Source organism: Hydra viridissima, unplaced genomic scaffold, assembly GCF_058129835.1.
Source record: "Hydra viridissima isolate aposymbiotic clone 2 unplaced genomic scaffold, HvirCarnegie_v1 scaffold_1, whole genome shotgun sequence".
Lineage (NCBI taxonomy): Eukaryota > Metazoa > Cnidaria > Hydrozoa > Anthoathecata > Hydridae > Hydra > Hydra viridissima.
Genome location: NW_028324300.1, coordinates 28,294,881 through 28,422,561, shown reverse-complemented (window position 1 = coordinate 28,422,561; position 127,681 = coordinate 28,294,881). Strand labels below are relative to the sequence as shown.

Here is a 127,681-nt window from a genome sequence, read left to right as displayed (position 1 = left end):
ATACGCCAGGTCCGTCGCGGACACAGTTATTGCTCCTCTTCTAGAGCCACACATAGCGCAGACAATTATTCATCAAAAACAAATCATGGTTAGGGAATGGGAAAGAATTTGCTTCTTACAAAAAGAAATATCTAAACTTCAACACTGGATGATCTCTACATTCCCAAACACCGCGTCAAGGTGGATCCAACCAGAGGCTGGAGTTCTGGTATATACAGTAGGCGATGCCCTACAACTCGAGGAGTGCCATAGAATATACAAATATAAATTGCATCTTGATCGAAAAATTAATGAAACTTGCTATTCTGATTTTCCTATATCAATAACTCATGACAACACCACTCGGTTTTTACGGGTAATCGACTGTCACGCGGTTAAATTCAGTCCGAATATACCATGTAAAAGTAGGCCTTCAATTACATACCTAAAAGATGTAAACAATAAATACCATGTCGTTACCGCAAACGGAACGGTTTCTGCTGTAACATTAAACTCATTAAACACTACCAATGAAACGAAAGAAATCCACTTAAAAAAATTAAGGGATTTAACGAAAAGATGTTAACCAAATCGCCTCATGTGTTAGAACCATATACCATGCTAAACATTTTCACCTATGTTCAAGATGCTATTCAAGAAATCAAAGAACTCCAGGTAGAACAAGGTGATGGAAACGTTCTAGTTGGTATCGGAAGAGCATTAGGCTCTACAATTGAGTCTCTTGCAAAAGGGAGCAGTTCAATAATCAAGACTATCGGTTCTTCACCACACGATGTATTAGATGGAGTAGGAGATTTAGACGAGAAAGTTGTTGGAAGTTTTGGTTCAGCAGCAACTAACATTATTCAAGCGTTTGGTATTGCCGTAAAAAATTCTACAACTGGTCTAAGCAGTTTCTTTCATAACATTTTGGGAGGAATAGGTGGTACAATAAAGTGGACAAAGCCAGTCTTATTAGACTTTGTATTCCCAAACCAAAATCAGTCCCCATTCAGTCTTCACTTAATAACACAGTAAATCAACATACACCCCAAACAGCAATTCAATCAACCCAATATCAATTTTCCCCAAAGAAGAAACTTGATAAGCTCGAGATCAACACGAGGCGAAGATGGCGCTGACGGCGCTCTAAACCAGGCCTTGACATACAGAGTCACTGTGAAAAGACACACGTCTGCTATTCCCTTCTCTTCTTTCTTTGTCATCTTGAACTGGCTTCTCAGCATCCATATTTTCAATGAATAAATAGCCTTGGCCATCCATCTGGCTCGATGCAGTCCTGCCGGAGCTTTGAATGAGCATCCTTGAGATGGAACGCCTCCCAGAAACATTATTGTCAGCTCTAGCAGTTCGCGATAATCATCACGAGGCTGAAACTGTTGCAGTTGGTTTTCAGCAAATGCAATAATTTCATTTGCAACACTGGAAACGGCACTGTGCACGATGTCATTCGAACTAGATGCCTGAAAGTTTGACCGGTCAATGATTTCCCAACTGCTTTGAAACCTTTTAAAAATCATAATGTCTGGACCCTTTGAAGGGCCAAGAGAAAGAGTAACTGTTGCCTCTAAGACTATTTCTAAAATGTGATGACGCAAGCAAACCAGAGCAAATCTTTGTCAAACTTCTGCTCCAGTAGGATGCAAGCACCATTTCTTGGACCACTATTGACGGAAGTAGTGTCGAAGCACACGCACTTGACTTTATCAGCTATGCCCCACCCTACAGTTACATCATAAACAGCTGTTGCTACAGCTTCTCCAGTTCCAGATGGCAGCTTCGGTACACAAAGAAGTTGGTCAACTCCTAGTCCAGACACGAGGATTGGGAGCCGGTCCACAATTTTTTTGCTACTGATATCTTCCAGCAATTTCCCATCCCAGTGTATTGTTAGTGGAACTGTTGGCTTGAATTCTGCTTTCAAGTTCTCTGCCATTCTCTGCCTACATTTCATCCTTTCTCTTCAAATGGACGATCGATTGATATTAAACTCTGCTGGGTCATGACCGAGGTGCTGCAGTGCTGGAGTCAGGACTAGGGCAGCATTTCTATCACTGACCTTTGCCATATCCAGACATACTGCTAACTTGTCATTCAGTATCTTGTGTGTGCCACGTTTACGTTTAGTTCTCTTTGAAGTTGTGGTTGATGATGGCTCACCAAATGCTTCATTATCACCAGACTCCTGTTCGCTTTCGGAATTCTGAAGAATAGCTTTCTCCTCTCTGGCCACTCTGTCCTGTTCTTCTCTCTCTTTTCTTCTCTTGAAGTTTTCTTCTCTACTGTGAACATCTCTTTCTCTTTTTGCCATGGCTTTGTCAACACTTCCCATCTTACCACGTCGTCCCGCCTCACGCTGAGCTAACAGGAACTCCCTGCCCTCCTGCATGCTAATCATCTTCATGGCGTCCGCTTGAGCAATGTCAAAAAGACTCTCTAAACCATCCTTCCATTCTTCTTCCTTCTTCAGTAGACTTTCAGAGCGCTTTGCTTTATTTTCCTTATTTTTCTTCAGTTTGTCATATTCATGGAACAGACATTCAACTTTTTCAACAACGTGTTTCTTCAACCGTGTTGGGATGCGGGCTTTAGCCCACACTTCAAGAACGTCATTAGTTGTTGAAGGTGATGCTTCACGAACGGTCTGTTTGGTGGCCTCTTTGTAATAGAAGAAAAGTGCCATGACTTCCTTCTTTGACGGTAACTTTGTAGAGCTGAGAATTTCAGATATTTGGCCTATCAGCCACAACTCAGTTTCTCGTCTTGTAGTTGGTTTCGAAGTCCTACAGCAAGCATTGGCCATCTCCCTTAAAATAATATATTTTATTTGTTACCATCCAATTTAATTATTCAAATTATATGTAATTTCTAACAAAAACTTATAGAGCTCAGAAAACTAACTGACAAATTTTATGTTAGGGGACGTCCATAAAGTACGTATGCAGTAAAACCAATGCTTTTGGACCCCCCTCCCCCCTTGTACGCACTTGTACGCTCTTAACACCCCCTCCCCCTCTGCGTACGTACGCGTTATTTATTAAAAAGTATGACCTCCCCCCCACCCAAAAAAAAAAGTTTTCAAATCATTAAATACAAAAAAGATCAATTTAGCTATTTATATTTCCATAAATGGTGACTTAAATAAATTGAAAATGTTATGGAAAACAGGCATGAACTCTGCTTCTAATCTTTCATTAGTAATCTCCTTACCGACTTCTTCACTTTCACTTAAATCACTCTCCATATCATTCTTTATTTTTTGTTTTTTATGTGCTTTCTTGTGCCGTTTCATTACTGCCTCGCTCGGCCAATATTTATTGCATTTGTCGCAAATTCCGTTTAAAAGCTTTTTTTCCAATGAAGGACAATACAGATCAAATGGTATAATTTTGTACTTTAAGCCTTCTGTAGGTATATCTTGTAGCAAAAGCCTATGCGTCAGAGGTGCAAAGTTTGAATAGTTTGATATGTTTTCAAAATATCGAGACGGTTCCATCGCTTTGTAACCATTCTCGCAGTACTCGTAGATGGCCGGAAATGGAATGAAACGTTGGGGGATGGTATTCAGTCAATTTGTTTCAAACGATGAACAACATAATTTGTCCTGGCATTTCACAGTTTGTAGACAGTATCGCGATTGCTGGCAGTGTTTCTCTGCCCAAACAGGATCAGGATTCGGCGGTTTATATGCTTTTCCAACTGGTACTGCCCAGCAATTAACAAGGTAACCGTCGATGACGGTTTTCTCCCAAACTTTTGGTAAAACGTCAGCCGCTTTTTGGAAACTTTCTACCTCCAGTTCTTGGTTGATTGTCTTTCCAGAAGAATCAAGGTGATCGCCAAAATAATCATGGGGAAGAACTATTCCAGCCAAATCACGAGAAAGAGATGCCATTTTTCTTTCAATTGGGTTGAAGGCTGAAAGCCCAGCTGCATTCACACCGTGAAACAAGACATCTAAATCCAGCAAGCGGAAGAGCCTAACAGTAGTTGCTAACGTTTTAGGGAAGCGTGGTGCCTCATCTTGAGCTCCATCAGTCTCCATTAACATAATTGGTTTACGTCTAACCATCTTGGTTTCAAAAAGCTCTCTAACATCAAAAGCATGTGTAAAAGCATTCGATGTATCGTGTTTCCCACTTCTTATGCGTATGAAAGTGTCTCCACTGTAGGATACATTTCCATTATTGTTAACTTCGCATATGCCATACACCGATAGGATTAACTTGTGCTGTGGGCCAACGACAAAGTAATGATCCATAAGTTTGACCTTGTATTCCATATGCATCAGCAACGGCGCTTGAAGGCTTGCAGCAGTAAGACCCAACGGTACCCTGGCTTTATCATCATTGGACATGAAAAGCACAGCTTTTGGTCCAAACAAATTGCAAACTTCAAACATGTCATCAATAAAAGATTTGGCAAACATTCTATCATCATTTCTTTTTCGCAGTGAGTTTTCTGGACGTAGAAGCTTCACAGGAACTGTTTTTACATGCTTTTTTCCTTCATGAGTGTTTTCACGTCGTGGTAAAAGACGAAGGTACAAACTACTTCTACTCAAGTTGAAGCCTAATTTCGTCAGCTCTTTCTGAAGATCATTGAAGATCATTTCTGAAGATCAAAGTGGAGACACTGCGAAAACATTCTGTTCTTTAACGCTCATCTGCTGCTGATGAATTTTGCACAATTTTTATGATTGTTGATAAAAGTTCTGGTTGATCAATTTCGAGCCGTGGTCGTCCAGGATGGTTTCGCATAAACTGTTTCAAAGCACTTGATACTTTAGGGTTGTTTTGACAAACTGTTTCGATGCCCTCTTTAAGTTTTTGCCTCCGTTTTCTTTGTCGTGCCGATTCACGAATCAATCTGAAAATAAAATATTACACAAATCTTTGATTCCGTTATAAAACCTTCTATACTTAAGGTTTCCTGGATTCTGCGATCTTTGTAAATCCTCAATTAGAAGTTCTTATTGACAATTTGAAAAACAAAATTTTGAAAGTTACTGCCTGCTTAAAAGTTTGGTTTTTATGGCCAAGACGTCTGTCTATACTTCTTAGCTCTATTCGATATATCTCTTAACATTTACCTGTCCAAGTTTGTTTTTTCTCTTCTTATGCTTTCTTTCACATTGTCTAATTGTTTCCTCGTTACAGTAGACAAACCAGAATCGCGTAAGATTATCAAGGATGAAAGCTGTGATTCAAGATCTGAGATTTTCTTCCGACTTTTAACTTGCGCCGGATTTGCTCTTTCCTTCTCGTTTGATGTTAAATCTAAATTAGGAAATACCCAAAAATAAACTATTATAAATTCTTGACAGTTATAGAGATTGGATGTAGAGAAAATGGTCAAGTTGTCCAATTATGATGAATAAAACTATGCAATTGCAATATAGTCTTACAATGTAGTTTAATTACCAATTCGGTTGAATTCAATATATAGAAAATCACGAGAGAAAAATTTTGTAAATTATTACAAAAAATGGCTCACTAAGTTCAATCCTTTCAGGTTCTGTCGTAGTTGCGTTCGGATTACTTTGTATTTTATTTGACGAAGACGGCACTGGATGGATATCTTTTTTCTTTTTGCTAGGCGGTGATAAAGCATTTCCTCAGAATGACATGATTGATCCTTTAGACTTTTTTGCTTTCACTTTTAATTCGTTTACTTTTTTTTTTCATACAAAGAATGATCATATTTTACTATTTTCCACAACTCCTGTGCGTGCTGATACTGCTTTTGTTTTTCAAGTGTTGAATATGCTTTCTTATATAACTCAAGGAGTTGAAGATACTTTTTCTCGTTCCCAACAAATTCGTTCGACGTCTTGGGAGTAAGCAGTTTTTTTTTTGTTGCAACGTTTTCAATTATTCGATTAGAAAGATAAAAGTTTTTGTTTATTTTTGGAAATAAACGATTTCATCATAAGATTCAGTGTCGTTAAAGCGAAGAACGTAAAAAAATAACCCGACTCAAATTAATTGCAGTTACATTTCGCAATGAAAAGTGTTGGTCTCTATTAGCGTTAAAATTGTTGTTTTTAAAAATATTTGTTTTTTAAAATCAGAAAAAATACATTTAAACTTTAATAATAATTTGAAGTAGTACACCCCTGAATAATTTTTGGATATTGGACTTTGAGCTGACCCGAGAGCGCCACCTATCTAGGGTGAAAGTAGACATAGTCCCACACCCAGGAATGTCAATTTTGAAATCAAGTAATGACGTCCGCGGAAATGAATTGGATTTGAAGTCAAAAATCATACTAAAAAAGGACTAGCAGGTGCAACATACAAAAATGCCTATAAATTTTTTTGGTAGTTTAGATATTACCCAAAATGGGCATGTATACTACCCATATGTGTGCCAAAATGTGTATAAAATTTCAGGCCAAAATGTTGCTTACTTTTGAAATTATGGCAATTCCAGTTTTCAAAAACCTCACTTTTTGCCAATGTCACCATGTAAAGTTACCATCCATTGAGCCACTATCTAAGTTATCCAACAGGCCACACTACACTTTAGCCCTACAGGTTGTGGGCAACAACTTTTGTAACAAAAAGTTTTTTCTAAGACTACTTAGTGGTAGAGAACTATGTCAAGAAAACTTATCAAGTTAAGGGATTTTCCTTTATTAATATAACTCTTAAATCATAATAAAAAAATGAGTATAGCACCATAGTTGTCCATTTTTTCAAAAAAGTGCATAAAATAAAAGTTGTAGGGCTTAAAAAATTAGAGGGGGTCATTTTTATACAGTTTCCATTAATTTTGTGTTCCACTTGGAGAAATTTTGACAACCTGTGATGTATTTCTAGTTTGGTAAACAAATCTTACTGCCTTACAAATTTATGATTGATTTTTCTAGTCAGCTTGAAAAAAAAAAAGATTCTGGGCTTATAAAGTTATATTGAAAACTTTCCAAATAGTTTATTTCTTTAAATAAGTTTCAAAATACTAAGAGAACAAAATATGGTTTCTGCAAAAAAAAATGATTGATGAAAAATTTCTACAATTCATTAAGACCATCAAACCAAAAATGATTCTTAATTGATTCAAAAATTTTGTTTAAAGATGTTTACTGTTGTAATCAACAAGGCAGTTTGTCAGTTTTTCCGGGTAATCAGGGTGGGTGGTGGATCGCTTGAAGCTCTGCCAATGTTGGCCGAAATCTTGATGGGCTGCTTCGACGGCTTGTTCACTGAAGCGACCAAGGGAGGAGTTTTGGCGATCAATAAAGTCACTGGTGTGGTGAAACACAACATGTAACTTTGGAGTTATATGGCAGTTTGGAAGTGCAAGGAAGGATGTCTTGAATTGTTGGATCTTTTCAAAATAATCGAAACTCAGTTCTGATCCAAAACAAGCTCGAACAACGCTGTCAAACTTCCGAAGTGTATCCACAAAGCCAAGAACTTGGAATGCTGAGTTGCTGTCCACATTTTTTAGCAATTTTCGGCACTCATTTCCTTCAAACTGCCCACCATGGTAAGGACTCTGAGCAATGTTGAAGGAAGATGGCCATGCCTCAGCTTTAGGCCACACACCTTTAAGCATTTTGTAAAGGAGGTTGACAACACCTAGAAGAAGGTGCAACTCAGGGGGAGGAATGATGTCCAAGATGAGTTTGTCATTTGTACCATTGATGATCGGGTAATGGATGACATTGCCAGTCAATTTAGCTTTGGCATGCACTCCACCAGACATTTTCAAGGTTGTTTGCATCAATGTCACACCAGGCACAGGGGTGTAAGCTGGAGTGAGCCTGTAGGCCACAGAGAATGTTGGCCAATTTCAGATCGCATGCGATGAAAAGATTCACAGCATCGCAACCAACAAGTGCCCATACTTGGTGAACATTTCATATGTTTCTGGAAACTCTTCAACAACAGCTAGTAGTATCTGACGTTTCATTCCAGTGTCTTTGGCAACTCGCTGCGTCAAGGATCTTTTAGCAGGTGAACTTCTAGATTCCTTATTTACTGCAGAGCTCTTCTCAACAATCGTAAGACAAAATTTCATAAACCCCTTGCCTCCATCAATGCCAAGCTTGACCAGGGGCTCAGAAGAAATATTCCGAGAGGTAAGAACTCTGTTGAGAAGATCCGACAAGCTCTTACAGTGAGCAACTGTAAAATCTCTAGAGTCCCCTTTAGTGCTTGACCCCTTGATTTGTGTGTGTGTGAAGAACTCACTGAGCTGTTGTCCAACAGCTAGGAACTTTGATGCAAAGTTAGGCTCAACTAGTTTTCCAACTGATGCTTGGTTAACTGTACTGACCAATCTCTTGATGCCAACATTGGACAATCCAGTATTCAGTTGAACATTCACAAGGTCTTGAGTAGTCAAAAACGAAGAAGTAGGTTTTGAGGAAGCTCCACTTGGGCCTTAAAATGGAATTTCTTTTTTTTTAAAGGATTAGAATATTTTAGATAACTTACTTCTAAATACAGCTTTTGTTGCTGAAAACTAAAGCCTCTATTTAGTTCCTTCAAAAACTAAAATTCTGATGATATTTGCAAGTAAAAAAACAATCAATTATGGTGAATTTTGAACAATAATAACTTGTTGTGAGCTCTGTACTATATATAGTAATAAATTTTTAATTACCTGGCGTAATGGGAAATGCATGACCTCCAGAAGCTTTAGAAAGACGATCAGTCCATGGGGTGAGGCTTCCTTGTTTGTGATTACAGTGGCAGCAATCTGTTCGGCAGCCATTGCATCTCGGGCTGCCAAACCCTTAAGGTTCTCTCTGAAGGTAAACTGGTTGCAGGTGTGTGCTAAACCTTTACCAATTGGACTAAGGCAATCATTGCATCTCAAAGGAGTGTTTTTTTCTTCAGCTTTTGTCTCATCGAGTGGATGCTTTTCATTCATTTGTAATCGTCCAATTTTACACAAGAGGCAATCACAGACATGACCTCGTGTTTCTGTTCTGACAGAAATAGTTGTGAAGTCAAACAGAGGGGGAAGAGTGATATCTTGCCCTTCAACTTTACGCCTCATCATTGTTCTACAGGCTTCACAAATACCTTTAAGCATAAAAAGTGATTTTCATAAGTCAGAGAAATATTGCTGTACCTCAATGGTTTTGCTAGTAAAGCTGTGGTTTTTATGAGAACAGGCAGTTTAAATAAATCAATTAAAAGCAAGCAAGCTTTTTAATTTCATAGCAATACCACAATAAAACTGATTTCCCTATATACATACAATTAAAATCAACCCTACATTACCTTGAGGAATGTGAGAATCAGCTTTATCAAAACTGACTCCATAGATTTTGCTGATTTGCTCCCACATAAATGCTGTCAGTTGTCTTGAGCACTTTTTAAGACAAATCAGGCAAAAAATTTTCTGATTTTCCTCATGAGTTCTGGCGTGGTTCGGCATTTTGGTTGGCTGAGAGAAATATTTTTTTAAATTTTACATAAAAGAAAGTTTCAAGGAAATACCTAATCTATCAATCTTTGCATAATTATAAATATTTTAGTGCAACTTTTAAACATTCTGGTAGCCCCTAAGGGATTTTTATTTGATGAAAAAGTTTTTTTTCACTTACTTATAGTATACAATGCAAACAATTAAATATACTAATCTTTGATTTATATGGATAAATAATGTACTTAAAGTAATTGTAAAGTGTACAAATTTGGGTTAAACTTAAGTGCTTAACAGAGCAATAAGATTGGAAGTAATAAAACTGGACCAAAACTAAGTCCTATGTTTCTTTATTATCCCGTAAACTGCTGTCAAAATTTCATACCTTTATCTTGAAAATTGCCGGTGATTTAAGCGAAATACTTTGACAACTGAATTTACGTCAAAACAATGCAAGTCTTAGTGAACAACAACTTGTAGTCACCTTCAATATAAAACAACATTACAAAATTGACTAAAAAATATGAAAGTATCACTGTTCATTTTAATGTTAAATTTCAAATGTTTCTTACCTTATTACTTAATAAGTTCTTTGAGAATAATGTGAAAATTTTCAAGGAAAACAAAAGTGTAAACAGAGATCAACTTGTTAAGAACACAAGTCAATTTTTCAATTTTCATGGTTTTGCAAACTTTTCAATAATGCCTAAAATTTTTTTTACAGAATTAAAATAGATGTTAAAGCCATTTTAAATACTTTTTTACTTTCATGAAGTTCTGTTAAAAATCGTAGCTAGGTAAATCTTGAAAATGCCGTTGGCAATTTAAAACAATGGAGATAAATTTTATAACATTAGTCATTTCAATAGTTGATTGAAATTTTACTTAATAAGATTACTGAACTTAAATAACTGTCCAAAATTCCTAAGCAGTTCCGAATTTAACTTTTTTTTCAAGCTGACTAGAAAAATCAATCATATATTTGTAAGGCAGTAAGATTTGTTTACCAAACTAGAAATACATCACAGGTTGTCAAAATTTCTCCAAGTGGAACACAAAATTAATGGAAACTGTATAAAAATGACCCCCTCTAATTTTTTAAGCCCTACAACTTTTATTTTATGCACTTTTTTGAAAAAATGGACAACTATGGTGCTATACTCATTTTTTTATTATGATTTAAGAGTTATATTAATAAAGGAAAATCCCTTAACTTGATAAGTTTTCTTGACATAGTTCTCTACCACTAAGTAGTCTTAGAAAAAACTTTTTGTTACAAAAGTTGTTGCCCACAACCTGTAGGGCTAAAGTGTAGTGTTGCCTGTTGGATAACTTAGATAGTGGCTCAATGGATGGTAACTTTACATGGTGACATTGGCAAAAAGTGAGGTTTTTGAAAACTGGAATTGCCATAATTTCAAAAGTAAGCAACATTTTGGCCTGAAATTTTATACACATTTTGGCACACATATGGGTAGTATACATGCCCATTTTGGGTAATATCTAAACTACCAAAAAAAATTTAAAGGCATTTTTGTATGTTGCACCTGCTAGTCCTTTTTTAGTATGATTTTTGACTTCAAATCCAATTCATTTCCGCGGACGTCATTACTTGATTTCAAAATTGACATTCCTGGGTGTGGGACTATGTCTACTTTCACCCTAGATAGGTGGCGCTCTCGGGTCAGCTCAAAGTCCAATATCCAAAAATTATTCAGGGGTGAGTACATTGTTAATAAAAAGTTAATAATAAAACATTAATTAAAAATAATAAAAAATTAACTTGTTGTAACGTTTTAATTGAAAAGATAAAAAGCAGGTTGCGTAATTTAAAAAAAAGATTTTTTACATTCGAAAAGTTCGTTGCTTTTTATGCAGATCAAGTTTTAAAAATAATTCCTGAGAAAGATAGTCAAACCGCCTACGTACTCGCTGTCTTGAACACTCCCCCTCCCTTTGTACGCATTTGTACGTTTTTTGGTAACCCCCCTCCCCCCATACCTGCGTACGTACTTTATGGATGCCCCCTTATGCAATATAAATAAACAACAATGACATATGAAAACTCTGTCAAGGTCTAAAACCAATAAATAAAATACACAATTATGTGCATAAATGAAAAGTCAAGTTCGATACTATGGCACTCAGGCAATTGATATTAATTAACAATTTAAAATGGATTTAGCACAGCGGATCGGTCATTCTGTCTGTTTTATAATAATTCATTGTTAAATCAATATAATTTGGCAAATTAATATTTAAGCAAAAATAAACAAAGAAAACACTCACTTTTGATCCAGTATCCACTAGGTCAGTTGTTACGGAAGTTTCCCTGAGAGAGTCAGTAGTCACTAATTCAGATTCATCAAATATTATTGTTATATTGAGTGTCTGTCAGTGTCTGATTACAAATGGCTGACAGCTGGTGAAATGCATTCTGGATAATTTAACAATAAATAAGTAACATCATATTGATAAATTATGCAGGCGGTATAGTGTGCAGTGAAAGAGTTCACCAGCATAACAACTAGTGACATGCAGCCACGGAACCCCACATGATACTTAACTATTATATATGTGGTAGGGACCTCTAAATGTTTTCAGATTTAGCTGATTTTTTTTGTGAATTTTTTATGCATGCATATAAACAAAATTCAAGGGTGCCCTGTACAAAAATCAAACTTTGAAAATTAAGGACCACCCTAATGTATGTATGTATGTATGTATGTATGTATGTATGTATGTATGTATGTATGTATGTATGTATGTATGTATGTATTTATGTATGTATGTATGTATGTATGTATGTATGTATGTATGTATGTATGTATGTATGTATGTATGTATGTATTTATGTATGTATGTATGTATGTATGTATGTATGTATGTATGTATGTATGTATGTATGTATGTATGTATGTGTGTATGTATGTATGTATTTATGTATGTATGTAAGTTAAGATGTCATACTTTTTTTTTTGTGAATTTTACTTTGCATAGTTTAAAAAAGGGTTAGGTATAATATTAAAAGTTCAGAACCGTTAAAAAAAAAAAAAAAAAAAGTTTTAGCTACCAGGGATTCAGTGAGACTATTTCACCAAAAGCCCGGGGGGGAGGTGGAGGTAAAAACTTAAAAAATGGAAGTATTTAAAAAAAAAAAACTTACAAAACGTAAATTAACGTCATCTATTTTTAAAAAATATATATATATTTTTGTAAAAACAATTAAAGGGGTTTGCCCCCTCACACTACCTACCACTGAAGCTGTAAAATTAGGTTGATTTGGAACTAAAAATAAAACTTTTATATAGATCCACACAAAATTTACGGGCATTTATTAAAATAAAGTACAATAAAGATTAATTCTTAAACATTGTCAAGCCAATAAGGTTTTGTTTAGATAGATTACGTGACATCAACTTCTGTGAAAACTCTAGTCTTTTAATCCAACTATCTCTTCTATCTTCTGTAAAAACATTTTAGCATGCCTAGGTAATTTTTTTTACACATCTTTCGACAGCCTGAGTGTGGCAACACCAGTTTGGTACAATAATTGGTTTAAATAAAGACTCTTTGATGTCTTTAGTTGTCATGCAACAAGTCAAAGTTGGTTCAAAAGCTTCATTCCAATCAATAAGATCCTTGAGACAAATTGCCTTGGTATTGATATCTGGTGTCCTTCTTGGTCTAACAGATAGATCTTTTAGTTGTTCATTTTCATCACCTTCTCTTATTTCTAGAATTTTGAGTACACTAAAACTTCTCTCCTCTTTATTTTCAGAACAAAGCATAGTTTGAAGAATAGATTCAGAGAAGGCATACCAAGCAGATCGCTTAATAGTTGGAATGACAATATTTTGAATATCGATTGACTGGTGTTGAAGCAACTTAAGCTGGTAAAGAACATGTTTTGCTCCTTCTGTCCAACTATGTTTAACTTTGATGTTAAACCAGACAGGAAAGTATACTCCTACAATATACTCGACTAGTTTAAGAAGTTTTTGGGCTGCGTCTTGAAGACCATGATGAGATGCAAAATTCTACATATTCTATTGGCTGTTGTTAGCCATCTGGCCATGTTAACAGGGCCAATATCAAGAAGTCCTAATTGCTGAGGAACATGACCACTGCGTATAGCGTTAATTATTTGATAGCCATAATACTGATCTGTAGAAAGGTCTTTTTAAACACATCGTTACTTAAGTTAATTAGAGGAATCATCAGTTTCAACTTAACTAAAAAAATTGTTAATTTCAAGATTGGTTGCTTCATCTAGTAAGCTTCCAATGGGTCCACTCCATTTTTTACCACTTTTAGAAAAGTTTCAATTTTAGTTATTTTTTCCTGAGAAAAACGTCAAAACTTGTAATACTCCTAACCCATTTTTTTGCTGTTGAAGTCTGTGATGCATCTTTGCAGTCTGTCTTCATATTCTGGGTGGTTGCTTTTCTCTTGTACCTTTGCCAATTGTTTCTGAAAAGATGATGGAGTCCTTCAGTTTCTTGCTCTAAATAAATTCCCAAAGAGCTATTGTGGCATTGGATGAATTGTGGAACATGGTGAATGACAGCATGAACCTTGGGAGTGATGGTGGTGCCCTGAAGTTGTAAATAGGAGACTGTGAACTGCTCAATTTTTTCAGCATAGCTGTAATCAAGAGTATTGCCAAAACAAGCATGGACAACACCATTGAATTTTCTTAGTGTGTCAATAAAAAGAACAGCTGGAAAGAAAGAGTGCTGCTGGGCTAATCTCTCCAAAACATCCACATTCTTCAAAAGCTTCCTGCACTCATTTACAGCCAGTTGTCCACCATGAAATGACTGCTGTTGAATATGAAGTAACGCCAGCCATTCAGGAGCATGTGTCTAAATTTTTGAGAGAGACTGTAGAAGATGATTTACGACACCAAGCAACAGATGAAGCTCCATGGGTGGAAGAACATCAAGAACAAAAGATGCATCTGAGGCATTGGGTTCATGAACGGAGTTTCTGAATAAACTTGCTTTCTTGATGTTAGCATCAGTCGCAATGAATGCCTGATAATCTCTTCTGATTGATCCAAAGGTTCTCAGAGATCCACATTTAGCAAGATCTTTTGATGAAATGTCACACCAAGAGCATGGGTGTGCACTGGAATGTGCTTGTAGACCACAAATGATGTTTGCCAGCTTCATATCACAGGACAAATTAAAAGGAAGTTTTCAATGTTCAGCAGATCAAAAACTTGCTTGACACTGCTATAGTTTTCCTGGAGATCTTCAGAAATGGCAATCAGTAACTGATGCTTAACACCAGAACCTTTGGCCAGAGAATTGGTGAGAAGTCGTTTTGGTGGCGGAGATTTTAAAACTGAAACTTTTTCCAAGATTCCAAAGCTTACTTTTAGAAAACCACCACTACCATCCACTCCCAGCTTCATAATGTAGTCATCGGAGAGGTTTCTAGTTTCAAGAACTTGCTGACAAAGAGCTTTTAAGTCTTTGCAGTGAATGACAAGTTTATCCACCTGATTTGTGCCCTTGTCAGTTGCAACTTTGATCGAAGTTTTGGTAAAATGACTTTCAAGTTTTTTTGCTCAACTGGTCAAACTTAGAGAGGAAGTTCTTTTCTACAATCCGACTTGAAACAACTTGATTTTGTGTTGACACCAGCTTTTTCACACCAGAATTTGACAGCCCTGTGTTGTGTTGCATATAAACAAGATCTTTTGCTGTCAGTTTTGGTTCTTTATTGAAAAGTCTTCTTGCTCTTAAAGATGAACCTTTGAAATAGTTAAGAAAGATTTTACATTATTATGCATTACATAGACTTAAAATATGAAGCTAAAACTTTAAATATTTAATACAATGTTACCTGGAAGAACTGGAATAGAGCGGCCTCTTATTCCCTCTGGTCTGCTAAGAAGAACTGTTCCATGGGGTGAAGCTTCCTTGTTGGTAATGACTGATGCTGCAACACTTTCAGCTGCAACAGAGTCGTTTGACACATTTTCTGCTAAATTCTTTCGCAAAGTGTACTTTGAGCAACTGTGTGGAAAACCCTTGCCAACTATTGAAAAGCATTCAGAACATCTTCTTTCAACTGAGTTCTGGTTTGCTTTAGGTTTTTGGGTTGCCATGACTGGATGTGGGGAATTGTGATTTGCTTTGCCAACTGAGCAAATCAAACAATCACAAACTGAATCTCTTGTAACTCGACGGACTTTGATATTGGAGAAGTCAAACAGCTGTAGTTGGGTTTGAAGCTTCCCTTCCTCAAGCCTCCTAAGGTTGGAACGGCAACGCTCACAAATGCCAGTTGGGACTTTTGGATCATTAAAGTCAATTGGCTGCTTCAGAATTTGTTGCATTTTTTTTGTCATGAAGCTGGTTAAAAAGCGACTAGTCTTGCCAAGACACAAGAAGCAAACAGTCTTTTTGTTCTCTTCGTGGGTTTTTGCTCGATTTGGCATTTTTTGTTAATTCAGATACTAAATCTATGAAAAAAATGGATTGAATAACTAATGCTCAAGCTTTTTGTGAGAATTTTAGTATAATAATTTATAAAAAAGCAAGTTAGATTTTTTTTTTTTTAATTTTTTTGGTACAAATAACTTGTATGTTCTTTTTTAAATTAAAAAAAGCTCCAATTTTTTTTTCTTCCCAAAACAACTTAGTTAACACAATCTGTCAAATTATTTATAAAGTGGATGAAAGTAAAAGTCATAAAAAATTAAGTTTTATTGCTCTAGAGTTAAATATTTTGTAGTATTTTTAATGATATTTTATGCAAATTTGATAATGGATTTTCTTCCACGGACGGTATAACCAGATTTTGGGACTTATAACCTAGTAACCACCAATGATAGTACAATCATACCCCAAAGGATTTTTCTGGGTCATGACATCAAGCAATATTTCACTTTTTTACAACAGTGTGGTGTGTAGAGCACATACGATCCAATTTAACTTTCGCCCTAATTTCAGCTCCATAAAGTGCATTACTCCTCCCTCACAACCAGTGTTTATATTGGTAGAGTCTCCACCAATTGCTTTTAAGTGTACATTAATATTCCTCATTGCAGTATAATCAATAATCTTATCTGCTATAATTTCAGCGTGGTTCTTTTTTGCTTCTTTAGCTGGAGTGAAATGAAAATACTTACCATCACCAGAACAAATAGTGTAATGTTCTTCTTTAACTTTAGCCGGATACTGTCTGTCTGATCCATCTACAGTTAAAAAATACTTTAGTAAGATCTTTTCGTCCATCAAAAAATATGCAGTCAATAATCTCTTTATTGCAATAATCATCAAACTGAATAGCAACTTCATTCATTGCTTTATCCCTAGCTCTCCGAACTTTACTGTAATCTATTATTAATCTAGTGTCACTTTCGGATACAAGTCCTCCATCTAACCATGCTGCAGTAGCTATGACTGCAGTTGCTCTTAAACTAACACCATATCGAATACTGGCCAATGCAATATTAGAGATATCTTCATAATTTCTAGATTTTTTTAAATATTTTGTACAAGGCTTTTGAATAGAAAAAATCTCATTTTCATCAGATTCAAACTCTTTATAATTATCATGTTCGTTATCTTGTTCATTTTGAGTATTATTTTCTTCTTGTGTCGTGTGATTTTTTTCTCTCGTTTTTTCTTCTTCTCTTCTTCGTTTTCAACTTTGTACTTTTTTTAACTTTTTGGACTCCATCAAATCAGCAGGTCCAAGTTGATATGAACTAAAAGATCCAATCTTTTCTCGTTGGGCTAAAAAAAAGGTAGCAACATTTTGCTTACAACTAGACAAATTAAAATAAAATTTTCTTTTTAAAATAATCAAAGAGATCAGTAAAATATTATTAAATTTAATTTTCAGCTTTACTAACACTTTTATAATGATTGTCGTATATTCACTCATACCTTTTTTATAAACCAGTTTAATAATTGATGTTTTTCTCTCCCTAGGACAGATGCAGGTAATGTGGGCACCAAATTTACAGTCAGGAGGACAGCATTGCTCAGAACATAGAACTATTTTACAGTTACACTCCAACAAGTCAAATAGTTTGTCAATAACGAAATTAAACTTGTTTTATAACTTTACTTGCTTTGTTTTGAGAAATTAGACTAGCTTTGTTCCATGCGTCTTTGGCCGAGTAAACGAGGAGTATGTTACTCCGCAGAGCTAAAACTCTTTGTCTGGATAAACTTCGAAGATCTTTTGCGTGTAATGTTTCATAGTGAAGATTAATGTTTCATAGTGAAGACACCAACTTTATTAATTCCTGCAAAAAGCAATTCTCTTTTAACAAATTAATCCTTGTTCTTATTGTACACTCTCGACAATCTGCTCGTTGATTATTTTCAAAGCTAAAAAAACGCTTTTCTTGTCCAGGTTTCAATGTGTGATTATCGAGTTTGAAGCGTACTTGTTCGAGTTTCATCACTCTTTTTGAATTCATTGAGAGTACGTATATTTACTGCCATGTCCGAGCGTCATCGGAACTGCGTTACGAGCTGCAGTGTCTTTTATACTGCTGAGAGCAATTAGGGTAAAGAGGATATTTATTTTTTTATCATTTTTTTGTTGAAGTGTTGATACTGTACGAGTGCTAGCGTAACAAGACTTAATGGAGATAAATCACCATTATGTTTTTATTTTTGCAGCATCCGAAATGCGATTATGTTTTTGTTTTTTTTTATATAGCATCCGAACTTATGTCTGCAACTCGAAGCAAGTCATAAATGCACTTTCGCTTGTTGAGAAATTTACAGCGATCGGCAGTATGTATTTTTTTTGTTTGGATTGTTTTGATATTTTAGTAATTCTTGATGACTTTTCATTCGCATAGATGCGTTTTAAAAACGGATATATAGACGTTTACAACAAAGATCGTACACCAAGTGGCTATCTCCGTCCATATATTGTGTGACATTGAAAACAAGCTGGAAATGGATAGATCGTTCTCATGTTCTTTCTTATAAATGAGTAACGTTCATATAAATGAGCAACTCATCTAATATGCTTTCATAAGAAAGAACATCTGAGTTTTTTTTATAAGTTTTGTTGGTTTTTCTATGGCTTTCATATGTTAACAGGTTCTACCTTCTCAATGCTACTAAAAAAGTTTTCTAATCTCCACTTTGGTTTGCATGAAATCTTGATGAGGTATTTCACGAACGAGTAAATTTCTTTGATTTATTTTTCGGTGTGTTAGTTTTTTTGTTCTCATTTGCTTCAACACGTGTTTCTCCAAAGGAAATCTTTGTGACGAATGAGACGGCTGACAGTGACAACAGTCCCCAATTGCAAGGCGAGATGTCGTATTTTTAAATGTTCGCTTTTAAAATCCAATTTAAACTTTGTTTCAATTTTAACGAACAGAGCGGGTAGGCTAGCTCTATGTTCTGAATAAAGAAGAGTTTTTTCTACAATTAAAAAAAAAAAGAAACTTTTAAAGTTTGAAAGTTTGAAATTTTTCTCCCTTTCGAAATTTTTTATTTAGCTTATTTTTTTGGGATGTTGTTCCGAAACTCATTCTGCCTATATTTTATTTAAGAAACTTTATTCTCACAAATACAATTAAATTTTTAACAACTATCAAAAGCATATTTAAGGTTTTATAGCTAAAATAGGAGTATTTAGTGTTAAAGAATTTTTGAAAGTTTGAAAGATTTTTTTTTGAATGACAAGAACTGGGTAGCCAATTAAGGCTTTTTGTTTCAAATTTATGGCTCGCATGTTTTTTTATTACTTTTCGCTGTGTTTTAAATACTGATAGGATTAAGTTTCCAGAATAATTTTTTATTTTTTTGTTAATGGTAAGGAAAAAATATTTAAAATAATATTTAGTGGTATGGAAAAAAAATTCAAAATAATATTTAATTTAAATACTTTTCACAGTTTTTAGAAGGAGAACAAGAAACTTCGTACCTAATGCTCTTTAAAGGTACTTTTACGTCGATTCCATTTTTTTATACACTACCGTGCAAAAGTCTCCGCTCATTTGTAATATTTCAATAAAGTAACAAAAGTTTGCAAGAAAATTGCGTTTATTTTTAATTGTTTATTAAACAATGAATTAGACAGTAAATACAATACATTTTAGGATGATTTTAAATATGTAAAATCAAGAAAATGTTAATATACAAAGTTGTAAATGTTAAATTTTATTTTCATCAATATGAGACCCCTTTGGAGCGTATAACAGCAGCACATAATCTTGGCATTCGGGCTAATAATTTATTCATGGTTTCCGCTGTTATCTCATTCCAAGCTTTTTGCAAACGTTCCCATAGCATTTGCTGATTAATAAAAGATGTTTCACCTGCTTCTCTGATCTTCCGATCCAGTTCATCCCACAACTTTTCGATGGGTGATAGATCTGGTGATTGAGGAGGCCAAGTCATAATTTTGAAAACTTTTCCCCTTTCTTTTAGTTTCAAATAATTTTTGCATAATCCAGATGCATGTTTTGGATCGTTGTCCTGCTGCATGATGAATCCTTTCCCAATTATACGAATACCAGATGGAATCGCGTGCTTAACCAAAATATTATGGTACATGTGTTTATCCATGGTAGATGTGATTTTAACTAAATCTCCAGTTAACCCATTGCCAAAACATCCCCAAAGCATAATATTACCACCTCCATGTTTTACAGTACTTTGTATACATTGAGGAAGCACTCTTTCATTAGGTAAACGCCTAACATGCACGCGACGTCGGGTACCAAAAAGTTCGAACCTACTCTCGTCTGTCCATAGAACTTTCTTCCAATCTTCTAATCCCCAATTTTTATGCATTTTTGCCCATTCCAATCTTTTCTTCTTATTTACTGCCCTCAACAAAGGTTTACGTGCAGCAATGCGTCCAATTAAGTTGACTGATCTTAGTCTTCTTTTTACAGTATCAGTTGATACTGGCTTTACCCTTGTTTTGTTGAGTTCTGCTGTTAAAATTGTGGCTGGAATTTTTCTATTTCTTTTGCTGGACACAACAATAAACGTATCTTCTTGCCGTGATGTAACTCTTGGTCTTCCAGAACGTGATCTGTCACTGTTGGAACCAATATCATGCAATCGTTGTAGAGCATATCTCACACCTGATTCGGATATTTTTAACCTGGAAGCAATTTTTCTATATGAATAACCTTCTTCAAGTAAAATACATATTTTGCCACGAAGTTCTTCACAATATTCTTTCTTTACTTTCACCATTTCTCAAATTCTTTATTAAATTCAAGACATTAAATGCGCACACTAATGCCATTTTCAAGTATAAATATAAACATAAGTCTATTAAAAGCAACCAATTAAAATTACTGAAAACATCCTTACCATGCCGGAAAGTATCATGCTACTGTCAAACCTAAGCTTACAAAAAATATTTTGGTTAAAACTTTTGTGCAGTTTTAAATTTAATAAAGAATACTGAAGAATTTTATATGTATTTTACGTGAAAAAGGTTATTCATATAGAAAAATTTCTGCCATGTTTTTAGCAGCAGAACTCAACAAAACAAAGGTAAACAAAATTATTTGAAACAAAAAGAAAAGGAAAAAGTATGCAAAATTATGATTTGGCCTCATCAACTTTTTATATTAACATTTTTTTCTTTTTATATATTTAAAATCATCCTAAAATGTATTGCATTTACTGTTCCTTGCAAATATTACACATGAGCGGAGACTTTTGCACGGTAGTGTATCTTAAAATAAAAAATTAACATTGTTGAATTCAGCATTTATACTTTCTCCATCTTGAAAAAATTATTAGCTGTCTTAATTCCATCTTTTGACTCCCTTACAAGTTAAACTTATTCTAAAGCGAACTTATAATCAATAAATGAATTTTTAATAATAGGAAGGTGTTTTTTATACTTTGACTATTAGACCAGGAAAACTGACTTTGACTTATTGAGTTTGAATCTCTATTACATCGGTTTAACAAAATCGTTGCAAGCTTTGATGGTTACGTTTGGTTTTGCAAATGGTTTCTTGTTTTTGTTTTTCTAATTTAATTCTTTCTCAAACTGTTTATCTCCCTCTGAAATGATTATTGACAAATAAGGCTGATACACATCGTCATCAACTCTACACGTGCCTTTAGATCATGGATTCCAAGTTGTAGATTGGTATGAACTTCCTATTAGGTGAATATTCAAAAAACGTCTTAAGAAGTGCAGAGCAAAAAAGTTCTTTTCGCAAACCTGAAACACACATGCAAAACATTGAAAGAAAGTACTTAAGAAGTCCAATATCATTACTCTCTAATCTGAACAGATTTAATAATTTCTTAGCCTTCAAAAAGGCCAAGTCTATCGATACCTTAGATCTTGAATTAGTAGACGAAACCAGTGACGAGTAATAAAAATATTTTTATTCTTATATTACTGTTATTGAGCAAACTAAAAAATTTAACATAAAAAGAAAAAATCTACAGAAAACTAACTTAGAAAAACACACGTCACAACTATCATTTTAAAGTAAAAAATTCCATAGAAAACAAATTTCATCAAAACAGTTTTTTTACTTTTTCAGGGTTTCAACTGATTTTAGTGCGCCACAAGTAGCAATCTCTATTTCTAAATTAATTTGCAACCCTCTCCATAGTTTAATTTTACTAACAAATAATCATTAATCAACATAGCTGAGAAAAGTATGACATAATACTTAGTTAGACTGCATTACTTAACTGACAGGGAAGCAAACCTGATTAACATGGGGTTTGCCCTCCTATAAACGGTTATCAGGATTCTAACTCGGACGACGGTAAATCTTTGTCTGCTTCCCGAAGGAGGGGAAAACTCCGGGACGACGCTCACAGAGTCTTCTGTGGACAGAGTGGGAATGAGTCTGTAAGGCAACTAGCCGGAGGACTAAAAACTTCAATGCATCAACATGGCTGAGATCAAATGTAGCATCATAAAGCTCATCCACTAAATTTTTGAACAAAAATTTTTGTGAAGATGCGTGAATGTTTGTGGCAGACCGGTGCACAGTGGAAAATAAAGTTGTGTTTCGGACCAAAAATCGATAACTTTTTTGTTACTAAAAATAGAGATTTGAAATTTTTCACAAATGTAAAGTAGTATATGACGCTTCTTGAGAAATACTTTTTATAAGAATTTTTTGTAATACAATATTAAAAATAAATAAATAAAAATCAAAAACTTCAAAATTGGCAGTTTGTTAATTTACACTTTAACACAATGCTTTACAAATGTATGAAAATACCTTAAAATTATTAAAAACGACGAAAAATACATAAAGTGCTTACCTACTAATTATAGAAATATTTAAAACAGTTTCTTAATAACAATTTTTAAATAGTTGTTTTTATGAAATAATGTATAGGTATATTAAGGTGGTACCAGGGTAAAATCAACTTTTTAACAAGAAATTGAAAACTATTTAGCTCTTTTCTATTAATGAACAAAAAAAATATATAAAACAGTAGCCCAAAAAAAAGTTTAATGATGACGTCATTAATTATGCGCATAATTAGTGTTTTGTTACCCCCGAAACTGCTTATTCTTTCATCTAATATAACTAACTCAAAAAGAGTCAAAACTGCTTGAAAATTTGAACATGAATTTTTTAATGTATTAAGAATGTTGTCTATGAAACAGAATTTTTTAAAACATTTTTAACTTTACCAGGTTGACATTTGAACTTTAAGATATAAAATTAAGGGTAGTTTGGGACCAAAGCATGATAAAAATGAGTTTTAAATAAAAAATAACAAAAATTTGCTTCACAGACAACCTTCGTAATATGTTCATCTTTAAACCTGCAAAATTTCAGCCAATTATATCTATTTTCTATGAAAAGTTATTTTTTCTGAAAAATTGAGATTTAGCGAGAAAAAAAGCGTTTCTAAGGTCATTGTTATGAAGCAAGAACCAAACTGCTCTTTAAAAAAAGGCCAAATTTGATTAAAATTAAGAAGATTTTTTACTTTTTGCAAAACGCATATTGAAATAGGTAGATTTAAGAATTCAAAACATTAATTTTGGTATTTTTCAAAATTTTATCAAAAATAGCCGTTTTTTACCCTGGTACCACCTTAAAGGTACTATATCATAACTACATAGGGACTTTCAGTTCCTGAAATCAGTTCGTTGACTTTCAAAAGCTGCAGAGTATCTTCATCAAGTTCTTGCACATTTCACGCAAAGAGTTTATTTGGCTCTTTACTTCATCTACAACGGCTTTAGTTTTCTTGGAAGTCTCTTTGCAGAATTCTATGCATATAGGTCGACAAAAACGAACATATGAAGGTGCCGGATTTCGCCAAACAACTGCAACAGTTACTTTATCAATTAGTTTGATAGGCACCAAAGAACTAGTAAACAAATTTGCATAAGAAATAAGTTCAGATTTCTCTGGAAGTTTCTACTTGTATTGGCTTTGGCCAGAGGAACCATCACAGCCCCATTTACTATATGAAAGTAAATGCTTGAATTCAATACTGTACACGGAATCTATGGTCAAAATTCTAGCTACAGTGTGATCCAATAAATCTTGCAGTTCCAGAATTTTTGGATGTGTGTTCGTAATTTCTATTGCAGAAGATGGTGGATAGCAGGTCTGTTTAATTTCTTGAATTTTACAATATGGTGGAAATATGGAACAGTTTCGTTCATTTGTCACCTTCCTCATGTACAAATATTGTGCTTTTGTTAAATCTAAATCAATAAACACGCTGAGTGCTTCTTCATCAGTTAGCATATTTTTCTGGCTTGGTTTTCCATAAAACTCGATATTAATTTTTTTTTGTCTTTATCAGCAATCCTTAATAATTCCACAAGTTTTGCTTCTGCTTCTTCTCCTATTGAATGCAACGCCTGAAGATATGTATTAAAGATATGCTCGAATCCATATTCCTTAAGTAACATGGAATTTTTTCTTTTTTTTGCTGGATTCTGACGAATCTCCATAAGACACGCACGGCCTTCTGCGTTTTTCAAAAGAAGTAGATGGCGTGGAGTCGGTAATTGCCTCTTCTGAGTTAGGTAAAGATACACAATATCCAACCAATCACTGTTCTTAGATAAAAAAAGCTTCCTTTTTCCGTGATGCCAGTATCCATCGTTTATTAAAAGACGGAATAATGTGCCTTTAAATATCGCCAATGATGAAACACAAGTTGTCCTCAGAAAGTTGATAATTTTCTTTTAAAATTGTTGACAGTGCCTCAACTGTCTTTCCTCCATCAATATAGGAAAGCAATAATTTACATTTCAAACACTTAAAAGTTGTCATTTTAACAATTCACTAAAGTAATTTAAGTAATATTCAATACTCAAACGAGTCGATTTAATTTCCACTGTGAATTTGTTATACTGATATCAATGTTTCAACTCTTTATATATTGGCAGTGTACATTCACCACAAAAGGAGAGCAAAAATAAAAGAATGCCATGGTATCAATAAAAAATTGATAATAAATTAAAAAACATATACCAAGCTATTGTTATAAATGAACAAAATTTGAAACCACGATAAAAAGCGGTTTTCTGTTTTTTTACTTTTATCCCTCTGTTTTCGATAATTTCGGAAACCGCACGTTTCTGCAACTCATTCTTATACATGTTTTTAATAAACACCTAGGCTACAATACTACATTAAATGTAAAGCGTGGGGAAGCGTGGGTAACTACCAAAAGTCTCAGTGAACTTGAAGAATGTTATTTTTTTTCATTTATTTTATTGTTCAAATAATTACTAAACTGAACTGAACCATATAAGTAAAAATGTATAATTTTCTTAAAATCTCCATAACATGAGCTTTTCAAAAATGTATAATACTTTATACTTATTCCTAGAAAGTTTTATAGAAAATTAACTTTTAAAGTGATGAAGCGAACAGGTTTAAAATGTACATCCACAAAAGTAATAAACAATAGGGCTTCAAATCTTTTATTTTTACATAAAATTATGTGAAATTCCTGTATTACAGCAATGATTGACCATTAAACTATTAAATAAAATTGAAATATAATGACAGTAGCGACATTAGTAAAAAACATTTATGATATGCTGTTGCTCTACAATTTTCCACTGTGCGGTGTTACGAGCTCGATCATTAGCTACTAAAGTCGGGCAGAGGATCTGGGTTTTTACATGTTGTCCCTTTTTTTTGCCAAATTTTGCTTGTTTTTTTCAATGACCCAGAATGCAGATCCGTCGGGGCTGATGACTTTCTATCTGTCACGAAGACATGAAACGGGTTGATGTAGGCAAGCGTCGATCATCCCAACCTTCGCTTCGACATTTTTAGCTGAGGAGAAGTAAAACTAAATTAAAAAAATGGCGCTTACCTGACGGGGAAGTAAACCTGATCAATTTAGGGCTCGCCATCCAATAAATGGTCATTTGGAATGCTCATCCAGAAGAAGGGAGTCTTCGTCCACTTCTTGAAGAAGAAGAAGAAGAAGCAAACTCTGGGACGACGTTTTACAGGGTCTTTTCCAGCTTAAAGGAGCGGCTGGAGAATTTACATTATGTGAAGAGGGAGAACTAAAATAAAAACGACAATCGATAAAAAATATACACAAGATGAATCACCAACTTTTCACATAAATAAGTGATAAAGCGTTTGAAGAAAAGTTAAATACAACTGAGAAAAGACGTAAGCGCGAAGACTCGTAAATGATAAAGCGACAATAAGAAAAGTTAAAAACAACGATCGGAAAAGACACAAACAAGATGACTCGTCCACTCTTCAAATAAATAAATAATAAAGCAAAAAAGAATTAAGTTAAAAACAACAACTGAGAAAAGGCGTAAACGCGAAGACTCGTAAACGATAAAGCGACAATTAGAAAAGTCAAAACAACGATCAGAAAAGACTTATACACGATGATTCACCTATCTATCAGTAAGTAAACGATGAAATGGAAACATGGCCTACTATATAACACGGCCGGATTTGTTGCCTTGAACGCAAAAAATTAGTGGGCCGATTTGAGGTTTTTAGCTTTTGAATCAAAACCTGAAGGTAATTCTATAAAGACTTTAATAATATTTAAATAATTTGCTCTTAGCTATAATTATTACTATTACCAAAATTCTTAACCTTCAAACACTAAAACAGTTAGCTAATAATAAATCATGATTGCATTAAGCCGAATGAACTATCTATTTTAGCCATCAATTTTAATCTACAAAATCTTAGTCTTAAAATTATTGGTTCAAACAACTAAAATTAACAAAAATGTTAGTAAAACTAGCATAATTTTTAAATGTACACATTTACTGAAAGCATTTACATATATTACAAAAAGATTAATCAAGTCAAGTTTCTTTTGTTTCTCAAAAAAACAATATACATATACTATGTTGTTATGGGTTTATTCATTTGTCTTTTTTGGTTTGTCGAACTTTAAAGGCAGCAACTTCATTTTTTCTAATGTTTCCATTTTTAATTTGTTGCTCATTGTTAAAATATATGTTGGTAATAATTGTGTTTACCAAATGCCTTCCCCATTCCTCATGTTCTATACACATAAAATCACTATCACTTGGTTGATATTTTTCTAGCGCTAGCAAGGATGCATTTTTTATATCATGGGAATACTTTAATAACATTTTCTTTACAGTGTCCAGAATTATAAACCCATTACAAACATAGTTAGCTAATTCTTTGGAAGGTTTTGTTAAACCACCACGTGAAAGAATTTCCAGATATTCTGTTGAGACTTTATTTAAACTTAATGATTTCAGACAGTTAGAACAGTTATATTTATCTTTTTCGTGATGTAACCAGATATATTGATTGCAACTTCGTAAGAGTCATGACAAAGCTCATTCTCTTGAATTTCATTGCTATATTTTTCCAATTTTATTAAAAGTTCATTTTTGTCAATTTTTGTATCAAGTTTAAGATTGCTCGTCCAACAATTGATATTGGCTTTAATTAAGGATTTCATGCATAATATCTTTTCAGAGCTTTGAACTTCACGTAAACTGACTAAAAATCTTCCACCGCTCATTTGTCGATATTTACTGAAATGTCTTTCTAATGGATCAGTTTGAAACCTGCTAGTTAAAACATATTTATATCCTTCTGAAAATAAATCTTCAATCAGACTTGCAGTACCCTTCAGTGTTGTAATTAATGCATTAGTTGTTTGAGCAGATAAAGTATACTTATTACATCTTTGAAACTGCAAGTTTTTCCATTCATTAATCCATGTTGCAAAAACTCGAAAAAATTGTGACTTTTTGTCACCTGGAATAGCTGCATTACCAATCCTATTGTTTGTATTAAACATTACCTTTGAATTAGAAATAGTCCACCAAATATTAATAAGCCTTAGAAATCCAGCAGCTGCAGTTTCGTTTGGAAAATAGCTGATGATTGCAGCAGAGGTGGTTTCATCAAAAATATTTAAAGCTAAAGGAACACTTTGTTTGTTGTTTCCTGGATGTAAAGTTTGGGCAGACAATTTGAAAGCTTTTTTTAAGTTAGCAGGTAACAATTCATCTTTCTCATAAACATTATGCAATAAACTCCAAGAAATTTCTCCAGCTTCAACATGAATAATATCATCAAACTCAATAAAATCAAAAGGTAGAAATACAAACCGTTTTGAATTTAATAAATTATTTCTAATGTTTTTCAGTAAATGAACACTGTCATATAAATTGTAAACCCGGTGTCCCATAAAAGTAAAATATATTTCATTATCTTGTTCACCAAACTTTAAAAGTAGAATTTTAAATGCTGAAACATTTGTTGCATGATTGTCAGTTATTATAGCTCGTACATTAAAAGATGCTTTATATAAAGTATCTAACGTTTCTTCTATATGTGAACTAATCATAGAACCAGAAATTTGAAATTCTGGACAGGCCTTAATTACAAAGGGGATAGATTCTTTCAAGCTAACCACCATGAACACAACTATACCATAATAGAAATTACCATCATCATCAGCACCAATTAAACTTCCTCCGTGATATTGGACACCTTTTTGTAAATACATCTCATCAATTAAAACAACACAGTCAGCACTAATACTACTATTTTCCAAAAGTAATAATAATCCTGATAATGGATCAATGCCACCCTTTGAAAGTGATTTTAAATAAGACAACGAAGGAAGTGGAAACTCTTCTAATAGCAAAGTATAAGCCTGTTTTGATGTATATCTGTGCATTAGAGAAAATCTAATGATTTCATTTGTGTAGATTGGACGTCCTTGTGGTTTATAAAGAGATAATTTATATAAATCTGATAATACACTTTTTGATACGTTCTTTGCAACTTCATGCATATAAGAAACAAAATTAACAAGCATACTGGCACTGGTCAATTTACAAACACTGCCTTCTCTAAACCATTTAGGCAATGGAACTGGGATACCTTTCATATGTAGCTTTACATGTAAGTCTTTATCAATAGTAATACTGTCAATGTTAGGAGTAACATCCCCGTCGTCGAAATAAATTTGAAGAAATAACACACGGTTATCAACTAGTTTAAATGAAAATCCTGCTGGACAAAAACTTTCATTAAGATGTATAATGCTTTTAATTGTATCATGTTTTCTAAAATCGTATGTTTCATCGAGAAAAGGATGAGAATATATACGAACTGCAGGGGGCTTACGTAAAGCTGAGGTTGATTGAATTAAAGATGGCTTTGATAGGATGTTTTGGTTGGTAATAATTGTTGGTATAGGATTTTCGCAATAATTCAATGTTATACGTTTACCTCTTTTCAAATATTTATCTTCAAAATGATCGATACATATAACTGAGTTTTCTGTGGGGCTCCAATCAGCTCGGTTGACAAACCTAATCCAACAATTTCGAAGATCTAACTGATTGCTATCAGGAAAACTAAACACAGTTTTGTATGTTACGTGGTTGCTGTTACTGGAACATTCTTCAATCTTTCGCTTATAATTACTTCTACAACCAACAACACAACACTTTTTTGGCATTGCAAAATAAAGTATTACTTGAATTAAAAAAAGTTTAATTTAAGATTGTTAAATCGGTTCATTGTAAACTTCAAACTCGTGTTTTTTCGGCCCACTAATTTTTTGCGTTCAAGGCAACAAATCCGGCCGTGTTATATAGTAGGCCATGATGGAAAGAAGAAAAGTTAAAAACAACTGAGAAAAGACGTAAACACGAAGACTCATCACCCTGCCATGTAAATAAATGAAAAGATATCGCAACTGGAAAACAAGCAAAAAACTATAAAAGCTCAAAAATGAAGGAGTCTAAGAATTATTTGAGAGAATTAGAGAATTTGAAATAGAGGGATTAGAGCGACTGATAAGTACGGTAGTCTCTTTAGCAGAAGAGATTTAAAAGAGGACTTTAAGAGAAAAGAGTTTTTAAGAGATTCAAAGAGGATTTTAAAGAAGAGAAATAATTTTGTGATAAGAAGAGTACTTTGATGAATAAGTAGTTTTATAATAAGCAGTTGAATAAAAGAAAAGAAGAAGATTTTAATATTGATTTCTGGAGAATAACCAAAATATTTAATTAAAGAATATTTTAATAAAAGAAGATATAAAAGAAAGAGGAGTAATTGATATAAACAGTATTGAACACTGCAAGAAGCGTAAGAGAATATTATTTGTATTATATAAAAGTTATAAATATAAGAGTGCTAACCATTGCACATTAATAGAACATTTGTTGAGTTTTATTATATTATAAAATATACTGAGCACGGCGATTATAAGTTTAGCCCTTTTAGATTAAACCTTGCCCATTCCTAACCAAACTATTCCCAAACATCGCCCTTACCTAACATAGTACTCCCCTGACCATAAAACTCGTTCCCAACCTCCATATACCTAATCCACATAACTCTAACCCAAACCTTATCCTTACCCTTACCCTTACCTTCATTAACTAAACTAAAGCTTTTGACTTCTCCATTAAACTAGAGTATAAAACTTCAAAAAAAAGGGCCCAATTTTAAGAAACAACTCATTTAATTCTATAACATCTTAATTTTTCGACGATTAGACATATATTGCAAAAAAAAATGACAAAAATTTGTAATTATATATTATTATAAATTTGTAATTCTAAAGTTTCAGACTTAAAGAATATAACATTTTAGAAAATATAGTATATATATCAAAATAATGTTTTAAAAAGTTATCATAAAATATTTTTGAATTTGTGCTTTTTCTGAAATTTAAAGTATCTTGTTGGTCCACGAAGTTTGGCCCGCAAGCCGGCCGTTTGAAATCACTGCATGCATGTTTATATGTATATATAGATGTTTATATAAAATGAAAATGATACGTTTCTTTCTTGTTCTTCTGAAAGCCGTTCAGTTTTTTCTAAATTTTTTTTTCTTTTTCTTGTGAGTGGGTTCATGGACGTATAAAGATGAGTTTCCACTCATCCGTTTTAGCCACGGGAAAAGGGATGGGAAAGTTAATCATGTGAACATGCGCAATGATTAATTTTCAAAATTAAATTACAAATTGCGCATGCTCACATGATTAATTTTCCTATCTCTTTCCCTTTCCTGTAGCTAAAATGGATGAGTGGAAACTCATCTTAAGAGATGGACGTGCAACTGATTGTTTTACATCAAAGAGGCCGCAGAAATCAGCGAGCCATTCGAGTTTCCGACAAACTCTAAATTTTAACCCGTCATCAAAAAAAACTACTAAAATGGCTGCCCATAGTTTTAAAACAGAAACTCTGATCACGTGGTATTAGTTTATAGCATTTGTTTGATAAGACTGTTCAGGACGTTCTGTTCGTGCCGACAACTCATTTCCTTTACGCTAAGGTAAAGGATATGAGTTGTCGGCACGAACAAATTTTCATCATTTTTTCAAGACGAACATTTGTAAATTTTTTAAACTTTTTTCGTGTAAACAAAGCCCGTCAATGATTAAATAGCCCTCCAAGGATAATTTTAAAATGACTAAAAAAGTATTGTGAAATATAAAAAAGCTGAAATTTTGTCAAGATCAGGTTTCATTCAATTCCTTGGTCCTTTCACCAGCCTTAATTTTGTGTATTTTTTTAGTATTTTCTTGGATATATCATTATTTCACTCGACTACTCTCTAAGCTCCATAGTATATATTCCACTATCACAGTGGACCAGAGAGACCGCCAGGTTTTATGTCGTGTCAATTGAATGAAACCTTTTTTGTATAAGAGTATTTGTCTTATAATAATTGAAAAGAGCGTTTTTAAAATCAAAACAAAGTGCTAAGGGTCATAAATGGGGCAAAAGGGTAAAATTGAGGGGCCCAAAGCCCATTTAAGAATTTTGGAGGTCCATTAAAAAAAATAAAACTTTATCTTTTTATTACTAAAGTTGAAGTTTAAAGAAATTATACAAAATTTATAAACAACAATAAACATTTAAAATATTTATAAGACTAATGTAAATATCATATGGTAAATAACTATCAACTAACTCTTCTTCCGTTAAAATCAATCACAGATGAGAGGAGTCTTCCTCCATGGGCCTTGTTTTTTTCTTGTCTTTTAAACCTATTCCATGTTGGCTTGAATTCAGAGTGAATTGATTCTCCACATTGTTCAGCAAATTTAGACAAGCCACAATTGTGGTACTCAACAAAGGGTTGCACATGACACAAGAGAATGTGAACTTTCCAACTAACTGAAAGTTTTTTTCCGAGAATATCTGCAATTTCTTGAGTAGATAAAAACGAGTTTTTAAATTTTATCATGGACTGCTGATATCCAGGCTCAAGTGTTCGACCAAAACAAGAATCTTTTACAGCCTTAAATTCTTTCATACATTGAACTAATGGAACAAGACCAGGAACCTCAGATAATATAACATTTTCTAACTCATCTAAACACTTAAGTATCTGGTTTGAATTATTTCCATCCCAACCTCTGCCTTGATATCCTCTCTGTAATACACCTCTAGTTTTCAAAAAATTATCAAACTCTGGCCAAAGATTCATTAATAAGCAACCTAGTGTGGTTACTATTCCTATCAGGATATGTAATTCAGAAGGAGGTACTAAATGTTGTATTAGAGTATCTGGATCTTCATCAAGGTAGAGAATTCTTGGATAAATCACATTCATAAAATGATTCATCTTTGATTTCCTGGAATTATTTTCAACATTGTACCTTTGATACCAATAGTCAAGGCTTCCAAGTGTTCCTAGTTTACCATATACTTCACTTGAGTCTCCTTCACACCAAAGACAAGCTTTTTTTCCTGCATGGCTTGATATTCCAAAAACTGCATTAGCACACTTCAAATCAAAAGCTGGTGAAAACTTTAGATTTTGCAAAGTGAGTTTCTCCAATATCAGTCTTAAATTGAAGTTTGATTCTTGCACATCTTCAACTATGGCTAAGATTTGGCAACGCTGTACACCACTATTTAAGTATAAATCTGAAGTAGTATTTTCATTTTCATCAAAAACATTTACAATAACCTTCATGAAACCACCTCCTCCGTCCATAGAAATCCGAACAAAAGCAGATTGGGGATTTAGATGACGTTGGTTTATCAAATCTAGAACAAAGCTAGAAGTGTCTTGAACAAAAACAAGATCTTTTGTAATTGTGCCATCAACACTGTCAAGGAAGTTAACCTGAACAATAGCAATAATAACTCAGAAAAAGGTTTTTCACTTTATCTAATTTAAATAACAAAAGATATATAAATGTTACTTTTTCTACTTGATAAAAATGTGATATGGACTCTTCTAGGTAACTCAATTTTCCAAAGATGTTGTTCTCTACTACAGACTTACTTCCCATTCCTTTCCGAAGAATAGATACCAGCTGGCCTGTTTTATTCAGGGAAAGTTCTAGGATAATCTGAAGTTCCTTAACCAACTGAAGAGATACTTGTTTCATAGACCTAGGTATAAAATGTATGTAAGTATATATATGCACTTGTGTGTTCACATACAAATACTATAAATATAGTATACATATGTAGACATTGCAAAGAAATTAATGTTAAACAATTATTCAAGAAGATAAGTATAGACATAAATATATAAAACAAATTAGTATAACTCGCTTTCATCATTTCTGAATGAAATAATGAAAGTGATTTGATGAAACTTGAAATAGATCTGTAAAAGATAAGTGATTTATGCTATTTATTTTATATTATATATATATATAATATTTTATATATATTTACATACAATATTATACATTTATTTGTATAGAATTGAAAAGGTACCTTCTCTTTGCTTTGTTATCAGGACATCCAACTGTAATTGTTAATGGGTTTCCACCAGAAGACAAAGTAAATGATTCCCCACAATTTCATCTGTCTCCATTTTTGCTTTAATTATTCCAGCAGCAACTTGCTCTGCTTGCAAACTTCCTAGACTTAATGCTATTAAGATCAGGTTTACAACTGCAGATGAAGAAGAGCAGTTGTGTAAATGTCCTTGTGCAGCAGTTGTAAAACATTTACTACAAAGTTTAGAAGTCTTAATTGAGGTTGACCTAGCTGGAGTTTCTTCAACTTGAATCATTGTTGATGAAGCTGTTCTTGTCATCATCCTCCATTCAATCTTAAAACAAATTTGGAAATTCTTTATATATATATATATATATATATATATATATATATATATATATATATATATATATATATATATATATATATATATATATATATATATATATATATATAGGCTCTACTCGACTTTCTCCCCCCCCCCCCCCTAATTTTATGATTGATTCTGATAGAGAATTTTATGCTGATTAAGAATCGTATAAAAACATGGGTCTCAAAATCAATGGAAAGTGCTCTAATTCGAAGTCAAAGTTGTAAAAAATCCCACTAAAAACCCTAATATTCGCCATTTTTTTTCAAAACGCTTTCATTTTTAACGAAAATTAATTACCGTTTTATTGCGCAATAAACAGACCTGGTTTCCATAAGCCTTATAATTATTTTTTTTAAAGTATTGTAACGAAAGTGTTATAACGAAATGAAATTAATAGAAGATTTCAAATAAAGGTTGAACGTAGAATGTGATAATGTAGAAAAATTGATGAATAATTATTATTGTATCGTACGCTGGTTTTTTTTATTAAAAAAAACGGTTTGAAGGTTACGTTTTCTCAGTGGCGTACCAACATGTTTTGGGGCCTAGGGCGGCACTTGGTAAATGGGGCCTATATATATATATATATATATATATATATATATATATATATATATATATATATATATATATATATATATATATATATATATATACTACATTAATGAATGTATGTATAACACATTATCTTTCTCCACTTTCTTGAAAACGTTTGTAATAAACAAAAATTAGCAAATACCATCTATATCATTATCTATCAGTTTATATGTTTATATAAATATATCCATTAACGCCATTTTATCATTTATAGAAATTCATTTATGTACACAAATGATTAAAACATTAGTTTTGATTATTTATTTTAAATGATAATACAATGATGTACAATGTACAGTAAAAAAAACAGATTTACAGCAAAGAGTTACCTCTAGAAACACATTAAAATGCTTTCTTGCGAGCCTTGACTTCTGCAAATCGTTTGATTAACTCATCAAAATTCACATACTTTGCAATTTCGTTTTCTACTGATATTATGGCCAAGCTCGTCAAACGAGACTGGCTCATTGTAGAGCGGAGATAGTTTTTAATTAATTTCAATTTTGAAAAACTCCTCTCACAAGAAGCCACGGACACACATATAGTTAGAAACAGTTTAAGAGCTTCAGTCACGTTTGGCAACGATTCACGAAAGTCCATTTCGATGATAAACTGAAGCATTTTCAAGGATGTCCATGCAGCTGCAATGTCTAATTTGATGCCAGAAGCCTTCAGATGCCTTCTTAGCCTCTTTATTTCAGGCAGCATTTCTTCCTCCTCTACATCATTGAAAGTTTCTGAAAACTGATGGGCATAGGTTACAATTTCTTCATCAGTTGCCTTCAAAAGATTACCTGTGTGTACAACAGCAAACTTTTCATACACAGTGTTCATCGAGGTCAAACGTTTTTCTAATTCTACATGAAAGTGGTCAATGCACTCGAACATAGCACGCTTCAATTCTTCCTGTGGAGTTAAACCTGCATCTTTAGCAGTTTCTCCTGGCATCATCTTTTTCACTCGCTTGCGTTTTCTGCTTTCAATATCAATGCCCATTTCAGCACAAGTCTGGGTCGCATATTCTACAGCATTATGGACCAGAATTTCTCGACTCTCTACTAAAAAGGTCTTCAAGCTTTTCAGCTTCACAACACACATTTCCAAGCTAATACCTTCGATTTGAAGATATTTTTGGGCATGATTCACCTCGAGTAGAATGTGGTACCACAAATACAAGAAGCAAAGGAAATTGAAATTACAAATGTTTGTCATCAACACCTCCGCTGCTCCTCTCGTATCTAGGTTTTCAGAAGCATCACAAAGCTTTTCCACAGCCTTAACCAACTTTTCGAAATGTTTGAAGATTGGTTTCACGGCATCATGATGAGCACTCCACCTGGTATCATTAAGTCTCTTCACTGTCACTCCAACGGTTTCTTTTAGGACCTCCCATCTATGTGTTGAACATGAAAAAAACGTGTACACACTTTCCAAAGTTCCAAAAAATGTGACACAAACAGAAACACTACCAAAAGCATGTACGCCACATAAATTAAGCGAATGGTTAGCACAAGGCACAAATATTGCTTTTGGATTAAATTCTTTAATTCTGGTTTGTACTCCTGTATGAATGCCAGACATTGTCGTGGCATTATCGTATCCTTGGCTTCGACAAAGCTTTAAATCCAAGCCGTCCTTTTCAAGAGATTGAACAATTTCCTGTGTTATGGAGTCTGCCTTTTTCCCACTTAGAGGAATAAAACCTAGAAATGATTCTTTCACTTCCACGTTCCTGTTGTCAATTTTCACATACCTTATGACCTGACTCATTTGTTCAGTGTGGGATATATCTGGCGTGCTGTCAAACAATATGCCATAGAATTTAGCTTTCTTGATTTCACAAATTAATTCAAGTTTTACAGCATCGCCTAAAAGAGATATAAACTCATTTTGCACTGCAGGCGATAAATAAGAAACTGGAATCAATCCTGATTCCAATGATTGCTGAAGCCGTATGCTGTGCTCCTTTAAAACAGGGTCATAGTTTGAAAGGAGGCTAACAAATTCCAAGAAATTACCACGGTTTTCAGAAGCAAAGTCTTCCCTGTGGCCTCGAAAAGGCAAATTCTGCTTTGCCAAAAAAAGTGTTATATCTAAGAGACGATGCAAAATGTCTCTCCATTTCTTCTTCTCTCTTTCCATTACGTCTTGGTGAGCAGCGTCGATGGTTTTGTTTTGGAGAAGCCTTGCTTCAAGTGTTTTCCATTTTTCTAAATTGTTAATATGCAATTCAGAGTTTTCGTGATCTGATACTTTAGGATTCAATTTCCACCAACTATTGAATCCTGTGATGAAACTTGATTTGGTCGTTGGATTATCGTTCTTATTAAACAACTTGCAACAAAAGCAAAACAGTGATTTTTTTTCATGAGAATAGACCATCCATTTCCTCAAAATCTGTTCTCCACTTGGAAGCTTCTTGTAAAACCAGCTTTTTGTCAGCTGCCTAGTTTGACCCTTTGAATTTTCTCCTGGTTTTTGAACTGGATCAAATGGCCCCTCCAAGTTCTGGTAAATTTCACTGCCTTGTCTTATAACATCGATTCTGAGATAATCTGGCATTGGAGTGGGCCAGTTTCCAACATCATAATTTAATGTTAAATCTTCTGATTCAGAACGTATCGAATTGGTTATGTCTTCTTCTTCTTGCCTTTTGTATTGTTCTTCTTCTCCTTTTTCTTGTTCTTCATTGCTTGTTTGTTCATTCCGTTGGCCATAGCTTGTACTTGGGCCTTCTAAAGATTCAGGGCCCTCCTCTGGCCCTGCTTCATTGTTTGCCTGGGATAGTGCTCTTTTAGTAAATTTAAGTATTGAACCCGACAACCGTTGTAGTTCTTGTTCTTTGGCTTTTTCTTTTTTCTTCTTTTCCCATCCACTGGGATAGTTTCGTTTCATGTTATCAACAGGTCTCTTGACTCTGAAAACAATTGTTCTACTTTAAGACAATAAAGTATTTAGAAAATAAAACAAACCTTCGCGTTACGGGGTTTGAAAACGAACCAAACCTAATAAATAAACACTGTAAGATAAAACTGTCAAGTTTTGAATTACATTTTTCGGCTATTTTCTTTGAAAAATTTCAGTATAAGTAACAGCATAACTAATGATGTTTTCACTTCGCTTGTTAGTAGATATCTATTTAAAGTGAAATGTGCGCACATGAAAATGTAAAATTTCTGGTTTTAAAATTCCATTGTTCTATCGTTGTAGGTTTTCAATGGCCTATTGTTCTATTTACGCATCAGAGCTTCGCATGTCTCCACGAATAAAGTTAGGTAATTCTTAAGGTGTGTTTAATAACGTTTTTCATTGGAATTGTTTTTTGTCATTATTCGTGGTTTTATTTTAGAGACAGGTTGGCAGAGATTGGCTGTCTCAACGGGAGTTGTTTATTCTAGAATTTTCTTAAGGGAATTGTTTGATTGCCTTTTATTGCTAATGCTTTCACGAGTATTTTCAGAGCAGCTGTTCAAAGGGGAATTCAGATGTTCTCATTGTATATTAATGTGCCTCTAATTTAGTTAGTTGTTTGTTTTCTGTTTTGACGTATATTATATTTAATATATTATTTATTATATATATTATATTTATTATATTTACAACTATTGTTGTGTTTATTATATTAATTATATTAATTATATTAATTATATTTGTTATATTAATTATATTTATTAAATTTATTATGATAATTATATTTATTATATTTATTATATTTATTATATTTATTATATTTATTATATCTATTATATTTATTATAATTATTATATTTGTTTTAATTATTGTATTTATTATATTTATTAATGTTCACAAATAAGCTAGATATTAATTTGATTTATGAACCATAAGAATAATATGGAGGATTTAAAAAAAACGATTTTAATTTTAATGTTTTCGGAATCTGGGGCCCCCAAGATGAATGTTATCATGGTTTCGGGCTTAAATTTGTCCATTCCACCTATGGAAATAGCTCCTTCCATATGGGAAATTCTCAAGGACGAGCAAACAATATCAAAACTAAATGTTTTCGTACTACTCATAAAAATTGTTTACCAAAATAGGCTAGGCCTACTCATTTTTAAGGTCAAAATTAGTTATTAAAAACCAAGTAATTAAATTGACAATACGGATAGTGTTTAAGGACAGGCCCCTTATGTGGCTTCAACATAAAACGATGTGTGATATAAAATTATAACCTGATAACTAAAATCTTCTCACGCAGCCTTGTTAGGCCTATATGCAGGAATAAAATTATAACTTACCATGTAACTTGGTGATGACGAACTGAAGACGTGATTTGCTCTCGAATTATTGAGGTACTGAATGATAGAGTATATTAATCACATTAACGAAACAACATAAACGAATCTATTTATTAGCACTCGCGGGTGTGGGGGAGGGAGCTTCGCGGAGGGCCTCCGAAACAGTCACGGTGGTTGTTATTGGCCAAGATGTCATTTCAATTTCTTACATCTTGGTTTGTTTGCTGTGGATGTTTATTATCTTGGCAAGCAAATACGATCATGTTTCAGGTGCATTTTTGTTGTAAACAATTATGATTACAGAACAAAAATGTTGACTATTACAAAATCCGGCTGAAGTAAAAAAAATATAAATTGTATTAACATTTGGGGGCCTACTCCCAGACGGGGCCTGGGGCGGACCGCCCCCCCCGCCCCACCCTCGGTACGCCACTGCGTTTTCTAAACTTTACATGTGATAGAACAACAATGAACTGAGTTTCAAAAGTTCTTCTTTTAGGAAACTAAACTGTTAAATTCTTTTTTAAATTTTATTACAAAAGTACATTACTTGCAATATAGTTTATTCTCTAATAAATCAAAAAACGGTTATTTTCTTTGCCACAAAAAATTGTGCAAGATAAACATACTTTAACGAATTTTTTAACGTAAAAACCATGCTATTAATAATTTGCTTTTGTCAGCTAAAAGATCATTAACTTAATATTTTCAAAATGGCGAATATTAGGGTTTTTAGTGGGATTTTTTACAACTTTGACTTCGAATTAGAGCACTTTCCATTGATTTTGAGACCCATGTTTTTATACGATTCTTAATCAGCATAAAATTCTCTATCAGAATCAATCATAAAATTAGGGGGGGGGGGAGAAAGTCGAGTAGCGCCTTATTTACATACTTTAGCAATTTTTTCTCCCCATGAACCTCTAGCAGGTTTTCCAGCCCTCAACAGGTAGAGATTTCTCTGATATCCAGAACATAACATTTGGATAGCTACTCACGTCTAGAGAATACTCTGGATAAACAAACAGCTTCATCATATCTTCAACAGTTGAATTAACAATACTTAAAAATTTAGACCTTGCTCCGAACATTTGCCAACAACAGCAGCACACAGCATCTCGTTGAAAAACAATATTTTCCATTTAAATGAATGTTAAAGGCTTTTGTATATAATTTACTTTATGCGATCTAAAATATAGTATATTACATTCTAGATGATATATATGTGTCTGCAAATCAATGGAAAGTGCTCTTTCTTAAACTTGAAATAACAAAAATTACATTAATATTCTTTAATAATGCTAATATTTGACATCTTTTCAAAAAATCTTTTTATAACTACTCCGCCTGGATTTTATTTTCGTTATTAAAAATGATATATTAAATTTCATTGCTTTAAATTGACTAATGGTCAACAAACCATAAAGATAGGCAGAGCCACTCCAGAGGGGAGAGGGAACACAACATTAGGCCCACGCCAATTAATTCTGCTGTTAAATCCTTAATCTTAACAAAATAAAAAATCAGACAATTTTACTCTAATAGTAGTACTAAATAGTGATAGAAACCGGCCTTTTTAATTTCCGTTAATTTTGGTGAATTATGAAAAAATTTTCAACAAGATGGCTAATACTACAAGTGTTTAGTGTAAATTTTTTAAATTTCAAATTGAAATTAGAGCAATTTTTATTTATTTTTGGACCTATGTTTTTATACAATTCTTGATCAGCACAAAGTTTTCTATAATAATTAATTATAAAAAGGGGAGGGGTGAAAACTATATTAGTGCCCCATTTTGGCCCTTTTTTGGCCCTTTGCACCTAAAAAGTATTTCAAAAGCCCTTTTTTCTCTAAGTACACTACCAATACTCTTATAAAAAAAAGTTTCAACTGATTGACACGACATAAAACCTGGCGGTCTCTTTGGTCCACAGTGCTATGCATTATTTTTGCGGTTTGCCATAAATTAGCTTTGCTGAATTCTTTAAAACTGTGACAAATTATTTTTTTCTTTATTGTGTTTACATTCATTTTATGCATTAGTTATTTATTCTTAGCTGTATATATTTCTGTTGTTAAACATAAAAATAGAAAATTCTATAATATTCATAAACAAGAAGTCTACTGCAATATAGTAGATAGAGTAGTTCCCTAAACATGAAACCATTGTGCTTTAGGTATCTACAAAAGTAGTTAATATTTTATATTATTTATTATATCTCTAGTTATACATGTACTCAAGTAGTTAAGTAAATGATCTCAATTTCTATATCATCATCAGCGTTATTTCTTAAAATATTAGGAATGTCTTGCTATACAAAATTAAGCTTAAAACCTGGGGTCACTACTATAAAACTCATTCCGATCGGAACTTAAAAAATCGTAAACCCGATGAATTTCATTGGATTCAACAAAATTGGCGTAAACCCGATAATCCCTAATTGCCTCTACTATAAACATTTTTTTTCGTATCGTAAAAACTTTCCGACGAAAATATTAGCGAATTCATGAAAACCAAAAAGATATTATCTAGTTAATCCATTGTTTTTTTCCATTTTGTTCTGTTTATATTATAGATAGTTGTGCAAATTTTCAACTAAATGCCACAAGAAAAACAAATTTCAAAAAAGAAATGTAAGTAAACCCAATATCCTTATCTTAAATATACATTATACTTATTTCCAATTATAAATCTTTCTGTGCAACTACCACAGTCCTACGTTCATATGTTTTAGGATTTTTAAGACGTTCTTTATCAATTTACAAGGCCAGCTAATCAATGTTTTATTAAACGATTAAAACCATTAAATAGTTATAAGTAATTTTTTCACTGTAATTTTCCTATGTTATAGACATACCACAAAGGCAATAATTAGAATCGAGTGTAGGGGAGAAATACTCCTATTGAATTATAAAAAAACCCGTATCCGCGTCCCGCATTGCGCATAAATCTGTGATAATTTTACATAAGTTATTTTTGTAAACAACATGCGTAATTTATTCAATGATATATTAAGATTAATTATATTCTTATTATATCATTTATTTAAAATATTTTTCAAAATATAGCCTAAATCATAATAGTTTTTTAATTATAAAAAATATCCACATTTCATATTGGATATTTTATTGAGGAGATTTTTTAGAATTAAAAAAAAAAAAATGCAAAAAAACTTTTTTCCTCTATTTTTTTGTAGAATTTTTTTTTATAAGAGATTATTTTTTCTTTAGGCAAAAGTTTTGTTTATTTGTTTGTTAGAAGGGGCGGATAGGGGGGAGATAGGGGCGAACGTAATACCGTGGATACTCTACTTTTTGTAAATCTATAGAAGAGAGTGGTCTAAAACGGGCCTCTCGGTTGAGACAGGCCCCCACCTCATCTAATCTTATGCTTAGCCAAATATTATTAAAATTTAACATTAGTATGTTGTTCAGCTAACCATAAGAAAACTATCCCCGGAAAGAAAAAAGCCCTGTTTCACCCTCACTTTTAAAATCTTTTTTAACAGATTCTTTTATAAGCAATATTGAAAATACTGTCTTTAACAAAATGTTGATCAGATATTATAAAAAGGTAACAATTAGAGGAGTACCGGATATGATATCCGACCGGATAATCCGGTCAAAATGCCGAATATTTGTATATCATATATTTGGCCGGATAAATCACTATAATATCCAACCGGATTTATCATATATCTTAGATAATCTCTCATCCCACCTGTACACATATTGTTGTGCTGTAGTAGTTTCCATCACTCAGTTACAGAAGAGATTTGAGCACATTCTGTCTCAATTGAGTTTACTTCGAGTGTCAAAGTTCTAATATGGTTAAGGAACAGATGATTATTTATTACTAAAGTATAAGTAACTGTCAGTTCTTGATTAAAACTCGGGTTTTATACATTTATTAAATAAGGAACCCATTTTAGGCTAACACTAGGGTGAAATGGGCCCCTGGCATCTCTCTTTTTATCGGTTGCTTCTTAACGTAAGGCATAAATGCATCTTTAATTTTCAGATAACAAATTGTAGAGCATAAATTGAATATCCTTTAAAAAATTTGTTTTTAGGTTTGTTTGTACGAGGCTAGTTGATTGTATCATTTTTTGAAAAGGGGGATATTTTAGACCACTCTCCCCAAATATTTAACAAATCACGTTGTTTAAAAACTGAAACAAATTAGGCCTATTAAACAGGCTATTTAAAAATGATATGATATTTTATTAAATTTGTTAAGTTATTGTCTGATTTAAAACTTAAAAAACAACTAGAATTAGACAGGTTCGTACCGAGCCAACTTAGCGCTTCGGGAAAGCAAGAAAAATTGTGCTCCCTTCCTCTTAAAAAAATTAAATGTTATTGTCTTTAACTCTGACATAACTTTTATTTAAAGAGAAGGGGGCGCAATTTATCTCATTTACAGAACAAAAGAGCGCTCTTTTGTTCACTAAATGAGCTTTTATTAATTAGAGTTTATATAAGGAGGCGCATTTTTAGCACAAGTTAAGATTAAAAAAAAAAGATTTCCCTTAAAATTTCCTTTATTTTTTTCTTAATTATAATTAATTCACGCCCTTAGCACGGCCCTGTAATTAGAATAGAATGGAACTAGATTTTTCATGTCATTTAATGTTTTTAAAACGATTTGTGGCTATGAAAATAGCCGTTTTTTAAACTTGATAGGGTTGTATCATTGACATTGGAAAGTATCACTGACACCCGCATCTTTGATTGAAATGTGGGCACACTCGCAATGATACCATTGTGGGCATTTTGTGCATTGCACCCAATCGTTCTTTTTAGAGGATGTGTTCTTGCAAATCTGTAATAATAAAATATTAAAGGTCATCCTTGTAATCACTACTACAATATCTATTACTCCATCAATTTCTCAAATTTCATAGACAGCTATAATTTAGATATAACTGTAAACAACTCAAAGAAACAAGGAAACATATGTTTATAAGGATAGGACCTAAAATGTAACAACGGTATATATTTATGTTTCGCCAACCAAATCGCATTTAATTCAAAGTGGACGAACAAAATAGTAAAGGAACAGGTTATTCCCTAATACAATATTGGAATAACAATATCAGCTTATTATTATGTTAAAATAAAATAAACACTTGCCCTGCAAATATCGTACAGACGTTCAAAACCACTTTCAAGGTTCTTTAAACACCTACCGCATAAAGTATCGTATATATATTTACGAAATTGTACTTCATTAAATGGATCATTGATATTTTTTTCTGAAAACACAATTTTAAAGAAAGTTAAATAAAATAGAAAATAAAAAAGTCGTGTAATGATGCATTTTTAAATAGTCGCAGACAAATTATAAGTTATGCAAACTATAATTAACAATTATAATTTATTGAACAAATAATTAAATTTATAGTTAATAATGCATAAATGAATTTATATATGCAATTAATTAAATATAAGCAACATAATAAAAAATTAGTTATAAAATCGACAACTAAAAAAATACTAATATATAAATATTGCACAAGATGCACTCTGTATGCAGAATGCATATTGTGTAAAAATAATGATACCTTCACAAAGTTGTAATGCATAATAGCATATGTAAACACCGCAGTTGTAACTATCCTTCTGTAAACAATGACTTGGGGCTGAAATGACGGTTGGGTTTAAAATGTTAAACTTTAGTCAAAAAAGGTCTTTAGCAACAGCAATGGATTTATTGTGTGATAAATTATTTGGCATAATATTGCAATGGAGTGGATCGAGTACAGTTATTTCTTTTGTTATAACTTTTAGATGTATTAAAATCCAATGAGAATTAGTTGGGTTAAAAGGAATAAGGACTTGTTCTATAACTTTAGTATCAACATCTCTCCATAAAAGCCATAAACTTTTTGAACAGCTTAAAGCTAATGCTTCAGTTGGACCCAAATATTTCATTGAAGGGTATCTTTTTTCTAAGCAATGTAGAAAACTTCCTATGACTTCATCTTGAAGCCAGCCTTTTTGAAAACCTGGAGTGCTTTTTTTTAAATTAAAGGAAATGTCAGATGGTATATTGTTTTCTAATGTCAAAAGGGAAATAAAAGATATTTGGTGAGAGCCATGTCTAAATATATCAATAAATTAAAAAAATAAATATATATATATATATATATATATATATATATATATATATATATATATATATATATACACACATATATATACACATATATATATATATATATATATATATATATATATATATATATATATATATATATATATATTTATATAAACAAACACACATATATATGAATAATTTATATTTTACACAAAAATATAACTAATATACTGAAGGAAATATAGTTTATTGTTTTATTTACTGTCTAATATATTATCCATTACATCAAATTAACTTGAATAAGCAAATTTATTTAAAAGCTAAGATATTCATAGAAAATATGAATAGTAGCAAGTATTTGAAAATGTATTTAAATATCTTACGTAATGAGAGTGTTGGTGAAATCACAAGTTTCAATCTTATCGCATATTATTGTACTTTGTTTATCATGAATTAGATCAACATGTTGCTGAGACAATTTCAGAACTATCTCTTCTTTTTGGTTTTGTGCAGGATATTGATATGGTTTTGTTTCCTTTTTCCTATTTTCTTTTCTTGTTCTCTTAAATTTATTGGGCTGCCATTGATTATCCAACTTCTTATTTGGTTCAAAATTTAAAAGGTTATTGTGTGGCTTTACAGGTATCTCAATTGAATTCATATTTTTTATGGCTTCAGCTTGACTGATCATGTCTTCCAGTTGTCTGTTCATTGAAGGAAGTTGCAAATTTATTATCATGGGATGAGAAATTAATGTAGATAATTCATCAATATTTTTTTGAAACCTTTCAGTCTCATTTATAAATGTTTGTGATTTTTGCTTCACTTGATTATTACCAGTATTAACAGCTAAAGATACTTTTGTGTAGTTTTTTTCTTGAGTTCTTAAAAGAAATGATCGTAACTTATGAACATGCTTGCAAAGGATTATGATGTCATTACAATTACACCTATATAAATGCTGACACAACACTTACAGGCAGGATTTAGACATGATTCTGAACACAAACTTTCTTTACATGTGTCGGTTAGAATGTCAACATTGTATGTTACATCTTTTGATTGACTCTTAACTGTGTACTGAGTTAATGAACATTTAATAATACATTTATCTGAAATCAACATTCCTTTTTCATGACTCTTTTTGTACTTTTTTGGGAGAGATACTGTTCCAAGATAAATGTTGTCTCTTTTGTGGCGCCAATAACTATCTTCCTCAATTGTTAAAAGTAAATTGATTAAATCGTCTAACCTTGTATTAGGTCGTCTTTCCATATAAACTGTTTTCAATTTGTTATGAAATGACTCACATAACATATTAGTATCAGTGTCAGCATGTTGAAAGTTGCGATAGCAAGAAGCCCATTTTATATGTCGAGGAGCATAGTATGTAACAAAGTAACTAATGAAGTTAGGACATTTATGTTCATATGCCTTTACAAAACCATTCATAGTTGATAAAAAAACATCAGGGTTTTTTTCGTCAATGATTGTCTCTAAGATCCTATAAACTTCTTCTTGTAAATTAGATGGACCGACTAAAGGAAGTTTATTGCGCCATGCCTGTTTTACATGCCATTTGCATAGCAAGTGGCGCACATCTCCGAAAACATTATTGAAAGAATTCCAGCCTGACAAATCATCATCTGTCATAACAGCATTAACTTTTACAGAATGATTGCATCTCCTTTTTATTTCCTCTAAGAATGGTGTTATGGTTTGTTCATCTGCATGGTTAGAAATAAGAAAAGCTACTGGATAACCCCTTTTAAAATCATCTCGAGCTAGTAAAGTTACAAGAGGAAATGCATACTGATTGGTGCAGTGTGTAGCATCAATACAAACAATTTGTGATGAATGCTTTTTAAACATTGATAGTTGATGCTTTGTTTGTATACCAACCACAAAGGAATCCTTATTAAGGTCAATGTCGTCATACACTTTTGGGCCGATAACAGTTTGTTGTCCTTGTGGCTTATAAACCAGAATGCTATTAAAATCTTCAGACTTCAACTTTTGAACAAGTAAAAAAGTTGAAATGCTATCATCAGGGTGAAGCCGACATCCCTTTTTTACTGCTCTGTTGATATCAGATATATTCTTTTTTGTAAGAAGATGTGATTTAGTTAAAACAGCATCTTCATCATTTCTATTTTGTCTGTCTCCAAAACTTTCCCTAAGATCACGATAAACCGTATTTACAGGTACACCTAATGATAATTTAGTAGAAATATTTTTTTTAATATTACCTGGGATAGGTTGGTACATGGTATTTGTAATACTAACACTGTGGTTATGAGTTTTGATATACTGCACATTTGTGACACCATTTTTTTTACTGTGACAATCATTCTGGCAGGGCAGAAGGCACCTGATTTAACACTCCCTCTGTAGTACCTTTTATTAGTTTTTCTTGCTGGTTCACTAACAGAGCGATGCGGTTTAGAATGACCATCATTTTGACAAATAAAATAACTTTTTTTTACATCTTTTTATATATTTTTTCCAGTGAAAAAACTACCAGTTTGTTTACTGAAAAAAACATAACTATTAAGTTCCTCCTTTTCCTTCCATGCTAAGAATTCAGATTCTGATAAAAAATTGTAGGATTCTTTGGAAAATATACCTTCATGACATTCCTCTATGTGTTTAATAAGTTTGACTTTTTGAAAAAATACTTGGCCGCAGTCTTGATAGTGACATGGAGTTCTTTTATCTTTGGATTGATCATCTCTAAAAATGGTTTTATGTACCTGTAAAGCATGTCTTTTCATATTATCTTTTCTTGTAAATGACATCATACAAGCAGAACAGATAAAACTAAAAACAAAAATTTTTAATTAAGTCTTTATATACTTTAGTTACTTATTGACATTAATTAAGTATTTTACCCGGGTTTTTTTAACTGAATTTCTGTTAAACTATTCAATGGATTGATTGATGACGATGCTGAAAAAAAAAAATGTCATTTTTGTTTATAATTCACTACAGAAAACCACTAAAAAGTTTCATATTATCAACAAAATGGTTCTTTTAACTATTTAATTTTTGAAAAGGGGGGATTTACTCTCATATGAAAAAAAATCCTTGAAAGAGGAGATTTATTGTTTAAAAAAAACTTGACAAAAGTAAAACTTACTCTTATAACAAAAACTTTAAAAAGGGGAGAATTACTCTCATATGAAAAAAATCATTAAGAGAGGAGATTTACTCTTTCAAATAAAACTTGACAAAAGTAAATATTACTCTTACAACAAAAACTTTAAAAAGGGGAGAATTACTCTTACCACAGAACACCACCAAAAAGGTTCATTTTATCAATGCAATTGTTCTTTTTAACTATTTAATTTTGAAAAGGGGATAAATACTCTCATATAAAAAAATCCTTAATTTAAGAATTTTTTTATATGAGTTTTAAAGCTTATAAGAGGAGATTTACTTTTTTATGGGACTTACTCCCACTATCGATATTACATAACAACTCAAAAAACTAAAAACCCTACCTTCATAAGGATTTATTTCTGCAGTATTAACAAATGATAATTTATCACTAAGCTTGTTAAACATTTCTTTGTTTAATTTCACAATAAGGTTATTTACTTTACAACACCAGGAATTCAAAAACTTTACTATTCACGACAAATTTTCACGACTAAAACATGCGACAAACTTTATGCAGGTTAATTTACGGGCTAATGTTTACGTCGGGAGTATTTCTTCCCTACGTAAAATTCCAATAATTATGTCATAGAACTTCCAATAAAAAAAAAAAAATTTCTAAGGCATAACAAAGACAGACACACAGCCACAATTAAACAGTAATTTTAAAGTAGTGAAATTATTATGTCATGTTAAATAATTTTCACATAGTTCATTATATTTAATGTGCTTTAATGTTTCTTATCCAAGGGGACAGAAAAAAGATGCCTACATAGCTCGAGTATCATTGAGTTTGTCACAAAAATTTGGCAGACTGGATTAAACAATTCAAAGATGTTTTAATGAGAAGATTTGGTGAAAAGTCACAGATGGCTCAAAAACACCAAAGGTTACCAATCTTGAAAAAAACCTGGGCATCTGAGGCTATCTATTCTAAAGCAGTTGCAAATGGACTCCCCATTCCAAACATCTACTACCTAAGGCATGTAATAATTTCTTACATTTCCCAAAGTATTCTAAACCTAGTTTAAAATTAGATTACCAAGTTTTATTCACATTAGATGTTAGTTTGGTTTGTTAGAAGCAGGATCCATTTTGACCAGACAAAATGTATTGGTCCTGAATGCAACCTATTATAAACCCTTAAAAGGAAGCCTTCGCCACTTCTACTACTCTATAAATAACAATAAATACCTTTTATAAGCATCAAAAAACATCCTAAAAGTTGTTCTAGCAAACTAAAATTGAACAATTCGATTCCATTTATTAAAATTTTTTTTTAGGAGAAATTAAAGTAATAATCAAGCTTGCTCTGACCAATCGAACAAATTTATTTGTTGTCTCATGAAAAGTTTAGTTCTCTTTTTAATCATTTAGTGTAAGTTTTGTAGAAGAGAGAAAGTCAGTGGTTATCATATCCTTGATAATCTTACTTTATAAAAAGTATTGCTTTAGTATCACCTGTCTATGTTGACCCCTAGATGCCATTTACACATTTTGTAAGTTGGAAATTTTGTGTCATTTTTACTAAAATAAAAATTGCCAGGCATCAGTTTTAGTTACCTGACAATATTTTAATGTAGTAAAAGTGACCTATTGCCCAAGGTGTATATGGTTCCTAGACGGTGCAAAATACTGCAACAGTGCAATATCATAGTATAGGATGTAATCAATGTTGTAAAATGTTACAAACTTAAATTGTATTATTTAACTATGTAGGACTTCTGGGACAAAATCAAACAAGTGACTACAAAGAAGGTGACAGATTCTAACAAAAGTAGTATGGGGAGTCAAAAGCTAATACCACTGGATGAGATTGTTTTTGACATTAGACTCAAATAGTTCTATAGAATATAGACAACTATTCTAGAATTAAATTCTGAGTTTTTATATTCAAATTCAGTGTGTTCTACTGCAATATTAAGAAATCTAGATAAAAGTATTTGTAATTGGCAAAGCAGTTTCTTTCATTATTAGTGACACTAACCTTAATAGTCTCTATTTTTGCGAATAATATTTAATGATTAACTTGGTATTTGATATTTGTGGAGAAATTCATATGAAAATAGAGTTTGGTCTGAAAAAAGTAAGAAATTTATTCGTGCTCAAATTCATATTTTTAATTTCTTACCCACTGTTGATTATCTGTTGTCGAGGTAGACAGTGAAAAATGAAATGTGGAACTTATTATTCTAATTTTGTCAATGAGAAATGTTAGAGATTGAGTTTGATTTTTGTTTTTATTTTCAAAACAAGAAACTGTTAAAAAAAAAAAAAAAAAGCTAGCTCAAATTATCGGATTTACGATTTCCGCTACACAGAGATCGCGTAAACTTTACTTGGGTTTTTACGCTGAAATTAGCGGAAATTCCGAAAAAATATGTTTATAGTAACAATCCGCTCATTTCACGGGTTTCAGATGAAATGGTCGTGAATTCCGATCGGAATGAGTTTTATAGTAGTGACCCCTGGTTCTATTGCTGTTATCTTTAATAACTAAAAGGAAGTTGATGTAACTAATTAGGCGAGACCAAAAATATTCGACGAATCCGACAAACTTTAAAATAATTTATTTTCTATTATTAAAACAAAAGATTTGTAACAATAGGCAACGAGCATGGTTCGCATAAAAAAAAAAAAACAATATCGTTGCACGTCCATCTCTTATACGACCAATTCACAGTGGGCCAGTAGGTGGACAATATGGGAAAAATTTTAGTTGTCTAATCTTGAAAACCTATTTAATTTTAGTATCTACATATATTAGGAGAAGTTTATTGATAATTTATTTATATTAAATCCCTTAGTTACCAGGACTCTAAGCAATTGAATATCGAGAAAAAATTTAAAAAAAAAATTATAAGTAACTAACGGTGACATCAACGTTGTGTTGATGTCACTGTTACGTTTTTGAAACAAAAAATTAGTACCCAGTGGGAAAAAAGACGTCGAAAAGACGTCTTTTCAAATCTTATTTACGATGTCTTTAAGGCGTCTTTTTTTAGTCGATTATGCAAATCTAAAAGACATCTTTTTTCGACATCGAAAAGACGTCTTTTTTTGTCTTTATCTTGTCATGAAAAGACATGAAAAATGCGTCTTTAAGACGTCTTTTTTTAGTCGATTATGCAAATCTAAAAGACATCTTTTTTCGACATCGAAAAGACATCTTTTTTTGTCTTTATCTTGTCATGAAAAGGCATAAAAAATGCGTCTTTAAGACATCTTTGCTAGTCGATTATGCACATCTAAAAAAGTTTTTAGATGTGCATAATCGACGTCGGAAAGACTTGATTATGCACATCTAAAAACTAATGCTAAGAAAAAAACCTCATTTAAAAGTCAATGTAAAAGAGGAAGCATTTTCTTCATCTTTTATAGGTTTAAACATAGGAGAATTATTTATAAATAAAACAGCAGGATTGTTCAACAGAATATATTAATTTAAGAGTCATCAGCAGATTCATCTCCAGATTCATCATTATCTTCACGTTCCTCTTTTTCCTCTGTTACTTGAGCTTTCTCCTCTGTTTCTGGGCGTTGGTTCTTACGCGACCCCCCGATTTGATCAGGGGCGTTCTTCAGCTTTCTCTGGATAAAATTAACTATTTCTCGTCGAGAACTTTTTTTAAACGAGCTGGCTACGACTTCTAAAAAATAAGTGAACATGAAAAACAGTCAATTGTTTTTATGTAATATGAAATAGCAAATGAAATTTTATCAGCTGAGTGAAACACATTAGACTTACCGACTATTAATTCAAAAAGAGCTGATCCTTTCAACCCCCTCTTGTTTCCAGTGCGGTCCTTTCTTTTTGTCCCCGCTAAGTTAAATTGGGACAGGAGTCCAACGGTAAACAGTCTTAAAATATAAAAAATGAGTATGCTAAAGAAATTTATTATTATCAAAATGACTGTACAACGATCTTTTATATTATGTAGTACTTAAACCAAACTAAGCATTTGCAGCTCTCAGATTTGCTATAAAAGACAAGTTATCGAAAACAGATATTGATACTTTTCCTGTCTTCTATGACGTGACTCTTTAATTTAATTTCGCTGAAATTAAGTGTTGTAGACCCATAACAATTTAAAAATCCTTTATTGACTAAAGACTTTCAAAAACGAAAAGATAATTCAGCTAATACACATTAAGAGTTGTTATTTATTTAAACTGGATAAAAGTATTATTCAAATCTCTATTTTAGCCTGAAACATTATGATGCTTTACTTAAAAACATAAAATTATAAAAACAGGCAATATTATTAGCATCACAGATGAAACACACATAAACAAAAATGAAGACAAGAAAACTGCAATGATGTTTAGCTATAAGAAAGTGTACCTTTCCAGTATCATTTTTACTTGGTCTTTTGTATCTAAACCACGGACTTGACGTAAAGATTTTCTCTGTAAGGCAACACAATAAATACCATGGTAACGTTGTTTAAAAACAGCTTTCTGGTTATAGCGAGGTTCTCTAACCTTACTTATAAAATTTTAATACTAAAATGACAAGACATTGGAAATTCCATAACTTTTCAATCTTGTTTGAATATGAAAAAACTAGACACATAAAAAAAAACAAAAAACAAATACCATGATTGAACGTTTCTGTTCGTCTAACAACTCTCTTTCTAAGGCATTAAAATCCTCCATCGTTGCCATCATTTTTATTGCTCGGCTATCCTTTTCTTCTGTTGGCCAACGACAATTAACAACATTTTCTTTTATCTCCCACAAGAGACCAAGTGAAAGTTTCTGGTACTCTGAAACCGATTAAGATAAAAAATCTTGTGCAAATAATAATTCTTGTAGAAGCCTTGATTTTTTTTTAAAAAAAATCCCAAAGTCCTCCTATCTAGCATTTAAAATAAGAGACCAATTCAACACATTTTACACAGGAATAATTTTTAAAATGATTTTAATTTGCAAAGTTCAACTAAATAAAAACTCCATTGAATTCCTGTGAATAGAAAAAAAGAGTCAAAAAATAAATATTAAATCTAAAAAATTAGAATTTAAAACAACCTTACCAGCATCGCTTAGTGGAAACCGTAGCTTCTCAAAGGGATCTAAAAATAATTATATGCAGAAATAGAATATCATTGAAAAGGATCAAGTTATTTACAGAAATATTATCAAACAATTTCTAGTTATTTCAAGCTTTCTATGCAGCATGGTAATATACTTTAAATAAAGAAATCCTAAGATATATCATTCGGTTTGCTGCTAACAATCATTATATCCAAAGCATGCATCCTTTAACATAGTGTTTATTTGATTAATCTAAATTGTTCACATTGTTTAACTTAAACACATATTATATAAAAGCACTATCCTCGTATCCTACAGCTGCAACATGGTTAGATGTGCTACACTAAAACTTAAGTCATTTAGCAGTGTTCCTCTGGGTTTTTGGCAGGGTTGGCATTAAAAAACCCACCTAAAAAAACCCAGTTAAAAAAACCCAAAAAAACCCGGGTTTTTTTGGGTTTTTTTAAAATAATATTTTATTTAAAGGATTCTCTTTGCTTGGTTTTTTTTCTGTGATTTATTTATTTCAGAAAACATTTAAACACAATTATGACTAATTAAAAGGTAATTATTTAAAAGAAGATATGGATATGATCAGAATATAGTATTTAATAAGAATCAAATTTTTTAAAAGACATGATTTTTTTGAAATGTTTCTGAAAAAAAGAGTTTTAGTATTTTTTACAATATACTTTCAGTGATCTCAGTGGCTTTCATCAACCATATCAAAGTCAGGCCTGTGTTCTATCTTACAAATTATTCAAGAAACTTTTATTCAAACAGTATTATTATTTGTGTAGCATTAAGTATATTTAACTTGCATATTTCGATGCAATGTGTATTTTTCAGAAAAAAACCTTTATAAGAATGCCATTCAGAAGTGGAAGGAAGAAAGGATGGGAGTGGAAGGAGGTCAGTGAGAAAGAAGGGGACAAAAATAGTGTTCAGTGTGACCATTGTTCAGAGAAGATTAGTGGAAAAATTGAAAGAGTTCGTATTCATTTGGAGAAGTGTATAGAGAGAAAGAAGGACACTGATGAACAAGAACCAAGACCTGGAAGCTCAATGAGCAATATTAGCCTCTTGTCAAATGAGTCAGATACTTCAATTTCCAAAGGATCTATTATGTCCAGCTCCACATTAGCAAAAAAAATTAAAAGTAGTAACTTAAATAACTTTGTAGTTAGAACATCAAATGATCAGAAAGATGCCATAGACAAGCAAGTTGCCCGGTTTTTTTTCAGCTCTAACATGTCTTTTAATTCAGTGGAAAATTGTGAGTTTCAGAAACTTGGCTCTCTTCTTCGTCCTAGGTATGTCCCACCAAGCCGAAAGAAACTGGGTGGAGATCTATTAAATGAAGTCTATGATGATCTGTCAGCTGGGATAAAGAACGAACTGGAAACCAAAGACACGTTGATAATTTGTCAAGAAGGATGGTCTAGTATTCAGAATGACCCAATAATTGCTCACTCATTTTATGATGGAAAAAAGAGTTATTTGTACAACATAGTTGACTCAGGATCAGAAAAAAAAACTGCAGAATACTGCTTCAAAATCATCAATGAAGCTATAGTTAGCATAAAAAATGATTATAATAAGTTTGTATTTGCTGTCTGCACTGACAATGAAGCTAAGATGAAGAAAATGAAAGAGTTTATCAAACAAGAGTATCCTGATATGTTAACATATGGCTGTAATGCATATATATATATATATATATATATATAAATATATATTTATATATATTTAAAAAAATGTAATAGCAACATGAAAAAGCATACCTTTTTTTGAAGTTGGGTCAATTGGAAATACAGCTGTACCTGAGAAAAATTAATAGTAAAATATGAAATATGAATGATAGTCAAGATTATAAGCAGCAGATCGATCAAAACATAATATTCAGAAACATCTTTTTTTTATCAACAAAAAAAAAATTTCAATCATCTTACAACGGTTAAATTAAGAGATCGCAAATTATAAAGCTATCTAGTTAATTATAATTTATCTACATTTTATCTAGATAAAAAATCTAGAATTATAAATTATCTATTCTTCAAAGTTTCATTTGTTAGCTACTTCACCTAACAAATTAAAGCCTCTTCCATAAATTCATGGTTTTCCATAAACTGAAACTTTGAAGACCAGATACTTTTACAAATATTGTAATTCGCGATCTCTTAATTCAACCCTTGTCTTATATTAAGGTCAATCAGTCAATAATGAAAAATTGACTTAAGTAAGAAGTATTTCTGAATAACATAAAATATACAAAACAACATGATGAGCCTAGTTTACAGCAAACAAATCACATTGTAAATGGTTTCAAAGAAACATGGAATTTAATAAGACAAACCGCCAGACATGTTAGCCAATGATTCTTCTGTTGATGGTATAGTACTTTCATATTCAGAATCTAAATACAACATTTATACATCTTTAAATTGCACCCATTGTAGAAAAGGGACGTATATCCATTTTTGCCAAAAATGAGAAATTCAGACAGTAAAAACTATGGAATATTATCCATGTTATCTTAAAGTATTATGCTTTGAATATTTATAATTAATGAGTTATTAATAATTATAAAAAAGGTGTATATGCCATTGTGTTGAATACCATTATAGAGAAGAGACGTATTGGACAACACAAATTTTTTTTTGCATTTTGGAGATACAACCCTTTTCTTAAACAGGTGCGAAATACAAAAAAAATTGAATGGATTTCTACATATTTCCATTAAACATTAAATGTTTCTGAGCTTACCACTAAGCTGGCCTGATGCTGCAAGGCTCAATTGCGGTCTTTTACAAGAAGTTGATGATTCACAACCTTAAAAAAAAGCACAAATTTTGAATCACAAAAAAACATTTTTACTGTGATGAGTAAATCAACCAAATTAGATAATGATTAGATAATTGATATGATTAGATAATTGATTATATAATTGATAGATATGATTAGATAATTGTGTTTTACATAACAAAATTTGACTTACTAATAGTAGAATGTGGACGCTTTGGGGTAGACGACCATAATCTTGAGCTATTCCTCTGGATCCATGTTGGTTGTGTTTTCTCTGAATTTAGTTTTTTAAAACTTAATTTAAAGTAATTGATAAAGTTACTGTAAAAAGACTTTGTTCTACCATGTTTAAATACTATATTGTGAGACTTTGCAAGAGAAATAGACACTTATTAGTTACTTATATTAATAAAATGATTTAAAATTAAACGCACCTTTATCTGAAACAGAAGATGAAGAAAAGTCAACTTTTTCTGAAAACAACTTTGGTGGGACTGGCAAACTAGAGCACAGTTTTGCAGACAATTCTAAAGATAAATCTACTGTCATTATGTGCATTTTTTACTTGCTTTGTTAATGACAGACAACAGTTAAAAAGGAAATAACAACTTTAACATAAAAGATAAAGAGCCAATCTTTTGTCTTAACAATTTCATCATTTAACTAAATACAAACATCAAAATTATTCAGATCATTTAAAAACATTGAAAAAAAAAAAATTGCAAGCTTACTCAATGCTTCTTCTTTTCTATTGTCCGTTTCGCTGGCACTTGAACACGTAAATACAGACAGATATTGTTCACAGGTTTCTTTTTCGTCTGGAAATAAATATTTTAATTTAATATATAATAAATAAGGTGACTATATTTGAAAAATACCAGACGCCTACAAGGAATAAACTTGGTATGTATAAATACAAATGGAATTCAAATCAGGCCCATAGCCTGATTTAAATACGTTTTCTTTAAAGGGGGAGGACTTTTTCAAGAGGCGCCAAAAATTAAAATAAAAATAAAGGCGCCCAAGGGCAATTTTTTTTATTCCTTCTATATTCATCTATATTCATCTAATAGAATGATTAATTATATTTTTTATATTTTCAAGGCAGTCTCGCCTTACCCTTTTTTAAGTTGTACTAACTTTTTTGAATATATGTTTAATTTCAATTTTTTAAAACAGGACAAAAAGCAGGGTAGCACATGAATTTTATTTGCTTTTTTTAATGTATAAATGCGTACACAAACGCATACAAACCCCAAAAGCGCAAAACTACCGTCAAACACGTATGTATGGTCACCTTAGAAATAAACAACAATCTTCAAGAACAACATATTAAAAAATTAGGTGACATATTGAATGTTTGTAAAGTCTAACTACATGCGTATTTCAGCCTTGCTTATGTGTTAAAATCCAAAATGAAACTGTAAAACTTTTTAAAACACTTACCTGCAACTAACTTAATTGAGACTAGATCATACTGATACCATAGCTCTTTGTTTGGTGGAGAATTTTTGTACTTCAGTACATTTATGCCTTGTGGCCAATACAATTTTTTCTCTCCCTTGTCTAACCAATTTACTGGCACCACACCATCCACTTTTTGCTTCTTCCCATTAACATTTTCTAGCCAAACAGCTGCGGCCCATCCATTTTTAAACTCCATTTAAGCAAAATGTTTTAAGTATACAAAAGCACTATATTTAAAATCAATGATAAATTAAATCTTCAATGAAGTCAATGAATTTTCAATAAAAAAAAAACATAGAAAAAAACAACAACAATGTAATAAGAATAGATTTTTAAGTGAAAAGTTTAAAGATAAACAAGTTGTCAAAGATACATATATATATATATATATATATATATATATATATATATATATATATATATATATATATATATATATATTATACATACCGCATCATCCCAGATAAGGGTACTGGGCTTACAATTCATTGGTAAGCCTTTTTTAGACTGATAATTGGTGAGCACATATCCGGGTGTATAACAATTTGTGTCAAAATAAATTTACAAGTTTTTATATTTTTCAAGTGTACATGAAAGATGTGACAAAAATTTTTTCTATTTTATTTTTAAGAAACAATTATATAGACATTTATAGTCTTTCTTTGTTGAGTTTACAGTCTTATCCCCTTTGTTGTCAGTTTCCCTAATATATCCAGTTAATGGTTTTGTGATTGATGTATTTTAATATGTAGTGCATATATCAAAGGGCTTATATCCATAATATAATATGAGTTTGGATTTAGGGGACATTTATCAGGAATAATATGATATGTATACTTTGTTATTTATATAAATAATCTAAAATCATGTTTATTATAGAGTCAAATATTGCATTTAGCGTTCTTTATTATGCAACAATGGAAAAATTGCATGACCATTTTCAAATGGTAATACAGCAGCTTTTTTAATCAATTCATCAGCTTTTAAAAGCACATCTTCTGCCTTTCTGTTCAAAATATCTCGAACAAAACCAATTCCTAGATTTCTTGAATCAAGAGGTGTGTTGTATAAACACTCTAAGTCCCTTCTCCTGAAGACACCACATTTATAAGTGGATTTGTCAATTTTTTCCTTCACAAAACACAATTTCCCGCTTCCAAGAATAAACCATGAATCTCTAAACCTTTTACAGATTTTGTACTTTTTTCCACTCTCAATTAAAATTCTTGGTGAAACCAATCTACAACAAACTTGAGCAATCGGATTGTGAGCACTTTTAATGCATTTTTTGATTTGCTGTAAAAAATTCTCAAAAGGAAATGCGGACAATTGATTCAAGGAGCAATTAAAATTTTCAACATCATCAGCAAGATGAATGAGAGAGTGAACATTATAAACTGAGAAGGTCTCTCCGAAGACATGCTTTGCATTTGCTACAAAATACTGAGTAAGATTTCTAGCATAATCTAAAAAATGGTTTCGCTTGCCATCATCATCAGTTAAAAGTATTGACATTGCAACATGTAAAACTAGAAAAATGTCATAAACCTTTTTAGGCACAGTTTTTTTTAACACTAGGGGACCAGTATACAAAAGGAATTGTCTAAATTCTGTGGCTTTCCAGTAGCTGAGCTCATCAAGGGATCGAGGTTGTCTTGCAAAATCAGAGGGAAGCTTTTGACTCAACAAAGACAAGCCTGAAGATATTGAGTCTTTTGTAGCTGCAGAGAGTCTGCAAATCCTCGGTCCATTAATCAAAAAAGTTAATACTCGTTTCATGACTCCAAGACACACCAAGTGCATGTAGTCTAAAACAAATTGACTAATGCAGCAAACCATTCCAATAAATGGAGATTTTCCAATTTGGTGACCACTTTCAAGATACTCTAAATTGTCAAAATCCACTGAAACTCTCAAAGAAAAGAGATCATCACTGTTAAAAACAACCCTACCTAACCAATTTCCTCTTACCAAACATCGCTCACAGGATTCATAACCAGTGTGACCAACAATACATTTCAAAAACGATCGTGCTGGCGCATCACAGACAAATGCCTTGACCACAATTTGGTGAGTAGCTATGCTTGATACTATACCATATTCAGAAAGAGTTTCAAGTTCTTCCAAAAATTCTCGGAGAAATTCCTGCACCGGCGTTGGTTTTTTTGTTCCATAAAACAAAGCAACAACAAACACTGTTTTCCTAATAAGGCATAAGATAGTCCAAAATGATGTTTTTCTAGAATTAAACACAGGTAGTGCATCAATGTTAAAACTGATTTCCAAGGTTTGTTTTTCTAATTCACACTCTACAAACTTTAATAAAGAATTTTTAAGACCAAGATAAATATACTCGCCACCACATCTTTTTTGAATTTTAAAGTCAGATACATTGTTGTTACACAAACCACGATAAGATTTAGGGAGTTCTGGATGACTATTTTCCCTTAATAGCTTAAGAAGATCTTCTACAAATTGTCTGGAAACATTGTGTTTTTGAACAAGGTTAGAAAAATCATTTTGGAAAGATTTGTCTTCCTTGTCTGCACAGCTTTCTTCACTACTACTACTATCCAACGGATATGCAGAAAAAGAAGTCTCATCAAAATCAAAATCTGTTTCATGAACCACAGAACAAAATTGGGTATCATTTAAAATAGAATCATTTAGAAAGGAATCTACATAAGTAGTGTTATTTCTAGGCAACAATGATCCCATGTCTTCATAATCGAAAGAAGCTTTTTTGAGAATAGACGACACAGCTTTGTTTTTTTGCCTATAATGCTTGAAATACTGACTTTCCATGCTAATTTGATAAAATAACTAAAAGCAGAAATATCCCTGCCATATATATTATATATACATATGTATATACATATATATTTATATATATATATACATATATATACATATATATATACATATATATATATACATATATATATACATATATATATATACATATACATATATATACATATATATATACATACTATATACATAGTATATATATATACATACTATATACATAGTATATATATATATACATAGTATATATATATACATATATATATACATATATATATACATATATATATATATATATATATATATATATATATATATATATATATATATATACATATATATATATATATATATATATATATATATATATATATATATATATATATATATATTAATAATATATATATATATATATATATATATATATATATACAGTGCTCGAAGTGGGAAAAAAATATATATATATATATATATATATATATATATATATATATATATTAATAATATATATATATATATATATATATATATATACAGTGCTCGAAGTGGGAAAAAAAAGGTAGCGGGATGGTTTTTAATATTTTTTTTAGAATTATAAATCCCTAGAGTATCCCTATAGTAAAAAACCCATATTAAAAAAACAACTTGAGGTCCGTTATATTCTTAAGAGACTGTCACCGTAAAATATTGAGTTGAGTTTCACATCAAACGTCATTAAGCAATCAAAAAACAATGGTATATTTAAACATTTTATTTTTAAACAAGTCTTATTTTTTTGCATTTACCAATTTTTAAATAATTGAAAAAAAATACCGTCACATTGAGGAAAGAATTGGCAAGTTTCAATACTCGAAAAATCTGTCACTTCTTTATTTATTTCAGTGTCATTTTTCAAATTACTTTTAGAACTATTACTGGTTAACTTTCTTTTCCTTCCGCTTGCTAGCCATTTATCCATATTTATAATAAGTAAATTTATTTAAATCATAACATTTAATGTTGAGTAAATCTACTTTGTACTATATTTTATTTCACCAAAAAAAACTCTAATGATACTTTAACGAAAAAAAAAGCCAATGTCGCTTTTTGTTGCTTGGTAACTTTTTATTTAAAATACAAAGGAAAAGACGCAATGTTTTATAATTATCGATTTAGTTTTCTACCGCAAATTTTTAAATAACAGCTGAGACTTTAGTTCATTTAAATTCGCATATTGCCGCAAACTTTAAAATTGTTTTTACAAGTTTATTTATTGGAGGAAAATAAAATAAAATTTCCATTAATTTATTATGTACCGGGATGGCATCCCACCCCAAAATATGCATTAAAAAAGGACTGGGATGGTTTTCAAAATTTAAAAACGTAACATTTTTTCAACGCGATGAGGATTTTAAAAAGTTAAAATAATTTTTTAGAAATTAAACATGGTTTTCACTGCTGTTTTAATTTTTATAATTTTAAACGGTATATCCGAATGCTAATCATTGCGGAAACTATGATATAACTACCAAGCAATAAAAACCAGGTCAATAACTGTAACATTTTAGTTATTTTATTAAATTCGTCATCGCGTTTAAAAAATGGCGAATATTAACGTTCTCGTTGAAGTTTTTAATTTTTTCAGATTGAAATAAGAGTACGTTAAGCTGGTCTAAAAGTATTGTTTCTTATACGTTTTCTTCGTTTTAAACGACGATCTTTCATAATTTGCAAAAAAAAAAAATAGGGGGATGCAAAAGTAAAATAGCGCCATATATATATATATATATATATATATATATATATATATATATATATATATATATATATATATATATATATATATATATATATATATATATATATAATGTATTGTATATAAACATTATATTATGTATATGTTATTACATAAATTATAAAAAAAAACCTCATATCAAAAATAGTAATTGTCGTGTAATTCTGGTTAAAGAACTGCTTTTCTTTAAAGCAATGCGCGCGCATTTCTTTATAGAAGAAATGAAATTCTTAAAAAAATTTTTTTTTAAAAGCCATTGAACCAAAAAAGACGTCTTTTCTACATCTTGAGAAAGACGTACAACCGATTTACGTAGTTTTCGACCTCTTTTTTAAAATCGTCTTTTTAAAAGACGTCTTTTCCACGTCTTTATTTAAGCTATTTATAAAAAGACATAATAAGTCATAAAAAAGACGTCTTTTATTCGTCTAAAGATATCTTTTTTCCCACTGGGTACATGTTATTCTAGAGTATTTAGAGATAAGAAAAACCAATGTGTGAAATAAATTTGTCATAGCATGTTATCTCAGTTATACTTTGAAAATCACAGATTAAAAAAAAAAATTTCTTAAGAAACTTATTTTTCGCCGCACACTAACTAATAATTACCACAATTTGCCATGTGTTGTCTTATATTTATTTGAGCTATATGATGCTTCAATCGAGTTTTAATTGATTGCTTGTCCCCTTAAATCCCCGTTCAGATTTTATGTATGTTTTAACTTGGTTGCTATAGTACTAAACTTTGCATAGCAACAACTCATTTTTACATTAACGTTGTTTTAACAGTATTTTACTTGCGCTAAGTACACAATATTGGGGGTTTGTATTAAAATGAGATTCACAATTCTTATGAGATTATTTTTTTTGGTTAGTATGGATACCTTACTTTGCATAGCATAGTAACAACATATTTTCGGTAGTTGTTAGTAATTTAATTACTAACACTGACAGTAATTTAATTACTTTTAATTTTAATTACTAACACTTGTAGTAACTTATTTACTAACAAGAATAAGTGGTCCAGGCGGCATATATATTATAACATTTTACTTTTAAATACAAAATACTTGTTACAATAATTATTTAGATATGGTTTTATTAAACTTAGACATTCATAATTTTCTCCAAAAAAACAATCTTAGTATTTAAAAACAAAATATTACTGAAGATATATTAAAATTTATTCAGCCAAAATTTGCTGATTTTAAAGACGCTGATTTTAGACATGCTGTTCAACGATTTGTTTACTTGTTTAAAAAAAAGTGGAAATCTGCAAACTGTCAAAAATGTTAAAAAGAAGTTTGTGAACTGGCTTAATGAATATTTAATTGTCAGAAAAAAAAGACAATGAACCAACTGCAATTAGACGTGGTCGAAAACCAGTTGCATTTGATAATAGTTCTAATAAAACTAAAAAACAGCGTGTATGTTGTTTAATTGAAGCTCATTCATCCAATGAATTATATTTTGCTGCTAATAAAAAATTTAAAGATGAATCTATTGTTATTGCTGCCAAGAACGTTTTAAATATTTCAAATACAGATAAAGCAACTTAATATTCAGCAGACGAAGCACTGGCTTTAATAATTGATGCAAGTCTGACAAAAGCTTCCTATCAATTGATTAGAAGCGGAGCCTTGGAGAAAGAATATAACATCTACCCCACTTACAATGATGTCAGAGATGCAAAATTGAAATGTTATCCTGCAAACATAACAGCGGAGGACTGTTTAGCTTCAGTTCCTTTAAAAGATTTAATGATTCATACTTTGCAAAGAATCTGTGCAGTTCAGGAACCTGTGCTAAGGCACTTGATATTGAACAACAAAGCAATAAAAACAATGACACTAAGGTGTAAGGCTGATTTTGATGGTGCTACTGGCCAAAGCATTTATAAACAGGTTTTATTAGAACCTGACATTAACAGAGATTTAAAGCGTGAAAAATCATTATTTATTACTTGTCTAGTCCCATTGGGTTTGACTGGATTTAACAACAGCAACGAAAAGGTGCCTATTTGGAGAAATCAAAAGTCGTCCTCCACAGCCTATTGTAGACCCATAAGATTTGCATATAAAATGGAGTCCAAGGAATCTGTGATTGAAGAAGATCAGTACATTAAAATTGAGAAAGAAAGCTTGGGTATGATTTTATTAGAGGTTTGCGAATCTTCTATTGAAGTGAATTGTATTATTGAACCTACAATGATTGATGAGAAGGTTCAAACAATATTATCTGAAAAAAATAACTCATACCAATGTCTCTCCAAAAAATATGAATAGCCTTGATATCCTTAATATAGATTATACTAACAGAGAGTTTAAAGATGGTCTTTCCAGTCTTCATGCATGGATTTGATTTTTTGAGATGGTATTGCACATTGCATGTAAAAAAGAAACAAGAAAGTGGCAAGCAAGATTTAAAGAACACAAAGAAAAGGCATCTGTAGCTAAACGAAAGATTCAGACTGATTTTATGAACAAAATGGGACTTGTTGTTGATTTCCCTATAAGTGGTGGTTCTGGAACAAGCGATGATGGCAATACCTCAAGGCGTGCTTTTGCAGCATATGAACAAACAGCTGAAATTCTGGGTATTGATCAAAACCTTATATTCAGATTTTACATTATCTTGGTAACGCTCTCTTTAGGATATGAAATAGACTGTTTAAAGTTCAAGGATTATTTTGACACCTTTATACTATATGTGTCCCTTTATCCATGGTATTATATGGCTCAATCAGTTCACAAAGTATTGATACATGAACATGACATAATTAAAAGCCTTACATTACCCATCGGACTTATGTCAGAGGAAGCTCAAGAGGCTAGAAGTAAAGACTTTAAATTTTATCGCGAAAATTTCAGCCGAAAAACATCCAGAAAAGCAACAAATACTGATCTTATCAATAGACTCCTAGCTTCCAGTGATCCTGTTATTTCATCACTGCGTAAATCAACATCACACCAAACAAATCATAAAGCATTTCCTTCAGATGTTTTCCAATTACTTAAACAATCTTCAAACGATATTATTGTTTTATAACTTTTTGATGTAATTTAAAATTGATAATGTTTTCTTGCACTATTTTTTGCTTTTATTATTCCTAAAACATTATTTACCTAAATACTCAATTGTTATTCAATTTAGGTGGGTCAAAAATCCGATAAAATATTCAAATATCAATTTACCACTTTGTAACTAAGGAAAATATCCGGTAACTAAGCAATATAAGTATCCATAACAACTAAATTTAAAAAATTATTACTTTTGTAAGAAATGTGATCTCATATTGGTACTCATGCCAAATTTAGTGAATGTAGGACTTATAAAGTATCTGCAGATAACAAAAGTAGGTTGTTGCTAAGCAAAATAAAGGTATCCATAGCAACGAAATAAACAAATATTACCTTCATAAAAAGCGCAGACATCATATTAGTACTCATACTAATTTTAGTGAATATAGCTCTAATATTAAATTAGTTACGAATTTTGTCCAGTAAAAGTGCATTCTGGCCCACTGTGCAATGGATGGGTTAAGACCTTTGTTTAAAAAAAATCTCAAAGTTCTATTTTTGATTTTTGATTTTGTTTTTAACGATTTTTAACTCAGCAAATCGAAAAGCTGCCTGTTAATTGTTTACGTAGGCGCGCGTTTAAAATTCAAGATTTATTTATTTGAAGATTTATTTACCAAATAATATTTCACTTATTAAGTTGTGAACTTTGCTTTTAATTGGAACTATTAAAACCTTTGATAAATTGTTAAAATGTTTGTTTCGTTTTGAATTTCTATTTTTGTAGCATGGGAACAATAACAGCGCTGTTTCGCTTCATCTAAAACACAGTGAGGACATCGAGCCGTCACTCAAACTGTCACTTTAGTATCGCGTGACCGCAGGAATATTTGGAGTCATCACTAATCAAAAGTATGAACAGACAAAATGATTAGTTCGGTGCTAGATTTCTTTAGACTTTCTGCATTACTTCCTTGAGAAAACTTAACTGTGGAATAGGTAGGCATCATGTTTTAACAAAAGTTGTTCTAAAAATATATTGCGCATTTCTTAGTATAAGGATTTAGTATAGTTCTTAGTATAAGGTTTCGTATAAGGATTTTATGTATAGAAAAAAGACTCGTTATAAGTAACGAAAAATTTAGTTTTGTTGGAATTTTTACTTTGAATGAATAAAAAAAATTTAATAATCAGTTTCTTAAGGTTTACTTACATGAATTATTATTAGTATGATGCTAATATGATTATAAACTAATAAATTAATTGATAAATGTTTCATTAAAATGTCAGTCTTCCCAGGTTTTTTTCATTTGCACTTGGAGTTTTTCCCCTTTACTTTGGAAAAGTCCTGATTTATCTATACCACAGGAAGACTGGTATATATAAAAAATTTGATAAAATAAAATTTTAAGACTGGTATAAAATTGAAAATTTAATAAAGCTATTTGTTTTATTTGAGCCTAAAAATATGCTGAAAAAGATGAGTGCTGCTAAACAATTGCATAATAAAATCAATAGGCCGAAAAATGAGCAATTTCTTTCACTCAGTAATTGGTCAGCTTTACTTGAATAGAAACTTCAACAACTTTTCTTAAGTTTTTATTCACGTAAAATTGAGCAATTACTGAGTAAATTGTTACCTTTACGTGAATAGAAATATGAGGAAAACTTCTGAAGTTTTAATTCACGTAAAGCTGACCAATTACTGAGTAAAAGCAATTGCTCGTTTTTATTCACCCGGTCTAATGGCTTTACTAGTTTTAGAAATTTAGAATGTTAGTACAGAGATAAGCGTTTGAATAAAAGTTCTTTGCTACACTTGAAGTTCTATGTAACTTAAATATGAAATATATTACTTTAATTTTTGTTTAATTATTTACATTTAGAATTTTTATGATAAAATGTTTTTAGAAAGATAGAGAAGTGCATAATAAGTAATAAAAAGAACTTATTTTCCATAGATAAAAATAAGGTAATAAAATAACAAACTATAAATAAATTTTCTTAATTTTTGATAAGTGATGATGATGATGATGATGATGATGATGATGATGATGATGATGATGATGATGATGATGATGATGATGATGATGATGACGATGATGATGATGATGATGATGATGATGACGATGATGATGATGATGACGATGATGACGATGATGATGATGATGATGATGATGACGATGATGATGATGATGATGATGATGATGATGATGATGATGATGATGATGATGATGATGATGATGATGATGATGATGATGATGATGATGATGATGATGATGATGATGATAATTGTGTTGTGAAAAATATCTTATCCGAGGATCTGCAAGAACTTACCATTTTATGCTCGACCAACATTCGTCGTGTCTACTTATTTCATATTCAAGTGATCGTTATGTCGCCTTACTTCATCCACTCGTTCTTTGATACGAAAGTAGTTCTGCATAGATTTCAGAACTACTTTCGTATTAAAGGACGAGTTCAAAGGTTTCTTCCTCCTGCGGATTTGACTCGCTGAAGAACTAATTCTTTACATTTACGATGACACGAACTTCATCTACGACATTTGTGGATGGCTTGTGGTTCGAACTTCAAGAAGTTTAGGATCAAGCATCTTAGAAAATTATTTTACAACATCGAAGAGTTTAAAGTAAGAAACACGAAAAAAATTTTGAACATGTTAAATAAAAAATAAATGCAAATATAAATACGTAAAAAGTATATGCAATACAGAAAGTTTGTATAGCATCGAAGAATTGAATAAGTTGAAGTAAATATTACGAAATACTTTTGAATATTTAAATAATTTTAATATGTTAAATAAATATGTAAAATGTGTTAATAATATATATTATTAATAATTTACTTTATATATAATATAATAATTAAGTCAAAAATAGTTTGTTTTTGTTAACGAATTCTTCTTTATAAGATTTATAAATAGAATTGGCTTATTGAATTTGGTTTTATTTTGGTAAAGCAATTTATATTCATTTTGTTTTAAATTTACAAATCGAAAAGAGTGATTTAACTTAATGGTATTTTCTCTATTCCATTAATAAGGAACATTTAAATGGACGGCTTTAATAACTTAATTAAAATAAATTAATAATCTAAAACTTTGTTTTCACATTTGAGTGATATGTACATACAATATATAAAACTGATGAAGAGGAACGTTATAATAATAGCTATTTACTGTTTTTAGCCCGTCACCGATTCGGCTCTGGTGAATCTATGGGCTTGCATAGGACCTTTTAGTATTTGCCAGTGGTGGCCCGTTGAAACGCCAGAGCCTGCATGGCTAGCCAGCCCTGGGCCATAATGCGCCAGGTCTGGCAAGCCAGGCCCGGCCCTGTTCCGCAGCCAGAATCGGACCGTTGTCGGACCATATATACGTTGCTACTTGGTTAGATTTTATTTATATTAATGACAGGTGTCATGAAAATAAAAAAAACTTATTTTGTAGTTAAAAAAAAATAGCTGATTGGGCTCTCCTGTGGCCTTTTTAATTTATCTTGCCGCTATTAACTAAAGTTTCTTTAGATAACAATTTATTCTTTTCACTATCAAACAAAAAATACCACTTGAAACATTCAACAGGTCGCGTTTCGACTCTGGCGTATAGATATCGCCTAATCTTGTTTCATAGTCAGTTGGTAAGCAGGCTTTATTGAGCCTATCTTGCACGCTTTTTTTGCGAATTGAAAATAAGATCATCTGCAGTTTCGTGTTCAAATTGTCTATTTTTAATTGACTGATTTCTATAATTCTCCATTGAACTCCGACACCATTGAACTCCGACTTCATTGAACTCCGACTCCGAATAATTGTGAGAAAGGGATTAGTAGTTGTAGAAAACGATTGTGTGACGGTGAAGTAGGATCCTCTCGGCCTCTTACTGCATCTCCAATTTTTATACTTAACAATTTGAAGAAAATATTGACTTGTTTACACATGATGTGCATAGCAGCTGGTTTGCACATGATCTGCATACCAGCTGCTATCCTTTTTTCCAACGAATCGGAAATGATTTCCAATTTTTCTAATCGAAATTGGTTAATTGAGACAAGCCAGATTTCAGTCAATATTTCACCCGCAAAACTTGAAATTTTCTTTTTTCAAGGCATAATTCTAGTAGTACCAGCTTTGTTAAACTTCCGTATTGATCATGTGAAAGGATGACGCCGGAAAGTTGACGACTTAATATTCTTCTTTTTACCTAATTAAATTCACTCCTTTCAAGTGCATTTGCAGCAAAATTCATTTCATCAAGATCATCCCCAAAGAAACGATGAATTTAAATATAGTAAATACTTAAATATAATCCATTTTTCTCAAAACTGGAAAAGATGGATAACTGTGGGTCTTCCCAATTAGTCATTTAGATTTATATTCATTTATTTGCTGATGACCCAAACACTATGTATATTTGTAAAAAACACTTTGATCTACAAACCTGATTAAAATTCAAATGACAAATTCTGTTTTTTAAGTTTGGTACATAGGAACAGTAATTACCGTGGAGTAGTCATCTCTAATGGTGTGATTTGATTTTAATTTAAGTGTAGATGACCAAGTATTTCTAGATTCATTAATTTTCATTTACATATCACATTTAAAATTTACTCAGATCTGAAAATTAAGATACACAGAAATGGGTCGAAAAGCAGCCTTATGTTTCGTGAAGTAAGAGCCAATTCAAGGTTTAGTTAACGTGAACTTACCAACATAATCAACAAAAAAAAACGAGAAAAACGTCTTTATTCAAATGCAGTTAGAATCATTTTACTTAAGAAAAATATTGGTGTTTATGCAACTGTTAAAAAACCCTTACTGACAACTAGAGGTCGGCTTCCAAGATTAAGGTGGTGTCAGGGGAGAATTAAGTGGTCTTTGGAAAAGTGGAAGCAAGTAATTTTCAGTGATAAAAGTAACGTTGAAGTAATGAAAAGAAAAAGCAAAATTCTTATTTAAAAGATTTAAATCTAAAAAGTGGTGGTCGCACTGCTGTACCGAGGCGTTGAGAGTGTTGGTATTTGGGGCTGCGTTAATTTTAACGGAGTAGGTGTGTGTAACATTTAAATAGGCCGAATCAACCAACACACCTATATAGAAACGCTAGAGAACTGCATGGTTCCATCAGTTGGAATGCTGATTGATCGAAAAGAATGGTGGTAGTTTCAACAAGATATGGCGCCTGCTCATACAGTTCGTAATGTCAAAACGTGGATGAAAGAAAACGAAGTACATTTATTGCTCCGGCCAGCTCGATCACCATATTTGAATCTAATAGAATCTATTTGGGCTTGAATGGGCAAATAATTATTCAGGGTCCGAATAAAAGGGTCCGAATAAGATCCATAAATAGCCTTAAAAAAAGCAAGAACTAGATACCATTTAGAGAAGAATTCCAACCGAAATTTGCAACGATCTTGTCAAATCGATGCAAAAAAAATGTGTCGATTTTAATATATCGCAGTTTTTTTTATCGATAGTTTTTGTGTTTTGTTTTACATACAATTTTTATATACAGTGGCGAGCAAAATAATAGGTGCGAACCAAAAAACTAACAAATACGAGAATATCTTTGAAACAAATAAAATAAAAATTTGAATTTTTATTAGAACTTTTATTTTATTACATAAATAAACAGAAATTAATAAATATTAAGTTATTAAATATATATAATATATTTTAATTTAAAAAAAATAAATTCCACACCGAGCAAAATAATAGGTGTAAAATAAAAAATGAAGATGGAGGTCAATAGGGTTGCAAATTATTAATATTTTGTTGCATACCCTTTATTTTTTAATACTTCCGTGCATCTTGACGGCATTGAATCCACTAGTTTTCTGCAAACTTCTACAGGAATGCTGTACCAAGCCTCCTGGAGCATCATCCACAGTTCATTTCTATTTTTTGGATTTTGTCCTGAAATTTTAAGTTTTAACTGGCTCCATAAATTTTCAATAGGATTTAGATCCGGTGACTGAGGTGGCCATTCTAAAACTTTTACATTATTGGTCGTAAACCACTCTTTCGCAACTTTGGATGTATGTTTTGGGTCGCAGTCCTGTTGGAAATGCCAAATTATCGGCATATTTTCTTCGGCAAATGGCAACATGACATTATTTAGTATGTCTACGTATGTATATTGGGTCATAATATCTTTGATCCAAAAAAGTGGCCCCACACCGTACCAGGAAAAGCAACCCCACACCATTATATTTCCTCCGCCGTGTTTCACTGTTTTCGCAGTGAAGCGAGGTGAAAGTTCTTGCTTTGATGGTCTTCTTACATACTGTTTTCCATCAGAATTAAATAAATTGATCTTAGTTTCATCACTCCACAAAATATTACGCCATTTTTTGGTCATATCTGGTCCCCGCCAAGCAATATGAATTTTTGCAAAAATGTTTCTTTTCATAATGTTCTTTCTACCAAGTAATGGTACTTTCCTCGGAGTTCGAGCTGGCAACTTACTTTCTAAAAGCCTTCTTCTAACTGTCCAAACACTAATATTTTCATTAATTTCATTTAAAATTTTTGTTGCTGGCTTGAATGGGTCTTTTTTTGAAATAATTGTAATGTGATCATCCGTACGCTGACACGTTTTGCGTGGTCTTCCTCTATTCTCACGTGATTTTTCTGGTTTTAAGGCATTTGTAACTTTATTTTGAGAACATCCCATCGTAACTGAAATTTCCTTGTAAGTTTTTCCTTGTTTTCTTAAATTTCTAATAAGTTTTCTTTCTATCGCTGTGCAATGTTTTCCTCGTCCCATTTTATATCTAATTCTAATTCAATACAAATATGAAATGCTATTATTTTATATAAGTTGTATAAATATTGACCTTACCTTTATATCAACAACAAATAAAAATAATAAAATGTTTTTAATCTTACAGCAAACAGGTTAAAATAAGCACACACCTATTATTTTGCTCCACCAAATTTGTAGGTTAAATATATAAATAGGGTATTCCCCTCATAAATTTGTAAGAAATTGGAAATATACTGCTCTCTGTTATAATAAAATAAGCATAGCTTGTGTAGCAATCAGTTCCTAGATGTCACTTTATAAAATATACTGTAAAATGTCAATTTAAGTGAAATTTATTATTCACACCTATTATTTTGCTCGCCACTGTACAAGCGTGTGTTTAGTATTTCATCCAGATGCAAGATTTGTTTAACAAAAAATTTTTTGGAAATAAAAAAAAAATTAGCTCAATATCCTCTCTAGTTTCTATTTTATGATACTTATAAGTATATATATGCTTTAAATTACAAAAACTCCCCCCTCTCCTCTTTTTTTTTTTTTTGAAAGCATATATCATGTTGCACTGATACTTTGTCTAGTAGTAGTATGGGTAAGTAAATAAACTAGATGTTGACCATCACTGTGGACCAAAGAGACCGCCAGGTTTTATGTCGTGTCAATCAGTTGAAACTTTTTTTTTTACAAGAGTGTTGGTAGTGTACTTAGAGAAAAAAGGGCTTTTGAAATTCTTTTTAAGTGCCAAGGGCCAAAAAAGGGCCAAAATGGGGCGCTAATATAGTTTTCACCCCTCTTCTTTTTATAATTATTATAGAAAATTTTATGCTGATCAAGAATTTAATAAAAACATAGGTCCGAAAATCAATAAAAATTACTCTAGTTAAATTTGAAATTTCAAAAAGTTAACACTTGTAGTATTAGCCATGTTGTTGAAAATCTTTTCGTAACTCACCTAACTTAACGGAAATTAAAAAAGATGGTTTTTATTACCATTTAATACTACTATTAGAGTAACATTGTTTGATTATTTACTTTGTTAAGATTAGGGATTTAACAGCAGAATTATTTGGCGTGGGCCTAATGTCCTGTTCCCCCTCCCCTCTGGAATGGCTCTGCCTATCTTTATAGTTTGCTGATCATTAGTCAATTTAAAGCAATAAAATTTAATATAACGTTTTTAATAACGAAAATAAGATCCAGGGGAATAGTTATAAAAAGATTTTTGAAAAGATGGCAAATATTAACTTTATTAGTGAATATTAGTGAAATTTTTTATATTTCAAGTTCAAGAAAGGTGGAAACCCATTAACAATTACAGTTGGATGTCCTGATAACAAGGGAAAGAGAAGGTACCTTTTCAACTCTATATAAATAAATATATAGTATTGTATGTAAATATATATAAAATATTATATATATAATATAAAATAAATAGCTTAAATCACTTATCTTTTACATATCTATTTCAAGTTTCATCAAATCACTTTCTTCATTTTCTTTAGAAATGATGAAAGTGAGTTATACTAATTTGTTTTATATATTTATTTCTATGCTTATTTTTTTGAATAACTATTTAACATTTTTTATTTCTTTTTAATTTCTTTGCGATTTCTATATATGTATACTATATGTATTGTATTTGTATATGAACACACACACAAACACACACACAAGCACATGTATATATATATATATATATATATATATATATATATATATACTTACATACATTTTATACCTAGGTCTATGAAACAAGTATCTCTTCAGGTGATTAAGGAACTTCAGATTATCCTAGAACTTTCCCTAAATAAAATAGGCCAGCTGGTATTTATTCTTTGGAAAAGAATAGGAAGTAAGTCTGCAGTAGAGAACAACATCTTTGGAAAATTGAGTGACCAAGAAGAGTCCATATCACATTTTTATCAAGTAGAAAAGGTAACATTTATATATCTTTTGTTATTTAAATTAGATAAAGAGAAAAACCATTTTGTGAGTTATTATTGTTATTGTTCAGGTTAACATCCTTGACAGTGTTGATAGCACAATTACAAAAGACCTTGTTTTTGTTCAAGACACTTCTAGCTTTGTTCTAGATTTGATAAACCAACGTCATCTAGACCCCCAATCTGCTTTTGTTCAGATTTCTATGGACGGAGGAGGTGGTTTCATGAAGGTTGTTGTAAATGTTTTTGATGAAAATGAAAATACTACTTCAGGTTTATACTTAAATAGCGGTGTACAGCGTCGCCAAATCTTAGCCATAGTTGAAGATGTGCAAGAATCAAACTTCAATCTAAGACTGATATTGGAGAAACTCACTTTGCAAAATCTTAAGTTTTCAGCAGCTTTTGATTTGAAGTGTGCTATTGCAGTTTTTGGAATATCGAGTCATGCAGGAAAAAAAACTTGTCTTTGGTGTGAAAGAGACTCAAGTGAGGTATGTGGTAAACTACGAACACTTGGAAGCCTTGACTATTGGTATCAAAGGTACAATTTTGAAAATAATTCCAGGAAATCAAAGATGAATCATTTTATGAATGTGATTTATCCAAGAATTCTCTACCTTGATGAAGATTCAGATATTCTAATCCAAAATTTAGTACCTCCTCCTGAAGTGCATATCCTGATAGGAATAGTAACCAACTAGGTTGCTTATTAATAAATCTTTGGCCAGAGTTTGGTAATTTTTTGAAAACTAGAGGTGTATTACAGAGAGGATATCAAGGCAAGGTTGGGGTGGAAACAATTCAAACCAGATACTTAAGTGTTAAAATGAGTTAGAAAATGTCATATTATCTGAGGTTCCTGGTCTTGTTCCATTAGTTCAATGTATGAAAGACTTCAAGGCTGTAAAAGATTCTTGTTTTGGTCGAACACTTGAGCCTGGATATCAGCAGGCTATAATAAAATTTAAAAATTCGTTTTTATCTACTCAAGAAATTACAGATATCCTTGGAAAAAAACTTTCAGTAAGATGGAAAGTTCACATACTCTTGTGTTATGTGCACCCCTAAATTCAAACCAACACGGAATAGAATAAAAGATAAGAAGAAAACAAGGTCCATGGAGGAAGACTCCTCTCTTCTGTGACTTTAACGGAAGAAGAGTTAGTTGATAGTTATTTACCATATGATATTTACATTATTGTAAATATTTTAAATGTTTATTGTTGTTAGTAAATTTTAAATGCCCCATTTATGACCCTTAGCACTTTGTTTAGATTTTAAAAACGCTCTTTTCAATTATTATAAGACAAATACTCTTATATAAAAAAGGTTTTATTCGATTAACACGACCTAAAACTTGGCGGTCTCTCTGGTCCACTGTGCCATTGGAGTGAATAGTTGGAAAGTGTTCAAGGGTTCTTATTACACAGTTTTATACAGCTGATGTTTCCTTAATTGATCGAACAGATCGATAGTATCTTTATTTTGTAGAATTATATTTATTTTGTAGAACTATATTTTGTAGAACTATATTTTGTAGAATTATATTTTGTAGAATTACTTTTAGTGGAGAACGTTGAAGTAAATAATTTTATTTTTAACTTAACATTAGAACTAAAATATTTTTGTAATTGTTAGATAAGGTCAACTTTTTAATATTAAAAAAAAAAAACAATTTTAGTATTCAAAAAAATATCAAAACGTTGTCGTTGCCTATCAACTACACCACAATGATATTTGACAGTTTGTTTACCGAGAATACAATAGCCGTTCAGTTCGCAAATCGATGAACTCCACTTTTTGGTATAGTCATGGCTTTTTATGTTTATAATAACTTTCCTGAATAATTTAGGTTAACACCATTAAACAATGTACATTACATCATCGCATCTCTCAACTATTTGTTTTATGGAGTTTAACAATTTGCGCACTGAACGGCTCATATTTGACGCAAGAAGAATTTGTCAAGAAATTATTAAGATATCTAAACAGTGGGCAATAAACTGAATACATTAAAATATCTGATATTTAAAACGTCGGATTTCAACATAAAAAACCTGGACTACAACGTAACACATAAGATATCTTAACGTTAACATAAACTTTGTGCTTTTAAACTAAGTTCTCTCATTTCTTTCTATTTAAAGCAAACGTCGGTTGTGTTGTTTTTTTTTTAACTAAGATGAGATACTAGAGGATGATTAAAGATGATGTAATGGAAGATGAAACAACCTTAGTTACTTCACTATTCCGTTGCTTCTCTCACGTAATTTGGTAGTTGACTGCTCTAGTTTCGGTAAGAGCATTAGTTGCCAGTCCTAGCAACTGAAGATGATGCCTCTGTAGGATGATTTTCTTTTCAGCAAGTAAACATAACTTACCTACCCTTACGTACCACCTCTAAATATGCTTCGTGCAGCAGAGTTACAAAACGGTCATCATTCTAAAAATAAATGGTTTAAATTATGGTAAGAATAATAATTTTCAGTGTCGCTTATTTGACGTACATTTAAAGAAACGAATATCAAACTTCTAAGAACACAAATGAATTACAGATTTTAGAAAAACTATTCGATTAACAGTCCGCTCATTGTTTAAGAAAACAGACAAAGGTTTTAGAAAAATAGTTAAAGTCGTGTGCATGTTAAAATTCATTTCAAAATCATTTCGTGTGTATGTTACAATGAGCAAACCATATATTTAAACAAAACGTGCACTTTTTTAAAGGTTCAGATATATCAAGATTTTATCCTCTCTGAATATTTACATTTCACAAATTTAGCAATACGCGCTGAATTAATTGCAAAATTACGTTTAAAATTTTCCTTGTGGTTGCTGTTTTCATTTCTATTCCCAGGTTTCAAAACAAGAATTTTTATTTCCCAGAATTCAAAATGGGAGATTTGAAGTACACTAGAAACCAATAGAAATTAGGAGCTGAAAAAAGCAGTAAAAAAAAAAAAGCACCTGAATAACATTCAAAAGCGTTTGTTGAAGTTCATCCTTAGAGAGTACGATATCCTTTTCTTTTGTCTTGTTGCGCAGCTGAAATGCTGCAGGCGACATCAGTGAGTTCAAGCAGGAAGCTGATGGTGCTTCGCGACCTTGCTAGAAATGAACAAATTTAAATATTTTTATTAGGACAAAAAAAAAAGAAAAGTGTCAAAAATCCCAAAGAAGCAAGATCAACTAAAGATCAAACAAAAAAAAAAAAAAAAAAAAAGCGAGAAAAAGCAACGATAAAAATCTACTGATACACGAAACTATATCATACTGCATAAACTCACCTCGTTCTTTGATTCGTCTCCAAAAAGCTGAAAATGTGATGCAACGTTACAGAAAAAGAAATATTATTTGGTATAAGAATAGAAAAGTATTCCTCAACGTGGAGGATAACCGAAAAATAACTTCAAATGATACAAAACAGCAAAATATGACAGGGAAATGTAAACAAACCTTTTTTGAAACTTTATTTCCTTGTGTTGCGAAAGTGGCTAAACAGGGAAATAAACAGACTGATGTAATCAGGGAAAAGTTTTAGTAAAAACATATTTTAACTTGATAATACCCAAAGAACAAATAATCAACCTGCCAGCAAAACCTTGTTTTGTCCGTTTGCTATTCCGCTTGGTAGACTCCCTCGTTTTGCGGATTTTGAAGCAAGTATGCTTGGTGATAGAAGTTGAATATGAGGTGAAGAATTTTCCGTCGAATCCTTTTGTGCTGAGAAATCAATATCTGATTTCAATATTTCGGTTGACATATTGTTTGAGGTTTGATTTGAAATAGAACATGTACTCGTAGAATTTGAGTTTATAGCACTTTTGTTTAAAAGTTCAGACTCTAACTCAGCGCACCCAATAACTTTCAATTTGATTTCGGATAAATTTCTAACTAAACCAGGTTGGTCATTTACAGCTAAATCCCCAGCTTGGGAAGAAACGTGTTCATTTTTTTTACTTAAAACCCCATTTGTTTGAGGTTGTGCTGCTGATCTTGTCGTTTCATCGTGAAGAGCATCATCAGTACGCTGCTTTCCATGAGACTGATCACTTTCAGTCCTTTCATTTGTAAAATCTGGAGATACAGATGATTTTTCCTAAAATTTGATTTGAAATGAAAAACAACATTTTTACCATTAAATATTTCATACTACAAAAGAGCATAACTTTGGGACTGTTTTGATTTTACCCCCTTGGTTTTTTGAATCTTGACTTCATAAGTATTTTGTTAAATCAAGTGAAATGTAAAATAGTTTCAGGAAAATTTGAAACTTTTCAGGAAAATGTAACATTTGCTTTTGAAGTTCACTTAAAGTTACTGAAACATTTTGCCAAACTTTTCAATACCAGAAATAGCCAATTCTTTTTCACTTTCATTTCTTTCCATTTCCCCTTCAGAACACAAGCACATTAAATATTTCTTTGCTTAATCACTGTGTACATTTGAAAATTTTCAAGCATTATCACTTAGTGGATATTTTAATGATTTTATATTAAAAAAACATTTTAATTATGCTAATGTTTTTTATGGCCTTTGACATAACATGGTTTTACGCTTGGATATTATGATGTTAACTGGTTTTAAAAGTGTAAAAGCTACCTTGTTAGATAAACAATTGGAGCAGAAATTACTGCTTTAGAGGACATACATTTTTATTGAAAAGTTTTACACTCATTAGGTATATAAATTTTCAAACATATTACATTGGTGTAAATTTCATGCTGCTTGACTATTTTAGCAGTTTTTTAGTTTTTGTTGCTTTGCATAATTCCAGCAGTTTTTTAGTTTCAACTGCTTTGCATAATTCCATAACTTGCATAATTTTGCGATATACTTGCATAATTTAAAAATGTATTTTCTTGGGAGGATTTTAATACATATCTTATCTACTTTACCTATTTTACAATCAAGCCGATTTGAGAGCAAATCTGATTGTTAGTGAGACATGATTTGACTTCAGAGAGGAATGCTAATGAAGCTGCGCACAAAATCAATAGGGATTGAGACAAAGACGCAGTCACAGAAAGGACAGCTAGAAATCTGTATGGAAATGCAGAATTTTTCAAATGTAGAATAGAAAAATGACAGAAAGTCATTGAACTTGAGGAGAACTATAATGATTAAATGTTTTTGAAACCAATAAACATTCAATCTGATCTTCAATGTAATTTTAAGATCAAATTTTTATTTAATTTATATTCTTAGCTTCCAATCAATCAAAAGAAATATAGATCCAAGGTATTTTTTTTAATACAGAAGTGCCAGCTTTCAATCCAGCATTAAATTGCTGCATATGCAAAAAAACAGGAACCAGATCTCTAGTTAGTCAGAATAAAACCTGTGAAGGATTAGTGAATAGGTGTGTAACTTCAGCTGTCATTGACAACTGGATAAGAGCTGAATTAAAGTGCAATAAAGTGTCAGTAGAAGGTCTCTGTTTGTGTAAACTTTACAAAAATATTTTAACAACTTGTTTTTCCAGAATTTAACTTTTTTTGTAACTTCTGGTTGGTAATATTCTTTTAGTGACATTATTTTTAGACAGAGAAATGTAATAAAATGAAAGGATGAAGAAATTCAACTGCAGTTTCCAGTAAAGCGAACTGGAATCAGAAGCAAGAAGAGTTTCAGAAAGAGGGGGAGGGGGTTATATCTTGTTTGACATATCTATTCCTCAACTAACTGGCATGATAATGAAAGAACATAGAAGAATAAAAGAGTCAAAAAGGGAAGATGCAGCCTTTTACACAGACCAGAGACCTGAAAGGAATATGATTAAGACTGTACAGCAAGATGAAGAATTTGAACTGAAGGCTTGATAAAGTCAGGAAAGATAAGAAAGAGTTAAGCATTTGAGTGATAAGAAAAATACAGAGACAGCAAAAGAAGTCCCTCAAAAAGAGAAGAGGAATGTTCAAAGGTTTACCAGATTACAGAGGTCCACAGAGAAAAAAAGCACTGACAAAGCACAGAATGGATATAGCAAGTTTGAATATGAATTAGATGTTAAAACTTGTTTTGATGCAGTGAATGAATGTGATGGTTTTATTTCATTTCCAAATTACAGATTCTGATTCCAAATCAAAAGTATTTAAAATAATTTTGTAATAAACACCTGATGAACTCATCGAGACTATTTCTGCTGTTAGTGTTTAACATAGAGTTGGTGTTGGGCCCTAGTTTGTTTTTCAACCCCATAAGTTTAAAGTTTTATTTGATAATTCACAAACAATTGATTACCTCATCAGTGAACTTTGAATTTGACAGAGAGTTTCGTTTAAGTATGGTTGTTGGCTTCATGGATTGTGGTTGATCAACGGAATATGACTTTGGTATTTTGCTTATCTTTTGCTTTTCTACTTGCAATGGAACGAGCTTTGGACGAGCCTTAATAGTGAAATACAAATAGCACAAAATCAATCCTCTTATTATTCCAGAGCCAAAATCTTGAATAATATTAAAGTAATGGAATTGTATAGAAAAAAAACATAAAAAACAATGACACTGACTTTGAACTCCTCTTTTGCTTTGGAAAACAAATGAAGCAAATCATTTTTAGGAGGCTAAAAAGAAATTTAAAAATGTGATATGAAAAATATATTTTTTAAAATAAGATATAAAGTTATAAACATAAAAATAATGAAAAAAACTTTCATTATATAAAAATTCACTTTCATTATATAATATTTTTATTGCATAAAAATTTATTTCTTTATTTCTTTTTATGTTTATATACATTTTTTATGATGTCAAAATCTTACAAAAATATTAAAATACTTTTTCAATCAATTAATTTCAAATTTTTTTCATCTTTGCTGAAGTTGAAACTTTCTATTTATTTGTATAAATATTTTGTTTTATTGGTTTCTGAAATATTTCTGTATTTTATCATCATTGTTTGGTTAGGTTGAACAATGCTATTTACTTTTTTACATCAAAATAATTAAATTGCATAATGAAATGCCATCAAAGGCTGAAAATTTTATTTTAGGCACAGGGCTAATTATTAAATTATGTTTAAAAACAACAACAAGAAAGCAATAAATTTTTCTTTTTTAAATAATTAACTTTTCTTTTGTTTTCAGGCACAGCAAAATGTCTTACCTGTGGTTCATACATCTTTTCATCAGACAAAGCAAGTTTTAAGGACTTCTCATCTTTTGAAAGCAAAGCATACCTTAGGTAAAATGAAAGAAAACATAAAACATTTTACCTTTATTTTAAATGTTATATAACATGTTATATTACACGAAACATGAACAGTTATTTTCATATACTAGTATTTTACATGTTTGATATAACTTTGATATCAAAGAAGATTTATCAACCAAACATAGCTCAAATCCGCAACTTTTCACCAAAAACCTCAAAATATTATCAAAAAGATATGGTTTGATGGTAAAAACTTTTGAAAAATTAAAAACTAGTAACTATCTTTAAAAATTAATTTAAAACATTTCAATGATTGTTTAAATTTTTTAAAGAATTACTTAAAAAAGCAGAGTTAAAAACCAGGTTACTAAGTTTACCTCATTCCAACATGACGTTTTCCTATTTTGTAAACATTTTAGGATTCATTAAAAAACTCCATTTCTAAATCAACAGCATTTTCATGTGCACTTTTACTCAACTCTAACATTTTTTTTTCAAATATATTTTTTGATTAAAGTTAAATTATATTAAAGGGTAACTAACACTGAAAATGTTCATGTAGAAAGAAGGTGAACACTTTTAGTACAACACAATCACCTAACATATGAAAGATAAAGAGAAAGAAATATCTTATGAAACTCATACTTTGATAACAAACCGCCAAATCTTTCACACTCATCCTCATCGTAAAACCAAATGCCAGAGATTTCACCTATAAAAATGAAAACCTTGAACATCATTGCTAAACACATGCTACCATAATTTATGAACAAAAATGTTTTTAAAATGCAAAATTTGCCTTCATTTTCAAAGAAGAAAACTTTAGCAGATTAGCAACAAGGTTATTAAGATTCCTTATCTATTCCTAACTCAGAGGGGTATTGCCAATCACGAACAAAAGTTATAACTTGGATTTTTCATTAAAAAACAACAATTTGTATATCACTAGTAACTCTTTATATTAAAAAGAAAAATATTTTAAAAAATTAAAATATAACAAATACAATACAACAAATATATTTTACAAATATTACTATTTCTTTAATATTTGAAACACCTTACTGTTTGCAGATTTACACAATAAAAATGGCTTTTGAACCATAAAGTCCATATCCTTTGTTAAAAAAACACGTGCATTTTGGGTGTTTAATCGATTCATAATGAAAATGACAACATATGGAGACACTTTTCGTGAATATAAAAATAAAGCTCCTTCCACTTCAGTTTTATCCTGAAATATAAAATTCAAAACCATGAAAATCAAGAACTACAATATTAAGTCATTTTAAATTTTTTCATTGGTCTATCAAAACATTCAAAAACATTTGGGAAATTTTGCAACTGTAGAACCTTCTCATTTTTGGATCATTACTTTACAACTATACAATAAAGCTTTTTCTATAGTTTTACCATTTATTGAGTTACCATGTTTCTTAAACTTTTCTTTAAATTTTTTTAGACAAAGATACTAAATTCTGTTACTTTGAACAAATTTTTTTCCTGCTTTAAAACTTGCTTGGATTTAAAGTTTTCATATTGAAATTCTGTACCAGGACACTTTTCATAGCAAAGAACCCAAAAATGACAAATAAGAAGTTATTAAAGATGTATAATAAAAGTTGTTTTTATGTTTCAAAATATAATTTTCTATGAAAACAACAAAGCTTTTCCATATGCTTATATACTTCTGGTAGTTTATAAATAGAGAATTAAGTATATTGACTCTCTGCAATACATTTATCTTAGAAAATTCTTTTTTTTTTTAAAAAAAAAAAAAAAAAACATTCTGTCAATATGAAATATCTTTTTAATCAAAAATTGAAATAAAAATAAATAAGTGGTACACTCAAAGTTACAAAAGTTGAAAAATCATAGTTTACAATTTTCTTTTGTTTTTTTACTTCTTGCTAATATTTTAAAGTTTTGTTTCAATTTTCTCTTGCAATATTTTATCACTTTTTAATTAATAGAATATAAAAATTAAGCAGCAAAAAAAAAAAAAATCTGCTTGCATCTAATGAACCTTTACTAAAAATTCAAGAAACTTCTTACAAAAAAAGAAGTTCCTTGAATTTTTAAGTGAAACAAGTAGTTGCAAAAGAAGCAGCAAAAAAGACTTCCATTTCTAAATACTACAAAAAGATGAACAAAAATTGATTTTTTAAATGACATAAAAGATAATGTTAATAAAAAAAAAAACGTTTCTTTACTTTATTGAATTGGATGAAAATGTAGAAGTTTGCTCATTATCTCATCTCTTTGCATTGTTATATTCATGATAGTAATATTTTAAGAATTACTATTTCAATAACTAAAGTTTCTGATGTATGGAGACAATATCAAACCTTTGTTGATATTTGTTTGGATTGGAAAAATCTAAATGCAATTCCTAAAGAAAAACTCATGACATAGCCATCTTCAGATTTTCAAATCTATTACTAGAAATGTTGCAAATAATTTTTGTAAATCTTTTCAATCATCAAAACTTTCAGTGCAACTTGTTCAACGCAACTATGTTTAAAAAAAATTAGAAAGTTAAAGAATTTTTAATCCTGCAGAAAACTGTAGCAGATATGAAGTGGATTATTGACAATAGCAACATTTCACTGGTGTTCAATTGGTACAACAGGTAGCTGTTAAGATCACCCCTGCCAAACAAGAAAAAAGCCACTTTATCTTAGTCTTGACATCACTCTGACACTTACATTTAGAATAGTCACCTGAACCTTCTCAAAAGAATTCTAAAAATTTCTAAAAAAAACCTTCTAAAAATTCTAATTGTAGAGGGAAATTGCATTTAGCTTTGTGACTTTAGTTGCCTTTTCTGTTTTCACTTCAGTGAATTTTAGTTTTTAGCAGTAGATATTTAGAGCTTTTTCACCATCCTGGTATGTCACACATAGTAATTTTTTATGCATTTTTATTTACATGACAACCTATTCATTGTCGTTAATTGTAGCTTACAGATTAAACAAAAACAACACTGAAACTCTAAAATAATAGCAAAAATATGTGAAAAAGAAAATGGTAGGAAATATATATAAATAAAATAAGATAAAATAAAGTAAAGATATAACTTAATGGAAATAGAAATCATTAAAAACATATTTTAAAAAACTTTAAGTTTTTAAATCTTAAAGTTTAAATGTAATGAATGAGGCCATAATTGTGGTTTCAGACAAATTACAGGAAAACAACAATTCCAGTGCTTTAAGTGTTAATCAAGCCAAATAAAGTTATTGGCAGAACTATAAGTGTTAATATAAACTTAAAATATAAGTTTATTATCACTTCATAAGTTAAATAATAAAAAGCTATTTCAGTCTAAAACAACTTTACCAACATTCTCTTTATCTTATGCTGCAATTATCATCATTAGAACTTTATTTGCTAGCTGTCATTTTAAACTTTCATTAACACTATGGCATAATTTTAACTTTTAAACTAAAAAAGTATGGTAATTGATAAAGTAGAGTGTGACAAAGACAGATTAATAAAAAAAAAAAATTTATGTTTTAATCATTTATTAAAAAACAGTGTTGAATATTATCAAGAAAACTTTAAAGGTTCTTACTTTTCTGATGAACTTGATATACTAGTAAATAACTTTGCAAGCCTTGTAATACTGGTAGGTTTAAAGCAGCGTATATACCTATATTATCTTAGATATTGTGTACATGCAGATGAGTTTATTCTTCTAAATGTTTATACTGCTCTTACTTCAATTCAAACTAGGTTTATAAAAACTATTTGCATAGAAACTATTAAATTAACTAAATTTTAAGGAATAAAAGTATATTGGATTTTACTTTTAAACTTGTGTAACTTATCCATATGTTTTTAGTATCAGAAATTTTCCCTACTGAAATTCTATATAGAAACAACAACTAATGTCTGTCAAAATGAAAAGATAAAAAATAGAAATTTCTTTTAAAACTAAAATTGAGTACAATTTCTGTAAAAACTTCTAAAAAAAAAGGTTTTGTGGTTTATAAGCAAAGTTATGATACAAAAATCAATTAACTCTGACATTATAGCTCTATGGACTTGAGAGAACATAAAATGTAATATTTAATATTATATCTATTCAATTTCTACTTTTCTCTATAGTTTGTAAATAATATTTAAATTTTAAACTTCATTTTAGAATTGTCTTTATTTAACAATTCAAAACAATACTAATTAATTATATTCAAAGTGTTCTTAAATAAAAATTACCAACAAAAAGGGTTTTCAGGAAACTTATAACTTTGTGTTAAAAAATTGTAATATAGTTTTTAAAATTATTTGCATGTGATTGATTTTTGTGGACATTTATTTATTTAAGTATTCTATAAGTTAACTGTGTATGATATATTTAGATACACAACAATTTTTTTTGTTAATGAAGGCATTTTATCATTTGTAAGTAAAGTTCATATTGAAAACAAATTTTGTATAATGAATGTTAAAGTTGTTTTTAAGTTTAACTTATAAGAAAATATTTACAATTAAATAGAGCTAACAAAACGGGATAAAGCTGATTATAAAATAAAATAAGCTCACCCAGACATTGGAAGAAGCTTTGAAATTGTACTGGGCGACAGAAGATGCAGTATCAATTATTCGAATAATATCTGGATCATGTTTTTTAAGTGCAGAAAAATTTATTTCCATTTCTGCTTGCGAAGTTTCTGCCATTTTGTATTAATTAGTCATATATCGAAAGACCAAATTGTTTTAAAGTTATCACTGATGTTTACGTAATACCGGCAATAGTCATTCATTTTATTAACGAAGTTTCATTAGGGTAATTTTTATATTGTTTTATTATTTAGATATTCTCAATTGTTATTATCAAGTTCTTAGACTTTTATAATAGAATTATTAGTAAAAAGAAACGATGGTTGTGCGCCATAACAAAAAAAAACGGTTTTACTTTCGATATTTTCTACAACTTTAGCACAGTTAAAGACGAGGGAATGTAGTTTTTAAAAAATTTTAGTCAAAATTTTATATTAAAATTATTTTATAAGTATAAAGTTGGCTTTCGAAGCAGACTTTTTTTGCTTCTTTCTGTCCTTAATTAAAACCATTAAAAAGTTGCTTCGAGAAAAACGTTGTTTTAGTCTGAAAAGCTGATCATATTTTTCTAACCAAAAACCTTAGAAATTGAAAAATGCTTAATTATTATACAACTTAATTATTACATTTTTTTTTTAGATAACTTTTTAAACAAATTTTAATCAAATTTGTTTTAAAAAATTTGGTCTTTCGATATATGACTAATTAATTCAAAATGGCGGAAACTTCGCAAGCAGAAACATGATCCAGGTATTATTCAAATAATTGATACTGCATCTTCTGTCGCACAGTACTTTTTGCCTAAGGTAATCAGTGAAACTAGACTGGAAAAAAATGTAAACTTGCACTAGTTACTTAAATTACATTTAATCTAAAGTTGCCGATTAAATGTCATTAAAGTAATTTTTTTGACGAAGACGAACTACTCCTAGCCGAAAAAAATCTTTTAAAAAACGATATTATAGCAAAATAATTGTTATTTGTCATGATGCTATGACTTAATAGTTAAATAATCACCTTTTCGTTTTTGTTTAAATCAGTTAGCGGCCATCATTACACTTATACATTTTATATACAAACCAATAAGATACATACAATTTTGCTAATTCTGTTAACAGATTCCTGTTAACAGAATTAGCAAAACCTCAAACAAATCCGACAATTTGTGAAAAGCAAAGTTTCAAAAAAATCCGATATATTGTGAGGGAGTTTAGAACAGGAAGAGATCCTTATTGTGGGTTACCCCACAACTATAATTGTTTCATTATTGTTTTCAAAGACTAAGGGAAAAATTATTTTATTAATTATTTTCAGATATTTTAGCTTCAAACGTGAGTGAAATGAGTGTTTCAGATGAAATCAAAATTTATATATATATATATATATATATATATATATATATATATATATATATATATATATATATATATATATATATATAGTCAAAGTAAAGATAGCTTAAATTTAAGAAGAGAATTTTTTACTGTCTTTCTGATCCATAAATTTATATGAATATTTATTTCATCATCTAAATCAAATTACTTTTATATGCAACAAACAAGGTGCAGTATTTCCTCCAATCAGTAAATTTTTTTTGCATTCCGAACAAGAATATTTATAGAAGAATCCTACTCATCAGATTTTTTCTTCACCGCTGCATCCACGATGGCTTTTTTCTTTATTTAATGTGGCAATCTTTACTCTTAAATACAATTTCAAGTCTGAATAGATAAATAAATTTTCTTTCCTCTTAGAACATGTTACAGCAAAATGTAGATGAAGAAAACAAACTGCTTCAAAACGTTTATTATCTGCTAAACATTTTTTGATTTCTTTTGGAAGGATTTAAGGAATGTCAATCTTCATGAGTCTGGATCAAAAAAACATCATTATTATTACGTTCATTAAGCATCTTCATCGAGCATCTCTACGCCTGCGTTAAAAGGATTACTTTCAAACTGATTGAAGTTTTTATCAGTCATTTCATATGCTTTATTATTTTAAAACTACAACTAATAAGAACTTATTTCTTTCGATCACTAAAAGGGTTATGTAATTTATCTAAATTTATTGGATTTTAATTCGTAAAAGACTGTCCGGAAAAATAATGATCCATGGGGTTTTTTAACATATTTTGAGAACAACTTAATCGGTTCTGATTATTCTTTTATTGTTTTAAAGTAAATTTTAATTATTTGCAATATATTTTGTTTGCTAATATTATACAGCTATATTAAAGCTTACAGGAGAAAATCAGAGAGTTCTCTTATGTTTGAACCTAAAAGACGGCAGTTTAAAACATAAAGTTTTTAAAATTTAAATTAAAAAATTTATTTCTGAAATAAAAACTTCAATATATATAATTTACCAACTGGTTTGTAAACAATTTTAAAAAAATAGTTCAATATAATTAAGTTATTATTTTTTAAATGGGAAAAAAAATTATTTTTCTAACGTATTTTTTGCATTTCTTAAGCTCGTAAAATTGGAATTCATTCCGTCAACTCCTCACCGAACTCAACGTTGATTTCATTTCATGAATCTTGTAGAACTTCTAAAAATGATGTTTGGTTATGAACCCTTTGTCAGTATGACCTGTTTGCTAAAACTGTTAGTTTTATGTCAGTAGCGCCACTTATTGTGAAATTATATACCGGAGTTGTATTCCGACATTTAATGGTGATATCTAAATAATTCGGTTTTTAGTAACCCCCTGGGAATACCTCAAATGCCTAGCAAGTTTTTCATAGTTAGCAAGTGTAATTAATTACTTCAGCAAATTTTTTTGATTCACTAGTGCAAATCTGCAGGGTGGTGCATAAATCGCTTTACCATTTTAAAAATAAATTTTTTTTTTGTTATTATTATTATTTTTTTCTTTTCAGGATTAGAGGTGGCGAAATTCCGGACTTTCGCAATCTCTGGATTTCGGGATTGAGAAATTTATCCCCGGAAAATCCCAGAATTAAATAGAAAGCAGAAACAATGATTGGCGGTAAATCATGTGAAGAACGAACTTTTGAGTCATCAAACTCTGAAAAATGATTGATTTATTTATAATATAATCATATTATCAATAAATTAATCGTTTTTCATTTTTTAGTTAACTAAAATAGTTCATTTGCTAATGAACCTAAGTAATTTAAATTATAAAACAATGCATTAAAAGATAACACAATATAAACAAAAGTAATGATTAAAACTGATATAAATATACTTGAGTATACATTAATTATATTTATTTTTGAAAGGACCACCATAAAAAACTGAAAGCGTCAATCATTTCGTCGTTTAATAGCGTTCGATTTTTTGAGCATAAAAACCCAGCCGCTGAGAATGCTCGTTCAGACTCCACGCTTGTTGGCCGAACAGATAGTATATAATCACATGCTTTTTGAAGGTAATTACCTCTTTTGGCGCCACTTTCAAATAAAGGCATTTCTTTTTGAATTTTAGAAGCTATACTTTCTACTCTTATAGGTATTGTTTGTATTGTCGCCAACCCTTTTTCCATAACTTCATTTAATTCTTTACTAATAGTTTTTATCTTATTATCACACTCCTTGCTCGATAAAGTCTCGTTTAGTTGAGCATGACTATCGCTATTCACGTCTGCTGATGTAATTACATCTGTCAAGTTTAGACGCTTTGTTAGGTTTATTATAATTTTTTTATTTTGAGCACTTGTATTTGGTACGAAAACATCTGGGTTTTTCGATGAAGTAAACTGGGCATTATGAAGATAATAAACTGTGCTGCTTAATGGTGTTCTCTTCTCTTTAATTCGGTGACTCAATGTGGCACATAATTGTTTTCCGATTTCCGATTGCTGTTGTTTTATTTTGGTCTACTTAAACTCTAATACAATTTCAGCTGTAATTAAAGTTGTGCCTCGTCAACAAAGTGCTTTCACAGTTAATGGGACTCAAAAGTACTACTAAATCTGGTATGGTTCGATATTCGTTTTCGTTCATCTTAATTGAATCATCAAAATTGAAATCCAATTCTAAATCTAGAAATCCCTTTCTGACACAATATTTTAACTTATCAAATCTTTCAAGCATAAGCAACAAACTGCTCCATCGGGTTTTGCAATTTTTACGTACTTTTGTAAATAATTTTCATTTTTTGTTGGGGATCTTTTAACCATTTTTGCAATTTTCCTGATTTTCGGTCCAATAATTTGATGTTTAACTTAACCTCAGATTAGCAATGCCTAACAAAACAGATAACAAAAACCTAACATTAACAATGAATCGGTCGAATTTCAAATACAATCTTCCTCTTCATAAACGTATTCGCTATTACAATCATCATCTTTGTCTTCATTATTGTTGTTATCTAAACTTGCAAAAACAGTGTTCTCATCACCTAAACTTTCATAAAATTCGAAGCGACTGGCGTCTTTTTTGTAGAGAACTGATATAACTGCCAGCTGTAGAATGTGGGCAAAGCATAATTGTTAATTAATTTCTAATTTTTTCTAAGTTTCTTTGTAATGCTTGCACCATCAGTCATAATCCAATGATATCATCCTCGACGTTTATTTTAAGGTTTATTTTAAGGTCTTTCTTTTAGAAGTGAAAAGCACTTTTCGCCTAGCATAGGCCCTAAAATGCGTATAATACCTAAATGCCATTAGCTTTTCAACTCATGTACATTTACATTCATATATCTGCAGTTTCCACCAGGGCTGTGGAGTCGGAGTCGGAGTTGGAGCTCGTTTTGGCTGGAGTCGGAGTCGGTCAATGATAAAATCAAGGAGTCGGAGTCGGAACAGCAGTTTACCGACTCCACAGCCTTGGTTTCCACATTAGTCCATTCATCAAATGTTAAAGAAAAGTTAGAGCCTCTTGATATTTGATCAATTATTTCTTTTATAACTTGCTTTTAAATCCACTTGTAGTCGGGATTGCCATCCCTATTCAGGATTGTAAGAAAAAAATCTTCGGAAATTTTATCATGAATAAATTTACAATCGAAGAGTGAAGATAATTTAATTTTGTTTCACTCAATTATTTTAACAGAGATTCTTTACGCGCCATTTCAATGTTAGGTATTCTCCTACTAAAAAACCTACAACAACAAACTTTGTGATGGTTTTCGAGAACAGGGTTCTGTTGCTGATAGGTCTCGACCTGGACGAGATCTTTCAGCACGTACGCCTGAAAATACAGAAAATGTGCGGCGCTGTATTGAAGACAATCCAGCCACATCGACTCAAAGACGTTCTAAAGAATTTGGAATCTCATAGTTTACTTGATATAGCGGCTAAATTTACTGTCAGATCTCAGAAAATTGCAAGAATTAACATTAACTTTATTCACAACTTCATTGTAGGAGATGAGGCCCATTTCAAATTGGAAGGACAAGTTATTAAACAGAATACAAGACTTTAGGGTACAGAAAATTCACGTAACATACATAAGCAGTTCGGTTGTCGTCAGCACTTGTATCTAATCATAGAAAACTACGAGTGGATTTTAAACATCACGTAAACCGCACCACCTATAGAGCTAGCTTAATAAATATTGATGCATTGTAATTTAGATGTCTATTAAATATATATGCTTACAGTCCGTTGTCTCTCACTTAGGAGACAAACAAGTTATTCTGATTTAGTTCTTTACAAACAACACTTTAAAAATGTTCAGCTTCTCAATCCAAAATATCTGTAAAACCTTTTTGTCGGTAAAATGCAACTTTGGCCAACCTCGACCCGAGGTTTATTTCCGAGGTTTATTTACAACGGAGGTTTATTTACAACGGAGTAGTTAAAGGCTTTTTTGTCTCGATCGCAGGTATGCAGTCTGCAATCGAGTTTTATTTACACTCAATTTATTAAGACTTGTAGCTTTTTTAATTCAAACAAGTAATTTAGACTCGGGAAAAAGGAGCAACCGTTGATATATTTACGTGCAAATAAAGCAATAATAACTCATGTTTTGAACTTGAAGATTTTCCATTGTAGATAATAACTATACGCATGCGCGTACAATGACACAAAAGTTAAAAAAATATATACATCATACTCATGAACGTCTTTCAATTTTGAAAAATTAACTAAAAAAATATTTCAGTTCTTCTTCCTCTTTGTCGTGTTTTTCTCGGGCAACTTCAACGTGCTTTCGTGCTTGTGGTGGACAGGAGCGGAAAACTAACCGCCTTCCAGTCTAAATATAAAAAATAGGTTTAAAAAACTTTTAAACGTCGAGGAAAGAGGAAAACTATTTGATATATATATATATATATATATATATATATATATATATATATATATATATATATATATATATATATATATATATATATATATATATATATATATATATATATATTATTCGAACTCGCAGGAGCTTTTGTCCAGAGAACTGGCGCCCTGGATAAACGCTTCCAAATGTGCCCTAACTAAAAAGCCATACAAACTAATTTCCTGATAAACTTTTGTAACTATTTACTGGGAATTAATTACATTTGTTTGTAAATTTTAATGAAATCATTGACGTAAATGAAGCAACAGGATGAAGAAGAGTCAAAAGTAATACGAAGAATTCCATTTCTATTTTGTGCATTACTTAAACATGAGTATAAAACTTGTTAAAAGCTAAGTATATTTTTCAATTGTGTATATATAACCAATATTGATTCTTTTTTTAGAGACCCACTTGGTCTTGCGTGCTCTTTTTTCTTTTAAGTGATCTCCAATTTTTCTTTTAAGTGATCTCCAAGTGATCTCAGGTTCTTCAACTTGTTGAACAACTTGTTGAACAACTGAGAAAAGTGAGGAAATTTTATGGATCAGAATTTTAAAAATGCAAAGCTTTTATTTTGGATCAGTCTAAAATGTGAGCTTTGGGTATATGATTATTGTGCTGATGAAATAAAATTTGTTACGTTTTTGACTTTTGTTATTTTTTGCTAGTTGTATTTTTTGCTAGTATTGCATACTACCATTTTCGCAACAGTAGAATTGTACATTATATTCAACTTTATAGATTTTGTCAGAATAAACTTTTTTATTTTTATATTTTTACTTTTTCAAGTATTTCAGCTTACATGTAATAAAGGGTTATTTCAGGGTTTAAACTGGTTAAAATTTGTGGAAAACTCAATTAAAAACGATATCTTAGGATCTAAGATATGTTAAAGCACAAACCATGAATGAGTTAACAATAACATAACGAGAAATGCTATTTCATGCTTTACAACTGACAGAGGTGACTTCGGCTGTCAGGTATTTTCAAAATAAAGTTCCCTTAGAAAAAAGTTTGGCAATACCATAAGCGAGAAAATTTTTTCAAATTTTTCTGATAAAATTTGACCTAGTTAAGCTTTTGAAAACCATGCTCATATGACACCAGTATAAACATACTTGAAATTTGTGTGTACCCCATGCTTCTTAGTTATCTATCTCTAACAACAAAATTCCTGGGGACTAAAATACATGATTTCTCTTCAGGCTCGCAGTAAAAAAAGTTCTATTTTACATATTTGGAATAAGAAATATTTTCTGATGAAAATCACACAAAAAATATTTGAAGATATCTTACAAGGTCTTAGAGCATGTTCCTATGCACCATGAGCAGATTTTGAATGAAATAGGTATTAATAAAAAATTAAAAATTAGCTGCAAGACCTTAGTTTTTATTTCAATGATAACTGTCACAATTTAAGATTAATAGATGCTAGAATAATGCTTATCGAAACATCTACCTTTTTTTTGGGTTCAGCTTGAGCTCTTTCGATTGCTTTTCTAATTCGTTCTTCCTGGCTTTTTTTTTGCTCCATTAATTTTTCTTCACGTAACCGAAAGCGTCGCTCCTTATCTTTTATCTAAAATAAAAACTAATGCTGCTTACAATTAAACTGATTTAGACCAAAACCATATTTTTGTTTTTTAATATTATGTTAGTTTTAATTGGAATTTTTAATGTAAGGTGTTTTATTGTTATAGATGGTTGGCTTCTTGTTAAATATTTGACTTGTTTAACTAAATAAATAAAAAACAAAAAACTCATAAAAACTAAAATATTTTTTATTGTAATTTATGGAATAGCCAAAATACAATATTAGCTTTTTATATAAAAATTTTACTTTGAATATTAATGTGGTGAAGATCTATTTTCTTAATTTATTATTACTTTTTTGACATTGAATTAAAAATCACTTACTTTTTCAGCCAATTCAACTTTATCATGAGGCATCTCTTCTATTTTCTCGAACAATTCCTCAAGACGATTTTCAATGTTTGTTAACATTTGAAGTGTGCTGAAACAACAGCAATAATGATAAACTAATTAATTATATTATTGTTGTCATTCATAACAATACCAAGATTTATTATTCGCATTTTTGTTAACACTAAACAATATTAGTAAAAATAAATATCAAAAGCAAATAAACTTAATAATTATTATTATTATGGAAAGAAATAGTTACATTGATAAAAAATAGTTACAATAATAAATAAATTATAAATAATAAATATTACTAATAGCCAATAACATTTAGACCACCATCATTATTTATTCGGTTAAATAATGTTACCTAATATTAGCTTCATTGTCACCAATGCAATTTTTATAAACTTCTTCTACTTTCTTATTCAGTTGAATCAACATTTTTTCCTGGCATCACAAGCACATAGATTAAATGCACATGTAAATACATACATACATACACACACACATACATACATACATACATACATACATACATACATACATACATACATACATACATACATACATACATACATACATACATACATACATACATACATACATACATACATACATACACACATACATACATACATACATAAACTACTTTATGCATATTTATATAAAGTATTTAATGTTATTTGTGTGCTAAAACCCTAAAGATTTTACCTGGTCATCTGCTTTAAACTCTCCATAAGAAAACATGCTGTAAAAATAGTCAGAAAAACACTTTCAAAAAAATTTTTTAAACCATAACCTTATTTTAAAACAGCTTATGTTGATTTTTTGCTTACCGTGATTTCATTTCAAGATCAGAACTCTTTTTTCTCTCTTTGCGTATTGTTTCTTTCAAAGTATCAACTTGTAATTTTAAAGCTTCTGTTTCCTTATTCCTAACTCATTGAAAAACAAGTTAAAAAGTAAAAGACTATATGTATTATTCTAACTTTAACTAAATTATATAATAAAACCAGTTTTATTCCAGTTTACATTATGTAATCTCACATTTTATCTTTTACATGGATTATCATTTTCTTCATTTCATCAAGTGCTTCTTCAGTGTCCTGACTATTTTGAATTAAAGATAAATTATGCTCCTCAAGTTCAGAAAAAATATTCAACAACTGAGCAGGGTTTTTAAAGTAAAGAAGATTTTCCTGAAAAAAAAATTAAAAACGTTTTTCATCTACATTGGAGTATAAAATATATGCAACATAATATTAAGGTATATGAATGACAAAGTGAAATCAACAGTCAGAACTCAACAAATGAACATTTCAGATACAGAAATTAAAAACAAGGAATTAAAAGGGAAAACCTCATCACTACTCTCATCATCACTTTCAACTGAGTCTTGTGAGGTGGATGATTGTGCGTCATTCTCATTTTCACTTGTTTTGCTGCAATAAAACATTTGAATGAAACTGATCATAAGGAAAGGGAAAAAACTTCTGAGTGCTTTCTTTTTTTTTACAATCAATTTTACTCAAATGCTGTCTTTGCAATTTGACCATCTTTTTGATCAAATTTTATAAGAAAAAAAACAAAAAACAAGAACAAAATTGTTTAAAACACAAAAGATAATAAAAATAAACCTTGCAAAAGAAGGAGAGTGTCCAGATCTCTGCAAGTAAATAAGAAGTTATTAAAATTTGGACAAATTCAACATAAATTTAATCAAGCTACAATGATTATGTATCAAATAAATTTGCTAAACAATGATTAAAATCAGTAATATTAAAGTTCAAAGCCCAAATCCCAAAGAGCGCAAAAAAACACTTCTTTTTAAATATACTTAATCATCATTTCAGAAAAAATCATAAAAAAGGTTTTGGTTTCTTTGCATTTACTTTTTTTTGTCTGAATTGTTTTGATTTAGTTGAAGACTGTAGCGACGGAGATGGCACTGGTTCTAAATAAACAACTTACAATACACTATTGTTCATATTGATAAAGAAAAAAAAAATGTTTTGAAATTTTTTTAACAACTCTATAACTGCTAGATCAATTTTGATGAGTCTTTTTTAAAATTATAACTTTTTTTACTAATAAATACTAGTTTCTATATATATATATATATATATATATATATATATATATATATATATATATATATATATATATATATATATATATATATATATATATATATATATATATAATTTGACTTTACTTTAGAACAACTGTTTTTGATTCTATGGCAGTCATACACAATATTACAGAGAGTTCAAAACATTTCTATTAAAATCAAACTGCAACACTTACTGAGTACTAATCAATATTACTTTTTTAAAAAAGAATTTTTTAACAAACTAATTAACAGTCAAAACTTACCAAGCAGTCAAAAAGTTATCAAAAAATTTCAATAAACATAAAATTGTCTCTATCAATAGAAATGGTAGGGAATATATAAACTATTTATTTATAGTTTTACTGTTTTTGGAACACAGCTGATTACGTTATAGAACTTAACATGCTGGATAGATGACTATTGTATCACTCAACATAGAAAAACCTGTGCTGGTATAATAGTTTGTAAATTGTAAAATTAAACTTGGGAAATAAGTAAACAAAAAGTGTTTATGCAAAATCTTGAAAAATACAAATAACAAGATTGTATACTTGCTTTTTTCTCTTTTCCTTTTTCAGTCTGTATAAAAATAAATAATTACAAAAAAGTCAATAAAGTAATATCATAATTATTATTTTCAATTAATAGTTATAAAAAAAAAAATTTATCAAATTAAATAGCTACGTTAAAACATTTTGTTTATTTTAAATTTTCAAATTTACTTTAACATATTCTTTACATAACCTGGCGCTGCTGTTTCCTTAGCCACCTTTCATGAATAATCTCCTAAAAAAAAATGAGCTAAAGTTCATAAAAATACTGTAAAAACTGATATTAAGTCTAACAAATTAAACATAAAATACAAAGCAACAAAATAAATACTTTTATAAAATATCAGAGCATTGCACTGAATTTAAAAACTTGAAATGTTAAAAAAAATTTGAAGTGATCTTGGTAAGCATCTAAGTGTTACATTTAATCCTTATATTTTCAACAAGTATTTTAAACTTGATTCAAGAAATCTTTGTTTTTTTTTACTATTTTTTATTTCCGAAAAGGTTTGTTACTACAATTAGAAAGTTTGACTAGCCTGCTGCCTTAATATCTTTAACTAGGGATTTTTTTATAAACAACTAGCTAAAAAGCCCAGTGCATTGCACTAGGAATTTAAGCTAGATGGTATATTTAGTTCCTAACAAATAAGGATGCTACCATTGAATTTAGGGAATGAAGTTACCAATAGGTGCAAAATTTCAGCACATTTGACCAATCCCCACAGAGTTGCGACACTCTATCTTTACCTCCTCACTGGGGCAAGGAGTGGTCAAAGGGAGCTGGAACATGGGTCCAGCTATAAGTTCCCTGAACACGGAGTCTGGGATAATCTAAATCTGGCCTAAAACCTTCCCTGAGAAAAATTTCACCTGTGTGCAAAATTTGGTGAGGATCAGATCAAAGCTGTGGATTTGTATAAAGAACAATAAAGAACACACCCAAATACACACATATAAACTTTGGACTAATATTTTAGATATCCTAATTCAAGGTTTATCAAAGATACTATTTTTTTCTCTGTAAAAATATTTTTCATTACATATTTTTTTATCAGTTTTTTTTAAATACTTGTGCTGTTTTATGTCTCTAATGCTCCCACACAAAGCGCAGCAATACTTAGGAAAAGCTGATGCTGATGTGGTGAAAATTGTAAAGTTGTTAACCAAATTACAAAAATCCAATTTTTTTATATTGCAGATTTTACTAAAAATTTGGTAAGTTATGTTAGGGCCAAGGCTTTATGTTGTTTATCATATTTAGCTACAAAACTAATAAGATGTGCATATTTAACAAAATCTGTTATTATTATTGTTATAAATCTGTTTTTATTCAATCTGTACTGTCCACATCTTCATCATGGAAGACTTCAGGATTGTTTATACAAGATATTTACTTTTTAACTCAAAATAACTCTAAAATTTAATAAAGAGTTAAATTTCCTTAATATTAAATTTTACAGCTAAAAGGAAAAAAAAAACCACCATATGGTAAGAAAGTAAGAATTTATTACAAAGAAAATATAATTCATAAAAACAAGGAGACATACTGATGGTGTTAACTTGTCGAGAAATTTTTTATAAAACATATATTCCTTTAGCGTCTCTTCATTCTTCATTATTTCACTGTAAAGAAGTTTTGATAAGATAACACTTAACAAAATATATTTAACAAAAAAACACAGCATTTCCTGAAACATTGAAGTTAAGCTGCAAGACTTACATTATATATAAAAAAAATTTCTATTTTCTGTACAATGTACTATGTAAGCTTACAATGCAGTCAATAATATTACAAAGTAGTAAATAACCTTTTCACTGCAACTATTTGCATATTTAACTTTTTGATATCAGCAACTTTGTCTAATTTTGCTTTTGTTTCAGCTTCAGCCCTAAATAAATAAATGAAAAAATAAACAATATAAATATAAATACTTTTTGATAAAAATTCTTTGCAACTTGCAAAATTAAAAAATGTTTTTTAAATTATTAAGGCTTAAAAAACCTGTTGAGTTCATAAGCAGTATTTAAATGAATTTTGTTTAAATTAAAATAGGATTTATAATTTGATTTACATTTTTACAGCTTCAACAGCATTTTTATCATTTGATTTCAAGAACTCATCAAACATCATTGCATCTTCTTCAAGATGTCGTTCTGCTAGTTCTAACTTCTTTTCTTCTGTCTAAATACAACCCAATGATTAATAAAAAATATTCAAAACATTTTCTTCATTAAATTAAATTTTTTTTTTTTTTTGACTTTGTCACTATTTAAACCATTGCTGTATATGCATTGCTATAACAATGCACATTGTAGTACCTGTATGGCATCTACCTTGTGATGTATGTAGTAGTAGCTGTATAATGTAGCAGATGTAGCAATGCAATGTATATGTAATGGATATTAGTAAATGTTAATATAAAAATAAGAACCCAAAACACTTTAAAAATATATAACTTATGTAATTTTTGTAAAAATTTTTTGAAAAAGATGAGTTAGTAAATACATATAGTAAATACATATAGAGCAGATAAACTCTTCAATTATTGAACTTGGTTAAAAAATTAAAATTTTAAATAAAATTCTTTTGTTGGTGCAAAAAAACTATAGCCCGTATAAAAAAAAAATTAGCATTTTTTTTTAATATTAAAACAAAATATCTAATATTTAATTTAATATTTAAAATTTAATCCAATAATTTTTAATGAAAACTAAGATTTCAATTAATTTGAATGAAGTGAACAGTTTCATTCTCTATGAAATTATTCCTTAATTTTTATTTACAATCAATAACTTTTTTGATCATTATCAAAAAAGCTAAAATTCTTTAGAAAATATTTAGAAAATACTTGTTTAAACAGTTTTCAACATTGAGCTAAAAATGTAAAAATGTAACACAAGTGACATAATATATACTACAATATAATACTGCTACTATGTAATGTATATATGGTAAAAATTTTTATAAGATGAATTGGTACTGATGATTTTCATAAGATGAATTGGTACCTCACTTGTGTTTTTAAGGAGCTGATAACTTCTACAAAGAAAATAAGTGCAGCTATTAAGCATGGTGATACACTGGGAAAAGATTATGTAACAAGAAACAGCTGTTGACTTCCCACAAGACAACAGTTTAAAAACCATCTCATTTGACCTTCCAGATGGTAGGAAATGATGAGGCAGCAAAAATAGTGCAACTTGCCTTCTTCTATCAAAGGAGAAGAATTACAAAATTTGCAGGAAAAAGCTGTCGGAAAATTGTGAACAAAAAAAGTGTGACCTAATAATATCATTTTTATTAGAAAGAGCTTTGGCATATGTAAACTGTGCCTCAAAATACAAATTCTCACAGCACAAGACATCTTCTATTTTCAAGCAAACTAGAAAAGGTGTTTAAGGACCAAGGAAAGTGCCACAAAAGCTAAAAAATTTAGATCACAAGTCATTTAAATTTTTAATAAAATTCAACAAAACTAATCATATGATATCAGTCAGTGTAAGTATTCAGCAGGGGCTTGTTTGTCCCCTGGTTTGGTTGCTCATCTAACATCAGTACACTAGTTACAAATCACATGTTTAGTAACTTGAAGATTGAAGTCACTAAAAAAAGCATCTTTACAAGACTTCTGAAACACTGGAATAGTGTTTCCACAACAATCCCCAGCAGTTGCATATATCTAGCCAGAATCACACAAGAAACACATGAACACTTTGAAATTGAAAGAAGAAATTTTTCAACTTTCACAACATAACTCAGAGTATATACAAGCTGGTTACCAAGAGCTGATAAAACTATATGTTATTTATGTTATTTCATCATAAATTCATACGTCATAGGTTGCATCATAGGAGGCATGAAAAAATACTTCCCTTATTATTGGTTTAATTTATGAATTAGACACAAATGTTAGAACTGTAAAAAAAATATTTCACTAATGTATTATATTACAAATTAGTCAGTAAAATTAGATTCACATGAAAAAAAAACTCATAAATTATTAGATGAGGCTTTTTAACTGATTTATGTGGATGAATTAGAGTAGGTTTTATGAAAACAAAAGCAGGTTAGATTTTTCTCTTAGCCGAAAATGTTATGCATAATTAAATTAATAACTTAACTAAAAAATATGCATAGTCACCTCTGGTCTCAGAGAATGATCCTAATTGCTGTTTAATATAGTATTATCAAGAGGCTCTGCCTGTCCAAAAACTTTTTTAAAAACTTGTATCTTAAACTCAAACAAAAAGTTCACTTTTTTCATAGGTTTATTTTTCAAAAAGGCCAATTGTCATCTTTTGAAAAAGTTTGACCTTTATACCTTTTTCATTAAAAAAAAAAAAGAACTTAATTTTTTTCCACAGTTTTTAATGAACAATAACAAGTAATAACCGATTTCTATATCTGTCTTTTAAGATATGTTAAATTTTCTAAAGTTTATCAAAATAGAACACTTTATGTTTTTAAAACAGCAAAGCTTTTTGGAGAGAGAACTTTATTTTCTAACATAAATTTGTTATTTAAAACTTGTTATAAAAATGAACTTAGAAGTTTTAATTGAATAGTAATTCAGCGCAATGTCTTTTTGAATAAAATGACATAAGGCATGCAAGGTGTTACAATTTTTTTCTGCAAACTTATAGAACTGTATGTTTAGATATAATTCAAAGGCTAAACATTTTCTAAAAACATAAGTCAAACTAAAAAAAAGATCAGCCATTTTTTTAGTTTGACTTAAAAACTCAGCTTTTTTCAAAAACAACATTTAGAATTTTGAAAAAGTCTGAGTTTTTAAAAAGCAGAGCTTTAAAGAAGTTTAGCTTTTTTAAAAAAACAATATTTAGACTTTAAATGTCTAATAGAGATTCAAAAAAGCAAAGTGAAACATTTCTTTAAAATTCTAATTGTGAAACTTAAATCAGTGTGATGTTCCACTCAGAAAAGTACAACTGAAATACTAAATAGGAGCAGGAAAAGAATTGTTAGTTGCGTGCCCCCTAATAAACAGGCATTAATTCCTGAGATACTATTTTACGTTAATTATTTTGGAAATATGTAAAACTCTGTGAACTTTTTTTAATTTTTATTTTAAAAAAATCAAAGCAATAAAAAAAAAAAAATGATTTTTGCGCAGGATAAAACCAATGCTTATCATATATCAATAAAACACAACCTACAAAAACAAATTTCAAACAATCAAACCTTAGCCATTTCTTCAAGCTTTCTCATCTCAGCTCTTTTTACCCCAAGAGCATACTAAATGTTAATAAGAAGGATCATAAAAAATATCTACAATATTTCTTTGGTAGAAATATCAAATTGAAATTGCAATTGCACCTATATTTACACTTAAAATTACACTTTAATGTTTTTATTATACTAATCTACCTGAACCAAAAACATTTCTCGCTTTTTAGCAATGAAACTGTCCAAGTCATCTTTTTCTATACGTCGATCTTAAATAGTATAGATTTATAGAAAGTCACATTTAAAAAAATAGTTGAAAAATAAGTTTGTAAACTAGCTGAGGTTTTAGCAATTGCTTAATTATTCTTGTTAATTAACTTATTTATTATTACTAACTTTTATTAGAGAATTTTTTCTTTAATATGAGTGTAATATCTGAACTTAAGATTGTCAAAAGAATTTACTTTTTACAAATCTAATAATGCTCATGATAACACTATTATTTACTGCATTATCTATCACACCCAGTTTTACATATTTATCATATATCATATATTTAATATATATTTTACATTTATTTTATTTTATATATATTATATTTTATATTTGCTATACATTCTATATTTTTATATGTTGCATGTCTATTATATATTATATATCTATTATACACCATTACAAACCTTTTACTGTTTTCAAGCTCATACCTGAACTTTTAGTTGTGGATAAAACAAAATCATCTTTTAAAACTATGCTCTCTTTATCATTGACAGTTTCATTACTCAGCTCATCATCTGTATCTCCAGCAGGTTGTAGCATTGCTTTTGTCCGAGCATTTAGTCTTGTTATGTAAGTAGTCTTTTCATATACTTTCAATTTTAATTGTTCCTGGCGCTCCTGAATATGTAGAAACACTTAAGTATAAATTTATGTAATTTTAAATGTGTAAATGAATAATCTAACACACACGCATACTAATTTGTAACTTTTTTTTTCCATATATATTTTTCTCCTTTGGTATGGATATATTAAACCATACATACACATATAAACCTGTTTTTTTTTCTTTTTCTCTTCATCTTGCAATATAAACATTTCTTCATCTTTGAGAAGCCTGAATGGATTTTCATTATACTTTGATAAAATTGCATTTTCTGCAGGCACAGCTAAAAATTAGTTACTTATGTAGTTAAAAATTTAATACCATTTTTAAAAGTAATTACAAAGACCACAACATTTATTTTAAATTAATGGGAAAAATTAACTTTATTTTATATATGTGGAGCTTTTTAGTAAAACTTAATTGACAACTACAGTGTGTGTATATATATATATATATATATATATATATATATATATATATATATATATATATATATATATATATATATATATATATATATACATATATATATATATATATATATATATATATATATATATATATATATATATATATATATATATATATATATATACAGCGGTGGCCAAAAGTCTTAGAACAAAACATTTAACGACCAAAAAAATTTATTTTTGATCTAAAGTATAAATTTTGAAGGTTTGAGGTATATTTTTAAAGAGAATGTTGTTTAAAAAAATACTTATAACTTATTTATTTTTTTATTTATTTTACTGTTATCATTTATTATTTTTAGTATAAAAATTTATCATAACATAAAATATGTTGTTCCAAGACTTTTGGCCACCACTGTATATATATATATATATATATATATATATATATATATATATATATATATATATATATATATATATATATATATATATATATAGACAGATATGTGATGGATGACTGTGTTAAAATTAATTTAGAGAAACCATGTGGTAATGTTTAACAAACATAGATTTTTAAGGAAGAAGATGAGTCAATAAATAAATCTAAATATAAAAATATGTAATTTTTATTGAGGTACACAGTGCAAAAACATACGCTGTACTCAAAATGGAAATATCGGCACAACAGTTTGTATAATGTTGATATTACTGTTGACAGCATATGTGATATACTTACATTATTTTTAAGTTTATACTTTTAATATTATGATAATTTCATCGTTGTTATGTTGATTTTGTTAATGCTATGTAAGACCATAATAACCTTTGGTAATTTTGACCTAAGAACAAAACTATAAAATTTTAGTTTTATATAAACTTTATTTAATTGCTACTTTGGTGCAGATAGTCCAAATGTTTGTAGTTTTGTCAATTGAATTTATGCTAATGTAATTTATTTACACACTAGTTTTGAGCAGAGTACATTCAAGACACTAGTAAAATCAAGAAATGTAAAGAAAATCACAGGCTTAGATGGCACTGTGTAGAATCCCTGCTCAGCTTATTACCTTCAAAAATGAAAAATACATTTCTTGGTTTCTAGAATGTATTAACTACATAACTACACTTGTATTAAGCTGATTTTATAGCTTTTCAGGATCTTCACCAGTATATCAATATAAAAAATAAATAAATGAGAACTGATTACTTTGTAAATGATAAGAGATGGTATCATTGATCCTAGTTAAAATAAAAGTAGCTGTTGCATAATTCATAGCCTCCCTTCTTTTCTTATCTTTTATCTCCTTAACTTAGATTCAAAGACTTGGTACCTTCTATTTTACGCTTCATAATAAGTTTAGCAATAGACATACATAAGAATAATATATCAAATACATCTAGAAATAGACATACATAAGAATAATATATTTATATATAATGTAAGATCACACTACCTATTGGAAGGGTACGTTCAACTTTCTTTTCCTCGACATTTTTTTTTTGGTCAATAATACTTCTTTTGGATTTCATTACAACACCTGTTGGTAATTCTGTTTAACAATAAACAAATATAACTCTACATATCTGTGTTCACTTTATTTAGTTATTTTTTTTGTCTGCGAAATCGCAGCTTGTACAGTTTTTGTTTATGATATTGTGACACGGTAACGGAATTTTTTTAAACGTGACTTGTTACGTTATTTTTTACAAATGAAAGAAGGAATTCACGCTGAAAAAGAAGTTGGTTGTTTATTTCATAAAGCGACTCAATCTCACGGGTCTCATTAGCCCAACATTGTAACTTTTTCAAGCCACACAATTGTCAATTTTTTAAACCACAAAATTTTTAAGCTACAAAATTGCACAAAAAAAAATGATTTGAAAAGTAAATAAAAACCTTTTTTTAAAAAAAAATGACCAAAAAAAATTTATATTCGCGAATAAGATACGCATTCCCCGAAGTAATGCTATTTAAGGAAAATTTACTAAAATCTGAAAAATTTATATAGTAACTGAAGTATAGTTTGTCAAAAAAATCCATTTTATTTTAGTGGAAATTTGATTGAAGAATAATTGATCGATGTTTTTTGCATAGTTTTTATCCCGACTCTACACAATTTGTTTTTCTCAATTTGGGTTTCTGTTTTCAATTTTTCTCAATTTGTGTTTTTGTTTTCACAATTTGTGTTTCTCATCTCGAGACAAAAAAAGCTGTGTGAAAGAAGAAGTTATTTTAAAAGCACATAGGCTTTTTTGACAATAGTATTCAACTTCAAAATAGAAAATGAAAATACTCAACCTAATTTGGCAGTTGTATTGAATGCTTATGTTGTCTTGAAGATGGGTAAAAGCAGTTTTCCAGTGTTAAAAAGTTGCTTAAAACAGTGAACTAAAACCATTTGTTGGCTTAAGAGCTTTTTTTCGGATTTTTTAAAATTTGAAAAAAATTCGGTGGTTTCTTATATTTTATCACGCGGTTTATTTTTTTTTTTTTTTTCGCGTTAGTAATCTTATTTTTTATTGTGAGGGCGTCGAGCTTCTGTATGCGGAGATTATGAGGACGGATTTTTTGGAGTGTAGCGTTGAGGATGGGGAAGATACTGTTTAGTGGGGAAGATACTGGGGAAGATACTGTTTAGTCTTCGGGGAATATATTTGTTTATATTTGATAACGTCAGCTCAAGTATATTCTTTAAATATTTACAAATGCAGATAAAAGTCACTAAAAAATATTTCTAACCACCTTCGTACTCAAAGCTAAACCGTCTATATATATTAGAACTATTCTCTATATCAGAAATATTCTCATTTTAAAATTTTCTTTTTCTGTTTGAAAATATCCCTTTGCTTCTTTTTTTTTTTTTTATCTCCTCTTTCAAAATCTCTTTTCTTCTTTTTCCCAAAACTGTCATTTTAAAAATCTCTTAAAGGTTCTCCTATCAATTCTTCCATAAAATCTTCCTAAAAAAAATTATCCTTTGGATTTTCTCATAAAATCTTCTTAAAAATCTTCAAGGTTTTCTCAACCGTTGTTTTTCTATGTGTTTCCAGGTGTCTCTTAAATCAAGTGTTGTTCTAGCATAGAAAATGGATTTTATCTTCAAGTTCGTTTAGGGTCTCTGTTTCGACCTCTGAGTCACGGTTCTCTAAAGTAGGTTTTACCGTTTATTTTTTGATTAGCGTTTGTCTCTGGTTTTAAAAAACATAAAATTGTGACAGATTTTTCGCGAACCTTACTAATTCCACTATTATAATTGTATTTAGAAATGAAATTCTAGTCATTTTTAAGAAAACATTTTTAAACTTTAATGATGTGACTGAATTTTTTTTTTCATGCAGTTGTACATGTGGTGTCCACATGGTGTTTCAGCTGTCTCGCACTTTTTTTCGATCGAATACGTTTTATATTTGAGTTGGGTAAAACTTAAAGGTGGTGTTTATGATATCTTTTACTTTCCCTCCTCACGTTATAATCTTAAATAGTATATATAAGCTTGATGAACAAATGAAAGATTTTGGCAACTACAAAAACTAAAAATATATTTTATAGTACTGTATACCGAAAAATCCGAGTATGTAAAAATAGTAATTCTTAATGGATGAAACTTTTTTAGCCAGTAAAAAGCGAAGGATATGGTCAAACAGTCAGTAAAAAGAGAAGGAATGGTCAAATAGGCAGAAAAAAACAAGATTGAGAATGTCTCAACAACAATTAAAGCGAAAATTCAAAGTCTTTTTGTGTACTGTTCACGAACGCTTAAAGAAAAAACATATGAAGTGTTGTAAACGTCAAAACGTTGTAGTGTCGAAAATGACAAACGGCAAGAAAATGTTACCTGGTTGCTGTCGGAATTTTATAAAGGTTTCGTTTTTCAAATTTATTTTGAATGAAAGTTTTTTCGTTTTTTATTTTTTTTTAAGGGATTGCCATACAATGTGAAGCACAAATAGAAAACCATAATTGCTGTATTTCATCTGCAGGAGTCTCAGAGTCTTTTAATGAGCTTGGTCATTGAAAGACTCTGAGACTTGGTCAACTTAAGTTGGAATATTTGCTAAATCTTTTTAATTCCGTTTGATAAATACAACTATTTTTATTCTGTACAGACTTACAGAAGATTGGTTGGTTTTAAATATCTATTATCTCATAAAAAATAATCAACTAAAAATCCCCAAACAGGGTTGGAATTAAAAAAGCGTTGTAGTTAAAAGCATCAAAAAGTGAGCTTTTTTAACGCACCCAATACAAAAGTCCATTGGGACAAGAGTCTCTTTGCATTTAAATAGAGGGAAGGAGGGGGGGGAGAGGGCTCTGAATGCTTTTATTTGTTCATAAAAATTTTCTATAGAATCCAATTATTTAACTTTCCTATGTTTGCGGGTACATTTTTTTAGCTCTCCCCAAATCAAAGAATAAATGTTTTAGTTCACTAAGAACCTAACTTGCTGGTTCCAACGTTTCTGATTGGGCAAATGTGGAACGCTCCTTCTTAACAGTCCACAAGAAAGATGAACATTTCTTAAATACTTTTGAATTTCTAAAATCTGCAACACAATGGCATTGTTGCCAATATCTTTTTCCATCAAACTCATAATGAGCACTGGTCTATATGTCAGCACTACCGGATTCTCTTTTTAAGAGCATGTTCTCTCATTATCATCATTTTAGCCTTGGCTACCATCATTCAGTTAATCTTTTTTTGAGCATGAAATATTTATTCGATGAAAATATTTTAGAATCCATTTCCTTAATTTCAGCGGATGTTAAGAAAATTCTCACAACTCTGAAAACTACGGCTCAAGTTGAAGAAAAATCAGATGAAATCCAATTTACTGATTACATATCAAGCCACCTGTCGAAAATCTATATTTCAATTCCTTTTTGTGAACTTACAAAGCTTCCTTGTGACCGTGTTGGCTCTCGTAAAGAAAAATTACTTGCTGCTAAATGCTTCTAAAATACTTCTGATGAAATAAAAAAGAGGGTAATATTGTGGAAGGGTCTAAAAACCTGATAGGAAGTGTTTATCAATAAGTTGTTCCTGATTCTTACTACGAATTGCTTATAGAAATATTTCATTATATTGGTAAAAAAAAAATAGGTACACGATTTTTTTTGTATAATTAACTCGTTCATAAGCAACTGAACTCGATGTGAAAAAATATTAAGCAACTTCAGTTCTGAACAAATGTTAACATAAGCAACTCGGTGGAAATCACAGAGACTCCTATTCCAGACGAAGTAAAGGATAACCCTATTGATGTTTTGCCTGACGAATTAGACGGAGAAGACGAGGAACTAGATGGACAAGTAGAAAAATCAGACGGACAAGAAGACGAAGAAAGTGGAGATGAAGAAAATAAAGATCCGGCAGAAGAGAGAAACATTTTTGATCTTTTTTTATATTAGAGTTTAAGTGATTTTAGTTGTAAAGAGCACTCTTCTGTTAAAGACTTGATATTAAACCGTACTTTGTCTCTTATTCGTAAAAACACTGAAATTTAGGCTAAGAAACTTAAGCAACTATTAAGCAACTCGAGATATAGAAATTGGCTGAAAAATAAGCAACTCGAGTTCTGACCAAAATTCTAAGTTGCTTGTATAAAAAAGTCGTGTATAAGAGTTTAAAACAAAATATTTCCATTCATGGATACCCAACTCGTGTTCTGGTATTGTAGCTGACGCTTGAAATTTTTTGCGTTCGCGTAGCCAAAGCAAGATCGCGCTTGCTGTCAATATTATGAGACCTAGGAAGGAGGTACAAACAATGGATGAACAACACCTGTGTAACTAGTTACACACTACAAGGAGAAATGAAAGCTAATCATGACAAATGTTCTCTCAGCACCTTGCATTTTTTATTGAAACACGGACTCCAACACCAGGATCATTTTATTGCGATTTTATCAAATATTGATAAATACTTTAGCTGTGTGAACAAAACTTATGACGTCGGCTTACCATACATTAGCAAATTGGTATTAATATATATCAATATAAATTTTGATTATTTACATATAAATTTACAGGAAAATTTATCTGAGAAACAAAAAGATTTAATTTGGTTTAACTACTATTTAAATGCTAATTGCTCCAAGCAGACAATATAATTGCAAGTAGACAATGTATTTGTATTATGCTGTAATTGTATTAAGTTATATTTTCACAACTTTTTTTCATTTTTGATGAAGTTTGTTAACAAACCAAATTAGCTGCAACAATAAAAAGCAAATTTTTAATAAAAAAAAGATCCAAAAATATTAATTTTACTAGTTTGTTCCCAAATTAGTTCAGAGCCCTTTTCAAAAAAGGGCTTTCAATGCTTCTTGCAGGCTTTGTATAAAATTACGTAGTATACGGTCCATCCAAGAATAAATAGCCTAAATTGGATTTAAATCAAAAATTTTAGAACACTTACTAAAAAATATATACATAAAACTTTATAATTTACGTGTATATACGAGTAATTAGAGTTTACGCGTATATACATGTAATTATTGTTAACAAAATCAGTGAAAAAATTTCTGCTTCTCGTCTAAATGGTCAAATAAGTTCTTAGTCTATTACGAGTTAATACTTTCTGATAAGCAATACCCGACAAAAATAATAAATTTGAGCAGTGACTTTCTTACTCTAAATGAATGAGCAAGAGCATTTAAACAAGCGTAAACCTTTTGAATAACTTTGCATTATAAATTTTGTAATAAATGCTAATATTATAAAAAATACTCCTAATGTAAGTAATCATAATTAATTCAAATTCAATAATTCGCAAACCGTTTTCGCAGTTTTTTTTTTTGCGTGTTGAGATTTAAAACGGTTTTCATAAACAACTTAAAACAGCCTAAAGTTCTTTAACCTTTTTTTGGCTTTTGTTGGATTTTTTTATCCCTAACTTTGATCCACAAATAAGCCTAAAAATGATGTTTTTAGTTCAATGAATAGTGATAGTGTTGTTTCTAATAACTTCAAATCTGTCGAATGTGTTGGTTTCTAAGAGTCCAAATACCACCCTAACTCAATTAGATAAGCTGAAACCTACGAATCTGAGCAAATTTGTTGTCAGAACATTTACCTATCAAAAAAATTCTTAAGATAAACTAATTGGTCACTTTTTCTTCGGCGCAAACCGAAATGTTTCCCTAAATCTCAAGAAAATAAGAAAAAAAAAAAGAAAAAAAAACCACATGAAATGTCTGGTTTTTATTACATATTAACATGGTTTCCACCAACAAAAACAAAAACTATGATAAATCAACACAAAATAAAGTAAGCAAAATCGTTAATTATAAGTACAGTGAAAATTCACTGTACCTAAGGATGCGTTTTTTGATAGGTACAGTGAAAATCTATTTTTAGAATATTTTTGAAAATTTACTTTCATTTTGCTATATATATATATATATATATATATATATATATATATATATATATATATATATATATATATACTGCAGTACAGTACTGTATATACAATAGTGTATACTGTATATACTATGACAGTATACACTATTGTATATGTGTATACTATACATAGTCTATGTACATAGACTATGTATAGTACACACATATACAATAGTGTATATATGTTGATGTTTTTGCTTTAGGTATTTCTTAGTATCTTCGCTAAGCATACCTACTGATGTTTTATTTATTTGAAATCGTACTGGGCTTACATCCAAATATTTAGATAGTTTCACATTAGATTCACTACTTGGGTTTAAAAAATTCTCATGAATAACAATCTCTTCTGGGATATAGTCCTGATCAAAATCATCAAAATCTTGGTTATGTTCTGGTAGATTAGGAGTGCCTTTGTTGTAATTTCGCACTTCGTTTAAATGAGAATGACACATAACAGTGCCAATGGGAAGATTTATTTTATACATTTTAAATACTGTTGTTAACAAGGTTACGGGAACTGAGCGTGTAGTTGGTGCTTTTGTTTGTTTTGATTAGGATGCCCACACTTTTTAGACGGTTTCCACCCGATACCATTGATGAACTTGTGATATGCACATAATTTTTCACTTTTATTTAAACTTCTCATAAGCCTATTTTCGATAAGATTTAGCTCATTCCATTCATGGTTTGTTGCATTCAGTTTTAAATTTGTAAAGTGCTTTGACACACTCTATCCAGTTACATTATGGTATCGCTTATAAGAATTACAGTTTTTAAGTTTGTTGTGTAAAGTGATTTCTTAACTGTGCAGCTAATTTAGTTGTTTTTGATTTTATACCTTTTCATAAAGTCAATCAACGTGAAGTTTATGTTGGAGATTTCTTGTTAGTTTTTATTTATTGGAAAACTCATGATAATATACCTCATGGAAATAAGTAATGTGTAACTATTAGTTTTATCAATGTTGTAAAGATTTGTAAAATCAACTATTTTCTTTAATTTAGTTACGAATTAGCCTGGCATAGATAAAAGTTGCATTTTTATCATTACGAAGTACAAGGCTTAAAGTTTGTTATATCTTTATTATTCCCAATATTCAACGTTGCATTATGTTAAAAATATTGGAAACCATAAAGATCTATGAATTGAAAACTACAAACTGATTTCTAAAACGGAAGTTATAATATCTTCAATGTATGTTGTTTACTTAAAACTACACAATGTTATTCAACAACCCCAACAACGATTGCTACATCAGCAACTGCAGTATCAAACAAAGCAGGTAATTTGATTTGTAGTTTTTATAAGTGGTGACTTCTCCTTTTTTGTATACATTTTTAACTCTTTAAAACCTTATTTTGCAACACTTTATGTCCTCTGTAATGAGGATTTATCATTTTAGAAAGCATTAATGGAACTATAGCTGTTTTTGTGGTAGCTATTTATTAGGGGTGTACCGGATATGATATCCGGATAATCCGGTATCAGGAATCATAGTATAACCGGATATGCAACATATATAGCCATCGAATATCTAGATATAGCCAGATATGTAATATTTTAGATAATCGTTAATCCCACCTGTGTACATACTTTTATAACAATTAGGAATTAACTGTTTTGAGTAATATTAGTAACAAAAGTAAAAATTAGGTAATATAATGAAATAATATAGTAATTGCGCAAATTTAACTTTTGAATGAGTGAACTCTTGATTACACAGGTCGGCAAAAATCATAAAATTATACAAATTTAATTAATTTTAAGTCATAAAATATTTTATTTACATTATATACAACTATAAATCTTTATAAAATCTGTTTTTTTTTTAGTTTCGAAGCTTTGTTAAGTGCTTTTTCTCTTGTGGGACTTTACATTTTTCTTATGCAGCATCCATTAGTAGTTGCCCATCATATTTGTATCAAATAGACCTTGATACCTTCTCTCCATTTCTTTGATATCATGGTGAAACCTCCCAGCTTGCTCTTCACTTACTGCACCAAGATTTTCCAGGATATAATCCAAATAGGAGTTCAAAAAATGGAGTTTTATACTCATTGAGCATCCCAAATTTTTTTAAATTGCACAACATATTTTCTACGATATTTTTAAAGTCCGAGTCCTTCTGATTCCCTGTAAACTTCGTAACTACATCTTTAAAAGAATTCCATGCTGACCTCTCAATATAGTTCGTCATGTTTTTGAAGTTGTTATCTTCCATTAGCCTACGAATGTACTGACCAACAATAACTCTCGAATAACTTACAAATGAACCAACAAAAACTCTCTCCTTCAGCTTTGCTTCAGACATACCAGGAAATTTGCTTGAAAGGTGTTTTAATGTCTTACCATCTTCACAAACTGCTTCATCATGCCAAGTTTGATATGGAGCGGTGGTAGAAGAACCTTTTTAGGATCAACCAAAAATTCAAAGTGCACGTTTTTCTCTCCAACATTCAATGTTCTTTTTGGCCACACTTTCTGGTTCCAATGTTTAGCTTTATCACGGCTATCATATTCACACAAAAAATAAGGAAATTTTGTGTAACCACCTTGCTGTCCAAGTATCATAGAAAATAATTTAAGATCCCCAGAAACTATCCACTCGAATTCTCTGTACTTTTACTTATCCAAAATCTTTATGATGCTTATCCAAGATTTATACGAGGAAGTCAAATATCTGGTGCTATGTGGTATTATTGGAAGTAATCATTGTGTTGTTATTGTTGTGATGTTTTTAAGTTGATGGACAGCTTGACTTACCTTCCCGCTGGTGTCTATTGTTAAAAACGACTATTATTTAGTTTCATTACTGCAACTCACAGCCTCTAATTAATCACTAAAAGTCAAGATAAAAGATTTTACTATAGTATTTGGTTTAAAGTTGAATTTTATTTTTATTTTTAAGTGTTGCCAGTAGGTTTGCTCTTTCAATCAGATTTTATAGTTTACTTTTCAACAAATACTTTGAAACCATTGCAAAGTTTATTTAACAATGTCTCAGACATTGTCTGTTATTTGTTTATGGGTACGCTTAATAAGTGCGAACTGGTCTAAATCTGAAGCAGTTGCAAAACCTATCATTACTGCAAACTAGCATAAGTGCGCCATAAGAATTTGCAGAAATCGGCACAAGTGCGAACTGGTATAAGTGCGATGCAGTTGCACTGTCTGACATAAGTGCAAATGGCTTAAGTGCGCCAAAAATAATTGCAAACATTGCCACAAGTGTGCATCATCATTATTGTGAACATCAAAATTTTATTAAAAAGTATTTAATGGACTCCTGCAACAAAACTAATATATATATATATATATATATATATATATATATATATATATATATATATATATATATATATATATATATATATATATATATATATATATATATATATATATATATACGGTAAAAAAATATCCCCGACAATTCATTTACAAAAATATATTCCTTAATTAGTTCCATTCTATTAACAACTCCCTCTCTGGGTTCATTAATATGTACCTTTGTTATAAAGTTTTATTAACAAATTATTTCTTGGGTTTCTGTTTTTTGGTTTTTCACGGGAGTGAATTTTTATGTTACTTAGCTTCGATGAGCATTACGCCCTTAACTTTCAAAATGGCAACACTTTTAATATTATTTTTATAAATCTCCATGTTAATTTTCACTGTACGTAACACCAAACTTTTCTGATAAATACCGTGAACTTTCACTGTACAGTGAATTTTCACTGTATCTATCAAAAACGCTTCGTTAGGCACAGTGAATTTTCACTGTATTTAGCGAAAAACGCCCCTTTAGGTACAGTGAATTTTCACTGTATTTAGCAAAAAACGCTTTCTTAGGTACAGTGAATTTTCACTGTACCTAACACCAAGCAATCAAAATGTGTTTTACAGATAATAGCAATGTAATGTTAGTATAAATTACTTTTATGCAAATTTTCTAAATGTATTGACTTTATCATAAATTTAATCAAAAAACGAAACAAATTTCGACTTTACAGATATAGTTACTAGAAGACGCACGCCAATCTACAAGATTACATACTAATCAAGGCTTTCTCTAATCTTTTAAGCCTTTAAAAATCAGCTGCAAGAGCTTCCTTTTCATGTGCTATTTAAGTATTAATAGAGCTTAAAGGTTTGTTTCGTGACTTTTTATTCACATGTGCCTCAACTATATCTCGCTATTTTAACAGTAATTTCTATAATTCCACTTTAATCATTCCCGCATAGTTATGCATAATTTGCAATCGGACTTTGATCGCCTTCTAAGTGATTCATTCATTCGATAACCAATGCATATTACTTTAATTCATAGTGATTAAAACGCAAAAAACCTTTAAGCATTCGGTACCCAAGTACAGTGTCTGATACCAAGGTACAGATCAATTGTCAAGTGATTTCTACCATCCGGTAGAATGTTCTGTATAACTACTTTACAATTAAGCATTCCGTGCTTTCCGGTCCAAAACAATAATTGGGTATATATATATATATATATATATATATATATATATATATATATATATATATATATATATATATATATATATATATATTCTCTCTCTTGATGAAAAATGTTCTTACGCCTTGATCCTAATATAAAGTGAAGTAATTAGTATTAGGAAAATAAAATGAACCGTCCTTAGATAAAACACTTTCCACTTTCCAGGATGTCAAGTTCAATCGAACAATTCGAGACGTTTCAAACGATTGTGGGCTGGGAAAATTTTATTTGGTTTTTTAAAAAACTAAAGAATTAAGATAGCTGCGTTTAAGATAAACTTTTAGCAGTGATATATTGACTTGGATTGTCGTTTGGATCCAAATCTGAAACTGGAAAAAACCTTATGTCCAAAAAGGTTTTAATATCTTACTAGAATCAGATTGTAATAAATCGTCATACACAATTAGATGGAATTTCGACCAACCATTACCAGCGTCATTAATGAAACAGTTAAGATCCCTTAATCCTTTGGAGAAAAATTCGGCAATAATATCTTACGTATTTCTCATCAATTTAAAAAAATACGTTGGGTTTACTTGTACGTGTTCAATTAAGTAGCTTGCGATTTAGATTTATAATATTTCAGTTGCGTATTTTAACTCAGAAGATAATACAAATATTGAGGCTTTTTCTCAAAAAAAATTCGAAATATTTTCTTATATTAAAAAAACTCTTCACTTTTATCCTACTTCTTAAAAACCCCATATCTTGAACCTTTTACGATGTTTTCTCTTGGTTGGAGTGAAAAAGCCACCATTTTTTGCAACGAGGAAACTTTGAAAAAAACTAAATGGGATTCGTGTATATGATACATTAAAAGCGTCTGCACTTACATAATATATTCAAAACTAAAAGTCAGGTGTACTTGATGTGCAAAGTGTCACTAAAAAACGAAGACTTTTTAAGCTTTATTTTTCAAAACAGTTACGATTTGAACAAGCATGTAACAAAGAAAATGAACTGCGGTTAAAACTTTTTTAAAAAAGGTATACTTTAAAAAAAAAATGTTACTTGTTAAAAAGATTTACAAAACGTTAACATAAACACAAATATAAATACAAAGGAATCAATGGAGTGTTTATTTGTATTTGGAACTTTTTCTGACAAAATGTTGTAGTAATTAAAACTTGACAGGTGAAAACCACTCAAGAGCTTTACGGAACCAATCTGAATAATAAACAGAAACAGGAATTAAGATACCTATAAGCTGTATATTCCTTGAATAAAAATATCAATATGTAAAAATCTACAAATATGCAAAGGTCAATCATAATAAACTCACCAGCGTTCGTTTGCTCACATCTTGCTCTTTCCTCTTGTATTAGAGTGAATTTGTACACTAGATCTTTCCTTACTTGTTTGAAGACAAGATACTGATCGCTTAAAGTGTCATACAAGCTCCACCAGGCAGGTTCAAGCTGATAGAATCAATTTATTGATTACATCATTTAATTATATTTAGGACATTTGGTCACCTAACTTAAAACAAAGATACAAAGTTGAAACATTAGAAGCTATTTTAAACCTACCGCTTCATAAGGACTGCAATTAATAAAGTCTCTAACACGCTGCAATGCAAGAATTGTGTTATTCATCATCTCTTCTGCACGCTTTGCATAAATTGTGATATTTGCAACCATGTCTCCAAGCATATTTTGGTTACATTTTGACACTAAAATAGAAAGCATGTATTTATAGCTGCTCAATCATTATGTCTTGATACTAATATTAAAGTAAACTTTGCTAAATGCTTTTGAAAAAGAAATTTTACATTTGCAATAATATTTCAGATTCTTGTCTGACCATAAGTCTAAAAACTGTAGTGCTACTGCTCGGTTTGCTTCATTGACACCATAAAAGTATGAAATAGAGGGGACAGTCTTCAGGTCTGGAACACCGCTACAGTCGCATGTCTTGCCAATAAGACATTGTTGATAATCTAAGTATTAATTGAGTAACTCTTTTAAACATCTGGATGAAATTTGCAAATATAACATAATATGCAAAATTAACATAGTATATTTTACTTAGTAATCAGCATTAAAGTTTACACAAACTTGAATTAAAATAATTTTCTATTGTTTATTTCATCTAAAAATGAATTTTAATGAAAAGACCCACATAATTAAAAATAGGTGTGAAAAAAAAAACACATGTAGAAATAATTATTTATTACTAACTGGGACAACTACGATCACGCCCAGATGTTGACACATTTGCAGAGTAGTTTGGTAGGCATTCACATGAAAATCCACCAATACTATTAAGGCAATAAGTATTAGCACCACGACACCAGCCTGATGTTAAACATTCGTTTACATCTAAAACAAAAATTTTAAAAATTTTTTTATCATATCTCCCAAAAACTTATGGAAAACATTTTCCAGAAAGAGAAGAAACCTAAGAAAAACAAAGACTAACAGTCAACTTACCAACACAGCTTGTTCCATTGCTCACGAAATTTGTGTTGCACTGACAGACAGCCACATATGCAGCATTAAGACTACAAGCAGCATTTACTCCGCAATTAGCAAGTTCACATTTGCCTAAATCAAGATTAACATTTAATTTACTTTTAAAAATCACAATTAAAATAAATAGTTATCAAATTAAAATAAGAAATAATCTTGAAATAAGCATTTAACAAAAACTTATCTTTTCATTTTAAAACAATTGGGGTTATTTACAATTAGGTTTATATATTTTAGAGCTAAGCTTTTAATATCAACAGCATTAATCTAAAATCACTTACTTCTGCAACCAGAGCTACCAGGTGCACTCTTACCATCCCCAGAGTATTCTAGACCACAAGTGCATGTTTCAATGCCACCAACAACTGAACAAACTGCATTATTTGCACAAAGACCTTGTGTAACACATTTGTCTATAGAAGATATATTAAATTTGCAATTTGGTGTCAAGGTTTCAGCCTCAGTTGCAAATAATAAGTACTTACAACAAAAACAAATTTTAGTACTTGAAGCATTCAATCCTCTAATTATGAGTTGCAATAACTTTGCGCAAAATTTATTGCTTGATTAAAATGCTTACTTCTTTTAAAAAGTAAAAAAAATTGTAAATCACATAATGCTGATTATTTTAACTAATTAAAAACCTCCACAAACATATCCTGATCTGCATCTACAAACTGGTACTCCAAATTCAGTAACACAATCTGCATAGGGGCTGCATTGGACTGCACCACAGAGAATATTTACTAAATAATAGGAATGAAGCAAATAATTTCTCTGATATTGCTTTATTTTATATAAGAAATAGAAATATACAAGTAACAAAATATGTAGAGTTTTTATTAATGTAAAAGCTAAAAATGTAATCTATTTAGCAAGGGTAAAAAAAGAGACCTCAACTTCTTTTAAATTTCTTTTAATGTTACAAATAAACAAACAAAAAAATGAAAACTAGTACTAACCTACACAAGAGCTGTTTCCAGAGCTGGCAAGTCCATTGCCAGAACCAAATCCGGCTTTGCATTGACATGATGCAACACCAGATGACACAATGCATTCAGCTTTTACTGGATCACATGGACTTGGACAGTTTGCTGAAAATAAGATAAGAAACATAACCAAAAAAACAGTGAAAAATGTTAAAAAAAATTGTAGCATCAAGTTCTAAGAAAACTTAACTTACGTGAACATGTGTATCCATCACCAGCATAACCACTTGAACAAACACACTGCTCAATGCCATTTGTAGTCGAACATAAAGCATTTGAGCCACATGTACCACATCCCTCTGCAAAATAAACATGATTATTTCATCAAATCCAAAAAATAAAATAAATTGCTTTGTTACAAAAACCAAAAACTATTTTTTAAATTTTTTTTATACTGTTTTTGTATTTCCTTTCTCACTAAAAGTATGAATACAAAAAAAGCAAATGGATACATACGTGCATATACAGTCAAATCATCAATGGCTAAATCTCCTTCCCATGTGAAAGTAGTAACAACAAACTCTATTCTCTAATAAAAGAAAGATATAACCTTTAAAAATATATAACTGTTAAAAAAAACTTTAAAAAATGAACATGCTATACAATTATTTAAATGTTATCTTTTAACTGTTCAAAAATCATGAAACGTTTAAAAAAATTCATACCTTGCTTCTCAAAATTAAAAGAAGTGAGAATTAGTTTTTAAAAAAAACAATTTACTCCTTACAAAAAGGAAAAAATTGTAAAACAATACTACTAAAGATAAAGTTCTTACCCTAACAATTGATCCAAATGAATAGATTTTATCAATTACTTGCCAAGGAGCGGTAGAACTAGTTTGTAATTGAGCTTTAAGTACCTGATCATTTTGTAGAAGAACATTATTATCAGCGTATAGCTTAACATCTGAAACAAAAACAAGAATTAAATGCATAGTTACTACAAGAATCTTTTAATGCATTTATCAGTATGAGGACTAACTAAATTTTATGTAAAAAACATACTTCTATGAGTATTTGTAAAAAAAAAAAAAAAACATCTTTTTATAGATGATATTGCTCTAAATTTTACTAACTAATATCTTATGAAGTACAAACAAACATTATTTGTCACAACATTTGTTTACAGACAAAAACATACTTATTTGAATTTTATTAACTAAAATTTTTTGGAAGACCTGAAATTAACCATCAGAAATTAACATTTCACTCACTAAAAGATGTAATTCCTGCACCATAGGCATGAAGAGCATAACGAAGGCGTACAACTGGAGCTGATACAACATTTGAAGGAATAGTTAAAGTTAGTGGAGACTGTGCACTGATTGCATAATTTGGATCAGATGCTTCAAAATAAACATAGTATGATCCATCTAAATTTTAAAAAACAATAATAATAATAACAATAATAATAATAACAATAATAATAATAATAATAATAATAATAATAATAATAATAATAATAATAATAAGAAGAAGAAGAAGAAGAAGAAGAAGAAGAAGAAGAAGAAAAGAAGAAGAAGAAGATGAAGAAGATAAAGAAGAAATATATTTACTGTATGCAACATCTGGTCCTGTGTTGCCAGATGGAGTAGGCTGATTATATCTAATCCAAATATTATTCCCAGTTGTAGTCAAGCCACAAAGATCGGTTTCAAAATTACAATTGAATAATACACGACTTTGACCTTTAAAAAAATATATAAAAATTAATAATATAAATATTTACAAGATAGTCATGCGCTCTTTATAAATAAACATTTGTTAAAAAACAAAGAGCCATGAGACAAATAACAATATGATGACAGAAACAAATAAAATATTTTCATTGAATGAGAAATGAACGAAAAAATGGACGAATTTAAAGTGGATTTAAAGTGGATTTAAAAGAAAAAGAATAAAAGATTTTTTTTCAGAACTATTTTCAACTACGTTTCAAAAATTTACTTTAACAAAAAAATTCTCCAAGGATGAAAGCTAACTTTCACTTATCGATTAGTTTTTTTGTTTGTTTTTTTTCAATTCATTTTATACTCAGTTTATACACATGGTGTTTAATATTGCTAAGTAACTATTTTTTTGCTGGAGATCTATGGAGATAGAATATGTAACAGAATCTACGCGGCGTTTTATTACTACACCTAAAGAAATGAATATTAATTATCACTATAAATATAGCCATAGTTTAGTTATTTTAATTTTAAATTTATCATTAAATTTTTTTTTTACAATAAATAATTCAAAATATTTTGACAAAATATAGCAAAAAAAGAACCCTTGTTTAAAAAAGGGTGTTGACCCCATGTATAGTGTTGCATTCAATAAGCCATTCCATCCAAGATCATTCTACCACTGAAATTAGTAATTAAACACATTTAAATAGCTTTTTTATTGATGGAATTTTATTGAATAGATATGCGTATGTAATTTTAAATATGAATAGAATCTTCCCCGCAGGGTTTATTTTAAAAACGTGTGGATATAAACTGCATGCAACAGCACATTAGACATACCAGTTTTTATTTAAAGGGTGCCATTTAAAAAAAAAGTTTTTTTCACTTTTGCCAATTATTTTTTTTATTATCTAATTTTTTTTCTTTTTAACATTTATTAACCGAGACTAACTGTTATTGTGTTGTTTAAACTTTCAGCGGTTGTTACTAAAAATGTGAAAATGGAATTTGGAAAGTTATTTTTATTACAAAATCTTAGCATTGCAACAAACTTGCGTCGGTTTAACAAAAACCGGTTCGTTTACCTAATAACTAATCCGTTTTATATAACGCGTTTCCGGTGATGGGGATACTGAAAATGCATTTTACAAAATGCTATAATGCTTCTATGAATAAGATTTTCTTGCATTTTATAATATTAAATAAGTTTCGAATCATTTTGAATCTGAAAAGATGCGGATTTGAAGAGGAGAAAAAAAAAAGAAAAAGAAATATAAACGGTGATGCTGTAAAAAAAATACGCATAACAATTTTATTACATTTTAAATGCTAAAGCTACTTATAAATGTTATGAATGTTACACATCCTCCCACATTAATGTTGGTGGTAAATCTCCAGATTCAAAAGTTTCCTGGTTATAATTTCAGCAGTTTTTTCATAACTTTATTGATTGAATTTCATTAGTTGAATTTTAACTGAATGCTTTAATTTTTCTAATAACTTTACTTAAAATTTATCGGAAGAACAAACTGTTCAAAAAATATAAAAAGTTACATAAAAAATCCAATACCTGCTACGAGGCCCAAAAGCGCGATAAAAGTGGTGGCTCCAAGCATTTCCCTTTTTTACCTAAAATCAATTAGAATAAGTAAAAAGAAAAATTATACTTTATTGAGGTATATCGAATAAGAGCGATTTTTAGTCTACCTCCTTTACTCCGGAGAGGAGGTAAGCTACCTTACCTCCTCTCCGGAGTTGGACTAAAATTCACTTTCAATTTTAGTCCCACACTGAAAATAAATTTGTTCAGAAAGAAACTCATTTATTTCAGCTTTTTTTTAACTTACTTCTTCTTTACGAGAGTGCTGAAAATAATAAATTTCATTTTCTCTTAATTTTTCTTTTCATTTTTTATCTTTGCAAAACTTTTAAAGTTTTAGCTTTTATCAGACAATAGTTTTAAACTTGGCTCAAGGTCAAAATATTTTAGTGTTTTTTATAACATATCTAATTTTAATTAATTAAAATTAAATGTGTTAATCAATTAAAATTAGATTTGTTGTAAATTGCTTTTTGCTTTTTGAAACATAGCAACAATTATCGACACTAAGGTGACATCAGTAATCCTTGCATTGTTGTTTTTAAATTGAAAAATTCTTTTGTGTATTAAAACAACGTGACTGAAGAAACATAACTTGGCCAATAGAACTTAACTATTACCGCTTAACCAATCAGTAATTGCGGAAAAAAAGGAACCATGATGTGAAAACTTTTCCTTGGTATTAATTCTTTTTTTTTTAATACAATCTCTTTTTTAAATATACTTTCCGTTTTCAAAACTTATCCGTTTTTCTGATTGAAAGCAAGCAAACTTAAAATTCGGTAGAACTGCTTTTGAAAAAAAAAATCAAACTCGTTCCCAGGGTGTTTTATTCAAGATTTGCAAAAAGTTTGTTCGGTTGATGATTGGTTTTAGTAACGAAATTTTTTTCTTTTTAAACAGCTGGAAATGAGGATCGTTCAACATGAGGCTAAAGGTTTTGGCCTCATGTTGAAAAATCAAAAGCAAAAGTTGTGAAAGTTTTTTAGAAAGAGCAACACATTTTCAAATTTACTTTAAATGTTACATTGGAAATACGAAAAAACTTGTTTAAAATATCCTTAAAAAGTTAAGTGAAATGTAAAAAATTCAGTGAAATGTAAAAAATAATCGGAAAGTTAGAAGATCAGACTTTTTGAATTCTAAAAGTATATTTCTCTCTTTTAAAATTTAAAATCATGTAACAAATAAACGCCACAGTTTTTGAAAGAAACTAGAGAACAACTTTTTGTTAAAAATCTAAACATACAAAATTAGATTTAAACTTTTTACCTCAAACTTTTTTTTGAGCTGCGATGCCACTCCTTTCAAACGTATACGTACTGTAGTTTGATGAGTTGCGAATTGCTTACCTGATATTTAACTGACGAAGACTTAGATGAACATTACTCATCACTCTATACACTTTAAAACTATAAAAAACTAATTCGTTATTGTCAGTCTCAAAATGATAGGATTATGAGGCATTATTCTAGTTATTATTTATTAAGATTCTTTTCTTTTCCTCAAAAAAATGCCATGGTTTCTTTAGGTATCCTTAAATGGGAATGTCTGGTTTTTACTCGCCCTTTTTTATGGCTATAAAAAGTTTTCAAAATGCAAATTTTTACTTATTAATTTAGTAAAATTATTGTGGTTACATTGAAGTAAAAGTACTAAATAACCGTGAAATGATAAAAGCTAAACTAAATAAATTTGAGATCAAACGTTTTAAATCAGAAAATAAAATAATTCCAAAATAGATTATTTCTTTGACATTTTATTAAAAGAACATAAATAATAAGCTCGTGGAAACCAGCAATCGTATTGAAGAGAACTAATGAGAAACACTATTCTATGTTGACGTTGGAATTCAAAAACTCTGGTGAGATTTCCTGTCCTTTTAATGAAAAAGTCACTCAGGTGAAAAATCTTTTGATAAACTACTGAAAGAAGCTTTTCTGCATTATTGAAATCAAAATCAAAATCAGATTACACTAAGTAGGCTCTTTCAGATGGTTTCAGCTCATATCATCGGTAAATATAATTGAAACAGTTTGAATCTACCTAAGCTGGCATTTTACGCGAGTATCATTTCAAATCGGTAACAAGTTTGTGAATTTCCTTAGTGATCTAAGTTTTTTTAAGTTTGGAAGTTAATGGATAAAATTGTGATATAGGAGTAGACCTTCCAGTCAACTTTTTTTTTATAGGATTATGCGATCAGACATGCATCGAAGCTTAAATAAAGAGAGGCTTTAGACAACGTACAGAAAAAAAAATCAGGGAATATAGTATCAAGATAAAGAATGTTTTTACTTAAAATTTGTTAAACGCTTTCCATATGGAGCTAAAAAAATTTTTAAACTATTCTATATAACTTTTTAAATTACACTCAACATTCGATTGCACTTACTTACAACAAACAATTAACAAAAAAATTATCGCTTAAGTTTAATTCATTACATAATTCAGCACATTGCGGCATAATACTTGTGGAAGACCTTAAATGGAATAATGGAAATCTAATCTGTTTCAAGGTCGATCCCCAGTGAGGATATTTTGTATAACATTGTCGACATGTGATTTATCTTCCAAACTACTCATGCAACAATTGGAAGGTTTTCTACAGAAAAACTTTTTAGAAAGGACAGTTTCGTAAACAGAAAGACTTTCTGATTGGAGCATACCCAGTTTGGAAAATGTTTTATATTCCAAGAAAGTGTCATTAAAAAATTATTTCTAACCGCCAAAATTGTCCTGACAGACAGTTGGTGTTTACCTCATCCCACAACCTTTACATGAAAATAGTTAAAATAAAATAAATTAAATAATTAAAGAATAAAATAATAAAATAATTAAAAGTAAATACTGCCCAGTGATAAACAGAAGTTGTTTTTTTTAAGAAACGCGAACATCCTAAAAAATTTAAAAGTGAACCTTTTCAACGTTAAGATATTTTTATTAATCTTTTAAAAAAGTCCATTGCGATTACATCGCCTACTCAATTCCCAAGATAGAAATGTTTGTGGCTCTTGACAACGAAAGTGTAATTATTATCGGATTGTGCTAATTTTGATATATGAAAGAAGAAGGCGATAAGAGCGACTCGCTACCAAAGGCAGATATAGGATTAGAAAACGTTTGAAATTGAGAGTCAATAAAAACATTTAATGATCTTTTAATAAGTTTTTCGCATAAAGTTCTTTATCGACGCCTACTAACCTTTCACCTTTTCATGATTTCATGAACAAAAAAAATCAAATGATACTTTAATGTCGAGTAACCTTTTAAGTAATATGTGTGAAATTTTTATATCATTCTTTTTGATAGAATTCTCTCATGAAGCCACTCTAAGCTTAAACATTTTTAAACATTACATTTACAACAGAAAAGCAAATAATTCAAGTCCACTTTGGTCTCGATTATTTGGCTATTTCTATATTTAGCTTTTAAATTTTGTTCGGGATTTTTAATTGCATTTTTTTAATACTTGGATTATAAACAATATTTTATTTATCATGTATCCAAACAAACTTTGCGTGTTGAAAATTAAAAAAAAAAAAAACTTTGTGTTACGAAAAAGCATCTGAATTTGTGTTTCATGACGTCACATTTAAAAAGCTGGATTTGCAACCCATTAATTCAGATTTTCTTCTAAATTTTGATGAGTTCCCGACTTTGCAAAATGCTCTCTTATATCTTAGACGTTTAATAGAACGTCTCTGTGAACATTAATTTTAGCACTTTCAAGATTAATAGGGCATGCTTGAATGCCTTGATAGGAATAACTGCGGGATAAGATAATTAAAAAAAAAAAGATACGTGGCCTAAAAGGGCCTGAATTTCTTCTTCACAAGCGGAATAAATACCTCAATTAAGACAAAATAAGTTAAATAATAGGAACGAAATTGAAAGAATATAGCTTTCTTGGAGACATAAAATGCTTACAGAAAGAATTTCGGAAAGAAACATATCAAAACACTGCAATTATAGATTATCTTGGAAGGTTTACATCACAAAAAATCAGCTTTATAAAATACGTGCACAATCAAATTTAAGTATTTGGTCGCCAGGTACACGCATGTAAAAAAACAATACAAAGCCAATTTATTGTTCTTGGTCACAAGGCTGAAGATTGAAATAAGTCGTGAACTATCAAATTATGAAGATTGAAATGGAGTCATGTTAATTTGCTTGTTTCATGATTGTCTGACAAGTGTATAACAACCACAGATATAACAGAATGAGCTACAGTAATCTGAGCACTCATATTTATTTGAAGAATCGTGATCAGTCATGATGATCTAAAAGAAAATAATCATATAATTTTGTGGTCATTACACGAAAGTATCTATAAAAAAGCAAGCTATTGAAAAATCTATGAATTAGATATTTCAAAGACACTAGAGCATGCAGAAAAAAACTGAGCTCAAATTTGAAATCAGTGTTAAAATAATACATAAAAACCGATCTAAATATTTCTTACTTTGGACTGCAAGTGAACACTTAATGATTTTAGATGATGAGGAGCATATTTTTAGAAATTAAATTTTTTTAAATAAAAATCGTCTTTTCGATTGTGCGCATGTGTAATAAAATTGTAATACTAGCATAAAATAATATATTTATTTCAAGCTTACATGCATTAAAAAACAAAGTGGATTAGTTTTTAAAAAAGAAACACTAATAAAAGATAACTATCACGCTGTGGTCACTTCTTCTTCTAAATGACCACAGGGCTATCAGTTAAAAGTTTTCTTGGTCGTTAGTGCACATTTTTAAAACTGTTAGAAAAATAACCTCTAGACTGTCCATGATAAAATACTGCGGTGGAGGGGTTAATAATAAAAGTAAAACAAATCGTCAGGTTATAATTATTTTGTTCTATCTCCCATTTTAAACGTTGAAAGAAAATTTTTGAATTTTTTAATAAGTAAAAATTACTTAAAATTTTATTATTACTTTTTTAAGAAATGATAACTTATTCTTTAAATAATTTTTATCTAAAGAAACTATTTTAAAAAAAAAATTTAAAAATAAAATGTATTTTAAAAGTAATCATTACTTAGTAAAATCAACAATTCATTTTCTCCCAACGTTTAAAATTGGAGATAAATTAAAATAATTCTAACCTGACGAAATGTAGAAGTATTGCTGAAACCGGCTCAATTCACAATAATCAGACGTAGGGAAGTGTATTTCTAACGGGTGAAATTTAATTTAGTTTTGCCTCGTTTCAAAATGATAATACGTAAAGTCCCTCTGTGACTCAAAACAACAAAAAAATGGTAATAAATCCCTCTCGACTTTTTGTAAATATAGTGCCCTTTTTTTTAATAATGTTAAATTACAATGATTATTTATTTAAAAAGTAAAAACAGTTTTTTTAATAAAACTTATATTTTACTTTTTATGGTTAAAAGAAGTTAAAAATTTTAATATCATTTTCAAAGAAATCTGAAAAATGAGAGATTTTTATTTAGTAAAAATGAAGACTTTTTATTCTAAATAAAAGTCCATATTTACTTTGAAGATAATCTTTTAGTTTTATATATTTCAAATACATTTAAAAAAAATCCAATCTAATTTTTTTTGTTGAAATTAGAAGTACTTTGTAAAATAACATAGAATACATACACACTTTTTTGTTTTAAATATCAGTTTAAAAAATATTCCACTGAGTTCCAAGGAGATATCTTTTTTTTTTCAGTTAGTGAACACTTTTACTTTTAGAATGTCAGTGAATCCCATAAAAACCTTGTTTTCCGCCATTTATTAACACTAGTTTATTATATCAAAACAAATGAAAATGGCGGAAAACAAGGTTTTTATGGACTCATTGACATTTGTATTTCTTGAATTTTACTAGTATAACTTGTTTTAGTATAAATATAGTATAGTTTTGTCATGATATGCTACTTAAAAGTTTATTAAAATGTTTATTGTTAATTTTGAATAATGATTCATTATTCGATAAGTACTACATATTTGAAATAGCTTTACAAAACAACTTTAGTACTTCCTGTAGTATACAAGTAACATTATTTACTTAGATATTAAAGGAAACTTAATGTGATTGTTTTCAAAGAAAGTGAAAAATTATATAAAGTATTCAAAAATGTTTTTAATATACATTAATGATCTTATTAACTTGACGATTTTTAAAAACAATAATAACAAAAAGATTAGATCTGATCCCGAATATACCTGAATTAGGAGTGGATAAGTTACGATTATGAAAGGATTTACTTTACGAATTGAAACGAAAATGAAGAAACTAGCA

General features: G+C 30.2%; 7 protein-coding genes, 4 long non-coding RNA genes and 6 pseudogenes across 19 annotated transcripts; 4 read left to right on the top strand and 13 right to left on the bottom strand.

Annotated features, from left to right (window-relative positions):
- Window positions 1-4,221: 4,221 nt before the first annotated feature.
- LOC149894315 (uncharacterized) lies at window positions 4,222-5,677 on the bottom strand (annotated as a pseudogene).
- Window positions 5,678-6,924: 1,247 nt separating this feature from the next.
- On the bottom strand, window positions 6,925-9,549 carry LOC149894314 (uncharacterized). Of its 2 annotated transcripts, none has more exons than XM_090065777.1 (2): window positions 9,243-9,549; window positions 6,925-9,041 (listed from the first exon to the last, which is right to left on the bottom strand). In XM_090065777.1, exon 2 carries the CDS (start codon window positions 7,729-7,731, stop codon window positions 7,075-7,077), a length of 657 nt encoding a protein of 218 aa, XP_089921903.1. In that variant the 5' UTR covers window positions 7,732-9,041; window positions 9,243-9,549; the 3' UTR covers window positions 6,925-7,074. Both variants share the same exon structure in this region, with proteins under 2 accessions (XP_089921903.1, XP_089921906.1).
- Window positions 9,550-12,988: 3,439 nt separating this feature from the next.
- On the bottom strand, window positions 12,989-13,608 carry LOC149894313 (uncharacterized; annotated as a pseudogene).
- A 223-nt stretch (window positions 13,609-13,831) lies between these two features.
- On the top strand, window positions 13,832-18,829 carry LOC149894312 (uncharacterized). Its single transcript, XR_016444741.1, has 3 exons — window positions 13,832-17,155; window positions 17,343-17,929; window positions 18,085-18,829. It is a non-coding gene; the product is annotated as an uncharacterized LOC149894312 (long non-coding RNA).
- Window positions 18,830-26,605: 7,776 nt separating this feature from the next.
- Window positions 26,606-29,497, bottom strand: LOC149894311 (uncharacterized; annotated as a pseudogene).
- A 2,431-nt stretch (window positions 29,498-31,928) lies between these two features.
- LOC145191480 (uncharacterized) lies at window positions 31,929-33,916 on the bottom strand (annotated as a pseudogene). Its single transcript, XR_016444698.1, has 3 exons — window positions 33,577-33,916; window positions 33,051-33,243; window positions 31,929-32,971 (listed from the first exon to the last, which is right to left on the bottom strand). The product of XR_016444698.1 is annotated as an uncharacterized LOC145191480 (transcript).
- An 809-nt stretch (window positions 33,917-34,725) lies between these two features.
- LOC149894310 (zinc finger MYM-type protein 1-like) lies at window positions 34,726-37,851 on the bottom strand. Its single transcript, XM_090065699.1, has 2 exons — window positions 37,604-37,851; window positions 34,726-37,469 (listed from the first exon to the last, which is right to left on the bottom strand). Exons 1-2 carry the CDS (start codon window positions 37,711-37,713, stop codon window positions 34,895-34,897), a joined length of 2,685 nt encoding a protein of 894 aa, XP_089921825.1. The 5' UTR covers window positions 37,714-37,851; the 3' UTR covers window positions 34,726-34,894.
- A 3,444-nt stretch (window positions 37,852-41,295) lies between these two features.
- Window positions 41,296-50,207, top strand: LOC149894308 (uncharacterized). Its single transcript, XR_016444752.1, has 3 exons — window positions 41,296-41,445; window positions 48,824-49,055; window positions 49,793-50,207. It is a non-coding gene; the product is annotated as an uncharacterized LOC149894308 (long non-coding RNA).
- LOC149894309 (uncharacterized) lies at window positions 43,258-48,569 on the bottom strand (annotated as a pseudogene). The gene is made up of 6 exons (XR_016444659.1): window positions 48,418-48,569; window positions 47,806-47,863; window positions 45,298-47,734; window positions 44,379-44,917; window positions 43,948-44,069; window positions 43,258-43,636 (listed from the first exon to the last, which is right to left on the bottom strand). The product of XR_016444659.1 is annotated as an uncharacterized LOC149894309 (transcript).
- A 1,288-nt stretch (window positions 50,208-51,495) lies between the features above and the next one.
- Window positions 51,496-57,759, bottom strand: LOC149894307 (uncharacterized). The gene is made up of 12 exons (XM_090065762.1): window positions 57,362-57,759; window positions 56,647-56,733; window positions 56,350-56,442; window positions 56,109-56,189; window positions 55,877-55,942; window positions 55,467-55,526; window positions 54,895-54,933; window positions 53,110-53,148; window positions 52,673-52,842; window positions 52,419-52,483; window positions 51,822-51,934; window positions 51,496-51,723 (listed from the first exon to the last, which is right to left on the bottom strand). Exons 1-12 carry the CDS (start codon window positions 57,576-57,578, stop codon window positions 51,518-51,520), a joined length of 1,236 nt encoding a protein of 411 aa, XP_089921888.1. The 5' UTR covers window positions 57,579-57,759; the 3' UTR covers window positions 51,496-51,517.
- A 181-nt stretch (window positions 57,760-57,940) lies between these two features.
- On the bottom strand, window positions 57,941-61,682 carry LOC149894306 (uncharacterized). 2 transcript variants are annotated; one of them, XM_090065715.1, is made up of 3 exons: window positions 61,004-61,682; window positions 59,354-60,205; window positions 57,941-59,268 (listed from the first exon to the last, which is right to left on the bottom strand). In XM_090065715.1, the coding sequence occupies exons 2-3, from the start codon at window positions 60,185-60,187 to the stop codon at window positions 59,191-59,193; spliced, it is 912 nt and encodes a 303-aa protein (XP_089921841.1). In that variant the 5' UTR covers window positions 60,188-60,205; window positions 61,004-61,682; the 3' UTR covers window positions 57,941-59,190. The 2 variants fall into 2 exon arrangements, with proteins under 2 accessions (XP_089921841.1, XP_089921836.1); XM_090065710.1 differs by having other exon boundaries at window positions 57,941-60,205.
- Window positions 61,683-65,439: 3,757 nt separating this feature from the next.
- Window positions 65,440-69,944, top strand: LOC149894305 (uncharacterized). Its single transcript, XR_016453513.1, has 2 exons — window positions 65,440-65,983; window positions 67,305-69,944. It is a non-coding gene; the product is annotated as an uncharacterized LOC149894305 (long non-coding RNA).
- Window positions 69,945-73,471: 3,527 nt separating this feature from the next.
- Window positions 73,472-75,053, top strand: LOC149894304 (uncharacterized; annotated as a pseudogene). The gene is made up of 2 exons (XR_016453507.1): window positions 73,472-73,706; window positions 73,786-75,053. The product of XR_016453507.1 is annotated as an uncharacterized LOC149894304 (transcript).
- A 636-nt stretch (window positions 75,054-75,689) lies between these two features.
- Window positions 75,690-85,607, bottom strand: LOC145192397 (uncharacterized). 2 transcript variants are annotated; one of them, XR_016453506.1, is made up of 11 exons: window positions 85,418-85,589; window positions 81,935-82,103; window positions 81,518-81,584; window positions 80,825-80,897; window positions 80,230-80,283; window positions 79,961-80,107; window positions 77,310-77,816; window positions 77,174-77,211; window positions 77,005-77,031; window positions 76,685-76,825; window positions 75,690-76,160 (listed from the first exon to the last, which is right to left on the bottom strand). XR_016453506.1 is itself a non-coding variant. In XM_090091022.1 (11 exons), the coding sequence occupies exons 1-11, from the start codon at window positions 85,550-85,552 to the stop codon at window positions 76,095-76,097; spliced, it is 1,428 nt and encodes a 475-aa protein (XP_089947148.1). In that variant the 5' UTR covers window positions 85,553-85,607; the 3' UTR covers window positions 75,690-76,094. The 2 variants fall into 2 exon arrangements, 1 of the variants encoding a protein (XP_089947148.1); XM_090091022.1 differs by having other exon boundaries at window positions 77,306-77,816; window positions 85,418-85,607.
- Window positions 85,608-91,378: 5,771 nt separating this feature from the next.
- LOC145192427 (cilia- and flagella-associated protein 100-like) lies at window positions 91,379-104,519 on the bottom strand. 2 transcript variants are annotated; one of them, XM_090092512.1, is made up of 20 exons: window positions 104,218-104,519; window positions 102,521-102,633; window positions 102,175-102,364; window positions 101,672-101,739; window positions 101,486-101,539; window positions 98,355-98,464; window positions 98,091-98,171; window positions 97,830-97,905; window positions 96,473-96,514; window positions 96,280-96,307; window positions 95,508-95,569; window positions 95,253-95,281; window positions 94,976-95,057; window positions 94,663-94,814; window positions 94,452-94,550; window positions 94,327-94,363; window positions 93,983-94,062; window positions 93,607-93,703; window positions 93,149-93,268; window positions 91,379-91,608 (listed from the first exon to the last, which is right to left on the bottom strand). In XM_090092512.1, the coding sequence occupies exons 1-20, from the start codon at window positions 104,291-104,293 to the stop codon at window positions 91,495-91,497; spliced, it is 1,710 nt and encodes a 569-aa protein (XP_089948638.1). In that variant the 5' UTR covers window positions 104,294-104,519; the 3' UTR covers window positions 91,379-91,494. The 2 variants fall into 2 exon arrangements, with proteins under 2 accessions (XP_089948638.1, XP_089948643.1); XM_090092517.1 differs by having other exon boundaries at window positions 102,511-102,633; window positions 104,218-104,491.
- Window positions 104,520-115,676: 11,157 nt separating this feature from the next.
- Window positions 115,677-122,881, bottom strand: LOC145192097 (uncharacterized). Of its 2 annotated transcripts, none has more exons than XM_090076965.1 (16): window positions 122,689-122,881; window positions 121,387-121,445; window positions 119,700-119,831; window positions 119,358-119,516; window positions 118,920-119,050; window positions 118,601-118,673; window positions 118,339-118,443; window positions 118,118-118,249; window positions 117,800-117,901; window positions 117,437-117,568; window positions 117,117-117,230; window positions 116,865-117,005; window positions 116,456-116,623; window positions 116,214-116,356; window positions 115,967-116,102; window positions 115,677-115,851 (listed from the first exon to the last, which is right to left on the bottom strand). In XM_090076965.1, exons 2-16 carry the CDS (start codon window positions 121,430-121,432, stop codon window positions 115,805-115,807), a joined length of 1,761 nt encoding a protein of 586 aa, XP_089933091.1. In that variant the 5' UTR covers window positions 121,433-121,445; window positions 122,689-122,881; the 3' UTR covers window positions 115,677-115,804. The 2 variants fall into 2 exon arrangements, with proteins under 2 accessions (XP_089933091.1, XP_089933092.1); XM_090076966.1 differs by having other exon boundaries at window positions 121,387-121,442; window positions 122,687-122,807.
- Window positions 122,882-125,306: 2,425 nt separating this feature from the next.
- LOC149894303 (uncharacterized) lies at window positions 125,307-127,274 on the bottom strand. The gene is made up of 2 exons (XR_016446758.1): window positions 127,040-127,274; window positions 125,307-125,702 (listed from the first exon to the last, which is right to left on the bottom strand). It is a non-coding gene; the product is annotated as an uncharacterized LOC149894303 (long non-coding RNA).
- Between the last annotated feature and the right edge of the window lie 407 nt (window positions 127,275-127,681).

Coding starts and splice junctions, on each gene's coding strand:
- LOC149894314 (XM_090065777.1), bottom strand. CDS start 7,731: ATGCAAACAACCTTGAAAATGTCTGGTGGAGTGCATGCCAAAGCTAAA.
- LOC149894310 (XM_090065699.1), bottom strand. CDS start 37,713: ATGTGCGCACATTTCACTTTAAATAGATATCTACTAACAAGCGAAGTG. Junction 37,470..37,603: donor AAAGAAAATAGCCGAAAAAT/GTAATTCAAAAC, acceptor AATTGTTTTCAG/AGTCAAGAGACCTGTTGATA.
- LOC149894307 (XM_090065762.1), bottom strand. CDS start 57,578: ATGGAGTTTAAAAATGGATGGGCCGCAGCTGTTTGGCTAGAAAATGTT. Junction 56,734..57,361: donor CTCAATTAAGTTAGTTGCAG/GTAAGTGTTTTA, acceptor ATTTATTTCCAG/ACGAAAAAGAAACCTGTGAA. Junction 52,843..53,109: donor GTTTCCACTAAGCGATGCTG/GTAAGGTTGTTT, acceptor AATCGGTTTCAG/AGTACCAGAAACTTTCACTT.
- LOC149894306 (XM_090065710.1), bottom strand. CDS start 60,187: ATGGAAAGTCAGTATTTCAAGCATTATAGGCAAAAAAACAAAGCTGTG.
- LOC145192397 (XM_090091022.1), bottom strand. CDS start 85,552: ATGGCAGAAACTTCGCAAGCAGAAATGGAAATAAATTTTTCTGCACTT. Junction 80,284..80,824: donor AAAAGATGTATGAACCACAG/GTAAGACATTTT, acceptor ATTTCTTTTTAG/CCTCCTAAAAATGATTTGCT. Junction 77,212..77,305: donor AAACAAGGTTTTGCTGGCAG/GTTGATTATTTG, acceptor TTCCCTGTTTAG/CCACTTTCGCAACACAAGGA.
- LOC145192427 (XM_090092512.1), bottom strand. CDS start 104,293: ATGAAATCCAAAAGAAGTATTATTGACCAAAAAAAAAATGTCGAGGAA. Junction 96,515..97,829: donor TCGACAAGTTAACACCATCA/GTATGTCTCCTT, acceptor ATTTTTTTTTAG/GAGATTATTCATGAAAGGTG. Junction 91,609..93,148: donor AAGCTGAACCCAAAAAAAAG/GTAGATGTTTCG, acceptor TTTTATATTTAG/ACTGGAAGGCGGTTAGTTTT.
- LOC145192097 (XM_090076965.1), bottom strand. CDS start 121,432: ATGCTTGGAGCCACCACTTTTATCGCGCTTTTGGGCCTCGTAGCAG. Junction 118,674..118,919: donor CATTTGGATCAATTGTTAGG/GTAAGAACTTTA, acceptor TTCTTTTATTAG/AGAATAGAGTTTGTTGTTAC. Junction 116,357..116,455: donor TCTGAAATATTATTGCAAAT/GTAAAATTTCTT, acceptor TTTCTATTTTAG/TGTCAAAATGTAACCAAAAT.